Genomic DNA, 144,179 nt, shown 5'->3' on the forward strand with positions numbered 1-144,179 from the left:
ACTAATAAAGGGCTTATAATTCTTCCGTGTTTGAGATGAGAGGAAAGCATCTGTTGCCTAAATTATTTGTATTTATAATACAGGAGGTTTTCAGTTTCACATAATTTTACACAACTGAAGTGGAAAATTAGATTTTAAAAGTGAATCAAGCGCCCAATAAGATGTAATTAAATCTAGAATGTTTACGCCTTTTCTTCCTTACAACCATAAGTCTTACTCTCCATTCATTCTTTGAGCTGTTTTTCATATACTGTTTTGTAAAACATTGGGTGACGTTTCATTGTTTATAATGCCTGACTTTACTATGTAACCTTTTTGCTTAATATAGATTAAGTCACCTGAGGAAGAGCTGTAACATAATCCGGTTGGTGGTCATTTTCTATTTAGTTTTTAATTTGGGCCTACTTCTAATAAGTGATTATTGCAGAATTCGAAGATAAGAATGATGTTTGAATCAATGAATAGAAGACTGCCCTCTAGGTATGGAAAGAACTCTGGAGTGATTTATACTTGATATTTGAAAACATTCTAACATGTTTAAGGGTTCTGTGAATAGGAAATTACATTCCAGATTTGACTTTTCTGAAAGAATTGTAAATTCTGTAAATTTAGTTACAAAACTGAAGTCACTCTTGCTTTAAATCGTCGAATTTTACTTGAAACACTGTCACTGCAACATGGTTGTAGGCCACTGTCTGTTTCCTCATTATGTCAAGTCCAAAAGATCTTTTAACTAAGAATTGGCAAGGAAGTCTGGATCCATTTCTGATCTGTTAGTAGGGCATCTTTTTTCAGCTACCTCCATATCAGGCCAAAGAGTAGCTGAGGGAGGATTAGTAATTGGATATTTAGCCCTTCACATGTAGGTCATTGAGCTCAGGCTGGCATAGTGATGCGCCAAAACTTTCAACAGCTGTTCAGTTGCCCCTCAGGGATCTGTTTTATGAATAATTATATATTTTTCAGTGCTAGTACCTGATACCCTTATTAAAACAAAAGTTTTAAGTTACTTAAAACACCCTCATGTGTTTTCTTTTGATATAGCCATTTAACTTTACAGTCATAGGGTGTGAAATTTAAAATGATTCTAGTATCATCCAAAGCTGCACTAGTAAAAAATGGACAGTTTAATCAAAGATATAGAAAGCATATAGAAAATGCAGGAAGGCAAAAACCATAATATGAAACAGTATTATTTTCATTAATTTGTAAAACTCATGTATTTATTTATTTGACATACTAATTGAGTCCCATTTTTTTTTGTCTTAGTATTGTTGATACAAAGATAACTAAATCATGATCTTTGTTCTTGAGGAATCCTTAGAGCTGGTGTTAAATATCATACAACATAATGTACTTGAGATGCCTGTACATGGAAAGGAGCAACTAAATGTTCCTGGAGGTGAGTGACATAGTTTCAGAAATTGAATAATTTGTTGTATCTTGGAAAGGAAATAGAAGTTCTCCAGATATCAAGAAGGAAAAGTATTTTAAGTATTGGGAACAGTGAAAGCAAAGGCATGTCATAGTTTGGTACATGACTGATAAGCTGTGGGTAGGATGAGAAAGGAGGAGGAAAGACTGACCCTAAAATTTGGACAACTGTGTTAGCCCCTCAGTCATGTCTGACTGTCTGTGACCCCAGGGACTGCAGCCTGCCAGGATCCTCTGCCCTTGGGATTTTCCAGAAAGGATACTGGTGGGTTGCCATTTCCTTTTCCAGGGGATCTTCCCAGTGCATGGATTGAACCTGGGTCTCCTGCAGTGCAGGCAAATTCTTTAACATCTGAGTTCTAATTTGGACAACTGTAGGAATGTAATTCTGTTAATTGGATCATTTGGCAAATAGTAGAAGAAAATTAGGTTTTGAAAAAAATTAGTTTGGTTTTGAATATATAGGTTCTGGGGAGTCTGCAGAACATCTAAGTAGAAACAGAAATTATCAGCACATATTTGGTATTTTAAGCCAACACCAGAGGTTGAAATCAGAGATGCTAGACCATAGGTTACAAACCTATAATGTCTATTATGACTAGAAGGTAAATGGCACAAGCTATCTAGAAGAGAAGTGCCACAAACCTGAGAGCATATTCTCTGTTTAATCAGGGAGCAAGTTCCAAGTAGTGGGCCTAATGCCATCAGAGCTCAATTTTTTAAGAGCAGCCAGAGGTTTGGTTTTCTATGTGAAATCTGATTTTTAAGTGTTGGCAACTATTTTGTTTGTTTTTAAGTACTAAGCAAAGCATGTCTTGGACCACATTTAGAGAGCAGCCAGTTTGTTAAATTGGACTATAGATCATGGGTCCCCAACCCTCAGGGCCATGGACCAGTTAGGAAACAGGCCACGCAGCAGGAGGTGAATGGTGGTAGCAAGCAAAGCTTCATGTATGGTGCGCAATGCCTCACATTACCACCTGAACCAATTCCCCCTTGGTCCCCCTCCTACCACCACCATCCGTGGAAAAATGGTCTTCCACAAAACTGGTCTTTGGCGCCAAATAGGTTGGAGACTGCTGCTGTGGATTATAGAGAAGAGGGCTACAAGTAAAATCAGAATGTTAGGACACAAATATGGTAATAAAGTCATGAGCTCCTCCAAGATGCTAGCCTGAAAACATGGGACAGTCATTACAAATTATTTTAAGCCTAGTTCTGATATTTTATAAGTATGAGAGTACTCTTCAGCAGGTTGGGGAGGTATGGGAATAGAGTTACACTTGTAGGTATCCAAAGCCTTTGACTGTGTGGATCACAATAAACTGTGGAAAATTCTAAAAGAAATGGGAATACCAGACCACCTTACCTGCCTCTTGAGAAATCTATATGCAGGTCAGGAAGCAACAGTTAGAACTGGACATGGAACAACAGACTGGTTCCAAATAGGAAAAGGAGTACGTAAGGCTGTTATATTGTCATCGTGCTTGTTTAACTTATATGCAGAGTACATCATGAGAAAGGCGGGGCTGCAGGAAGCACAAGCTGGAATCAAGATTGCCAGGAGAAATATCAATAACCTCACATATGCAGATGACACCACCCTTATGGCAGAAAGTGAAGAAGAACTAAAGAGCCTCTTGATGAAAGTGAAAGAGGAGAGTGAAAAAGTTGGCTTAAAGCTTAGCGTTCAGAAAATTAAGATCATGGCATCTGGTCCCATCACTTCATGGCAAATAGATGTGGAAACGGTGGAAACAGTGGCTGACTATTTTTCTCGGCACCAAAATCATGGTGACTGCAGCCATGAAATTAAAGACGCTTGCTCCTTGAAAGGAAAGTTATGACCAACCATGATAGCATATTAAAAAGCAGAGACATTCCTTTGCCATCAAAGCTCCATCTAGTCAATGCTATGGTTTTTCCAGTGGTCATGTATAGATGTAAGAGTTGGACTGTAAAGAAAGCTGAGTGCCGAAGAATTGATGCTTTTGAACTGTGGTGTTGAAGAAGACTCTTGAGAGTCTCTTGGACTGCAAGGAGATCCAACCAGTCCATCTAAAGGAGATCAGTCCTGGGTGTTCATTGGAAGGACTGATGTTGAAGCTGAAACTCCAATACTTTGGCCACCTGATGCGAAGAGCTGACTCATTTGAAAAGACCCTGATGCTGGGAAAGATTGAGGGCAGGAGGAGAAGGGGACGGCAGAGGATGAGATGGTTGGATGGCATCACCAACACAATGGACATGGGTTTGGGTGGACTCCGGGAGTTGGTGATGGACAGGGAGGTCTGGCGTACTTCAGTTCATGGGGTTGCAAGAGTCAGACACAACTGAGCTACTGAACTGAACTGAAGCAAAAAAAAAAAAAAAAAAGCGTAATTTATTTTAAATGACATGAAGGATATCTAAAAGGCAAAATCAACCTATCATCTGTAATCATTTCAACTTGCATTTGGATTGCCTTCAAAAATATAGAAAAAGCTTGTAAAAATGTTTTTAAAAATACACTATCCCCCACCATTCTGAGTAATATGTGATTATTGAAGACTCTAAGAAGATGACTGGAAACAGTGCAGTCTGAGTCTCATAAAACAGATAGAGCATCTAGGATAGCAAAATGACAGTAATTAAAAGAACAAATCATGGCTACAACAAGAAAGAATCCTTTTAAAGTTCAAAATGTGAACAGATGGGGGCAAACCTCCAACTTAATATCAGAATCTGCATAAGAGGAAATAGTGGGAAGACAACAGAGCAGCTAAAGGCTATGAGAACCTCTGACTGCCAACAGGTATTCACTGAAAAGCAAGGGAGATCAATATGAAATTAGCAGTGAAACTGACAGACTAATCTCAGAGTGAATAGAGGTGGTTGAGCAGGAAGGTCTGAAGGTGCTCATAGGGTGTGGGGGGGTCTATGAATTCTCAAAACTTAATAAACCTGAGCTCCCTTCTTGGAAAAGAGCCCAACACTAAGAGGAAACTTCTGGGAATAGAATTCCAAATTAGACAGATTAGAGACAATCTGTTCAGTTCAGTTCAGTCGCTCAGTCATGTCTGACTCTTTGCGACCCCCTGAATCGCAGCACGCCAGGCCTCCCTGTCCATCACCAACTCCCGGAGGTTACTCAAACTCATGTCCATTGAGTTGGTGATGCCATCCAGCCATCTCATCCTCTGTCATCCCCTTCTCCTCCTGCCCCCAATCCCTCCCAGCACCAGTGTCTTTTCCAATGAGTCAACTCTTCTCATGAGGTGGCCAAAGTATTGGAGCTTCAGCTTCAACATCAGTCCCTTCAATGAACACCCAGGACTGATCTCCTTTAGGATGGGCTGGTTGGATCTCCTTGCAGTCCAAGAGACTCTCAAGAGTCTTCTTCAACACCACAGTTCAAAAGCATCAATTTTACGGTGCTTTGCTTTCTTCACAGTCCAGTTCTCACATCCATACATGACCACTGGAAAAACCATACATAGCGTTGACTACATGGACCTTTGATGGCAAAGGAATGTCTCTGCTTTTTAATATGCTATCTAGGTTGGTCATAACTTTCCTTCCAAGGAGTAAGCGTCTTTTAATTTCATGGCTGCAGTCACCATCTGCAGTGATTTTGGAGTCCAGAAAAATAAACTCAGCCACTGTTTCCACTGTTTCCCCATCTATGCCATGAAGTGATGGGACCAGATGCCATGATCTTAATTTTCTGAATGTTGAACTTTAAGCCAGCTTTTTCACTCTCCTCTTTCACTTTCATCAAGAGGCTCTTTAGTTCCTCTTCACTTTCTGCCATAAGGGTGGTATCATCTACATATCTGAGGTTATTGATATTTCTCCTGGCAATCTTGATTCCAGCTTGTGCTTCTTCCAGCCCAGCATTTCTCATGGTGTATTCTGCATACAAGTTAAATAAGCAGGGTGACAATATACAGCCTTGACCTACTCCTTTTCCTGTTTGGAACCAGTTTGTTCCATGTCCAGTTCTAATTGTTGCTTCCTGACCTGCATATAGGTTCCTCAAGAGGCAGGTCAGGTGGTCTGGTATTCCCATTTCTTTCAGAATTTTCCACAATTTATTGTGATCCACCCAGTCAAAGGCTTTGGCATAGTCAATAAAGCAGAAATAGATATTTTTCTGGAACTCTCTTGCTTTATCGATGATCCAGTGAATGTTGGCATTTTGATCTCTGGTTCCTCTGCCTTTTCTAAAAACAGCTTGAACATCTGGAAGTTCACGGTTCACATATTGCTGAAGCCTGGCTTGGAGAATTTTGAGCATTACTTTTCTAGCGTGTGAGATGAGTGCAATTGTGTGGTAGTTTGAGCATTCTTTGGCATTGCCTTTCTTTGGGATTGGAATGAAAACGGACCTTTTCCAGTTCTGTGGCTACTGCTGAGTTTTCCAAATTTGCTGGCATAATGAGTGCAGCACTTTCACAGCATCTTCTTTCAGGATTTGAAATAGCTCAAGTGGAATTCCATCACCTCTGCTAGCTGTTTGTAGTGATGCTTCCTAAGGCCCACTTGACTTCACATTCCAGGATGTCTGGCTCTAGGTAAGTGATCACACCATCGTGATTATCTAGGTCATGACTATCTTTTTTGTACAGTTCTTCTGTGTATTCTTGACACCTCTTCTTAATATCTTCTGCTTCTGTTAGGTCCATACCATTTCTGTCCTTTATTGAACCCATCTTTGCGTGGAATATTCCCTTGGTATCTCTAATTTTTTTGAAGAGATCTCTAGTCTTTCCCATTCTGTTGTTTTCCCTCTATTTCTTTGCACTGATAGCTGAGGAAGGCTTTCTTATCTCTCCTTCCTATTCTTTGGAACTCTGCATTCAGATGGGTATATTTTCCTGTTCTCCTTTGCTTTTTGCTTCTCTTCTTTTCACAGCTATTTGTAAGGCCTCCTCAGACAGCCATTTTGCTTTTTTGCATTTCTTTTCCATGGGGATGGTCTTGGTCCCTGTCTCCTGTACAATGTCACAAACCTCCATCCATAGTTCATCAGGCTCTCTGTCTATCAGATCTAGTCCCTTAAATCTATTTCTCACTTCCACTGTATAGTCATAAGGGATTTGATTTAGGTCATACCTGAATGGTCTAGTGCTTTTCCTCACTTTCTTCAATTTAAGTATGAATTTGGCAATAAGGAGTTCATGATCTGAGCCACAGTCAGCTCCTGGTCTTGTTTTTGCTGACTGTATAGCACTTCTCCATCTTTGGCTGCAAAGAATATAATCAACCTGATTTCAGTGTTGACCATCTGGTGATGTCCATGTGTAGAGTCTTCTCTTGTGTTGTTGGAAGAGGGTGTTTGCTATGACCAGTGCGTTCTCTTGGCAAAACTCTATTAGCCTTTGTCCTGCTTCATTCTGTACTCAAAGGCCAAATTTGCCTGTTACACTGGGTGTTTCTTGACTTCCTACTTTTGCATTCCAGTCCCCTATAATGAAAAGGACCTCTTTTTTGGGTATTAGTGCTAAAAGGTCTTGTAGGTCTTTATAGAACCATTCAACTTCAGCTTCTTCAGTGTTACTGGTTGGGGCATAAACTTGGATTACCATGATATTGATTGCCTTGCTTTGGAAACGAACAGAGGTCATTCTATCATTTTTGAGATTGCATCCAAGTACTGCATTTCAGACTCTTTTGTTGACTATGATGCCTACTCCACTTCTTCTAAGGGATTCCTGCCCACAGTAGTAGATATAATGGTCATCTGAGTTAAATTCACCCATTCCTGTCGATTTTAGTTCGCTGATTCCTACAATGTTGACATTCACTCTTGCCATCTCCTGTTTGACCACTTCCAATTTGCCTTGATTCATGGACCTAACATTCCAGGTTCCTATGCAACATTGCTCTTTACAGCATTGGACCTTGCTTCTATCACCAGTCACATGCACAAATGGGTATTGTTTTTGCTTTGGCTCCATCCCTTCATTCTTTCTGTAGTTATTTCTCCACTGATCTGCAGTAGCATATTGGGCACCTACCGATCTGGGGCGTTCCTCTTTCAGTATCCTATCATTTTGCCTTTTCATACTGTTCATGGGGTTTTAAAGGCAATAATAGTGAAGTGGTTTGCCATTCCCTTCTCCAGTGGACCACATTCTGTCAGACTTCTCCACCATGACCCGACCGTCTTGGGTGGCCCCACACGGCATGGCTTAGTTTCATTGAGTTAGACAAGACTGTGGTCCCATGTCCAAGGTAAGGAGCAGTGGCTGCGCTTTGCTGAAGCAGCCGTAAAGAGATACCCCACGTCCAAGGTAAGAGAAACCCAAGTAAGATGGTGGGTGTTGCGAGAGGGCATCAGAGGGCAGACACACTGAAACCATCATCACAGAAAACTAGCCAATCTGATCACAGGACCACAGTCTTGTCTAGCTCAATGAAACTTAGAGACAATAGAAGCAGAGAAAAAAAGTCCAGATGAAAGTGGGAGAAGAGAAGACAGAGCTAAGAAATGACCAGGATATAAAAGCGTCATTTTATGAAAACATCAGAAAGGTAAGCTCTAGAAGCTAGTAATTCTATTCTACACATGTCTGTCTCTTAAAAGTATAGAATAGCTTATTTAAACTAAAACCGTGCCATGAAAAGAATTATAATTGAATTCTATGTAAAGCAGTTATAATAAAAATATGAAACAGCAAAAAATGTGAAAACTGTAACCCAATATTTCAAAACAAGGGAAATTTTTTAAATGATAGAAGATAGAACAGCATAAACCAGAAAAACTCAGAAATAATATGATTGGAGAAAAGATTTGAAGAGGAGCAACAGAACTCAGAAAATATGAAATAAAAAATGTATGTAACATACTGAAAGTGCGAGCAAATATAATAAGAAGAAAAAGAAATAGAAATAAAACTGTTCTCAGGTGACATGATTGTCTATGAAAAACATCCCAAAAAACCAAAAACTACTCATGGAATTAATAATTGATTATAGCAAGGTCACAAATGACGAGGTTAATTTAGGAACGTTCCTGTCTACCAGTGATGAACAATTGGAACTTAAAACATTAGCACCAATAACAAAGATATGCATCTAACAAAATGTACAGGATCTATATGAGTGAAACTACAGAACTCTGATGAAAGAAAGATCTAAATAAATATAAGATTCCGAGTACATGGATTAAAAGACAGTATTGTAGGGACAAGCTCAGGTCTTGCTTTCCCATACCATTTTTCATTGAAAGGGACCAGAGCTCCTTGGAGCAAGGGCTGACTCTAGGATTGGGGTAAAAACATACAAGATGAGCCTGGAGCATTTTGTAGGACCAGAAATGAAGGAAATGCTTGAACACACACACATATACAAAGATAGGATATGTCAAAGGAACATAGGAGCCAACTGAATGAGCTCCCAATGAACAACTGTAGAGTCATATTGGATTATAACCCCAAATATAAAATAAATGGTTGTGCTTATGCTGTTATAAATCATAAATAAATAGGGAAGAAGAGATAACTCTATCATGCAGAGAAACTCCAAATTATATAGACGCTTCATCCACAAAGAGGAGGAATATAACTCCTTAGTCTTTAGGTATGAGCTGCCCACAGCACTTCTTCCAGAGAGTACAGTATGGAAGAGAAGGTTTAAAGAAGATAACTTTACAGTGGAGAAGTCTGACAACATTTGTCAGCCAGGTGATCAAGGTCAACATCAACAGTGATAAATCACACCTTTGATATAGTGTGATGAAAATGGCACCTCTGTGGTTTTCCTCCACACCTACAAGCCCGCTCATCATAAGAAAAAATATTCCATAAAACTAATAAAGGAGCATTTTATAAAACACCTGACCTGATCCTGCAAAACACATCAAAGTTGTCAATGCCATCAAAAATGGGGGAAAATCATTATATGTGGAATCAAAAAGGAAGGGGGCAAAGGAACCTACCTATAAAATAGAAATAGAGTTACAGATATAGAAAACAAATGTATGGTTATTAGGGGGTGAGGGGGACAGGGATAAACTGGAGGATTGGGATTGACATACACACTGCTATATATAAAGTAGATAACTAACAAGGACCAGCTGTGTAGCACAAGGAACTCAACTCAGTCCTCTGTAATGGTCTATTTGGGAAGAGAATCTGAAAAAGAGTGGATATATGTGTAACAGACTCACTTTGCTATGCACTGGAAACTAACACAACATTGTAAACACTATAGTCCAATAATTTTTTTTTTAACTGAAGAAACTTAGAGAAACCCATACCTAAGAAACACCTAAATGTACATGACAACTAATTTTAATGTAACCTGGATAGAATCTTGGAATAGAAAAAAACATTAGATTAAGGAAATCTAAATAGAGTATGGATTTTAGTTACTATGTCAATTATTAATAAATATACCACATTAGTATAAGATATTAATAATGATAACTGGGTACAGTGTATATGGGAAATCTCTGGAATGTCTTAGTAAATAAAATGATTCTGATCAAAATTTAAGCTTTGTTTTCTTTATAATAGTTCATTGAAAGAAAGCTATCAGTTTTCTTCCTAAATGCTAGAAATTTGGTTTTGTGCCACCAAAAATAAAGTTAGACTCCTCTTAGGGTGAGTATTATCGACCCACAAGGAGTTTTTGGTTGTCAAATACACATGTGTGGAGGTGTGGGAGGTGGAGGTAAAGTTTGGTTAATGACTCCATTATGTGAAAATGATTATCCTTTTTGGCAAGTCTTAGAGTCCATATATTTCAAACCTAAGTCTCATTTATTCTTTTTAAGGAAAAGCATTTTCCTTAGTGCATTTTTCTTTTATCAAAGAGAATTCTTAAACAATACCCTTAAAAATAGTATATGTATTCTCATATAATTTTTGCTTAGTATAAAAGAGAGCATCACTTTATGAGAATACAGTCCCTAAATTAGGACTGGAATTGACATATACACATTACTATATATAAAATAGTTAGCTAATAAGGACCTACTGTATAGAACAGAGAATTCTACTCAATAATCTGTAATGGTCTATATGGGAGAAAGATCTAAAAAAGAGTAGATATGTGTTTATGTGTAACTGATTCACTTTGATGTACACCTGAAATTAACACAACATTGTAAATCAACTCTATTAAAAAAATTAAAAACAGACAAACTGAGAAAGGGTAAACTGACAAAAGGCAAAGACAAAAATTACAGTCCTCTTTCAGTATCTGTGTGGGATTGGTTCTAGGATCCCCAAGGTCTTCCTTACCTACCAAAAATATTTTTTGCAGGATTCCTTGAGAATGCTAATTCACTCATCAAATTGAAAATACTAGTAGAATTTATTATGACCACTTAGGGATAACTTGAAGAGTCCCTCTAAAAAGTTTTTTTCATTAGTGTCTTGCTTCTTTCTAGGACAGAGTAAAGTGTTCTGACGTCATAATGCCTTTCTTCCCTCCATAGATAGCTATCATCCATTCTGACTTAACTGTGTCTAGAAGAGTAATACATTTCCTTCCAGCCTTTAGTGGGGTGAAGTTCATTCATCTTCTAATCTAGGAAATGAGTTAACTCCTAGCAACCTCTGATACGTAACAGAAACACAACTGTACTTTGGAATTAGTTAGCCATCTTTATTTCATAGTCTCTTATTATCACTGCCAAATAGAATAGCAGATATTCCACAGTGCCATGTACTTACCAATGGATTTCATTGCAATAGCATTGTTTTAAAATCTATTACTTGATTGTGACCTGACTAGCACAGATCAGTTTTTTCCCTGGAACAATCTGTTCAGCCTGGAACATCTAACCACAGCAATTAAGCTACCTGTTAGCCTTCACACAAAAGTGTGATGAACTTATTAAAAGACAGTCCGAATTGATAATTCTATGTCATACCTAAAAATATCAAAATTTTCCACCTCCTATCTCTAATATTGTTTAAGTAAAGGAGAATATTGGATCTAGGTTTCAATGTTTGTTTTTCTAGGATCCTTAAATCATTTTACTACATTAATCTGAATGTCATTTTGCTAACATGAGAAATAATGGTTGTTAGGCTATACTAGAAAATGTTCAGTGCTTAGCATAGTGTATTAACCTAGTAATTGTACCATAGATGGCAAGCTCTTATTTTTGTATCCTGCTGTGCTTCTGTATTGCTTCACATGCTGTGTAAATAGCTGATTTACACATGATAAGATTTGGAGATATCTCCCACATTATTGTAAAATGTCACTTTGCTTGGTCAACAGAGTAACCAAGGAGAATGCCTCTCTTTGGTACACAGAATTCACTGGATATGAAAAGGGTTTGGTATTCTTATTTCATCTCTGAAACTATCTTAAGTATTTCAAATATCTTTGTAAAAAGTTAAGGATGATGGTTTTTATTACCAATAGAAGTAGCCTTATTTGAACATCCTATATTTAAATGACTACTTAATACAGTGACTCATAGGTGCTTTCTAGTGGAAGGCAAATGCTCAAATGAAACAGATTTTGTTAGGCAATAGTGATATGCTTTTTATTGGTTCGACTCTAGTAAACGCCTGACAACAAATAGTACTTTAACCGAATAGACATGTTTCATGCAACACATAGTCGAACCACAAGCATGGAGCTATAAACCTCAAATGAAAACAAAAGGCAGTTCTCATAAAATTTAAATTTAGTCCTTAATCTAAACAAAAAAGTGTGTAAAGTTTAAGTGACTATAGTGGCTTCATATCACTATGTATGCAATGCAGAAATTGTGGGACTACATTGAAATCTATTCAAATATAAAGCAATAAAGCACTTTCATGTTATCTTATATTTATAATACCTACCATTCATAAAAACTTATATTTCTTCACCAGTTATTTTTCTCAGAGGACAACTTATTATTTTCTATTTACCCCAGGACAACTTATTATTTATAACTTTAAAGTGAAAGTAATAACCAAATATTTTATTTTTGTATAGGTACTTTAGCCATGATTTATATATAAAACATAATAGCAAATGAAGTTCTAATCTCAGTAGATGATGAAGACAAATAATTTTCACATTTCAGTTCTTTATAAAAATATACATATTTCAAAAGGAAGTATGCTTAACTTTGAGACTTTATATTTTAGATTTCATCTGTGGCCCTGTCTGTCAAGTTGACTGACTCTTACCTGTGTTGTCTAGAAGATTTAAGCTTAAGGTTAGGATTCTAGAAAAGAGTTTGGAGAGAGATGAGGTTAGATTTAAGAACCCGTCATGCTTAAACATGGCCATTCTGCTGCAGTTAGTTGCTAAGTCATGTCTGATTCTGTGACCCCATAGGCTGTAGCCCATCAGGCTCCTCTGTCCATGGAATTTCCCAGGTAAGAATACTGGAATGGGTTACCATTTCCTTCTCCAGGGGATCTTTCTGACCCAGGGATCGAACCCAGGTCTCCGACTTGGCCAAGAGGTGAATTCTTAACCATTGAGCCTGCAGGGAAGCCTCAAACATGGCCATAAGTATTTTCAATTTTATTTGAAAAATCCCTTCACCAACACATTATTCCTTCCTTTGCCAAAGCATCCCCACATGGTTTGCAAATCACCTCATTTCAGTAGGTTTTATTCATAGCAAGTTTCTCTTGCAGAAGTTTACAAGGGCAGAGCTGGTTTAGTTAGTGTGGTCTTAGCCATTCTAGGGTATTCACTTTAATTCTAGAGAAGTGTCCTAATTAATTTTCTGTTGCAAAAGTGTTAAGGACTGGAATCCCCTTTCTGAATTTCTGCCTGGAACTGGGATTCGGAAAGCACAGGGAACTCCAGCCAGCCAATCTGAGGACCCAGACAATTGTTTATTGTCATAGCTATAGCTAGGGGTCTACTATGATAAACTCAGTCATAAACTCAGTTTATCATAGTTTGCTATGTTTGCATAGTTTGCTATCATAGTTTGCTATCACACGCCTGCTAGTAGACAAGGCTGATTTACATATAGGAAGAATCATCTAGTTTTCGGAAATGAATGTTGTATCTATTCTAACATTATTTTGAAGTGACTAGTGGTGGTTCAAGTTAAAATTTTAAAATTCAAATTCTAAAATTCAGAGTGATTTTTAAATAATAGCATACACATGGTATAAAAAATTTCAGATGACCATACAAGAGAATAAAATTCCATCAAGTTTACCTGAGTTTGCAAATCCTCACCACCTTCCCACATGGAGTGGTAAATGTGAAGACAGGCATTTAATGTTATAGGAATGTGGATGATTATGTGCCGAGCAGAAAAGTATCATCCCCAGTTTTCCTTGATTGCCCCTCTGTACTTCTGAATTTACAGGATGGTAACTGGTTTAGTTTAGCTCTCAAAAGTGAAAACTTTCTTGATTTTTCTTATTGAGTAAAAAGGTAAAAGAGTGAGAGATTGAAAACTATAGCCCACCTAAGTTTAATTATTAATAGTGAGCCCTTCTGTGAACTTAGGTCCTGATTTTGGAGTTTGGAATCTGACCTTTCTCCCAAAGATAAACATTGTTGCAGGTTCTGAGAAGGGTCACTCCCTTGCTGCCACTGAAAGAGTCCACTTCTCAGTGACTTCTAGCTGGGAGCTGCATGCATTAGAGGGTAGCTTAATCAACATGATTCTTCTGGCTGTGCTTTTTCTCTGCTTCATTTCCTCATATTCAGCTTCTGTTAAAGGTAAGTTTGTGTTGCCTTCTGATAAACTTTAATTTTAATTGTTGAGGGGGAAAAAGTGTGTGTGTATGTGTAATGAAAGAATTCTTAACTAAGTGTTCTTCAAACCCATGTAACTTTAGAATGCTGGTGAAGGCATGACTGGGTTGGAATGAAAACTAAATTCAAATTCTTACATACATTAAGAAAACAGAGGTTCCTTTTAGTTTCAATCCTTCAGACTAGCATGCTTCTTGCTTCATTCTCATTCATGGTTTATTTTTAAAAGGGAGAAAAAAGATGCCAGCTATTGTTACCTGCTGCTGCTGGTCACTCAATGAATGCAGCTCCTTCATTTGAATTGTAAAAGTAGATTAAAAAAAAAACAGTTCTTAAATTTTCTTCTAGTTGCCTAGCAATGTGACATCAAAAAGAATTAGACTCAATGAAAAAGGCATTTGACTCAAAGGATTATGAATGAAATGGTAAAGCCTGTTTAATTCTATCACCATTCAAAAAAGATAAGATTATCATAGTTGGTGGATTATAGAAAATAAAACTACATTACATAGATTTAAGAGATAACATTTATCTTTGGAAAAATAGTGTTGCTCATTAGTTTCTATTTTAAGATAATATCGATTTAAAAACATACGAATTTGGAACTTTCAGAGCAAACAAACTTTTGCGTAATGATTTCAAAAAGCTGTATGAAATATATTAATATATAATCTTGTTTTAAATCAGCTAATTTATGCATGCCTTGAATTTCTACATATTGCACCTGTAAAATGATCGCTTTTTAGAATCTCTTAAGAGAACTTGCCGTCAAAATCAGTTGACCTATTATAAAACTTAGCTTGATAGGGTCCAATTTTAATAACTGTGTACTCTAAGCAATTGATATAAAACAATTCACTTGCAAGCTTCTAAACTCCTCTTTGGATAACTGTGACTTTTTTTAATAAGGTAAAGTTTGTCTCAAAATTTTTTGCATGGAAAATTTCCACATGAGGAAAAGAGACAATTTTTGCTATTGGAACAATAAATGGGGTGGGGGGGACTAAATTATTTCACCTAAGCAAATCACACTTCAGATTCTTGAACTAAAGATTATACATATATTTATATACATATATATGTGTGTATATATATATGTGTGTGTGTGTATATATATATGTATATATATATGTGTGTATATATATATATATTACCATTTTCTAAAATGTTTGGTAAAGATACAGTCCTTACTTGGATGAAAGAAAATTTTAATGAGAAAAAATAAAGTTTTGTAAATTATATCTGACAGAGAATTGTGAAACAGTTTGCATTTTATGTCAAATACTGCTAAATATTCATAATATGACCGATTTATACACCATGAGATCAAACCTAATACCATGATTATTTTGAGAAAAATAATTGAGATAGTGTGGGTTTCTCTTTTTTCCCCTTTCCTACATAGAATATTGGATAACTTGATGTTTTCAAATAAATGCATTTGTAAAGATTTAAATACACATATATACACACAGAGAAATGACATACAGGGAATACGACTGAGAACATAATAGATAGCTACAGTTTGTTGTAAGTTCAGTGACAAATCCAGAATTTTAGAAACTGAAGCTTATACAATTTAGGTTCCATATTTGAGAAAAAAAAATCTACATTTTCACAAAAAAAAATCCTACTTTTGCAAATATTACTGAAAAAAGGTATGGTATGTATGCATAACACTAGGGTCCCCTTCTAAGATCTTGGAAAAGGCCTGGGCAAGTGAGGGCTTCAATGCTTAAGTGTTATTCGTGTTGTGATATAAGCTTCTTGTGCCAAATATCATGAATAAAAAATATAGGATTTGACAATTTTCTCTTACATGGATGGGATAACTTCTTATATTATGGTGCTTTGTTTACTCTGTTGTGTCCGATTCTTTGCAGCCCCATAGACTGTAGCCCACCAGGCACCTCTGACCATGGGATTTCCCAGGCAAGGATACTGGAGTGGGGTGCCATTACCTTTTCCAGGGTATCTTCCCGACCTAGGAATTGAACTCTAGTCTCTTGGGTCTCTTTCACTGGCAGGTGGATTTTTTACCACTAGCACCACCTGGGAAGCCGTGTATCATGGTTTAATCATAGATTCCTTGTCCTTTGACATGATTGACATTTAATAAGCAAACTAGTTGTGAAGAGTTTACTTTAAAATCAGGCCATTATAAATTTGGGATGTTATGCATCACTTCAAAACTCGTCTCAAAGTTAATTATCAATGCAATTATTTAGCAAATCTCCAGATCTGGGTGGATATTGAGAGCAGATTAGATTGTAAATTGAATGAAGAAGGAGTTAGTATAGAGAAGAGACATGCTGACTCAATGTTGGGGAGATTTGTGTTTCCTTTGCTTTTTCTAAATTATATTTTGTAATGGTGGGTCTATTCTCTGCCTTTTTTGGGTTTTCTTCATAATGCTTTTCCTTTTGATAATCCACCCATACATACACTTTCTACTTAATCTTGTTACCTCTAAACCTGAACTGTTCCTTCACACCAGTCTTTCTTTCATTTCCTGGCTTGACTATACTTTTCAGTCCATTCACAACAACATCTTCCATATTTTCCCCTCCCTTATCCTTCATCCTACTCTTTTCCTTCCGGCCTTCTGAGTTTCTATTGGATTCCTAAGTTCCTTTATCTTTCATCCTTATCATCATTGCAGGTCTCTTCAAGCCTCACCTTTACTAGCTTATTTCTATTTTGTCTTTTTGCTTAAGTCAATTAACTATTACACTGATCTGAGTTTAATAAAAGAATATTTTAAGATTTTTTTTAAAAGTTCAAGATTAAAAGTTTTTTTCCTTTTGTGGTAGTAAAAAAATTCCCTCAGAGGAACACATTGAAAAGGTACAGACTCCTTTGGGGGCTAAAATTGATTTGCTCATTTAATCTGCCATCAATTCCTGTTGCCCTGCTGCATACTCTACAGAGCAACACCCGAAGACAGAAATTTAGTCAAGATATATAAATGGCACATGCCACCACTTGCCAGTATTGCTGAATCTCTGAGTAACATAAATAGAGAAATACTTATCAAAGAGGAAAGGACAGCAGGGACAACACTTCAGCACCATCCACTTATTTAAAGGATGTATCTTCAAATCCTTTTTAGGATGTATCTCCTATTGAAATAGGTAGGAAAAGTTGTAGAAGAAAGCCATTCTTTCCTCTATCAATTCCAAGTCATCGTCAGAAACTGAAATATATTGTCCCTTTTCACATTCTTTTGACCAGTGAAGTAAAAACAAACAGACAAACAAACAAAAGAAACCCCAGCATGATAGTTTGGAAGGCTTTGGCATTAAAGAGAAACTTTTCATAATTATTTTATTTTATTATTTTTTTTCATAATTATTTTAAACAGAAGCCACCTTCAGGTTGTCCACAAAACTTGAATTTTAGTATATTCCAACATCAAATTCAGCATTGTATCTGCTACGTTGAATTAAATGTGGAGTCAGCTTTTCTCAACTGCCCTATACTGCTTACCTATCAGAATTGCTGTGAGGGTTAGATAAGGCAACAAGTATTTCCTTTTTGCCCTTTGTGGAATTTGATAGGTGTCATAAAAAGGAAGGCCTCTTTGACCAAAATATCTTTCCGGTCAGAAAGCTGGTGTCTGAACCTGCAGCAGTATCCCCAGTTTGGGGAGGCTAGAGTGAGTCACAGACTTTGTCTCCTTCAAGGTTTTTCCTGCCTTTGTCTGCCTTCCTTATGTCATACCTGAGGTTCTGCCTGACTTGGTGCTTGGACACAGCCTGTTTTCATGTACACATTTGGGTACCCACTCTATTACTTCCTTCTGGCTTTTCTGTTAAAAAATTTCCTGTTAAAATCCTCATCCCCTTTCACTGAAGTTTTGTCAGATCATGTAACTTCACCACCCAAAACTTTTCAATAGTTTTTCATCTCACTCAGTCAAATTCTAACTCTATGCAAAGACCTTCCCCCCTCACCCACCATCTCCCAGCCACTCATGGGTGCCTATTTGACCTCATCTTTTTCAGCTTTGTCTTTTACCCAATCCCAGAGTCTTTGGCCTCTCTGTTGTTCCTCCATTACCCCTCCGGGAACTCTCCTCAGGGTCTTTGAACTTGCTCTCCCTTCTGTGGAGGAATGGAGGCGGGTGTGGTGGTGAGAAATGAGAGGAAGGAGGGGTGGGGAGTGCCCTCTCCTCAGATATCCAAGTGACTAGCCTAAAGTCCTTGCCCAGAATATTACCTTCTCAATAAAGATTTTTCCCCTCAGCATCCCCATTTCCTTTCCTATTTCATTTTTCCTATTAGCACTTCTAATATTCTCTATAATTTGCTTATATACTTGATTTTTTTATTGCCCACCCCCTCTCATTTAAATGTAAACGCCACAGAGGTAGACATGTTGTCTGCTTGTTAACTGGTATAGCCCCAGAACCTAGACAAGTGCTGACTACCCAGTAGTTGCTCAGTACATCCTTGTTGAATGAATGAATGAATTCCTAGCTCAGTCCCCAGGAATGGAAGAGGTCAACCTAAAGGTTTATATGTGTATAGTGCAGGTAAGAACATGGTCTCTGGATCCAGACAGGTTGTTAGAGGCTTCACCGCTAATTTCCTGAGTGATCTTGGGTAAATTATATAATCTCTGTGTCTCTTGATTTCCTCAACTATAAAATCAGGCTAATAATAGTACCTACTCCATTAGATTTTTGTGAGGATTAAATAAGTTAATATGTAGGAAAAACTTAGAAGAGACAGTAAGGAGGTTTTCTTAATTTTTGACTTTTCAAGTAATTTTACTTCCTTTCTCAGCTGCCTCACATCTTGCCTAGTCATCTCAGCCTCCTTTTCTGTCCCTCCCCCATATGCATATTTCCTGCAGGGGAAAAAGAGACATGGTTGCCTGTTATAGTTAACTAGCCAATTCTGCCCTGTTAGCCCTGAGGAAAAATGCATACTGAAATCTTTTTTTACTCTCTCCTGAGAGCTATGACTAGAAGATATTTCAAAAGACTTTGTGTGACTTCAGTTCATCTTTGGGAAAGACTGGACGCTACTCTTTTATGTTTTCTTTGGGTTAAGATATACCGACTGGAAAGTGTATGAACTCCTCCATATATCTTTTTTTTTTTTTTTGGTTATGATGCTGACTTGTATACTATTTGACATTAAACATTAAATTGTCCCTTCCAAATTAAAACCTGTGCTGGATTTTATGTAGGAAAACATCATTTTATTCAGGAACAGCTAATTTAAATTTACATATGTGTTGCCTTGAAATGTACTTTCATACTGGAAGTTTGCTAATTTAATTAATAGGATAAATTACCTTGAAGGGATATTGTTTAAATGTTCAAAATATCTATTGTAAGGGACCACCATCTAACTGCTAAAATTTCTTTGGCTTTGACCTGTTGTATTTTAAATACGTTAATTGCAAATTACCAAGCAATCTCTGGCTGAACTTCTACTTAAAATCAAATTTTATTATTTGATTTAAAGAAAGCTGGGCAGAGAGAGGGGAAGAAATAATATACATATAAGTTAAAGCAATACAATGATATTTATTTTAAAATATTCTATAGTTCAACCAAGGCAATATTTAGATAATTGGATTATTATTTAAGGATACAAACTAAGTTTTCTGAAATGGAAGCTTATTTCTTTGTTAATTGTTGTTTTTGTTGTTGTTCAACCAATAATTTCAGCAGATGAAGAAGTAGAACCATGTTTCACTTAGCAAAGATTTACTCCCGTTAACAAATATAAGCTCCCACTGGGTACTAATGTACTGGAGAAGGAATGCATTGATGGCAAGATAGCATAGTCCCTGGCCTGCTGGGTGCCTTACAACTAAGACTTGACTTGTATCACTGTCTTTTTACAGGTCACACAACTGGTCTCTCATTAAATAATGACCGACTATACAAACTCACATACTCCACTGAAGTTTTTCTCGATCGGGGCAAAGGAAACCTCCAAGACAGTGTGGGCTACCGAATTTCATCCAATGTGGATGTCGTCTTACTGTGGAGGAGTCCTGATGGTGATGATAACCAACTGATCCAAATTACGGTGGGTATTTTCTACCAGAGAGATGCAAAGATTAGATGTTAGCAAAGTCTTTGAGAAGTGTACCATTCAATAGCTCTTGTTTGTGCTGTTGGTCATATGTTCATTGAATGTTATCCATCACTTAAATAAGTAGATTTACAGTTTTGAAGTTTTTGCTAATCAAAAATTATCTGATCTTTCCAAATTAATGAAGCAGGCAAATGAAGGTGTCTACTGGTAACTAAAGTATTATGTTCAGTTCTAGATGTCATATTTTGTTGTTGTTCAGTAGCTTAGTTGTGTCCAACTGTGATCCCATGGACTGCAGCATGCCAGGCTATTAATATGTCTTAATAGGTACAATAAACCAGAATCCATTTGAAATGTTCTGCATGTAAGGAGTGTAGAATCCATGTCATATGAAAAGCAATTGAGACCACTCTAAGTAAAGAAGGAGATAAATTGTGACCTTCTAGCTTTCCTGAGTTCCTTGATCTGACAGGGAGAATCACCAATGAGGGAGTAACCTATTCTGCATTCTTCCTGAGGACAGAACCAGGTGCTTCCCTGAATGGCAGTGATTGATCAGTTATGATGCTTTAGATTTATGTGTTGGCAAAGGTCAAATTAGATGGCCTTTGGGGCCTCTTCCAACTTTAATATATGATTCCACATTTGCTTTTCAAGGATCTAAAAGCAATAGATTTCTTTAGTAAAGTCAGTTCCCCTACATGTCAGTGTGAAACAGGTACCAGGACCAAGATTTTCCTCATTGTAACTGGTAAGTAGCTGGTAATATACTTTATCATGAGGTATCATTGCAATATGTTTATCAAGTGATCTTTACTTCTTTGGTTGTCTCTAATAGCTGTGTGTGTTTTCCAAGTTGGATCAAAACTTTATCATCCACCTCCCCATTTCTCAGTAGAACAGTATTCTGCAGAAAACATTCTGTACCTCTTTGTTCAGTGATCAGATTGTTAATCCTTAATTTTGTATGTATAGATGAGGCACAATGGGGCAGGATACCTTTCAAACAAATGGTACAGAAAGTGAAGAGAGCAGGCAGACAGCAGCAGTTCAAAACAACATTAAACAAGAGTGAAAACGACATTAAAGAGCCATATTCCAGCCACAGTCACTATAAACCTGAAGTCACAGATTCCTTTAATGTCAGTATTTTTGCCTAATTAAAAAAATCTAATTTTTTAATACCTTCTCCTTTCTTTTAAAGATGATGGCTAGGTACCGTGAATCATGTATTGAATGACAGAAGAAATTATGGCCAACCCTGTTTATTGCTTTACCATTTTATTTTCTAGGAAACTCTGATGGAAACAGGTATAGGAAGTTTTCTAATAGGTTTCTTTCCGTGATTCCAGATGAAAGATGTAAATGTTGAAAATGTGAATCAACGGAGAGGAGAGAAGAGCATTTTCAAAGGAAAAAAGTCATCTCAAATCATAAGAAAGGAAAACTTGGAAGCAATGCAAAGACCTGTGCTCCTTCATCTAATTCATGGAAAGGTAAAAGAGATTTTTGGAGTTCCATGTCTTTTTTTCCCCCAACTTCATATTTTTCTTCCTTAGGTAGATATTAATATTATTTTAGGTGATCATGGTGTCACTACTTTTGTGAAAAATGGAGTTTTTTTTAAAGAACGAATAAATAGAAGTCACAAATTAAATGTTTCAGAAGTAAATCAAGGCATTGGATTCACTTATATTACCTAGCCATTTATGTTCCCTATTTTTATGAAAAATCTTTATAGTAGAACCAAATATTTGTTTATTGATGACAGGCAGTATTAAAAGGTACATTCCTTATTAAATTTGAAAGGATTAAAAAGCTACTGTAACACAATAGGTCGTCATAGATGAATGGATAAATTCAGGAAAGTAGACAAATTATAAGAATGAAATGATCTAAATTAGGTAAGTGATATAAATTTTTCATAAGAGTATCAATAACTGGCTCAAGTAAACTGAAGCTTTTGAAGGGACATGGCATTTCTAAGATAGAGTTTATTTAAAAAAAATTTAGAGATTATTTTAAAGTTATGACTTAAGCATTTTATATACTAAAGTAATGAATGAGCACTGTGTGTTGGAAATTTGCTCTGAAAATTCTGTAAATGTGATTACTTACAATTTGAGTCTCATCTCTTAAAATGGTCTTAGTATGTTTGGAATTGAAACACAATTGTGATCTGTGAATTTTAAGGCATTAAATATATGGGTTTATGAAGAGTATAGATGTTATATTGACATGTAAAAACATACTATATTAGTAAAGATGAAAACTTACTCTCAGGAATTAATGTAGAAAAACAGAAAGGGATCATTAAAACTTCAAATCTCTAAAATTTCTCTTGATCAAAAATTTCCAGATTTAAACTAAAAATGAAAACAAATACTTTAAAATATAAATTTAAGACATGTAATATGTTGCTATTCCTGATGCTTATTTTTAGTAAAGTACTAAAAAGGGATTCTCAAGAAGGATTATTGTATCATCACTCTCTTACAACCAAATATGAATCACCATTTCAGGAATGCTTCTCTCTCTTCTCCACTTGTGAAAATATTAATACTTACTATGCTTCAAGCTTTGCTTACAGGCTTTTTTTTTTTTTTTTGTAAAGTTCACACCCTTTTAACCAGCTGGAAATAACTACCCCTCTTTAGAACCTTCTTAGCACATTATAGCTCACTCATAGCCCTTATCACTTTCCTTTTGATCATTTATGTTCATTGCTAGATGATGGGTTTTGGTGAAGAAAATTGTTCTTCCTCTTTATATTCTAGCCCTTCTACTCTTCCTGTGCAAAGCAGTTAGAACCAAGTCTTGCACTGACTGATTCAGTGTTCTGGAAGCCTTTCCCAAACGTCATGCTCCTCTGAGCCTACCCAGGTATTGCTAGTGGTAAAGAACCTGCCTGTCAATGCAGGAGACATGAGAGATGTGTGTTCGATCCCTGTGTTGGGAAGATCCCCTGGAGGACAGCATGGCAACCCACTCCAGTATTCTTGCCTGGGTAATTTCATGGACAGAGGAGCCTGACAGGCTACATACAGTCCATGGGGTCACAAAAGAGTCAGATACAATTTAGCTAAAACATACTTAACGCTTAATACCTGCACCGTCTGAAGGTATTACATGAATTCTCTCTTTTATCTCCATAACAGCCCTGGGAAGCAGGTGCTGCTTTTTCATCCTCTTGTAATAGATGAGGAAATCAAAGTTAAGAGAAGGAAAGAAACTTGCCTAGGGTCACACAATTAGCAAGTGGTGGAGCTGGGATTTAAAAGAGAGGGTCTGTGTGGAAACTTCTATGTTTTTACTGTCTTTTCTAGCTGGAAAGTATTTGGGGGGGAAAACCATGTCTCTGGTTGCTTTGTAGTCTTCTTGTCATTCTTCACTGTATCTATTAACTCAGTTGATTTTCATATGGCCCAAAATTGGAAGCAACAGGAAATACTGTTATTTTTTTCTTTGGCATTCCATTGTGGAATGTTATGGCTTGAGCCATAACATATGAATTCCATTTATATTCTAAGTGTGAAATGTTAGTCACTCAGTTGTGTCCAATTCTCTGTGACCCCATGGACTGTAGCCCATCGGGCTCCTCTGTCAATGGAATTCTCCAGGCAAGAATCCTGGAGTGGGTAGCCATTCCCTTCTCAAGGGGTTCTTCTCAAGCCAGGGATCAAACCCAAGTCTCCCACTTTGCATGTGATTCTTTACCATCTCAGCCACCAGGGAAGCCCGAACCAGTCAGTACTAAAGGAAATCAACCTTTCCTTTCAATGAAAGGATGCTGAAGCTGAAGCTCCAATACTTTGGCTAAACCGCAGCCAATCATTTTATAGCCCTGTGGGTGCAGTTGAGTACAAAGTCTTCGGTTACACGTACAAAAGGACTCAGTGCCCTCCCTGTACAAAGGCTGGGACGGAGCTGCCACATCATTATTTCAGTGGCCCCAGCGTGTCGTTTCTGCAGGAGCTGTTTCTTGTGATGATTTACTGTAGTCACAAGTTAAAGTACGTTGTGGTATCTTTCATTTATATGATAAAGTACTTGTTGGAAAAAAAACATGACCCTGGAGATAAAGAAGCCACGTGGAATTTTAGCCACTTCACTGTCAGAAATATCATTATTTTAACTATCACATCATCTTACTATGGGAGAAATTATGAAAGGAAAGTCTGTACTGCTGATTGGCAGTTTTCTCAGGGAGTATTTTCTATCCCAGACTCAATTTAAGTTTTACTCCCTGAAATTTCTGTGATCTCAAGGTTTCTCACCAGCATGTATTTTTGTCTTCTCAGAGTCCAAACTTACATTATAAAAGATATCCCATGAAAATACATAGATGCATGTTTATTGCACATATGTTTTTTTTCATCTCCCCCTACTTAAATGTTTGGGTATGACTAATTTATTTACAAATTAAGTTGGAAACATGATAGTTTTCTACTTAAGACTGACATGCAAAAGATGCCTCATTACCACATGGATTCTTTTTTGGCCTGAAATGCTAATCCAATTAACTGGAATATTACCAGATTTCTATTTCTGGTTTTCACTCAGTATTGATTGAATTAATCATGTGGCTGCTGAGTCTGCCCTTTAATTTTGTTGTCCCTAGGCATTGATTTTGGAGAAGGCAATGGCACCCAGCTCTAGGACTCTTGCCTGGAAAATCCCATGGACAGAGGAGCCTGGTAGGCTGCAGTCCTTGAGGTTGCTCGCTAAGAGTCAGACACGACTGAGTGACTTCACTTTCACTTTCACTTTCAAGCATTGGAGAAGGAAATGGCAACCCACTCCAGTGTTCTTGCCTGGAGAATCCCAGGGATGGGGAAGCCTGGTGGGATGCCGTCTATGGGGTCGCACAGAGTCGGACACGACTGAAGTGACTTAGCAGCAGCAGGCATTGATTTGCTCTCTGAATCTGGCAGCGTGGCTCCTGTACCCACACCCAACCTCCGAAAGAAAAGTGACGCCTTGAAAGCCTCCTAATTCTTTGTGTATTTCTTCACTTGTCTGTTTTACAAGGTACCATTTCCTAGCTATGCTCTTTCTTAGGTACATATGATGAGACACACACAGCTTCAGCTAAGTAGACCAAAGAAAGAGACTAATCTCTGTTTGCTGTGATCCTTTTTGTTTAGTTTTGCTCTTTGGCCAGTTGATGAAATTTTGCTTTCTCTTTTCCGTAATGAATGTGTAAATTGAAGGAATGTATAGAAGCATTTTTTTCTTTAAAAAATATGAATAATCCCTACTGATTTCTAGGGGAAATTTGCCCTCAAAATTTGGCCCGAAGAAGCACTGCATCTCCTTCGTCACAACCCACCCTTATCCCCCTGAGTTGAGTTTCCTTGGGTTAACGGCTTACTTTGTGACAAGGCTATGCTGCTCTTTGGAAGCTTCAGGGACTGTGCATTTAGATAAGTGTCCTGTGCTCTTGGATATTCAGAGCTCATTTCAGAACTGAATGAAGTAATCAGATTTATGGCCTGAACATAATAAAACTTACTCAGTTCCTGTTGTGAAATAATGAATTTAAGATTGTGTCAGCCACGTGGATTAAACTTCAAAGTTCTGACTTTGTTATTTTCTTAATTACCAAAAGTCCACTTTATTCTAACAGTTTTGACGTTTAGCTAGTATGGACACAAATGCTGTCTTCTCTCTGGGTCTCAGTGGTCTACAACTAAAGGGAGGGAATTTAGGCCCCAAAGGTCAGCAGGCATACAAAAGGAAAAAGAGACTTCTCCACTTTTCCAGTTCTATGGAGACAATAAAAACTAGTAGGAGGAATGAAAAGAATTTTCTGTCTCAGAGTTTGTGTTGTTCAGCCTGCCAGGAAAAAAAGTCTGTCACACCATTTTCCTAGGGATATAGCAGTCAAAATCAGAAGAAGGAGTAAGAGGAGAGTATTTTACCTTATATATGAAGATTAAATCTGCCAACTGGGTTTCTGAAATTTTAGGTAAAACTTTATAAGCAATTCAGGCATATTTTATAGCTTGGAAGCAAAGTGAGGGTACTAATCTGATGGTGGTACAAGTATTTTTCCTACTTAATGGATCCTCTCACTTTCTGAGGTATTTAAGGCTCAGGCCAAAAATGTCCCAGACCATAAGCGTATTGCTACCAGTGAGCCCTTCTGACTGTGTATGGTCTCAAGAAATCCAGTTAGGTTCCTTTAATTGTCCTGATATTTAGAGATTAAGTTCTCCCAAATATTTGCAAGGAAAGTTACACTCTAATTCCTCAAAGGTAAGAAGACCTAGTTTACAAAATAGAACATCAGAAACTCAACCTTGGTTCTGAGAAATTGTCAGTGATTTGTTTGAGAATATGATACCATGGATTTCCAGACGTTGAGGTCACTGTTCCAGTTCCCTTTTAACCTGGACAAACACAATCCCAACATTTATAGGTTCATCCAATGTAATGACTAAAATTGATTGCTGGATAGAGTACCCGATAAATCTGTCCCTAGGCAGAATATATGTAGAAAATAAAAATAGAAAATTTGAGGCACTTGTTTGAATTATCAGGCAAAGTATTTTCATCTAAGGTATGAGGGAGTTTTCATGTACACTAAATTGTTCAGATTGGTATTAATTGAATTTATTGCATAATGACTGAGGTTTCAGTTTTACTTGAGAAGTCATGGTTGGTTTTAATGAGAAATAGGAAGGCATTCAGGATATTTCTGGTAGACATGCATCTATAATTAGCATAAACCTTGGGAATTTTTATAGGGAAGCTATATCTATCCTCTCCATTTCTAAATCATGTGATGTCTTTGAAGTCAATACAGGGTAAAAAATGACAGCCTGCTTTCCAGAAAATTCTTTGTATTTTTATCCTTGTTTCTTAAACACGAGCTAAATAGTCAAAATGGTATAAGACATAGTTATCGTCTCTGTGCCTATAATTGTCAAGGATGAAATAAAGCTAAGATAAGCCATTTACTGTTGCAGCCAAATCACAGTCCCCTTCTTCATTCTAGCCTTTTTCCTGCTTTCTGAAGAGAAACTCAAAGCAGTCCCTGTGGCAGGCCGTGCACTGTTAGCACCCTAAACCTCAATTCTTCCAACCTTCTGTGTCTCCTCATACCCAAGGCCAACAGGAATGCTCTGGAGGGCTGAAGAACATCAGTCATGTGGAATTTTCTCCATGGGCATTTTGGCCACGTGTGGGCCCTTATCATAGCCCTTAGAGGCCGTGCATCTCAGGATTCTCAAGCATGGTGATTGCCATTCTCTACAAGAATCTATATCTGTGATGTTACTTTGAAACTTGATTCAGTTCAGTTCAGTCGCTCAGTTGTGTCCTACTCTTTGCGACCCCACGAACCGCAGTATGCCAGGCCTCCCTGTCCATCACCAACTCCCGGAGTCCACCCAAACCCATGTCCCTTGTGTTGGTGATGCCATCCAACCATCTCATCCTCTGTCATCCCCATCTCCTCCCACCTTCAATCTTTCCCAGCATCAGGGTCTTTTCAAATGAGTCAGCTGTCTGCATCAGGTGGCCAAAGTATTGGAGCTTCAGCTTCAAATTCAGTCCCTCCAATGAACACCCAGGACTGATTTCCTTTAGGATGGACTGGTTGGATCTCCTTGCAGTCCAAGGGACTCTCAGGAGTCTTCTCCAACACTGTAGTTTAAAGGCATCAATTTTTTGGCACTCAGCTTTCTTCACAGTCCAACTCTCACATCCATACATGACCACTGGAAAAACCATAGCCTTGACCAGATGGACCTTCATTGGCAAAGTAATGTCTCTGCTTTTTGATATGCTATCATGGTTGGTCATAACTTTCCTTCCAAGGAGTAAGCGTCTTTTAATTTCATGGCTGCAATTACCATCTGCAGTGATTTTGGAACCCCCCAAAATAAAGTCTGTCACTGTTTCCACAGTTTCCCCATCTATTTGCCATGAAGTGATGGGACCAGATGCCATGATCTTAGTTTTCTGAATGTTGAGTTTTAAGCCAACTTTTTCACTCTCCTCTTTCACTTTCATCAAGAGGCTCTTTACTTTAGTTCTTCTTCACTTTCTGCCATAAGGGTGGTGTCATCTACATATCTGAGGTTATTGATATTTCTCCTGGCAATCTTAATTCCAGCTTGCGCGTCATCCACCCCAGCGTTTCTCATGATGTACTCTGCATATAAGTTAAATAAGCAGGGCGACAATATACAGCCTTGAAGTTCTCCTTTTCCTATTTGGAACCAGTCTGTTGTTCCATGTCTAGTTCTAACTGTTGCTTCCTGACCTGTATACAGGTTTCTCAAGAGACAGGTCAGGTGGTCTGGTATTCCCATCTCCTTCAGAATTTTCCACAGTTTATTGTGATCCACACAGTCAAAGGCTTTGGCATAGTCAATAAGCAGAAATAGATGTTTTTCTGGAACTCTGTTGCTTTTCTAATGATCCAGCAGATGTTGGCATTTTGATCTCTGGTTCCTCTGCCTTTTCTAAAACCAGCTTGATCACAGTTCACATATTGCTGAAGCCTGGCGTGGAAAATTTTGAGCATTACTTAACTAGCATGTGAGATGAGTGCAATTGTGGGCATTACCTTTCTTTGGGATTGGAATGAAAACTGACCTTTTCCAGTCCTGTGGCCACTGCTGAGTTTTCCAAATTTGCTGACATATTGAGTGCAGCACTTTCACAGCATCATCTTTTAGAATTTGAAATAGCTCAACTGAAATTCCATTGCCTCCACTAGCTTTGTTCATAGTGATGCTTCCTAAGGCCCACTTGACTTCACATTCCAGGATGTCCAGCTCTAGGTGAGTGGGAGTGATCACGCCTTCGTGATTATCTGGGTTGTGAAGACCTTTTTTGTACAGTTCTTCTGTGTATTCTTGCCACCTCTTCTTAATATCTTCTGCTTCTGTTAGGTCCATACCATTTCTGTCCTTTATTGAGTCCATCTTTGCATGAAATGTTCCCTTGGCATCTCTAATTTTCTTGAAGAGATCTCTAGTCTTTCCCATTCTATTGTTTTCCTCTATTTCTTCACACTGATCACTGAGGATGGCTTTCTTATCTCTCCTTGCTATTCTTTGGAACTCTGCATTCAAGTGGGTATATCTTTCCTGTTCTCCTTTGCTTTTTGCTTTTCTTCTTTCCATAGCTATTTGTAAGGCCTCCTCAGACAGCCATTTTGCTTTTTTGCATTTCTTTTTCTTGGGGATGGTCTTGATCCCTGTCTCCTGTACAATGTCACGAACCTCCATCCATAGTTCATCAGGCACTCTGTCTATCAGATCTAGTCCCTTAAATCTATTTCTCACTTCCACTGTATAGTCATAAGGGATTTGATTTAGGTCATACCTGAATGGTCTAGTGCTTTTCCCTATTTTCTTCAATTTAAGTCTGAATTTGGCAATAAGGAGTTCATGATCTGAGCCACAGTCAGCTCCTGGTCTTGTTTTTGCTGACTGTATAGAGCTTCTCCATCTTTGGCTACAAAGAATATAATCAATCTGATTTCAGTGTTGGCCATCTGGTGATGTCCATGTGTAGAGTCTTCTCTTATGTTGTTGGAAGGGAGTGTTTGCTATGACCAGTGCGTTCTCTTGGCAGAACTCTGTTAGCCTTTGTCCTGTTTCATTCAGTACTCCAAGGCCAAAATTGCCTGTTACTCCAGGTATTTCTTGACTTCCTAGTTTTTCATTCCAGTCCCCTATAATGAAAAGGACATCTTTTTTGCATATTAGTTCTAGTAGGTCTTGTAGGTCTTCATAGAACCATTCAACTTCAGCTTCTTCAGCATTACTGGTTGGGGCATAGACTTGGATTACTGTGATATTGAATGGTTTATACTTTTGACTATGATGAAGACTTGATTTTTGTCTTCGCTGCTGTGAGCAGGAATTCTCTAGTTTCAGGGGCTACTCTTCCTTGAGGTGCAGGTTCCTCACTGTGGTGGCTTCTCTTGTTGCAGAGCACGGGCTTTATGCACACAGGTTTCAATAGTTGTAGCATGTGAACTCAATATTTGTGGCACTCCAGCTTAGTTATTCTGCAGCATGTTGGATCTTCCTGGACCAGGAATCAAACCCATATCCCCTGCTTTGGCAGGCAGGTTCTTAACCATTGGGCCACCAGGGAAGTCCAAACATTGGTTAATTTTTGTTTCAAGCAGAATTACAGGTAGGGAATATGTTGACAACATGCTTGAAGAGAATGTTCCTGATTTCTCTTTCTTGGGCAATCCTTGTTTTCACAGAAACCCTATCCTGTATCAGTGCTCTTTTTCCTTTCCTATGTTATTCCCATCATACCCAAAGCCTTCATTATCAGCCTCCATAAATGTCATATTTTGGTGGTCTAGCTTTTTGAAATGTAAATAAATGGCTTCTTTTCACAAAAAAAGAAGTCCCAGCTTTGAACTAACAGATCTCTTTCTCCCAGGATTGATAGGGGTGAGAATCTAACCTTTCCTGATATTTATTTAACCAAGTCTCGTAAATGATCCATTTCTGCTCTATTTATGTTTGTTCTTTTTTCACCTAGATCAAAGAGTTCTACTCGTATCAAAATGAACCAGCAGCCATAGAAAATCTCAAGAGAGGCCTGGCTAGCCTATTTCAGATGCAGTTAAGCTCTGGAACTACCAATGAGGTACTTAGTAATATTATTAAGCATCTAGAATCTTACATATAGTTACTAAAATTGTTTATATGGGTTTCTATTTGGAGAGATTCAGTAAAAAAAAAAAATACTCCTATGGTAATGATTAGAAAAGGTGAGTTGGGTAGTTGTCTCATTTACATATGAAACAAATTGTCATTTACCCCAATTTGTATTTGAATACAGGGGAAAGGAAATTAGAATCAGTTATACTAAGGAGACCTATAGAATGACTGAATGATCAGTTCAGTTCAGTTCAGTCGCTCAGTCATGCCTGACTCTTTATGACTCCATGGACCGCAGCACACCAGGCTTCCCTGTCCATCACCAACTCCTGTAGCTTACTCAAACTCATGTCCATTGAGTCGGTAATGCCATCCAACCATCTCATCCTCTGTCGTCCCCTTCTCCTCCTGCCTTCAATCTTTCCCAGCATCAGGGTCTTTTCAAATGAGTCAGTCCTTCGCATCAGATGGCCAAAGTATTGCAGTTTCAGCATCAGCATCAGTCCTTCCAATGAATATTCAGGACTGATTTCCTTAAGGATAGACTGGTTGGATCTCCTTGCAGTCCAAGGGACTCTCAAGAGTCTTCTCCAACACCACAGTTCAAAAACATCAATTCTTCAGCACTCAGTTTTCTTTAGAGTCCAACTCACATCCATACATGACTACTAGAAAAAAACCTTAGCTTTGAGTAGACAGACCTTTGTTGGCAAAGTAATGTCTCTGCTTTTTAATATATGTCTAGATTTTAATATATGTCATAACTTTTCTTCCAAGGAGCAAGTGTCTTTTAATTTCATGGCTGAATGATAGAGACCCAAAAAACCTTGGAGAACATTCCACTGACCTCACTGTGCATCCCTATGCCATGGGGAGGTTATAAAAATAAAGATTCCCTGGATTCACTGCAGAGATTCTGGTTCAGTAGATTAGCATCTGTATTTTAATAGTCTTCTCAGCTAATGTAGGTGTGGTCAGTTTGATCTATATGAACCCTTCCATTTAATAGATGAAAACAAAGGTTAAACAACAGAAGTTTAGTGGCTCCCCAAGTATTATAACTAAAGCAGAGCTGAGTCCAAGTTTTCTTGTCTGAATTCAGCCAGTTCATGAGCTGGTAAGAAAATCTGATGGCAAGGCTGGGCCAAGAGAATGCTGGTTAGCTTGCTGGAAAGACTGAGGGTAGCAAGACTGGCTTGTAGAGGCCAAAGGGACGCCTCAGAGAAGCTATACAGAGTCAGTATTGAGATGTATTTGCTTACATTCAAATTATTGATGTGCCTTGTGGTGAGCTGAATTAATGCTGCAGGTTTTAAAGGACTTAGCTCATCAAAGCCTGTGTGTGTTTTCACGTACACACACACACACACAGAGCCTACACATCGTATTAAAAGTCAACTCCCCTCACCCCATAATTACCCATTTGAGAGATTTTGATTATGACTACGTCATTTTTTGGGGTTCCAAAATCACTGCAGATGGTGACTGCAGCCATGAAATTAAAAGATGCTTGCTCCTTGGAAGAAAAGTTATGACCAACCTAGACAGCATACTAAAAAGCAGAGATATTGCTTTGCCAACAAGGTCTGTCTAGTCAAAGCCATGATTTTTCCGGTATTCATGTATGGATGTAAGAGTTGGGCTATAAAGAAAGCTGAGAGTCAAAGAATTGATGCTTTTGAACTGTGGTGTTGGAGAAGACGCTTGAGAGTCCCTTGGACTGCAAGGAGATCCAACCAGTCTATCCTTAAGGAAATCAGTCCTGAATACTCATTGGAAGGACTGATGCTGATGCTGAAACTGCAATACTTTGGCCACCTGATGCGAAGAGCTGACTCATTTGAAAAGACCCTGTTACTGGGAAATATTGAAAGCGGGAGGAGAAGGGGACGACAGAGGATGAGATGGTTGTATGGCATCACCAACTCAATGGGCATGAGTCTGAGTAAGCTACAAAAGTTGGTGATGGACAGGGAAGCCTGGCATGCTGCAGTCCATGGGGTTGCAAAGAGTCTAACATGACTGAGTGACTGAACTGAACTGAACTGAACTGAGGCCATTTGTCCAATTCCTATTAGACATTAGAGAGAAGTAGGAAATCATTTATTATTCCTGGGGCAATAAGAATTTGCTCATAAGACTCAAAGAGAATGGAAAGGAATCCACATGCTTCAGGAAACACTAAATTCTTCTGTTTTCCTATCTTGTCAGAGAAAGGAGTCCTGCGTGATGTATTAGAACCCCAATTTTTTAAGTTACTTGCCACTGGAATTCAAATGGTTCATGTGAGAATCCCATCTGAAACATTGTATTTTGGCTTTTCTTTTTAGGTAGACATCTCTGGAGATTGTAAAGTGACCTACCAGGCTCAGCAAGACAAAGTGACCAAAATTAAGGCTTTGGATTCATGCAAAATAGAGAGGGCTGGATTTACAACCCCACATCAGGTATGCTGGCTATCACTTTCTGAAGCAACCAAGTTCTTTTTGTAGAGACGATTCAAAAATAATAGGTGAATAAAGTAGCAATATAATTTGGGAACACTTGCAATTTTTAGTTTAGGGTATAGTATTATATAAAATCAAATGAATGGATTTATTTTAATGTATTATAGGTTTGTGTGTTGAACAAATATGAAAGGGGCGTTCTTGTGAAGATGAGAAGATAATTTGCTATTTGGCTTGATTCAAAGATAGAAAGCTGATTGCTTGTTACAACCACATTTATTTGTTTAGGTCTTGGGTGTCACTTCGAAAGCCACATCTGTCACTACCTATAAGATAGAAGACAGCTTTGTTGTAGCTGTGCTCTCAGAAGAGATACATGCCTTGAGGCTGAATTTTCTACAATCAATAGCAGGCAAAATAGTATCAAGGTAAGATAATGCTTAAATTTTCCTTACTCTTCTTTAGTATATTATTAAAATTAAAAAATATGTATGCACATATATACATGCACATGAATTAATATATTTATTGCTTCCTCATTTTGACTGTGAGCTCCTTTAGAACAATAATTGTGTCTTATTCATCTTTATTTTTCATATTATCTATAATAGTATGTGGCATGAAATAAATACTTAATGTTTTAAAATAGGACTTCATTAAAAACAAATTGTCTATTGAATAGAATTTAAATTTTAAAAAGGCAAACACCTTGATTTATTCTTATTTATTTTCTGATTTCTCTATCAAATGCTTTTAATGTTAAGATAAAAAAGTGGCATTTGTGTGTTCTCTCCTCAAGATTATTTTTTTTGTCATTGTGATATTGTCACACATTGTGTTATTGTCATTGTGTTATTTGTCATTGTGTGTTATTAAACACAAAAATGTTCCATAGTAAAGTGATATGACAGAATTTTTGCTGTGATTTATAGTACTTACATATTCAAGACTGTTATTTCAATTTGAGAAAATTTCTCTGGTCAGAACAGTTCTCACAGGCTATAGGACTAGAATTTCAAATCTAAGAGTATGTCTTATTTTCAGATTTTAATTTAGAGTAAAATCCTAGCATTAAATGTAAATTATATCTTCTGCTATTATTTCTCAAATATTTCTTCTGAAGTAACTCTAATGTCAGAGGTAAATGGTTGCAAAATCTTGGTAGAAATGCCTCAAACCATAAATGCTTGAAATTTTATTGAAGTCTCCTCTGGATTAGAACCTTGCGTTCTACTTTGTACTACATCCATCTTGATTTCATATAAAATTAATATTTTAAATTTAGGTTTATCAGGATTCCATTGTTCTATAACACACCACTCCAAACTTAGTAGTATGAAAAGCAGCAATCACTTTATTATTTTCTCTCACAATCATGACACTTGATCCTGCTAGGCACGCTTTGCTTGCTGTGTACTGTGCAGTTGCAGAGGTGGTTCACAGGCTGCTCCCTCACCTATCTAGTGTCTGGGCTGCAGATTCACACTACTTGGGCTCCTCATGCATCTCTCTTTATCTCCATGTGGCCTCTCAACATGGTAGCTTCAGTAGCCAGACTTCTTACATGGTAGCTCAAGTCTCCCAAGGTATGTGCTGCTGGTGTGCCAGATGAAAGCTGAATTCCCTTTTGTGACTTGTTGTTGTTCAGTCACCCAGTCATGTCCGACTCTTTGCGACCCCATAGACTGCAGCCCGCCAGGCCTCTCTGCCCCTCACCATCTCCCGAAGTTTGCCCAAGTTCATTTCCATTGCATCAGTGATGCCATCCAGCCATCTCAACCTCTGACACCCTCTTCTCCTTCTGCCCTCAATCTTTCATAGCATCAGGGACTTTACTGATGAGTCAGCTGTTCACATCAGATGACCAAAATACTGGAGTTTCAGCTTAAGCATCTATCTTTCCAATGAGTATTCAGGCTTGATTTCCGTTAAGATTGACTGTTTGATCTTGCAATCCAAGGAACTCTCAGGAGTCTTCTCCAGCATGAAAGGACTTAGCCTTACAAGCCATGTATTGAAACTTCTACTGTGCTCTACAAGTCCTGGCAGTCACAGAGTCCTGCCCAGGCTTAAGGAGAGGGATGTAGACTCCACCTTTTGAAGGGAGAGAGGCAAGCTACTGAAAGAGCATATCAGACTCTTGAGGCCATGTTTGGAAAACAAGATTTCCTAATTGTTTTAGTAAGTGACATGTGGTTGTCCCAAAGATATTATTTTTCAGAGAGCTGGGCTAAAGCCCAAAGAGGTGATGTCATATATCTTACTCAGCATCCAGGCAAATTTTCTTTCCTGTAATCTCTTGTCATAATATTTTGAAATCCCAGGCTTAAACTTTCAAACCTTTGAATAAAATTGTTGCTCCAGAAAATTTTCATAATGATCTAGAGGTTTCTGTTACTGCTGGAGATCTCTCAGTTTGAAAGACATGGCCTTACAGAATTTGAATACATTAGTTTCTTGTTTGCCAAAAGAGTGACAATTAATAGCTTGTTCACTCAAAAGAAGGCCGCTGATGTATTTCTCTTCCTTGGTTATGCAGGCAGAAACTGGAGCTGAAAACCACGGAAGCAGGTCTGAGACTGAAGCCGGGAAAGCAGGTTGCAGCCATCATTAAAGCAGTCGATTCGAAGTACACGGCCATTCCCATTGTGGGCCAGGTCTTCCAGAGCAAGTGCAAAGGATGCCCTTCTGTGAGTGTGAGCCACAGCATTGTGTGGCCCAATCATGGAATAATCACGGCCTACCATTCTGTTTTCCTTTTGTCTCCAGTGGAAGCTTCAGTTAATTTATAAGGAAAGTTTACAAAGAACTTCCAGCCACCTCTGAGTTATAATGGCAGCAGCCTAATAATATGCTATAATAATTAACAAATGACTACCACACCCACTTCTTTCAAATAAAAAATATCATGACTTGAAGGCAGCTTCCTCAAAGCAGACCTCAGAATGCAGTGGGGATAAGGGCCTGATGAAGTTAGGGGAAGCATACAGCCTTGAGAGCATGGACAGTGGCCTGAATCCTGAAAGTTCTGCCTCACGGGAGTAATATATCCAGACTTCCCAGGTGGCTCAGTGGGTAAAGAATCCACCTGCAATACAGAAGATGCAAGAGATATGAGCTGGATCACTGGGTCGGGAAGATTCCCTGGACGAAGACATGGCAACCCACTTTAGTATTCATGCCTGGGAAATCCGATGGACAGAGAAGGCTGGTGGACAAAAGTCCATGGGGTTGCAAAGAGTAGGACCCAACTGAAATAGCTGAGCACACACACAGTAAAATGTCCACAGGTGAAATGTTTTACTGAGCTCGGTGTTCTGAGAGCTGCTAGGAGGACTAGAAATGGATACCAAGCTCTTCACTAAATCAGGAACACTTACTTACCACACCCCAACCTCCCCTACTGTTACAGCCAGAAATGAGCACACCCCCAAGGCTAAGTGTGTGAGTGTGTGTGTGTGTGCATGTGTGAGTGTATCTGTATGTATTTGTGAGTGTGTAATATTTTTAATCTAATGAAGAATAATTTCTTTTGTTGAATAAATCAGTTGTGATGTATGGCCACAGATATGACTCTGGGTTCCAGCGTTTCCTAATACTTAACCCTTGGCTTCAGCCTCTGTTTGTAGCTACCAGAAGATGCCCTTCCCTTGACCATTATTAGTGTTCAGAAGAGTGGAATCATCAAGAGCTAATACCCAAATTTGCTTAAAGTGCAAGGCACTAATTCCTTATTAGTTTTTCAAATATATCAAAATTGAGTGAAGGGGAAAACAAAATGAGACAAAAATAATTGTTTTCAAACCTTGTTTCTTCTTCTTTTCCCCATAAATTATCTAATGTTCCAGTGTCATTTTCTAATGTCATATGAGATGGAAATTATTTAGAAAGGTGACTAATGAAACCAATGATCTTTTCTTATTCTGTTAATTTCTCTCCTCCTAGTTATCAAATATTATGAGCCATCTAAGATGTCTCAAAACTATTTCTTCATTATTATAGAAAAGGTTTATGTCTTTGGAATTTGCTTATTCAATGTCAGTGTAATGTCACCATTGCAACTCTTTAAAGAAAAAAATTCTGACTTAACACTGATATGATCTCTGCCCTCAGAAATGACCCAGTAAATCTTTAGCTAAGTACAACTGGAATATTGTTTTGGACTACCCTCTTAAGATTAGATAACCAAAATGGATTTGAAGAAGAGCAAAATATGTATCTGTTGTTATTGGAAGGAATGTATATTTTAAAAACTGGTAGCATGCAGATTATGCAGAGTTAAGAGAGAGGTCACTTACAGGATTTAACACATTTTTTACAACTAAGGGAGAAGTGATAAACTATGAAAAATAAGGTTTTGAACTTTTTCCTAAGCCAAAAGATGTTATTGATTAGAACTATTTACTATTTTTAAAACCACAGCAGCATAACAGTAGTGTATATGAGGGTTACCTTTATCTAAATGCCACTCTACTTAACACAGATGTATGAAATGAACAATTCAGACCTCAGCAAGGTGTTTTACTATTACTTGTATTTCATACAAACAGTAAAATAAAGAGAATAGGGAGATCAAATTATTATAAAAACTGGTTTTCATTAAGGTTTCAGTTCATAAGAAACATGACACAATTCTTCAGCAGTTCAGATGATTTTCCCCCTCCAAAATATCCTATTGTTGATGAAAATTCAGATAATTTCACTATGGTAGTCAAAGCCTGGCCTCAGATGTAATTCCCTTGTGTAACCATGGAATGACCTACATGCCCAGAATCTTGAGGTCATTTGAGCTAAGTACTAATCGACAAAAACTGTCCTCTTGAGGAGGACTTGTGCACTGGTCAGCAGGCCTCTGTATTTGAGAGTCACAGGAATGTGATGGGGGCAGGGGCAATCAGATATATTGAGGTAAGATACAAAGAGCTTCTTTTGCTTGTCAGATACAAGGAAAAATTTATTTCTGGAGAGAACATTCTTTGTAAACATGGATGTTCAGAATTATGAGTGTGGTCTGGGCCTGCGGCCGTGTTTTGCAGCTCTCAGAGCACTGGCAGTCCATCAGAAAACACCTGCAGCCTGACAACCTCTCCAAGGCTGAGGCTGTCAGAAGCTTCCTGGCCTTCATCAAGCACCTCAGGACGGCAAAGAAAGAAGAGATCCTCCAAATTCTAAAGGCAGAAAACAAGGAAGTACTGTAAGTTACCTGAACATTTCCTGGGGTTGTCTATAAGAAAGTGTTTCAGGGTTGCTGTTTATTAAGCAGATAAGATCCCTTTTTAATCAACTGCCTCACCTTCAAATCAATTGTTTGCTGTTTCACATTTGCATTGAACGCTTATACCTCACCGCAGTAACTCAATGGTTAATTGGCCAGAAATGCAAGTTTTCAGCAGTGACTCAGAGTGAACATTTTATTTTGAACACTTTGTTCATGAGTGTAAATCAGGTCTAGATTGGTACATAGATAGGGGGAGGGCAGGACTTTGATGTGATACCACAGTGCAGGCGCTGCCACACTCTGGTGAAATTGTGTTCCCAGAGCTATTAGTTTATACTCAAAAAGAGTTCAGAATTGATTATAAAAATAAATAAATAAATAAATAAATAAAAAGTATGATTTTTTCTATTGAAAATGAGCTTTCATTAAAGATACAGTGATGATCCTCATCGAAGCCTTGTTTTGAAAAGAAAATTGAGAACTGAGATAAACAGCCAAAAGAATCCAGAGAGAAGAAATACGTACATCATTTGAGTATTCAGTGGAAGAGTGCCTTATTTTACATCCACAATAAAGAGAGTTGACAGTTCTCAAACTTACTTTGTAAATACCAACACAAATACACTTTCTAAATAGAAGTGTTTTGGTCTGTAAAACAAAATTTATCTGCAACTACAAATTCAACTGTTTAACACTAATTATGCTAATTGATGATATAGAAGATGACTCAATTAGTTTGACAAACAGTGGAAACTAGCCATTAAGATAGTCAAAAGTATAAAATGGCCAAGTTACACCCCTTCCCACACACACACAACACACAGCAACAGTGGTCACTGAGTTCTAAGGACTTGATTACTCAAGAATAAGAGGATTTAGCTTTTTTCCTGAGAAGATTGTTTATTCTTGATTGTACTGTTATTGACTTGACTTAGGGCATTAAAAAATTGATATGAATCCAATATGACTAACTACAAGTTAGTTGAATACTGTCTTCAAAAGTAAACATTTAAACTAAGTTAAATATATGCAAAATTATAAGTTTTCAGACTCTGTTTTAATCATAGAACTTAAGGATATATTTTAGAGTTACTTATCTTTTTGTCAAAAAAAAAAAAATTCCTGACAAAAACAGTGCAAAATTTGGCTGTTAACTTAGAACAGATATTACACTAAACCTTAGCCTTATTTGTATCCTAAAAATCTTATGGTGGCAATAATTTGTATGATTGCATGATGTATTTTCTAAATCAGGTTATTTACCTGATAATATTTTCAATATTGCATCATACCATAGGAAATAGACATGTAACATAGTATAGTAGAAAAGATATTAGGATGAACTAAAATCAGAAGTCCTAGTTTTAAATTCTGACTTCCAACATCATATAATCTTTAAGTAAGTCATTTATATTTAGTTTCCCTGAGCCTCATTTTCAACATTCATAAAATACAGAGAATTCCTTCTGTTTATTGTAGTATAGTGAAAGTCAGGATGGTGGAATATAACATTTCCCAGTTTTATTATGTGTATCCTATGACTTTGAGGTTATTAACAAGTATGCCAAGAGGAAAGGCTCCTGTGAGCAACTGAGTTTGAAAAACACTGGGAAAAACCAAGTCAAATAGTTCTCTTTATTGTGGAAATATCTGGCATATTTAATCTGATAATATTATGTATAAGTTTCCTTAAATATATTCCAAACTTACATGACCTTGAAAATCCCTCTTCTTAAAGCATTTTGTAGGGTTAGCATTATATGAAAACACTTTAGAAAACACTGTAATTAAGACCCATGTATTCCAGAGTCAGAAAAAACTGAGTTCCAATCCTAGCTATATTTTTACCAGCTATGGGACCTTGAACAAATGATTTGATATTTCTGAGTCTGTTTCCTTATGTATTGGGAGAATATTAGTATTAAACTGACAGAGATGTTCAGTGAGCTGATGGTATTAATAACAGCATATATTTATTGAACATTTACAATGTGCCAAGCACTATTCTTAGTGTTTTACATAGATCATGTGATTTAATCCTCCTGACAAACCTAAAATAACTGCTCTTTATAGCCCTACATTACAGATGAAGAAGTTAAAGCAAAAAGAGGTTCAGTTCAATTCAGTCGCTCAGTCATGTCTGACTCTTTGCAACCCCAGGGACTGCTGCATGCCAGGCTTCCCTGTCCTTCGCCAACTACGAGAGCTTGCTCAAACTCATGTCCATTCAGTTGGTGATGCCATCCACCATCCAACCATCTCATTCTCTGTCATCCCCTTCTCTTCCTGCCTTCAATTTTTCCCAGCATCAGGGTCTCTTCCAGTGAGTCAGTTCTTTGCATCAGGTGGTCAAAGTATTGGAGTTTCAGCTTTAACATCAGTCCTGCCAATGAATATTCAGGAGTTATTTCCTTTAGGATGGACTGGTTGGATCTCCTTGCAGTCCAAGGGACTCTCAAGAGTCTTCTCCAACAACACAGTTCAAAAGCATCGGTTCTTCAGCCCTCAACTTTCTTTATGGTCCAACTCTCACATCCATACATGACTACTGGAAAAGCCATAGCTTTGACTAGATGGACCTTTGTTGGCAAAGTAATGTCTCTGCTTTTGAATATGTTATTTAGGTTGGTCATAACTTTTTTTCCAAGGAGCAAGCATCTTTTAATTTCATGACTGCAGTCAACATCTGCAATGATTTTGGAGCCCAAGAAAATAAAGTCTGTCACTGTTTCCACAGTTTCCCCATCTGTTTGCCATGAAGTGATGGGATCAGATGCCATGATCTCAGTTGTTTTGAATGTCGAGTTTTAAACCAACTTTTTCACTCTCCTCTTTCACTTTCATCAAGAGGCTCTTTAGTTCTTCTTCACTTTCTGCCATAAGGATGCTGTCATCTGCATAGCTGAGGTTATTGATATTTCTCCCAGCAATCTTGATTCCAGCTTTTGCTTCCTCCAGCCCAGCATTTCTCATGATGTACTCTGCATATAAGTTAAATAAGCAGGATGACAATATACAGCCTTGATGTACTCCTTTCCCAATTTGGAAAAGAGGTTGCATACCTAAAATTTCTAGTGCAGTGTTTGCAATAATAACACTTAATAAGTATTATCTCTCTCTCAGTCTGCTTTATTCCATGAGGTTTTGTTAGGACCAAAATGGTGTAGTGCAAGAATATCTTTTTTAAAATATGTATATATATAATGCATTAAATACATGTATGGTATGTTATGTAGATGTGGAATGAAATATATACAGACATCTTATGTTTATTAGTATGGCAGCTAGTTTCAGAAATATTATCATCCCAAGACTCAACCAGAGATTCTTGATGAGTAGAATATGTAACTAGCACTTTCCTGCAGGAGTTTCACTCTGCTCACAACTAATTGTTGTGATTGAACTTGAACTATGCTTGTGTGAATGCTCAGTTGCTTGTTGTGGCTGACGCTTTGTGATTCTGTGGACTGTAGCCCACCAGGCTCCTCTCTCCATGGGATTCTCCAGGCAGGGATACCGGGGTGGGTTGCCATGCCCTCCTCTAGGGGATCTTCCTGACCCAAGGGTTGAACCCGCCTCTCTTACCTCTCCTGCATTGGCAGGCAGCTTCTTTACCACTAGCACCACCTGGGAAGTCTGAACTTGAACTGTACCATGGTGCTTTTTATTTAAAAAAAAAATGAGCCGAAATTTCTTTCTTGGATATGAATGAAACTTAAAAGAATGTCCCATCTTTCCACTGAGTGATACTACCTTAGTTATGCATTTAAGAAGTGTATATAGTTGCAAAGCTAATTAGAAAAAGAATTGATTTGGGAGACCATAGCTTTTGTATATTACTTATGGAGGAAAGAATTTGAACCTAATTTGTAATATTATTTATATAATTTTATTTACAAACCTCCAAATTACATTTGGCTTAGGGTAATACAGTAAAATTTATCTGTATATTCTGAGGGTACATTGAGTGAGAAAGAAGGGAGTTAACAGAGAGGCTTAAAATAAAATGGGGTAGTGTCTTTCAGAGAAAGCCATCACTTTTCTTTTATTTAAATAAAAAATTTTCACTTCTGTAGGAATCTCAAACCAATGGGGTCTATGAATGGTAGAAATTCAAAATAATTTATTAAGCACACTAAACAGTGATGTCTATGACTGTGTTTTCTGTTGTAGACCCCAGCTAGTGGATGCTGTCACCTCTGCTCAGACACCAGACTCATTAGATGCCATTTTGGACTTTCTGGATTTCAAAAGCACCGAGAGCGTTATCCTCCAGGAAAGGTTTCTCTATGCCTGTGCATTTGCCTCACATCCCGATGAAGAACTCCTGAGAGCCCTCATTGTAAGTCAGATGGACACTGCCATAATTAAAGCTCTCATCTGATCTTCGGAATCTAAGCAGTAATTAAAAGTTGCCAGCATCAGAATAAAGGCTGAAACTAGAGCTGCCTTCTGATTATTCATATTCAAATTCTGTTAGACTGTTTCCATTAATCATTAATTGTACAGTAGATTATTTCACAAAGTAGAATATTTCACATAGTGTCTTCTTTGCAATTCCTCTAGATAACTTAAGCTATGTTTTATGGAAATTTAAAGATTATATTCACCTATCATGTAATGTGACATAGGACAGAATTTTAATTTCAATCTTGGTTATGCTTCACAATTTGACTTTAAAAGATTTATTTTGACTTCAAAAATCTTCATGCTATTTAATGTACAGTACATTGTATAGCATATAATCATTATATGTTATGCATTGGGTTGGCCAAAAAGTTCCTTTGGGGTTTTCAATACATTATTACTGAAAAACCCTAATGAACCGTTTCACCAACCCAATACATATAATTCTTCTGATACTGAAAGATTATATTGGAAGCAAAAGCTACAGTTCTCTTGGACCCAAGGTTTAAAAACAAAAAGTGCACTTATTTACTTATGATTTAGGGGAATAACTCATAATCTTTTTGGAAAATGGGCTTGTTTGAAAATTTAATAGCATCAGTGAAGCCCCTCATTACCCACACATACGATTTTACAGACCATTTTTTGGATTCACTGACGCAGTGAATATAATCCATAAACCTCTCAGGAATTCACAGATTTATGTTAAAAATACCTAGAAAGACTCTACCAACTCTTCAGTTCAAAGCTAGATAGTGAATTTATGTGTCCCCAAAGCCAAATTCAGAGTTTGCAATCTAGAAATATGGAAACAGTGTCTTTAGGCTTTGGCTACTTTGTTTCTTACTGAAAAATATGCCATGGAAATGTTAAAGTGTTTTGGTAATCTATTTTATCCCTGTTTGGCTAATAGAGTAAGTTCAAAGGTTCCTTTGGAAGCAATGACATCAGAGAATCTGTTATGATCATCATCGGGGCCCTTGTCAGGAAGCTGTGTCAGAACGAAGGCTGCAAACTGAAAGTAAGTGCAAATCCAATCTCAGCCACTGCATATATAGCTCCAAACCATCCTACTTAACACTCACGTGCTGTCCCCAACTGGTGTTCCTAACTCCCCTCACCCTACTCTATTTTCACTACTTGCATGGCAATTATTGCTGTTGAACATACTTTATAATTCAGTTATTTATTACATGGATCATTTATTCTGTCTCCCACTGAAATATAAGTTCACTGCAGAAATGGATCTCTGTTTATTCCACACCAATTGCTTAAAATGGTGCCTGGAACATAGGTAATGTTCAATAAATGCTTGCTGAAAGTGAATAGTCCAAGAATCCCCCATCAAGATATATTTATTGAGTACCCACTATGTACTGTACTCAACTTTGAATGATGTATATATGTATATATGGTAAAGTTCTTGTTCTTTGATATTAGATTCTAGGGCTACCTCCTAGAGCAGACTATTATCTATAGTAAGTATGGTTTGCAGTTTTGAGTTTTTATGGTACAAATTTAATTACTTCTAACTACTTTAGAACTTTATATTTTATTTTTAATTTCATTTCCTCAAAGCTTCTCCACTTGCCTGAGTAGACTATCAATTTTAACATCTTTCTCATTAAACTATGACAAAACACTCCCTTTTAAGCACAGCTAAATATGGAAAATCTAAATGAATTAATATCCAACACAACTCATCTTTCTGTAAGGCAGATAGGTTAAAGATGTTAAATATATACAAATATAGTCTTTTTTCCATCCGTGTTTATTACATAACCAGCTTTAAGTCAGCATTTTACTTCTATTTCTGTTTCCTACTAATGTTTGTTTTTGCTTACATTTTTATCTCACTGCATCCTAATTTCTTTTCTCCACCAAATTTATACTTGGAAAAAAATTCAGACCTATGGAAAAGTTGTGAGAATAGCACAATTCCATGAATATTTGTATACCTGATTCATCTAGATTTGACCATTGTTAATATATTGTCCTATTTGCATTATCTTATTTCATTTTATATTATTTTGGTTGAACCCTCTGAGAGTACGATGCATGCATCTGACATTTTACCCCTAAAGACTTTTACTTCTCATTGCTTGAAGGCCATTGCATCTAGGCTCTTACAGTGGACAAGATACATGTATTTATATTTATTAAATTATGAGTTCATACTGCTACCTCTAATTCTAACCCAGTTCTACAGGGTTCTTTCTCTCCTTCCATTAATCCATAATTATATCTTCCTTCTCCCACAGTGAGAAACTTAGTTCTCAAGAACATCGATACTGATTCATTTGCTCAATCCTAAAACGTGCACTTGTACAATAGCTTTGGAATTGTACATGAATATCACTACAAAAAACATACTATCTTTAGTAAAGTTCAAGACTTCACAATCTTTTTGTCTTTAGAATATATTACACTAAAGGCATACAATCAGAGTACTATGCTCAAACATTACTTGGATTAATTCTTTTCTATTCTCTTTTGTTTAGTTATGTTATTAATCTGATATTTATTCATGTTCATTAGATTTTGCTTGAATTCAATTTTAGCATCCTTTCATCCTTGTTGACTTCATTTTATTTCTTGAATATATGAAATAGGAACATGATTTGAAAGTCAAAACTTGATTTTAAAAATATTCTCAAAGAGGTCTCATTCCCTTTCCTACCCTTCCACCCATTCTTACCTACTTTTTCTATGTAAGCAGTATCATTAGTTTTGGGTTCTCTTTCCTGTTTCTTTTTGCAACAGTAAGTAGGTGTACACACACATTCTTATTCCTTTTTTCTTACACAAACTATAAACTTCTGTATACGTTCTCTTGTATCTTATTTTCTCCACTTAACATATTCTGAAAATCAGCCCATACTGGTTCACAGAGATCTTTCTCCTTCATTTTACAGCTGCCTAGTACTCCACTGTGTGTTAAACTGAGGCACCAGTTTATTCTCCCATGTAAGGTCATTAGGTGATGTCCACTGTTTTTACTCTTACAAATAATATTTAAATGGATAATCTTGGGCACATTTTCTCTTATTTTTGGAACTATAGCTTCAGGGCTAGGGTACTGGATCAAAATGCCTATCTGTTAGTTTTTGCCAAATTATCTTCCATGGGAATTGTAACATTTTAGGCTCCCACTAGGATGCTGATTTCCCAGTAGGCTCAATAACAATGTATGTTATCAAACTTTTGGGTTTTTAGAGATCAGTCTGATAGTTGAGAAATAGCACTTCTTTATTACATTTGAACTTTAGCATCTTCATTCTATTTGAGAGTCTTTTGTGTCTTCACTACCCCCCATCTCTCCCAATGTGGGTGTGTGTGTGTGTACCTGAAGCCTACAGATGACACTGAAGCCCCTAAAACACACCTAGTAACAAAGGTAAAATAGAGCCTATTTCTAATTTACTTTTCCATTAAACTATTAACTTACTAGTTAATAGTTTCTAGGCCAGAAAACAAAAGGCCTCGCCTGGTTAAAGAATATGTTTGCAAAGTACCTGCTACACAGAAGGCATTCAAGAAAGGTTTTTTGAACAGTATGTCAGCATTAATGAAATTTGGAATTGAGTGGAAATGAGCACTCTTTAAACATTTAGAACAAGATCTTACAGTTGAGTCCTAGGTGCTTTCACCATAGTTATTACAAAAGAAAAGGTGATTGCCACCAGTTAGGCACCTTCTAACCATTATTTTAGAATTTCAGTGAATGAGTAATTCTAGGAATAATCGACCACAAGGGAATTTTTAAAATGACTTTGTACATTCAGGGTGTGTTCAAAAGTAAATATGCCCGTTGTTAATTATACTCATTGCTTCTTGCAGATATGTTAATGTATGTATTTTAAAAATAACAACAATACCTTTATCAAGCTTCACTTTTTCATTTTCATTGCATGCCTCAGTCAAGCAACTAGTGCAAAAAGTTGTAAAACTTTAACCTGTTGTCTTGGACACAAGAGTGAAACTGATCTTACCCAAGCTTTGTTTCATGTATGGTTACACATATGTCTAATGTAGAATGTGTTCTTTTAGGGAGTGATAGAAGCCAAGAAGTTAATTTTGGGAGGACTTGAAAAAGCAGAGAAAAAAGAGGACATCATGATGTACCTGCTGGCTCTGAAGAATGCCCGGCTTCCAGAAGGCATCCCGCTCCTTCTGAAGTACACAGAGACCGGAGAAGGGCCCATCAGCCACCTCGCCGCCACCACACTCCAGAGATATGATGTCCCTTTCATAACTGATGAGGTAAGTTCTCCAAGAATATTTGCAACCTTCATAAAAGGAAAAAAAAAAAGCATGCATAATCACAAGTCAAATGCAAACTTCTCTGAAGTCACCCTATTTTCCCTCCCAAACTAAGAATCTCTTTTTTCCTGTTTAGAAATAACTTCAATTGGGTTTAAGGCTGTTCTGAAGTAGCCTCACATTTTGAGTAGATAATGTCCTATATCCTGAAGCATAAATACTGAAGCACCTTCTCTTACTTTAAGAAACAAATTCTTTTCCAAAATATCTTTGTTTCCCTAGTGGCTCAGATGGTAAAGAATCTGCCTGCAATGCAGGAGACCCAGGTTCGGTCCCTGCGTAGGGAAGATCCCCCTGGAGAAGGAAATGGCTACCCACTCCAGTATTCTTGGCTGGGAAATCTCACAGACAGAGGAACCTGATGGGCTACCATCCATGGGGTTGCAGAATCAGACATGACTGAGCAATTAACACAGACACACAGACACACAGACACACACACACACACCACAAGTTTTAAGATGCTCTTAAATTGTTTGACATGGGAATTACCTGGCTTAAGTGTGACCATTCAGGAAGCCATCCAAATTAAAATTTTTTTAGGACAGAGAATGTTTACAAAGTATAAGATAAACTGCCTGCTGAAACTGATGTTCTAAGTTTGCAGCTACGTTTTCTATCAAAGTTGATAGGCTGTGAAGTGTGATAATTAGGGTCACGAGTTTTTGAGACAGACAGACTTAGAGACAGATTCTTTAGACGCTGGCGCAGTCTCTTCTTAGTTGTTTTTGTTTTGGTGAGTTTCTTAACTCCTATAGACCTGAGAACAAGGTCAACATTTGAGAGAGAGAACAGGCAGAGGGGAATAGAATTGAAAGAAATATTTATAAATACCTAGTATAGAACCCCAAACATCACCTATTGTTAGGTGATGCTAGTGACTAATAAATTATTTGTTGCCGCAGAATGTAATTATTTTGATGAATTTTCTTCAGTATTAACATTTTGTAAAAAAAAAAAAAAGAAAAAAGAAAATCCTCTAATATAACCTATGGACTTTGGGTGATAATGATGTATCTGTATAGGTTCATCAAATGTAACACACCTACCACTGAGATGCAGGATGTTGGTAGAGGGGAGGTTGCGTGGGAGGGGGAGTGGGAAGGGATGGAGATCAGGAGGTATATAGGAATGCTATACTTGCAGCTCAATTTTTCTGTGAACCTAAGATTTCTCTAAAAAATAGTCTATTAATTTTAAAAAGATGGAAAAATCTGAGGCACTTCATTGTAAGGAATATAGGTTCATATAGCCATCTCTCTATAGAGGCCCTTTGCCGCGTAGCAGTAGTACCTTTGAAAAATCTGTTTGTTAGGTAATACTATGATACGCTGCATAACAATCAAGACTCAAAAATCTGTTTCTCACATCTCAGCTTCTCAACCATGCTATGGCTAATCCACGCTAAGGGAAAATGTGGCCATGAACTCACTATAGTAGTAGACGAAAGAGAGGGATAAGATATATCAGCTCTTAACTGCCTCAGCCCAGAAGTCACCGCAGAAATTCTGCTTATGGTCTGTTAGCCAGAACTAGGGCCCCACCCTAAGTGCAAAGAAATGTGGGATATATAGAGGCATGTGTCTATTTTTATGAGCATGAACTCTTCCTTCCATGGTATCAATTCATGAAACGAGATGTGCGCTAACCAAGCTTGAACATCTTGTGTACAGGTAAAGAAGACTATGAACAGGATATACCACCAGAATCGTAAAATACATGAAAAAACTGTGCGCACTACTGCAGCTGCCATCATTTTAAAAAACAATCCATCCTACATGGAAGTAAAAAACATCCTGCTCTCTATTGGGGAACTTCCCAAAGAAATGAATAAGTACATGCTCTCCATTGTCCAAGACATCCTACGTTTTGAAATGCCTGCAAGGTAGGGAACAGCACTCCTCTCTCTGCTTATCCAAGCTTGTTTGTATAATGATATGATACACGTGTAGCTAATAATAATGGTGTGGTCTTTATGATGGGTTATGTTGTTGCGTAAAACCATAGAGTTTGCCAAATTTCCCTTAAGAGAAGTATTTAGCAGGCCAGATTAAACTTTGCCTTGGCACTATGATTTGGAACTCTGGATATGGTTTTTTTTTTTCACTCTAGGTCTCCTGTTTGGTCTGGTAATATCATATTGCCAAATGTTAGTAATGTTTTAAAATCCAACTACATTTTCAGTAGGACTGAACTCTTCTCTCGACCTGACTTCATCCTTGGAGCAAAGCAGAAGAGAGCTAATCACTCACTCACATGCAGTCCCTGTGAATATTTGAGAACTGCTCTTTACCTTTTCTTCTCCAGGCTAAAATCATATCACCTAGTGATACTGGGGTGAACCCTGTAAGGCAACATTCTTCTTCTTCCTCTCAATAATGTTCTACATCAGACCTCGGTACAGACTTCTTTGGTGGATTATCTTAATTTATTTTTTGCTGTGCTGTTTAAATATTATTATTACTGATGCAATTAATGTTAAGTAGTCAGGAATGGCAATATCTCAACACTAATTAGATAAGTAAATAAGATAGAGGAAAAAAAAAAAAACAAATGTGAAAGTCTCTCAGTTGTATCCAACTCTCTGGGACCCCATGTACTATACAGTCCATGGAATTCTCCAGGCTAGAATACTAGAGTGGGTAGTCTTTCCCTTCTTCAAGGGATCTTCCCAACCCAGGGATTGAACCCAGGTCTCCCACATTGCAGGCAGATTCTTTACCAGCTGAGCTACAAGGAAGCCCAGGAATACTTAAATTCATAGCCTATCCCTTAGAGGGGTAAGACTTACTTAGAAAGAGGCTCTCAGGTTTCCCAGGGGGCGCTAGTGGTAAAGAACCTGCCTGCCAGGGCAGGAGATGAAAGAGACATGGTTTCAATCCCTGGATTGGGAAAATTCCCTGGAGAAGGGCATGGCAACCCACTCCAGTGTTCTCGCCTGGAGAATTCCATGGATGGAGGAGCCTGGTGTGCTATAGTCCATAGGGTTTCAAAGAGTCAGACACGACTGAAGTAACTTAGCACGCACATTGCGTTTTACTGAGATGTTTCTTTTCTTTTTTTCCCCTTTTTTACGGCCATGCTGAGTGGTTTGTGAGATCTTAGTTTCCTGACCAGGGATCGAACCTGTGTCCCTTATGGTGGAAGCTCGTGGAGTCCTAACTGTGGCACCACCAGAGAAGTCCCTTGTGAAGTGTCCCTTTAGCTGAACATTAGACAACACTAGGAGGTATAGGAAAACGTTTAAAGAAAGATTAGGCAGTCTCCCCAGTTTGGTACAATTTTCCTTAGAAGTATATACTATTTGACACTAGAACCACGATGATTCAAAGAACGTGTTGTTTTCCACTTCTGAGTCGTGTCCATCACTCAGCTTCAACCATCTAGTATCTGGGTATCCTCACCTTGCTGCCTAAACTTGCAAACTAAACTTCAGATATCTGAGGAATGAAGGGGAAAACCCTAATCCTGGTGCTGGCACTCCAGCTGGCACCTCCCTAGTCTTGGAGTGGCACGAGGAAAATTTGGCCCCTTCTTTTTTCCACTGAGGATTTGGGTTCCTTCCAAATCTGACTTGGGAAACAGCCATCACAATGCAGTTTTTTCCTTTTTTTGTGTTACAGCAAAATGGTCCGTCGAGTTCTGAAGGAAATGGTCGCTCATAACTATGATCGTTTCTCCAAGAGTGGCTCCTCCTCTGCATATACTGGCTACGTAGAACGTGCGTAACCCAGAAAGGGGGTCTCCCTCCCTGCCCCATGCCCTCTCGGTGTTGCTGTGACTGTTGTTAAATTCGGGGATTTTTTTTTGTTGGTGTCATTAGGGACTTCCCATTCGGCATCTACTTACAGCCTTGACATTCTTTACTCTGGTTCTGGCATTCTAAGGAGAAGTAACCTGAACATCTTTCAGTACATTGAGAAAACTCCTCTTCATGGTATCCAGGTATCTCATTTTTCATTAATTTTGCTTATTTGACTATGTAAGCAGTTAGTGTGAAGTAGGATAAAATATATACTAATGACAACACTATAGAATGTGTAAATTAATCATGAATCTATCATGTCACCCTGATTCCATCATCTGCAAGAGGCTGTGTGGTTTATGGTCCCAGAGAGTTTCAAATATGCAAGCATCCATATTTTTTCAAAGGTACACATGTTCACAAAACTGAAGTCATGCCAGTATTTCTCACAGATGTTTTGTAAAAATATTTTATTTTTACTCATAGATGTATTCCTTGGAGCTCCAAGTATTTAATTCTAGAATGTATTTCCTTATCTTGGTGTTTCTATGGAGAGATTGATTCCTCATAATGAAAGCTCTCATAATAGAATATGGTTCTCCAAAGAGTCAATCTAATTTTTCCAATACTTCTAAGACAGAAAAGAATAAAGTGTAGGCATTTGACAACTGGCTGACGTCCATCCCTTTAGTTTTACCCCAAATTTGGCAACAATCTTTAAAGGCTTCCTAATTTCAAAGTATACTATCTTTTTAGTTTTTATGCATATCAAAACTATAACCTTCTAAATAAGCTCATTTTATCTTTAGAAATGATCCAGTGTTCCATAAACTTGAGTTCTTATCAATATTTTATTACTACACCGTTTGACAGGACTCTAGTCAGAAACCATGCCTCTGTCCTGAGGAATCACCATCTGTTTTCTGATATGCGCTCTGAAATGCCAGACGCCCTTGGCTAGGGCCCTGGGTGTGGAGTACCGAGAATATGTAGGATTCCTGTGTGTGGCAGAGCTCAGGATGTGAGCCTGCTCTCGATGTTCAACATCTCTTCTTTTACTGGAAAAGGTTTTATGTGGAAGGGGGTGAGTCATGGCTTAGAGAGTTGCACACCCTCTCATAGCACAGACTTGGGCCAACTGTGCCAACATCTATCTCTCCACCTCATTTTTAGAGGCTCCCCAAGACAGGCAATCCACTATGTACGACAATTCTGCAGAGGCCGTGTCTCTAGGATAACGCCATTAAATGGAAAGTTCATGGTCTTTGCAGTCAGAAGAAGTTTGAGACCTATCTCTACCATCTGAGTTTTTTTTCAGGCTCATCAACAAAATGGATACAATCACATGTGTGGCTGTGAGAATTAAATGAAGAAAACAAAGAAGAAAGAAGAAAACAAACTCATATTCAGGCACAGAGCTGTTTTTGTTTTATTTTTTGCCTATTTTTTGCAGCTGCAGGCAACTGTTGGAACCCTAGGAAAGTTGTAGGTGTAGTTCATCCTCTTGTACAGAACAGGCAGGGAACTAATGTCATGAACGCTATATCCGTTTTCCCTAGGTGGTCATTGAAGCCCAAGGACTGGAGGCATTAATTGCAGCCACTCCTGATGAGGGGGAAGAGAACCTTGACTCCTATGCTGGCTTGTCAGCTCTCCTCTTTGATGTTCAGCTCAGACCTGTCACTTTTTTCAACGGATACAGTGATTTGATGTCTAAAATGCTGTCAGCCTCTAGCGACCCTATGAGTGTGGTGAAAGGACTTCTTCTGCTAATAGATCATTCCCAGGTAATTCAGTCTGCACGTGAATATTGAATATACTAGTCACACTTTATACACATGGAGGATACAAGATAAAGTTCCACTCACCTTGGGGCTCACATTCTAAGCATTCGACCCTCTTGGCATTATTGCCCTTTCTCCTTCCCTATAGGAAAATGGGCTTTATTTTGCCTATGTTATCTGATGAAGACATCTTCTCACTGTTGAGGCAAAAGAGGAACTACTCAACATGAGTATAATATAATGTCATTTATATCTCAGTAAAACTAAAAGTGGGGGAAGGAAACTGATGTGACCAGAAAAAAGAAACTACGGAGAAAATAACTTAGGATTCAACAGAGGAGTGATGGCCTTATTTCTTTCATTTGGCTTTCTTGGGTACTTAGATGATATTTTTTTCTGAACACAAGCTCTGAACTGCAAGGCTTCATAAGTTACTGATGACATTTAACAGGACGACAGTGGTAAAAATTCAAGTAGTGCATCATCCCTGCCACATCAGTAGAGGCACAAGCAATCACTGACACCAACCACATGTTTAATGGGCACTCTTTGCCCCACATTCTCATGTTCATAGAACCTTACAAAGGTCCATTCATTGTTAAAGAATAAGAGAACTTTCATTCACTTGACCTGCATTCTTCAGAATAGTTTTCAATTTTCTTCACTCCTAAATCTTACATTACTGTACTAAGATATGACAATAGTATATTCTGTGTGGTAAGATTTAGGTGACCAGGTTACTGTAGGGTGTGAGTGATCTGCCTCATGGAATTTTCTCAGAAACAGAAGAGGGTTAATCTGAGTAACCTTTGAGTTTGAGTGTGTTTGATGCTTAATTTTTTTTTTTCTTTAATGACGACATTTCCTGCCTTACTAAGCATAGCAATATAAAAGTGGAATATTTGCCAAAAAAGAGGATCTTATGAAAAATCCTTAAAGTGATTACTTGCACTCTAGCTTGTATTTTTGATGTTGAAGATGTATGAGGAGATTGGATTAAAATGTACAGACTATAGAACTTTCTGGGGAAGTTTGCTTTTGTGGTTTATTCAGAAGTAAAAGCCTAGGTTTGACTTTTGCCTCCACTAGTTACCTTCTGGAATGGGCAAATGTAACTCAGATAACCATTATATCTACTACTGTGGGCAAGAATCCCTTAGAAGATATGGAGTAGCCATCATAGTCAACAAGAGTCCAAAATGCAGTACTTGGATGCAGTCTCAAAAACAACAGAATGATCTCTGTTCATTTCCAAGGCAAACCATTCAATATCACAGTAATCCAAGTCTATGCCCCAACCAGTAATGCTGAAGAAGCTGAAGTTGAATGGGTCTATGAAGACCTACAAGACCTTTTAGAACTAACACCCAAAAAAGAGGTCCTTTTCATTATAGGGGGCTGGAATGAAAAACTAGGAAGTCAAGAAATACCTGAAGTAACAGGCAAATTTGGCCTTGGAGTGCAGAAAGAAGCAGGGCAAAGGCTAATAGAGTTTTGCCAAGAGAACGCACTGGTCATAGCAAACACCCTCTTCTAACAACACAAGAGAAGACTCTACACATGGACATCACCAGATGATCAACACCAAAATCAGATTGATTATATTCTTTGCAGCCAAAGATGGAGAAGCTCTATACAGTCAGCAAAAACAAGACTGGGAATGGACTGTGGCTCAGATCATGAACTCCTTATTGCCAAATTCAGACTTAAATTGAAGAAAATAGGGAAAACCACTAGATCATTCAGGTATGACCTAAATCAAATCCCTTATGATTATACAGTGGAAGTGAGAAATAAATAGAAGGGATTAGATCTGATAGAGTACCTGAAGAATTATGGATGGAGATTTGTGAAATTGTACAGAAGGCAGTGATCAAGACCATCCCCAAGAAAAAGAAATGCAAAAAGACAAAATGGTTGTCTGAGGATGCCTTATAAATAGCTGTGAAAAGAAGAGAAGTGAAAGGCAAAGGAGAAAAGGAAAGATATTCCCACTTGAATGCAGAGTTCCAAAGAACAGCAAGGAGAGATAATAAAGACTTCCTCAGCAATCAGTGCAAAGAAATAGAGGAAAACAATAGAATGGGAAAGACTAGAGATCTCTTCAAGAAAATCAGAGATACCAAGGGAACATTTCATGCGAAGATGGGCACAATAAAGGACAGAAATAGTATGGACCTAACAGAAGCAGAAGATATTGAGAAGAAGTGGCAAGAATACACAGAAGAACTATACAAAAAAGATCTTCATGACCCAGATAATCACGATGGTGTGATCACTCACCTAGAGCCAGACATCCTGGAATGTGAAGTCAAGTGGGCCTTTGGAAGCATCACTATGAACAAAGCTAATAGAGGTGATGGAATTCCAGCTGAGCTCTTTCAAATCCTGAAAGATGATGCTGTGAAAGTGCTGCACTCAATATGCTGGCAAATTTGGACAACTCAGCAGTGGCCACAGGACTGGGAAATTTCAGTTTTCATTCCAACCCCTAAGAAAGGCAATGCCAAAGAATGCTCAAACTACTGCACAATTGCACTCATCTCACACGCTAGCAAAGTAATGCTCAAAATTCTTCAAGCCAGGCTTCAACAGTATGTGAACTATGAACTTCCAGATGTTCATGCTGGTTTTAAAAAAGGCAGAGGAACCAGAGATCAAATTGCCACCATCCGCTGGATCATCAAAAAAAGCAAGAGAATTCCAGAAAAACATCTACTTCTGCTTTATTGACTATGCCAAAGCCTTTGACTGTGTGGATCACAATAAACTGTGGAAAATTCTGAAAGAGATAGGAATACCAGACCACCTGACCTGCCCCGTGAGAAATATGTGTGCAGGTCAAGAAGCAACAGTTAGAACTGGACATGGAACAACAGACTGGTTCTATATAGGGAAAGGAGTATGTCAAGGCTGTATATTGTCACCCTGCTCATTTAACTTATATGCAGAGTACATCATGTGAAATGCTGGGCTGGAGGAAGCACAAGCTGGAATCAAGATTGCCAGGAGAAATATCAATTACCCAGATATGCAGATAACGCCACCCTTATGGCAGACAGCGAAGAAGAAGTAAAGAGCCTCTTGATGACAGTGAAAGAGGAGAGTGAAAAAGTTGGCTTAAAACTCAACATTCAGAAAACTAAGATCATGGCATCTGGTCCCATCACTTCATGGCAAATAGATGGGGAAATAGTGGAAACAGTGACAGACTTTATTTTTGGGGGGCAAGATAAAGTCACTGCAAAATAATGTCAAAATCACTGCAGATGGTGACTACAGCCATGAAATTAAAAGACACTTACTCCTTGGAAGGAAAGTTATGACCAACCTAGACAGCATATTAAAAAGCAGAGACATTACTTTGCCAACAAGGGTCCGTGTAGTCAAAGCTATGATTTTTCCAGTAGTCATGTATGGGGGTGAGAGTTGGACTATAAAGAAAGCTGAGCTCCAAAGAATTGATGCTTTTGAATTGTGGTGTTGGAGAAGACTCTTGAAAGTCCTTTGGACTGCAAGGAGATCCAACCAGTCCATCCTAAAGGAAATCAGTCCTGAATATTCATTGGAAGGATTAATGCTAAAGCTGAAACTTCAATTCTTTGGCCACCTGATGTGAAGAACTGACTCATTTGAAAAGACCCTGATGCTGGGAAAGTTTGAAGGCAGGAGGAGAGGGGATGGCAGAGGATGAGATGGTTGGATGGCATCACTGACCCAATGGACATGAGTTTGAGTAAACTCTGGGAGTTGGAGATGGAGAGGGAAGCCTGGTGTGCTGCAGTCCACGGGGTCGCAAAGATTTGGACATGACTGAGCGACTGAACTGAACTGAATTGAACTGAGTTACGTCCTGTGTACTCTTGGGCAGTTACTTCATAGCTTTATACCAGGAATTCCTACACATAAAGTGAGGTATTTGGAACAGATGATTCTAAGTTTTTATTAGTTTTGTTCTTTGCTGGATAACTCGAGGATTTTGATCTGTTGGGTTTTGCTTATTAAATCAAAGATTTTAAGATCTGTAAGTGACCTGAAGTATCAGATTTACTAACAATCCACCCAATCATCATTGGTTGCAACTAGAAATTAATTCCCTTTCTTTATTATTCTTGATAACAGTTTAGGATAGCTATGTATAACAACAACAACAAAAACTTAATTTAGGGTAGCTTGACCAAATAGTTTGATTTTTGTCATGTAAAAGATATATAGAAGTAGATAGTCCAGGGCTGATATGGCAACCCTATGTATTATTAGGATGCAGGTTCTTTTCCCATATTTACTTGTGGCTTTTAACCTCATTTTGCCACCTCGTGATTCTCAGATGGCTGTTGTACTTCCAGAACTAATTTCTCATTCCAGGAAGGAAGAGGGAAGGGTAAGGGGCATCAGAGTCTGACTCTTTTCAAGAACCATCCTACAAGCCCTATCTCTTTCTAAAAAAGAAAAGCATCTGCAAATGGAAGTCCTTTGTTGTGACCAAAACTGTGTCATATGGCTTTCTCTAGCTGCAAGAGAAGCTGGTAAATGTAAATTTTCTTGGTGGTTGTACTGACACTCTGAACAAAACTTTGTTTCTGTTACTATGAATGAAAAGAAGGAAACCAGCAATGCCTCTAATACCCATTAATTCTCAGAATCACACATGAAAAATTGTTCCCAAATTAATCAGAGAACTGCACATCATTACACTGCACATTTTCACTAAAGTGTTACCTCTGGGAGATGCATCTTTTTTTTCAGTCAGGGGGCTGTGGTGGGTCTTTGTTGCTGCACATGGGCTTTCTCTAGGTGTGCGGGCCTCTCACTGTGGCGGCTTCTCTTGTTGCGGAGTGCAGAAGACTAGGCACACAGACGTCAGCAGTGGCAGCATGTGGGCTCAGTAGTTGGGGCTCATGGGCTTAGTTGCTCCACAGCGTGTGGGATTTTCCCAGATCAGAGATCAAATCGGTGTCCCCAGCATTGCAAGGTGGGTTCTTAACCACTGGACCACCAGGGAAGTGCTGGGGAAATGCATTCTTAATGATTGCCTTCTCCATCTCCACTAAGGACTTGAAGAAGTCCTAAGCGTGCTGAGAAAGTAGTCCACAATTTAAGATGCAGGAATAATAATAGTTTAATATCATCTATATGTACTCACCTTCCCATCAGCAATGCTTAATGTCTGAATCAGATATTAAACTTGATGCAAACATAAATACTAATCTAGACCAGGGTTGGGAAACAATTTATGTAAAGGGCAAGAAGTAAATAGTTTAGGCTCTGTGAGACATACGGTCTCTGCCATTGTAGAGTGACAATAGCTATAAATGATATATTAACATATGAGTGCGGCAGTGTTCCAATAAAATTTTATTTACAAAAGTAGTCAGCGGGCCAGGTCTGCCTGCAGTCCATAGTTTGCCAACCCCTGATCTAGATTATCTTTATGGTTTTTCTTTTTTTCTTTTTCTTTTTTTTTGGTTTTTCTTTTTTTTAAACAATTTTTTATTGAAGCATAGTTGATTTAAAATGTTGTGTAAGTTTCTACCATACAGTAAAGTGATTTAAGTTATTGTATTTTTTTTTATTAATTAAGTTAGGGCACCACAGACATATTCTAGGAGAAAGATCTTCACTTAGCTATGAAACATAGCCCAGTGGCAGTGTATTTTAAATTTAAGTATTTGGCAGATCTCAATTTATTATAGAAATGAGCCGTTTGAGTCTCCCTGGCTCTGCAGAGCACTCCAGTAATGCAATTCCAGCTTGAGAGGCACATACCACTCTAGGTCAAGTGCTGACATTGAAGGAAATTTTGGCAGTTGAGGGACTGTCACAGCCACCAGGGCAGATGGAATTACCCTGTACTCTCTCTCTCTCTGTCTCTCTTTTGGCTAATTGGATTACTCCTCAGAGAAGGATGTTTGATAAAGTCAGATTAATAGGGGGATCCTCTTTAGCCAGCAAAGAACAAACTTTCCTGAATGGAAGCAATCGGGTGAGTTGTCAAAATATGGGTGTCTGAGCTATAAGGGACACCTTTAGGACCAAAAGTAAAAGACCAAAGGGGTCCCATTAGCTACAAATACAAAGTTCCAGTATCTTGTTCTTCTAGTTCATGGACAAGAATTAAATATGCACTCTGAGTCACACAAGACATAAACCTATTGCTGTTTTAGTCACTAAATTGTGTCCGATTCTTTTGTGATGCCATGGTCTGTAGCCCACCAGGCTCCGCAGTCCATGGGGTTTCCCAGGCAAGAATACTGGAGTAGTTTACCATTGCCTACTCCAAGGGGTCTTCCTGACCCAGAGATTGAGCCCAAGTCTCCTGCCTTGGCAGGCGGGTGCTTTACTGCTGAGCCACCAGGGAAACCCATAAGCCTGTACTTCATCTTTTTTTGCAATATTTCTTAGAACAGGCTTCCTTGCACAGTAGGAGACGAGTGAGAGTTATGATTTTGTGATAGTCATGCATGGTAGTAGAAAAGTCTCCCCACTAGAGACCATCTGGATATCCAGTCTAGCTGCACAGGTAGCCTCCAAGCCTCATTTTTCTTTTCAATCTTCCGATATAATGCCAACCATGGAAGATTTGAATGGAAATTAAATGAGAAACAAAATACAGAGCTTCAAGGGGCACAATAGATATTAAAAAACCATTTGTTCTACTTATTTTACATCCCTCAAAAATTAGAACCACTGTGCTGTGTGATTTAGTCCCTTTCATGAAGGAAAGAGTGGTTTGTCCTTCTACTGGGGTCAGTGGTCTATCCTGAACATATTCCTCTGTGATTATATGTAAGAATTCTTCTTTGATCCCTTTGCGTGAGAGGTGGAATCTTCCCAGAAAGCCAAGGCTCTCCTCAAAACCCACACTGCAGTAGAAATGTTCTCTCCCTACAAAAGGCACATTGTCTAATGGCCGTGAAATGTTCTTTCCCATGGTGCTTGGTGTGTTTTGACACCCACGTAATGTATGGTCAGTGGGAAAACCAAAGTCTACATCATAGACCTCTGCTGAGTTGGGTGGACTAACAAGATTATAGCTTTAAAATTGGGAACATAGAATGTGATCCAAAGAAAGAAATACTTCTGAGGCAGGGCACACAGTAGGGCCCATTTGGAAGCGGTCACCATCATGGTACAAATGCAGAATTTGTATCTTGTTTCTGCAGTTCATAGGCATGGGTTACAATTTGAACATGCTAATTTAGTTTTTTTCAGGATAATTTGTGTTCCTCCATACTAGTTGTGATGCCTGAGACAACCCCTGCATCCTCCCACAACCACATTTTGTTCTAGACTTAATGTAGCAGTAGGTATCCTTAGGGCTGTCTCCTAATGTGTCCTGAGCTCTGCATCAAGAATCTCATGTTTTCATCTGAATGTCTTTCAGACCAAAGGTAGTTTCATGCCACCATCAGACTTTTTTAGTAAACCAGGTTCTATGACTGAGATTCTTGCCACTCTTTTTGGAAAGTTGGAGAAAATCCAGGGAGATCAATGACCAACACAATCCTCTCTAGAAATTAAAATTGCAGTGTTAATAGTTGATGAAAGCATGGTTTGTTTGGTCTGAGTAGGGCAGTCACATAAAGAAATTAGTCATGCTGCCAGTTGCCATGAACCTAAGATCTTTGGAGGAATATAAAAATTAAGGGTACTGAGCCTTTTTCGCAGAACTGTTGCATTTCCAACATTGTCCCGGGGCAATCTGATTCCAACCCTGCTGAAGAAGTTTTCAGCCAACATCACCCCGTCTAGTGTACACAGAAATTGCAAGACTTAAAAGGTATATGCTGGCAATCAGTATAAAACAATGGGCTTCAGACAACTACAAAGTTGCTGAGGATGGACTATGTTTGTACAAGATTACTGTCGCTCTGGAATATGCTGTGGGGTTCATGTTGATCGTTTTTGTTATATTGATGTCATTCCAAACGTCAAGCAATAGGGTATTAAAGCTTAGTTAAGTTACCCTGCCTTTCTTTCCCAGCTTTCCTTTCCTAGGCAATTTGTAGAATTTGTACACGGCACCAGCAGTTTTTATCTTTCCTTACATTTGCCAGCAAGATGCAGTTTACTTTATTTGACACAGCACATAACTATAGAAGGGCTAAAGGATTTCTGGAAATCATTTATCCCAGCCCTCATCCCCACCCCAAAGCCAATGCTGGATTTCCAACGGAGATGGCTTCATTTTTCCTAGTCTATTGGCTCTCAAATTTGGGTGCATCAGAATCACATGAGGGCTTGTTAAAACACAGATCCCTGGGCACCACCCTCAGAGTTTCTAATTCAGTAGATAGGGAGCTTGCATTCCTAACACGTTCCATGAATGCTCCTGTTACTCATCAGAGAACCACACTTTGAGAACCATATTCCTCCCAAAGTGAGGCAAAGATTGAGAGAAAGCACCCTTCTCAGCTGACACTTTACTTCTTCAGTATTTTAATTCATTAAATAATGTAGCATATCAGTAATCTACTTCCAGTGATCAAGATTAGAATGTGTTTCCCAGCCTAGAGGAAGACTTCATCATTCACACAACTCCAATGGTATCACAGGAGGAACGTGCTGTTAGAAAGTGGCTGGCTGAATTGTGCTGCTGTTTCTCTTCCCCCTCTCCCTTCACCTTCCCCTTTCCCCTCTTCCTCCTTCCCTTTCTCCTTCTAACTGTTATTACATACTTTTGTTTCTAGGAGCTTCAGCTGCAATCTGGACTTAAGGCCAATATGGATGTCCAGGGTGGTCTAGCTATTGATATCACAGGTGCCATGGAGTTTAGTCTATGGTATCGTGAATCTAAAACCCGAGTGAAAAATCGGTAAGCCTATGTATAGTATTCTGTGAAAAGAACCACAGAGGTTTCTTTTCTAATTTTATTGAAGTAAGGTTGATTTACAATGTTAGTTTCTGCTGTACAGCAAATTATTTGGTTTTATTGATACATATATATGTTCCTTTTCATATTCTTTTCCATTATGGTTTATCATAGAAAATTGAATATAGTTCCCTGTGCTATACAGTAGGATCTTGTTATTTATCCATTCTATATATAATAGTTTACAACTTCTAATAGCAAACTCCCAATCTTTTCCTTCCCCTCCCCACTCCCTCTTGGCAACCACAAGACTGTTCTCTATATGCAGAGAGATGTTTTTGGAATTCTTTAACCTTCCAACACCTCAAATTCTATGCTTTCTATTTGTAATCATTAAATCATAGAGTGGAGAGTAACCATGGGAAGTCATTCTTACCATAGATCCTTATGAGCAGGTAGGTATCTAATACAACTTAGAGAAGGATCTTTTTGCTTTTAAAGACATCCATGGACAGCTTGCCCAGTGGGTGAGACATCCATCTTCTCTTGGTATTCCACTTTCAGTTCAGTTCAGTCGCTCAGTAATGTCCGACTCTTTGAGACCCCATGGACTGCGGGACACCAGACTTCCCTGTCCATCACCAACTCCTGGAACTTGCTCAAACTCATGTCCATCGAGTCGGTGTTGCCATCCAACTATCTCATCCTCTGTCATCCCCTTCTCCTCCTGCCTTCAGTCTATCCCAGAATCGGGGTCTTTTCCAAGGAGTCAGTTCTTCACAAAAGAGGGACAAAGTATTGGAGCTTCAGCATCAGTCCTTCCAATGAGTATTCAGGACTGATTTCCTTTAGGATTGACGGGTTTGATCTCCTTGCAGTCCAAGGGACTCTCAAGAGTCTCCTCCAATACCACAGTTTAAAAGCATCAATTCTTCAGTGCTCAGCTTTCTTTATGGTCCAACTCACATCCATACGTGACTACTGGAAAAACCATAGCTTTAACTAGACAGACCTTTATTTTGCTTTTTAATATGATGTCTAGGTTGGTCATAGCTTTTACAGTCATGAAACAAGCAGGGTGATAAAATATTCCACTTTAGGAGTTGAGAATGCTGTCATAAAACTTTACTTTTAAGCAAATTGTTTTAGCTTATCCCTCTTGTTGAGATTTCAAATCTTTCTTGTTTTGCTGTCTTCAGTGGAGAAAAAAAGATGATCACTTTTGTGCAGAATCTAAGTCTTAAATATTCTGAGTCCTTTAAGTGTATTTATCAGTGTTCATTTTTCCAAACAGAATTTTCTCAGGTCCTTTAGCTTTTTAAATTTACCCATTAGATCAAATGAAAGCATTTTATTTTGACCTTAAAGCATCTTTGAACCAGCATTATAATAAAAAGGATTATTCTTCTGTTTGTTATAGTATTGAAGAAAATAAAATGAAAATGAAATTAATGTTTACATTTTTGGATATTTAAAAATACAGTGGGGCAGAAGTGAGATAGGAGTGCTAAAATTAGATTTTTAAAATTTATTTTGAATAATGGATGAAAGAATTGAGAAAAATCAAAAGGTAGCACATTTAATATGGAAGATGACCCTCAGGGTTACTAAAAGGAACCGAAGAATGAGAATGGGAGAAGCTTTCAGAAGGATAAGCAATGTACTTTAGGGATTCCCCCCGAATCAGTCATCTTTCACCTCTTTCTGATGTATTTTCTGGATAGAAGTTTTCCCAAATTAAACTGAATTGAATTATTTGCAGAAGGAAGTCAACAATAGCAATGCAAAAAAAAAAAAAAAAATCTGGCTTTTTGAAAGGGACACAGTATCACTAAGTGTCTACCAGTGTCCACATTATAGCCAATTCATCTTCAATTTTCCATTTGCTCATTTAAAGATGATCTAAGCCTTTGTTGAGTGTAAGATGTGAGAAGCTATGGTAAAGGATTCAGGGATTTTTTTTAACTTATTTTAATTGGAGGCTAATTACTTTACAATATTATAGTGGTTTTTGCCATACATTGACATGAGTCAGTCATGGGTGTACCTGTGTTCCCCATCCTGAACCCCCCTCCCACCTCCCTCCCCATCCCATCCCTCTGGGTCATCCCAGTGCACCAGCCCTGAGCGCCCTGTCTCATGCATAGAACCTGGACTGGAGATCTGTTTCACATATGATAATATACATGTTTCAATGCTATTCTCTCAGATCATCCCACCCTCGCCTCCTGCCACAGAGTCCAAAAGACTGTTCAATACATCTGTGTCTCTTTTGCTGTTTCGCATATAGGGTTATCGGTACCATCTTTCTAAATTCCATATATATGCGTTTGTATACTGTATTGGTGTTTTTCTTACTTCACTTACTGACTTACTTCACTCTGTATAATAGGCTCCAGTTTCATCCACCTCATTAGAACTGATTCAAATGTATTCTTTTTAATGGCTGAGTAATATTCCATTGAGTATATGTACTACAGCTTTCTCATCCATTCATCTGCCGATGGACGTCTAGGTTGCTTCTACGTCCTGGCTATTATAAACAGTGCTGCGATGAATGTTGGAGTACACGTGTCTCTTTCAGATCTGGTTTCCTCGGTGTGTATGCCCAGCAGTGGGATTGCTGGGTCATATGGCAGTTCTATTTCCAGTTTTTAAGGAATCTCCACACTGTTCTCTATAGTGGCTGTACTAGTTTGCATTCCCACCAACAGTGTAAGAGGGTTCCCTTTTGGATTCAGGGATTTAAATGATACCACCTCTGACTTACTTTTCACTGGCAATGGCAGCAAGTGTGCTGTGAGTAGGACAGCAGACATTAGTAGGTCTATCAAAAGAGCATAACGTACAACTCAGATTTCATCTGAAGTCTGCAGTTAAATTAGAGTGGTCCTAGAGGTAAGCCTTCTACTAGAATTGCTTATCCTCTTCATTTTCCTCCAAACCTTTATCCCACTCAGTCCAGTCTGTGATTGTTGGAGAACCTATGATACCTGTCCTTTCTGAGGCATGCAATGTACATGCTGTAGAAATTGTTCTTCATGATACTGTATTTTTTAAAAATATCTTGGCAACCATAGACTTCTGTCACCAAAGACCTTTTAGAGAAAGTAATAAAATGAATTAAAATAGCTACATAGAAGCCAAAAGAGAGATCGTTACCAAGAAAATTGTTGTAAACATCAGCTGTCTTCTGGGTGAGCTTAGATTTTAAGATAAACAGGTATTTCTGACTTTCTGAAAGGACCAGATCCCAGGCATCTTTTCCTCTTGGCTCTTGGTATGCCCATATCAAACATTAATGCCAGATAGACATTTCATTCCCACATTTAGAACTGAAGGCTGGGAGAGGACTCAGAGGTAAGACAAATTTTCACTGCCCAGTTCCTAGAACTATCCAGAATTCTAAGCAAATATAGGTCACCTCTTAGTCCTTTTCCAGTTATCAATGTCAGAAATTCAGACCCCATGGTCTGTTAGTTCAGCTCAATTAAATGTGATTCATGGATTATTTTGCTCAATTTTTAGGGTAAGTGTGTTAATAACTGGTGACATCACGGTGGACTCCTCTTTTGTGAAAGCTGGCTTGGAAATTGGTGCAGAAACAGAAGCAGGCTTGGAGTTTATCTCCACAGTGCAGTTTTCTCAGTATCCATTTTTAGTTTGTCTGCAGATGGACAAGGAAGATGTTCCATACAGGTAAGAAACAGGACTTATGGAATGTTCCAGGGCCATCTAGAGTTCACCAGGAGCTTGCACCCAATTTTGAGCATTCCACAGAAATTAAAGGAAAATGGTAAAACCCAGTGAGACATGAATTTTCTTTAAATGAGTAAAGAATAATTGATAAGACTAAAAAAATAATGTCAGTTTCTAGCATTCCAAGAAACTATAATGACAAGTTCATTTGATTTTGGAGATAATATCATATTCTAGCCCAGAAATAATTTATCAAGGCAACAAAGAGATTTGATTTAGTGTAAGTTTCCACATAGTTTCAGCAAAAACACTAGATGCATATTTACTATCAGCTGTTTTCACAGTTTTCTCTTGGATAGAAAGCTCAAAACAGAACATCTGACAATCATTTACCATGGCTTAAAAGCCCAAATGAATTCACAAGTTTTATGTAATCGGTATAACAGCAACTTGCTCTGGTTTAAGTTTTGGCCCAAGCGTTAAGTGTTGGGGATTTTGAATTTTAAAAAACATGCTTTTATTAGAGTACTTGTGTGTGCATGCTCAGTCTCTCAGTTGTGTTAAACTCTTTGTGACCCCATGAACTATAGCCTGCCAGGCTCCTCTGTCCGTGGAATTCTCCAGGCAAGAACACTGGAATGGGTTGACATTGCCTTCTCCTGGGGATCTTCCCAACCCAGGGATCAAACCCAGGTCTTTTGCATTACAGGCAGATTCTTTACCATCTGAGCCACCAGGGAAGCTTCTCTGAGGCTCTTAAGCAGTTGCTAATTTATATTAACTTATGTCTAGAATGGACTTCCCTGGTGGCTCAGACGATAAAGAATCCTCCTGCCAATGCAGTAGACCTGGGTTCAATCCCTGGGTCAGGAAGATCCCCTGGAGAAGGGAAAAGCTACCCTCTCTAGTATTCTTGCCTGGAAAATCCAATGGACAGAGGGGCCTGGTGGGCTACAGTCCATGGGATCACAAAGAGTTGAACATGAATGAGCGACTAACACACACAGACATCTAGAATAAACCTCCATTAACACATTAAAAAGAAAATCAACCTTCCGGTGGTCAAAATGCAATGACCAGCAGCCCAGGCACAAGGCTAACTGATCTGGTTCCACATTTCACTTGGCCCAGAACTCTAGGGATGTTTCCCTGACAGCATTGTTGGCTTAAACCCAGATGGATTTGCTCCTTACTGAAAGGGGAGTACCCCAAAGGCAGGGCCCCTGGAATGAGCGATGGGGGACATAGCAAAGCCTAGAAAGCCTAGCAGCATCTCCAAAAATCTGAGAGGGATTTGGTCCTTCATTCCAGAAAAATGAGTGGCAGGACTCTCATATCCCAGGCCTGTGAAGTGTATCTGTTAGTGGAAAAAGAAATGGGAAGGGAAAAATCACCCCACTCGTGGGAATGAAAGCTTTGGTACTAACATCCTTTCTCAAATGGCTTTGACTCAGAAGCTTGAAGTGTTCATTCAATAACTGGGCTCTGATGGGTGTGGCGTGACTTTAATATGTGTGTGATTTTGTTATTGTTGTTATCATGCAGGCAGTTTGAGACAAAATATGAAAGGCTGTCTACAGGCAGAGGTTATGTTTCTCGGAAGAGAAAAGAAAGCCTAATAGGAGGATGTGAATTCCCGCTGCACCAAGAGAACTCTGACATGTGCAAGGTGGTGTTTGCTCCTCAACCAGAGAGTAGTTCCAGTGGTTGGTTTTGAAACTGATGGGGGCTGTCTCACTAGACTCCATCTCGCTGGAAGGGATACAATGTGACACGCCTAAGTATTGCTCTCTGAGAGCACAGTGTTTACATATTTACCTGTATTTAAGAGTTTTGTAAAATGTGATGAAAAACCTCACATAATCAAGTTTGGGCCTGAATCATTCGATACAACCCACAGTGTCATTCTGAGCCAATCTATGTGATCCTTTTAGTGGCATTCTTAGTTTTCCTGCATCTCTCTCAAATCACATTTACTACTGTGAAACCAGTTCTGCCCTAAGAAGAAACTATTGTTTAAAAAAAAAAGACATACACACACTCGGGGGAGCATAATTTTGTTTCAAAAATGTTCAATCACTGTATGAAGTCCTTGGTAAAAATCTTACATGGCTTGTCTCTACCAAACATGCCCAATCAGGAAAGTAGAACTTTTTGTTGCTGTTTTTAGGGGGTAAGAGGGGAAAGAGACATGACTTTTAAAGGTTTCTGTCAACTACGTTCAAGAATTAATATTTATCTCTTCTGTTGTTAGTTTTATTGAGCACTGAGGTAGGAGGCACACAGAATTGACACGTACCATCTCGTCTCTCTGCTGGCCACATAGATTGCTAGAAGAAAGCCTGTCAGTCCTCTGCCTTCTGCCTTACAAAAATGTCAGACTGAGCTTATCAGAATTAGAAATACTAACTTCAGGAACTCCATTTGACTTTTCTTGTGCTGTGTCTCATTGAGACTTCAGTGTGGTCCACTGTCCTTTATAAGGAAGATCCGCAAATATTCATCATTTTTTATCTTTCAACCAATTGTTTTGTGGTGGAAGTTCCAGTCTTGTTGGACTACAATCTGCAAAGGCTGGGAGAACTTAATAATACTTTAAGGAACTGGTGGATTTGGATTCTAAAATATGAAATCAAGAAAAGAATGTCTCTATTTGTACAAATTAAAAGAGACATTAAAAAAGACATCTCTTACGTCTCCTGTACTGGCAGGTGGGTTCTCTACTACTAGCGATCAGTACTTTACTCTTTTTACGGTTGAATAATATCCCATTATATAAATATGCCATTTAACAGTTGATGAACATTTGGATAGTTTTCACCTTTTCATATGTTAACCATTTTCAGGTATTTACTAATAAAACAGACACATATGTTAATAGTGACAGGTCCCAAACAGATAACAGGTGCTCACTTATCCATGAAACACGCACACACACACACATATACAATGGAAGTTTAAGTAGCCTACCATTAATTGTAAATTTAAGATGATATGTGATGAAATAAATATGTGGAATTCCTACTGAATTGCTTTTGTCTTCTATTACTTGGTTGTTGTCATTCAGTCACTAAGTCATGTCCAACTCTTTGCAACCCCATGGACTGCAGCACGCCAGGCTTCCCTGTCTTTACTATCTCCAAGTTTGTTCAGACTGGTGTCCACTGAGTCAGCGATGCATCCAGCCACCCATTACTTTGAGCACCGTGTTTGTCTGTTACCCTCACTTTCTGAGCTCAGACGCATACACAACTGAGGCTCTACAGCTCCACAGAACAGGCCGGGTGCTCTGATGAGTGGTCAGAGTCCTTTGGAAAACACACTGCTGAAAACAGCAGCAGTCAGAAGCTCTTAAAAACAAGCTCTAAGCCCAGTTTTTTAAAACTTTGGACCAGCATACTTACTGTGTTATTGAGAAAAGAAAAAGGACTAAAAAGCAGGAGGGTTTGGGGGGTACTGGTAGTGGTGGTGGCATTGGCCTTGGAGGAAACATTCTATAGAGACACTGTTGTTGCAGCAAAAGCAAGTTGATGGCAGAGCACTGAGCTTAAGGTATTGTGAGCTAAGAAGCCCCGGCCATGTGATGCTTAGCAAATCCCAGCTACTTCTGTAACAGCCTGTGTGGTGTGTGTGTGTGCATGCTTAGTCGTGTCCAGATCTTTGCGATCCCATGTACTATAGCCCATCAGGCTTCTCTATCCATGGGGTTTTTCAGGCAAAAATACTGGAGTGGGTTGCCCTGCCCTCCCCCAGGGGATCTTCCCGATCCTGGGATTGAACCCACGTCTCTTATATCTCCTACATTGGCAGGTGGGTTCTTTACCACTAGTGATCACTACTTTACTCTTTTATGGTTGAATAATATTCCATTATATAAATATACCATTTAACAGTTGATGAACATTTGGGTACATTTGGTGAAAACCAAAGTTTTCACCTTTGGTTATTATGAGTAATTCTGTTATGAATTCTTTTGTGTACAAATTTTTGTGTGAGCATGTGTTTTTATTTCTCTTGGGTATATGCCTCATAGTAGAATTGCTGGGTCAAATAGCAATTCTATATTTAGACTTTTAAGAATTGCCAAATTGTTTTTCAAGTGACTACACCATTTTACATTTCCACCAGCAGTGTATAAGGTTTCTGATATCTCCCTATCTTCAACAACAATCTTACTGCCCTTTTTAAATTATAGCCATCCTAGCGGATGTGAAATGGTACCTCACTATTGTTTTGATTTGTGTTTCCCTAATGACTAATGATGTTGAGCATTCTTCAATGCACTTATTAGCCACTGCATATTATTACATCTTCTTTGGAGAAATGTTTATTCAGATCCTTTGCCCTTTAAAAAATTGGATTATTTGTCTTTATTATTGAGTGGGAAGAATTCTTTGCATATTGGGGGTGTAAGTCCCTTGTCGGATAAATAATTTCTGAATATTTTTTCCATTCTATGTGATGTCTTTTCACTCTCTTGATAATGTTCTTTGAAACACAAGAGTTTTTAATTGTAGTGAAACCCAAGTAATCTATTTTTCCTTTTGTTGCTTGTACTTTTGGTCACATCCAAGAAACCACTGAAAATCCAAGGTCACAAAGATAGACCCCTATGTTTTCTTCTAAGAGTTTTATAAGTGAAGTGAAGTCTCTCAGTTGTGTCCGACTCTTTGCGACCCCATGGACGGTAGCCTACCAGGCTCCACTGTCTGTGGGATTTTCCAGGCAAGAATACTGGAGTGGGCTGCCATTTCCTTCTCCAGGGGATCTTCCCAACCCAGGGATTGAACCCAGGTCTCCTGCACTGCAGACAGACACTTTACTGTCTGAGCCACCAGGGAAGAGTTTCATAGTTAGCTCCAAATTAAATATTTGACCTAATTTGAATTAATCTTTATGTATGATGTGCAGTACAGGTCCAAATTCATTCTTTTGTATGTGGATACCTGGTTGTCCCAACAGCATTTGTTTAAAGTATTTTTTTTTTCCCATTAAATTGTCTTGACATCTTTGTTGAAAATCAATTGACTGTAAGTGTAAAGGCTCATTTCTGGATTGTCGGTTTTATTCCATTAATCTGCATGTTATCTTTATTCCAGTAGGATACTCTTTTGATTGTTGTTGCTTTATAATAAGTTTTGAAATTGGGACCTATGAGTCTACCTACTTTGTTCTTTCTCAAGATTGTTGTGGCTATCCTGAGTCCCTTGAGTTTCCATATGAATTTTAGGATTTAGCTTGTCAATTTCCACAAACACAGCTGGGATTCTGATAAGGATTATATTGAATCTGTTCATCAGTTCAAGAAGTATTACCATCTTAACAATATTAGGTCTCCTGATCCATGCATGTGAGACACCTTTCCACTTACTGAAATCTTTTAAAATTTCTTTCAGCGATGTTTTGTAATTTTCAGAGTGTAAGCTTTGCACTTCTTTTGTCAAATTTATTCCAAGTGTTCTATTATTTTTGATGCTATTGTGAATGGAATTGTTTTCTTACTTTCATTTTCGAATTTTTCATTGCTGTATAGAAATGCAATTTTTTGTATTCGATCATGTATCCTGCAATCCTGCTGAACTCACTTATTAGTTCTAATATGATAGATTCCTAAAGATTTCCTATATAAAAGATCATATCATCTGTAAATAAAGACTGTTTTACTTCTTCCTTTCCAATATAAATTGCTTTAATTTTCTTATTGTTTAAATGCCCTGGCTAGAACTTGGAGGCTGAACATTGAATGGAAGTAGTGAATGTGAACATAGAAAGATGGTGGTGCTAGTGACGATGGTGTTGGGGGTGAGCGCAATGAGGGACGATAATAACCCCAGAACATGAAGGAAGGCTCAAATCACTTGGTAATACTCCAGTTCTATTTTCACTAATTAATTTACTTTAAAATTCATAAAAACTTATTTGAAAGCTTAAAACATTAAAAATAGTCTAAATATGTTCCTGTCCAGGGAGGAGAGATGGAGTTCAAGATGTCTATCCTGTCATTGGGCGTCCCACATGTTTCAGCTGGCTCCTGACATGAAGAGTCTGTTCTGGACTCAGGTTGATAAAATATTTCCTGCACTTTCTGCATTAATTTAGTTGTCAATTGAGACAGTGGGGACGGAAGATGGGTGGAACTGGCAGGTTGTGGCTTGAAATTCCAGGTCTACAATCTTTTGGTTGAATGATTTGGGGCATACAGCTCTATTTGTTCCCTTTAGAATAGGTATGATAATCCTATGTCACTGGGTGGTTTGAAGAATTCCTCCAGATAATGATTATATCTAGTGCAGAGTACACAGTGCTGTGCTGAGTCGCTCAGTCGTGTCTGACTCTTTGCAACCCCCTGGACTGTAGCCCACCAGGCTCCTCTGTCCATGGGATTTCCCAGGCAGGAATACTGGAGTGGATTGCCATTTTCTTCTCCAGGGGATCACCCCAACCCAGGGATCAAGCCCAGGTCTTCCACATTGCAGGCAGATTCTTTACCGACTGCACCACCAGAGCACACAGTAGCATCTGATAAATGTTATTTTCCACTTTAATTAATGTTGTTTTAGTATTAGAGATGTCATGAGCAATGTTCTTAGTCATCAATGATCAGTTTCAACAAAATGATATTTGTTGATACTTTCTACCTCTTCCTTCCAACTAGTGAGATAGTAGTGGTCACACTTCTCTAACTCTCAGGGTTTGGTGCAGTGTGGCCAGGACATCTGAGCCTCTCACAGGCAGCATCCAGGAGAGTGGGAAGCAGGGGAGGACAGTCGTGAGGGCGATTTGGAATAAGACCACATGATTTCTTTACCTTTCTTCAGCTACTACTTAACCAGGATTGGCTTCTCTTTTACTCCTTTACTATCCAGGACATCTAAAACCCCCAGATAGAGTCAGGTCTGTTTGTGGCTTAAGTGTGCAGACAAGCAGTTCACACTTGCAGAGCCTACTGCATGATTGCATATTCTATTTGATGAGTTTAGAGAAGAGCATAAAAGTTGATATCAATAAAAAGTCCACCATTGGAGGTATATTAACTAAGCATTTACCTTCCATAGTGGGATTAACATTAATCTAGAATGAGTTAGTAATCCTTTGCTACCCTCCTATTAATAAGAGTTTAATTTGTTCACAGTTGACTTGGAACATCACATAAACCTGTATGCTATTTTCATCCTTCTATTTTTACTAAAAAGATTCCTGCCGTAATCTTCTAGGATTACATGTAAAAGTTTGGACCTTCTCTTTCCAGAATAGGCTTTAGATTATATTACCTGATTCTTTTGTTGGTGAAAGTGAGTCACCTCCATTCTGCTTTGGGTTACCTATCCCCACTTTTTTAAACTTCTCCCACTCAGTTTGCTTGAAGATCAACCATATAAACACAGTCATAAGTAAGATTTCCGTGCGAGATGAATCAAATTATTGAGATACGAAGAGATGTTTACGACTGAAGATGTTCTAATATATTCCCCAATTAGGGAAGATGACATCGACTTTTCAGTAAAATCTGAGGGGAACTTGGTGAAGCCAAAGCACTTATGGGATGATCAGACAGTTCCTAAGACTTAATTATTTGCACTTCACCAAAGTCTTCCACAGTCTCCCGGTTACACTATGATTCATCATTTTATACAGAACCTCTTAGGCACCAAACACTGCTCTAGGCACTTCATAGGTGGCCTATAATTTCATTCTCAAAAGAATCCTATAAGGTAGAAACTGTAATTATACACATTTTCTGTATGGAGAACTGAAGCACAGAGAGACTCAGGGCCTTGTGTAAGATCCCATAACCAGTAGAGAACACAGGATTAACCCAGGAATCTCCCTCTAGCGTTCAAGCACATAATCATTGTCCTCTGCTACCTACCCAGGATTCAGTCTGAGCTCCTAAATCTGGAAGTCCTCTCCACACTCAAATTCAACATTTCATTCCAGCTTCAACCACATGACTCTTCACAAACAGCGCCCCTCATGTTCCTGCCACATATACTCTCCAAACACACCAACATTTGGCTGTTCCAGTTCCTCGTCTCTCATCCTTCCTTCTGCCCAAACGAATCTCCCCAAGCACAGCTTCCATCATATTTCCTGTGCGTAGAAGCTGCCAATGACTGAGCCACCTGCTTGCAGGTACACTTAGTACATCTACCGCCCACCTGGGAATTATAAACGGTGAGCTTCTCAAGCTTAGATCCACACTTGGAGAGCCTTGCCCTAGAGAAAAAGAAGATACTTAAAGTCATAAGAAGACTCCCAGTCTCTTCTCAAGTTTGCAAACTCTGTGTGTGTGTGTGTGTGTGTGTGTGTGTGTGTGTTTAGAAAGTGGGGTTGTTGGGTGGGGGGGTTGGAAGCAAGTGTTTGTATTTTAGCAGTGAATATGTATTTCAGCAAATCACAAGGCGCTTCTCATCCCTCAGTCTTCAGGATAATTTTATACAAGTGAAGTGCTAAAATATGAAGTTTCTAAATAAGGTGTTTGCATGTTTTGGGGTGGATGGTAAGGATATATCTGTGTCAAAAGTTTTAAGATTGTTCATGACCTTTTATTAGAGGACTTTGTCTCAAGGAAATCATCAGAGATGCTTGGAGAGATTTGTGTTCAAAGATGTTCATGGCAGCATTATTTTCACAGCCCCAAACAATATGAACTAAGTGCTTAAAGTATGAGATTAAGTAAACATGAAATGAGAAATAAGATATTAATGTTAAAAAACATTCCTTTAAAAATATTGGAAGTTAAGAAGGTAGGTTTATAAATTTATGGAAAAAATAGACTACAAAATAGCATGCAGAGTATCAAATACACTTGCAAGCAATAATATTTGTTTCTGGAGGTATTTTGCTTAGTGATTATGACTTTTCCCTACTTTTTAGTTTTTGGACTATTTTTACATTTCTAAATTTCCTTCAAAGAACATGTACTATTTTTATAAACAGAAGATATCCAGTAAGATATCTTACTTAAGTTTCTTACTTAAGAAGAAACCCAGTAAGTGGTTTAAGCATTTTTAAGCAAACTGTATAGGAGTGAACTTGAATTTTTCAGTAGCAAATGTGCTATAATGGAGAGGTATATTGTAGTAGTTTATATTTCTTTTTTTTTTTTTGTTAGTAGTTAATATTTCTTGAATGCAACTACAGGCTAGGAGTAATATGCATTATCTCACAATTCTCTCTTTATAATAATATATAACATGCCACATATTATATCTATATTATAATGTTATGCTATAATGCTCTATCTAGTGTTTGTTTGTGTGGAATATACATACATGTATAATAAAACCTGTTTTCACTCTCTATCCAGTAGTACTGAAGGTACATAAGCCTTTAGGGATGATTATACTCAAGGGGCAATCTGTTGATTGGGGCAGAAAAAATATACGTCAGTTTTTGCTGTGTCTTTGATGACTCTTTTCACACCACTTCTGTTGGATAAACTTCCTGTCAAAGGGCTCGGGCCATCCTGCTGCCCCACACGCTCCTCTCCTTGCTGCCCTTCAACAGCTCCCCGCCCCCTGCACAGCTAAGCAGCTGCTTCCCTTTCAGCCTCTTGCTATCATGCCATTTTCTGCTTCTCCTCACACCTAGCCCTCTTTGCGCCATGTCTGCCCCATGCTGGGGCGCTGGCATGGACCTCCTCTTTGCGGCTGTTGGCCAGTTTCCTCTTTCAATCTCCATGCCTTCGACAAGGCTTAGACTAAAGAGCTTCATCAGCGTATCAGGCATTCTCACCGTGTTTAAAGGCTTCCTGAAATCCTAACCTCTTCGTGAATCAGAATGCCTGGCATACAGTAGACATTCATTCATTCCTAAAGAACATTAATTCCCTCCATGCTAGAAATACACCAGTGAGATTCCACCCTCTGGGATTCCAGCATACGCTCAAAACACACATAAAGCACACCCAACAAATCTTTTTTTTTCTATTGGAGTATAATTGCTTTCCAATATTGTGTTAGTTTCTGGGGTACGGCAGTGTGAATCAACTATATGTATACATATATCCCTCTTGAACCTCCCTCCCCTCCACTGCCTACCCCTCTGGGTCATCACAGAGTACTCACCTGAGCTCCTGGGGCTATAGAGCATCTTCCCACTAGTTATCTATTTCACACATGATAGTGTATAGTGTATACTTGTCAATGAACAAATCTTGTATAGCCCATTCTCATTCTAGATTTTTTCTAGAATCTCTGACCTCACCCACACTAGTCTAAGAACTAACTTTAAAATTCCCTAAAAAGTATCTGTTTAAAAGCACTCTTTAATTACAATGGTGGTTAAAACAAGTCCCCGAATTATTTGACACTCTTTCCATTGAGAGGTGGGACTATGTTTCTGCCCACTGAAATTCAGGCTCTGTGAATGCGTGTCAGATAGAGTAAAAAGGATGCTGTGTCACTCTGAACTAGGCCTTGAGAAATGGGCAGTGTCTGTTCTTGTCTGTTGGATCCTCATCTTTGGAATCCAGCCACCATGTTCTGAGGAAGCCCAAGCTGTCCAGGGTTCGATCCCTCGGTTGGGAAGATCCCCTGGAGAAGGGAAAGGCTACCCACTCCAGTATTCTGGCCTGGAGAATCCCATGGGCTGTATAGTCCATGGGGTCGCAAAGAGTCAGACACGACTGAGTGACTTTCACTTTCAGATCAGTTTTCAAGCTGTCCATGGAGAGGCCCAGCTGAAGAGGAAGTGAGGCTCTTGACTGGCTCCAACCGAACTCCCAGCTGACAACTATTATCATCTTTTTAGTCACAGGAAGGGGCCGTTGTGGAAGTAGATTTTCCCTAGAAGTTGAGCTGCTATGAAAAGCAGAGCCAAACCTTCCATGCTGAGCTCTGCCCAAATTGCAGACTCACAAGTTAAATACATGAGTTTTGTATTTTTTAAGCCACTAAGTTTTAGGGTGGATTGTTACTCAGCAATACACAATGAGAACAATGGTTCTGGACATACTACAGAAGATCTGCTTCAGTAGGGTTTTGTTAGGTGGTTAAATTGCTCTGTATAAGAAATAATAGGAAAATAAGAGGATTCTGAGCCAGCAAGCTAAGGAGCAGAGGACGAAGAGAGGGAGCAGGCTCCAGCCATAGAGGATGAGTAAAGCATAAATGAACTCAACAACCAGCAAAATGATCTAGTGCTAGAGATGGCAGGGGGCTATTCGGAACAGGGGTGCTAGTGCTTAGGTTAAAGATGTTTGCTGACACAGCTGGCTGCAGGGATGTTCAGTTCAGTTCAGTCGCTCAGTCGTGTCTGACTCTTTGCGACCCCATGAACCGCAGCACGCCAGGCCTCCCTGTCCATCACCAACTCCCTGAGTTCACTCAAACTCATGTCCATCGAGTCAGTGATGCCATCCAGCCATCTCATCCTCTGTCATCCCCTTCTCCTCCTGCCCCCAAATCCCTCCCAGCATCACGGTCTTTTTCAATGAGTCAACTCTTCGCATGAGATGGCCAAAGTATTGGAGTTTCAGCTTCAGCATTAGTCCTTCCAATGAACACCCAGGACTGATCTCCTTTAGGATGGACTGGTTGGATCTCCTTGCAGTCCAAGGGACTCTCAAGAGTCTTCTCCAACACATTTGTAGCCTTTTCATGAACAGTATGAAAAGGCTGCAGGGATGGGGCACCTGCTAATCTCTGTCCCATTACCATAAGCATTCACCATAACCCTGCCACATGTATACAGTCTCAAGTTTGGAATACTCAGGACAGAATGGGTATACTGCAGTGAAGCTTGCTGGAATAACACAACGCAGTTATTAAGGTTTATAGTAACTTCAGTGTTAGAGCTGATCCTTCCTGCCCTGTCTCCAAATGTGCACCTCATTTAGTTTGTTTTGAAGGGGATGACCACAAATTCTTTCCTGGGCCTCAGTGTGGACCCTTGGGGACATTCGTTGTCTGGGTTGCTCTTTGGTGTCAGTGGAGCATCCCATACCTTGGTAGATGCCCCTCACAATGCTACTTAATAATGCAAGCAGGTAGATGCCTTAGATACCTTGATTAAGTGAAATATTCTAGGTCCAAGGAAAGACCATATCAGACTTTGACGTCAAGAACCATAAAATAATAAATTCATGTTGTCTGAAGCCACTATTTACAGTGGCTTAAGCCACTAAGTTTATGGTTACCACAAGAGAAAACTAATACAACCTGGATGTGAAACATTATAATAGAGTGTTTTAAGTTAAAGGAAAGATTTGTTAGAAGACAGAAAAAAAGGAAAATGTCAAAAGCTTGTTTCTTGAGTTAAAAGAAAGACAAAACAATGCACATTTTCTTTGCATTTACTTTTACTGGAAAAAAAAAAACAACAACAACAAAACATTTTTTTTCAAAAGAATCAAAAGACCATTACACAAGATCGCACAATCACTTACAAATGCTGTCAATTAAAGGTAAGTAAGCTAGTCTCACAGAGTCCTTGTCTAAGTAGTTTTCTCCATATGCAATACACTGACAAAGTAATTCTCAGAGCTTTTGGGCTGGATTCACAGTCCCACTGGGCATGCTCACTGCATTCCATAATTGAATCACATCAGATCTCAAGTAGGAACTCTTCCACCAAGATTTCTATCACGAGAGCAGTTTAAATAGCCACCTTCTTTCCATTTCCCACTGGCTTTTTTCATAGTCAGGGGTATAGTTCAGCGTTATCCAACGTCTTTCTCCATTTACCACACAATTTACTCTCCTTTGTTTGGGACCTAACTTCCTCAGTCTTCACATCCTTTTCAACCACCACTATCTTTACTGTACAATAAGATGAGTTCAGTGTAAATATAGAAACCAACATCTTCAAAGGGGGAGAAAAAGAAAGGACCGCCTGCTAGAAAAAGTATACAGGGATGATAGGTAATTTCAGGAAGCCCTGGAAGGGACTTTTTGCCATTAACATTAGCTTGTAAAAAGCAAGTATGAAACTTAAAAAAAGAAATCAAATTTGATGTGTTGTGTGTGTGTTTTATTTTGCACCATTATGAATCAAATACGAATACAACTAATAATATGCTCTAAGTTGCAACATGAAACAAGAATGGTAACAGCTTACAAATGCTGTGAAGGTTCAGTTCTCTTCTGAGACATGGTGTATATCAATACTCCAGTTTTCAGAATCCTCCCCTGGGCCTTGTAATCACACGTGCCACAGATGGACCTGTGTTTTTATTTTTCCCCCAGAGGACCGGAGTCTGCAATTCTTATCAGATTCAAACTCAAGGTACAACTTAGCAAATGCTACATGCTTTATTAATGATTTTATGCACCTGTGAGGTCTACTTAGGACCCAGAAATTAGTTAAGAATATAGAAACAGTCTCTTGAAAATATATATCATATCTCTACATATACCTCTTTAGAAATTATGTAAAAGCCTAACATATTGTGTGAATTTTATTTTTATAAGTAGTCTTCTAAAACAAACCTACACATAATTTTCCCCCTCAACAGTACTGATAAAATACAGGGCACCTTTTTCTTTCAAGTATTTGGGTAAAATAGCATACCCTGAGAATTTGGGGTGCAAACCTACACCTTGTAAACTGTAGAATGAAACTCCTCAAGCACCACATAGGAAAATGTGTACCGTGATGGTTTTAAAACACAGAGACTATGACTGAATGTGTCCTCTCATGCACATATAATATATACTTATCATGAGATTATAGTCAGTCTACTTAAGAATCAACACTGTCCTGCAGTCCAAAGTATTATTTCAGGTAGCATGAGCATTCAATTTGTGGCAAACACAGACTTTCATTTCTATGAAATATGAAAATAATTTAAATGCATTAAATCTCTTTAAGAGGCAAGAATGATGAAATCAAATCTGAAATTAAAACGATTTATATAGCTACATATTTCTGAGTGACATAAGGATGGTTTTGAAGTGCATGTTAACATTTAAGATTCATCGTAAAGATGTCAAAGTGTAATTTGTTTTAGCTTAGTTGCTCAATGATATCCAGAGAGCCATACACATACAGACATAACATAGATGCAGACAGACATACAGAGAGCCAATATGTTAAGTCATTAACTGCATATTTGGGCTTCATTTCATCCTGAGGGCAATTTCAGAGAGTGTTTTTCAAGAAAATACATTCTGGTGAATTAAATTGTTGTACTGGTTACAAATTTGTTCAGTTTTCCAACAACAATTCAAAAGGAGCATATTTCAACCTAACTATTTGACCAACAGGGAAAAAGGGGAAATGGGTCAAGATTTCTACGCAAAATGCCCTGAGGTTCATCTGGAAAACTACATTTCAACCCCAAGAACCCCAAGAAGAGATGGCAAAAGCCAGACTCTGCAATTCTAATTAGAGTCAAGCTCCAGGCACCCTATAGGAAATGTTACATGCTTTATTAATGGTTTTGTGTATTTAAACCATAAAAAGGTAGCTTGGTAGCTGAAATGACACTGTTAGGGCGATGGTTTTATGGGCCAGAAGGTTTCATATACTCTTGGCTTTTTCTACTTAGCTTTCGTTGAATAAGGAAGGACACAACTACTTCATTCAAATATCAACACAACCTCAAGAAATAAAACAATGAAAAGTGAGGATTTAGATTTACCTCATGTTTTTAAAAATCTCCCCCTCTATCATTTGAGGTGGTAGATGGCCTGGCAACTTTGCTTTTTATGGCTTGATGAAATAGAGAACCATGAAATTATCACAGATGATATGGTGTTCATAGAACACTACTTTAAAATCACTTTTTTAACCACTTGGACATTTACTACAACCAAAGCAGCTTCTCAGAGGATGTGGCCTCTCTGATAGGGCCAACAAATGAAAAGTTCTTTCTTTCCTAGTTTACCTCAATGTGAAAATTTGAGGCTCAGATCTGTTAGAGAAAAATAATGATAAATAGTGATAGTAGCTTATGGGATCCCCAGAGCCTTGGTAGGTAAGGCACCACCACATTCTCTAGGAAAGGAGATGTCTCTCTTTTTGGAGACCTGGAAATAGTTGACTACTTAACACCAGCACTGGGTTTTCCTGAGATTCACATATAGTTTTGAAACAGTCTTGTCAATTCTGGTTCTAGCTATGAAATTCTATCTGAGTTTCACAGGATATGTTCAATACTTGAGATTTCAGTGTTCTGAAAGCATTACAAGTTATTTGAGCATTATGTTTGAGATCTTTAGCTGATTCTACATTCTTGTTTCAGTATTAAGTGACCCAGACCCAGGACATCTCTACTGAATATAAGGAAGGGCTGATGCTGTGAGAGACACTTCCTAGTAATGAAAAATTAAGTTCTGGGGTGAATCTGTTGATGGAGTTGAGTAATATGATGTCTATAACAAAGGAATAACACTTCCCCCAATTATGGCACAAGGGCATCTTTTCCAAATACAGAGACTATTTCATATTTCATGCTCCATATCTCATAGAGGCAGTCTCCTCATTTCATAGCTCATCAGCCCAATGACTGATTGAATTGTGACCAGAGCTGACTATTCCTGTCTCAAACCCTTCCTTTTACCCAAAAGAACTTCTTTTCAGAGTAAGACCCCTTTAAGGAAGGCCCTGAATATGAAATTGAGGTTTTTTTTTAAAGAGTACAACTGAGATGGAAGCATAACTATCTTCAGTCATGAACAGTATAAAATTCTGTGGTTTCAAGATGTAATTTAAGCAAAAATCAATATTGATGATCATTAAAATAAAAATAAGGCTTAAAAAATTACCAGAATGCTTTATCTTTGAAAAAATAAGTAAATAAGAGGAGATTCCTCTTTTGAAAAGCCCAGGAGAACCTTCAAGTTATTCTTTTTAAAAGTAAGAAATATTCCAATTAACATTGTTGAATATATATTGACTAACTTATAAATTATGATTATTTAAATATTTATCTGTTCAATCAGCTCTTCAAAACTTACCATGAACACTCACTAAAATAACCTTCAGAAGTGGGCTACAACTGAGGCAGTACTGAATGTTAATGAAAGATTCTATGACTTGGATTCTCGACATCTCTTAGAACCATAAGGAGCAAGTGATATAAACCTAGATCACTGCTATTGGTATGGTGAGTGCTGGAGAGAATCAGAGAATCAGAGTTCACTTTCTACTCCACTACCCGAAACAGGTCACACTTCAGACTCCAAACAATCTGTGAGAAAGAGGAGTATGTAACTATGGAGGGAATCATTAAAGAAGAATATAATCTTCCACACTCAAAGCAAAGCTTGGATTCTAGAGAGAAATAGATATTTTATACCTTTCTGAAATCAAGACCTTAATCTTAAATGCAACCACTGGCTCTCCAGTCTTTCAAACCATTCTACTTTAAGGCAACAAATAGTGTCATGGCATCGTACCAATGGGAAAGTTAAAACAAGGCACAAAAGTTAAAACCACTGTTTTTCACAATCACATTTGAAATCATGCTAAACCCAATAAAAGGACAAGTAAAACATAACCAAGAGAATGACTAGGCTTGGCTGGTCTATGATTCAAAATACAGACCCATCATATTTAAACCCAGACAAATGCTACAACTCTGCCAGCCAGTCCTGATATATTCCAAGAATCTGTAGGGAGATTTGTGATCCAAATGACTGATTTGCTAGTTTTGTATACAACAAAACCAATCTTATTCTATTGTATGTTTTGACTGAACTATAAGAACATGTAAGAGATGGTTTGCCTAGTCACAAATGCAGGAAGGAAAGATGAAGGGAAAGCTTATATTAAAGTACAAAAGGAAGTAGTTTTACATAGGAAAAAATGCAACCATTCAATCAGCAATAACACAAACTGTCTTAACAGGGTCATTCGGAAAAATATAGAAACTTACACACTTGTTTATAACAAGCAAAAACTAAGAACAACATATCTAGAGGAAGTTTTTCAGGTGATTCTTAGTGTTGTTACAATGAAGCCTTCAGATTTAAGAAGGTTTGTCCATCTTTCTGTCTTGTTCCTACAAACAAACATAGTCAAAGAAAAGACTGTTAGTTATAAAAGTAAATCTCACTCTTAAAGAAGCAAGAAAAATGCCAAGATACATTTTATTTAACTATTTGGCTAATTTCAGTATGAATAACCCTGAAGTTCACATTTTAAAATTGGAGAATGTGTTTCTGAACCTACTAGACATCCTACTGACTTCAAGAAATTTCCCTAAATGGGACATCTTTTTGAAACTTGAATTGAATACAGTCAATCCATTCAAAAATTATTTTAGAGTTAAATATTTAGTTTTACTGAGATCATCTATACCAGAAAATAGTTTAACAGATATGTTCTTAAAACATGCAAAACTGATATTTAAACTAAATTGAAACATTTGAAATTTATCATGAGTTATTAATTTAGTGAAATGAATAATCTCTATACTCCAAAGTGAACGGTCATCACCTACATTATGTGGAATTTCATACTGTGCATTTTGTTTGAAATGAGATATACTGGTTAGAGTCTATAACTTATTTCAATCCATTCTAAGACAAGCATTGACAGGTTCAAAATCTTACTGAAAATTAGCCCTTTCTTTCTGTCAATCTCTGTATATATTGTATATCTAATAGCACTTTGCCTAAAGAACTTTTTAAAATTAACCTTTGGGAGTTGAAATTTGAACATAATATTATGAAGACAGAAATAGAGTGGCCTACAGGTAATATTTTTTTAGGGATTAGACGACTCTATCATGTGAAAAACAACCTTCAAGAAATATCAAATAACAGCTATCTAATCAATTATATGCAATCAGAGTAGTGTGGCAAAGGATATTTTAATCCTGCCATCTCGAAACTGACCTGCGTTAAATATATGCTTCAGGAAAAACAAGTCTATAAGATTAATTATAGGTTTAGAGCTCATATGTATATATTTCAAGTTTGTTGATTTTACTCTTTTGTACTTTATATCAAGAAATGACTTTCAAGAGAAAAGGGACTGTTGTAGGTCTGGAAACTTCTCATTTGCTAAAGTTTTTCTACCTTAGGACGCACAGAACAGGAAAAGAAAACATAATTACAAGGGGAGGAAAAGAAAATAGGAGACCAAGAAGAAAAATGTCAATGTGGATCTAAGGACAACTCAGGCTGAGTCCTGTCATGAAGCAAAGTTTGCAAGGACTCCTTGAGCAGAGAAGGGAGAGAGACAGAGAGAAACAGTGAGAGAGAGAAAGAGAGAGAGAGAGAGAGAGAGAAAACACCCCAGGATGGGGAGAGCAAGCTGAGGAATGGAGGAGAAATCTGTTTCTACCAATTGCTGGGATCATTTTCAGGGACTTGTAGTCTAGGTAACATCGTTTCATTCATTTGTGGGATATTGCTTCTGCTAATATATATTAACTTTAGAGGAACTGTGTTTAAAATCTTGAAAGTAATAAGGTTGCTCCAGTTCCTATTAAGGCTGAAATAATGATTGCCAGTTGACCCTGGCAGAGGGTCATGACGAAGTCAGGGAAGGGAGGGGGTGACTGTCCTGTCACCAGGCAGTCTGGCCTGGATGACTTCCCATGATTTTAGGACGGAACCCATGACAAAGTTCAGCAGGGAGGTTGGGCCAGATTCTCCCTTGCTCCACACAGGCCTGTGCCCAGAGAGAGGGGAAAATCACCACACGCAGCTGGTGCCCTATGCCCAGAGCTGTATAACATGCTGAAAAGCATGGGGGATACTAGAGGACCCTGACCACAGCCAACTCCTGCCCCAGGGGGTTAGGCAGCACAAAGGGGACTGCAGAGCTGTGAGCATGACCTCTGGTTTGGAGAAAGACCAAGAAATCCTGCATACCAGCCCCTGGTGCCACCCTGAGAGCATGCAGGAAAAAGGGCTGCCTTTCTGCCTTGGTGGAGGCCCCAGAGGGATGAGGGGCTTCTGAGGCATTGATGAGCTTCTGGGCGCCAAGGAAGACTGAACTCTTATGACAGGGCATGGACTGTATGCCATGTCCTTTGCAGTGATTTTATGATTCAGTCTTCACAATGCTCCTGCAAGGTATCCCCACTTTACTCTTGAGGAAATTGAGGTCCAGAGAGGGCAAGTCATTTGTCTGGGGGGAGATTTTGAGCCAGGGCGCCTGACTTCAAGGCACACATACCTGGGTTTTAGTCAAAGCCACACAGCTTTCTTTGGACTGAAATGCTAAATCGGCATTTAGCAGACCCTGCTTTCAGGTGGCATCCCACACTTGCCCCTGCCCCCCGAGTTACCTGTCCACCCCCCATACACACAGATTACCCCCACCCCACCCCACCCACACAAACACTGGCAGACACAGCCCCTAGAAGTGCTGAAACTATTTCTTTTTGGGACATACAGTGTTCTAATGACTAAGGAGAGCTAATTTTTTAATCAAAAGAGAAACACACGTGGAGGCTTAATATATGCTACATTGCCAGATTCAGGATCAGTTTCTTACCTTATTCTCTCCCCCTTTTCCCAGTTAAGAAAGAGGGACAGTTCACAAGGAACTGAGATGTTCAGGGCAGAGAGGGAGACAGTGGGCAACCCATGGCCACTGAATGCAAAGGGCCTGGATTTCAGCTGGTCCCTTGATCTGGGGACAAATTATTTTTTCATTCGTCAAATGGGGATAAGAAAGTACCCACTGGCTGAAAGAATCAAGCAGCATGATGTTAAACCTTGGTATATAATAAGTGAATACACATTAGCTATTAATTTTCCTTTTGTATTAATTTTATAGAGGTTTGAGGAAAATACAATGACAAAAAAAAAAAAAAACTTGTAGAGAAATGCACAAAATAATAAGAACGAGGAAAGCTACAATCCAAGGAAAGAGAAAGGGAGAAAAGAAATGGCAAAAAAAAAAAAAAAAAGACAAGAGGAAGATAATACAACAGCAGCTATATATAATCATCAGGAGAGGAAGCCACAATCAAGGTAAGAAAAAACGGATATAGATGAATTGATTCAGGAGTGTGATCATGGGATGAGCTGACAATGAAACGTCGAGTGTGCTGCGTGCAGCGTGCCGTATGACCTCGAGCGCGAGGCTGCCCAGAACACAGGTGAGGGAGCCGCCACTTCAAGCCCGCCCTTGAAGCGGTCTAGTCCGTGATGACAACCAACTCCAAACAGAAAAGGGAGGAGAAGGGAAGAAGCAAGGTGGGGCTTTAAACTAAATCGACTTCAAGGGAATGGGAAATAAGAAACAACAATGAGGAATAAAAAAGAAATTATCAAAAAATAGAAAGCAAATTCTCAAACAAATGGAAAGGGAAGAAAAGAGGGAACTAAGGTGTGGACCCGACCCCAGGATGGAGGAGCAGAAAGGAGAGTGGGAGAAAAAGAGAAGGGGACTGGGCAGCATTAAGAAAGAAGCAAATGGAAATAGACTCTGGTCTGGGATAATTCAGTGTTGAGTCCCAGCTCTGCCCTAGAGGGACACTGTGACTTAAGAAGGGTTAGCCTCAATTTTCTCCTGCAATTTTTACATAAGGGGACAGGGTTTGATGATCTAAGGACCCCATGGGTCCCCTTTAGAGAACCCTATGAAAATAGTTTCCCCTGAGTCTGCTCCCTTTCTCTTTCCTCTTCAGTTGCTGATGTTTGGGGCTCTACTCAGGAGGTAGAAATAACTCTGAAGAAGTGAGGAGTAAAAGAAAGAACAATGACACAAGAACAGTATAAGGCACACTCAGAAATGAAGAAGCAAATGGGTCAAGTATTAAAAAAAGAAAAGACATTCAAAGGAAACAAAATAATTGCAGTCCCCACTGGGTGGCAGGCACAGTGCCAATGAAAGTTTTCTGTTGTTATTATCACATATTTATCTTTATGCCCTTGTAAATGCTATTTAGTATCAAGTCTCAGATACGATTTTAAAGCAAAAATACAGCATGTAAGTGGGTGGGCAGGAGAAAGCACGAGACTGAATATGTTAGGGAAGGAAAAATATAGCTACATGCCTCAAATGACAGAAAACAAAAATAATCTCATCAGAAAAGGCATCAAAGATCCTATGGAGAAGGGACTTCCAAAACAAAACTCAACAAACAACAAAGGCCTAAAACAGAAAAGGCCTAACAAAAATGGAGAGAGCTAGGAAGTTTTGAACTGGTCTGCCCAGCACACTGGTGTGTTCCCAGTGGGTTTCTGTTGTAACTCTCTGGCCGCCAGCTGGGAACAATTTGGTCCATTTATCACACTGTGTTGATGTCATTACTAAATACAAATAAAATACATAATATTACTGCTTAGCTTCTGAGATGGGTTGTGACCTGGCAAAGATTGGGGAGCACTGCAATTTTGTTCATAGGAAGAAGAGAAACAGTAAAGACACACCTATAAAAGCGAAACTAGAGGAAAATTCATAACAGAATAATCCGAGAGAAGCAGCAGCTGGGTATACTCAAATCTATATGGGGGAGAAAGTAAGGCTCCTGGTTACAACGTGCAGCTAAAAATAGATGATGAAATACTTATTATTTGAGCTGGAAGGAATCTTAAAGGTTAAGACAGGATTTGAACACTGGTTTTGCAGTTCTGTGTGTACGGCTTGTGTCTTCCAGCTGGAGTGCAGGCTCCTGGCTTGTATTAATAGGATGGTCACATGTGGGTTCATAGCCTCACCACAGAGTTCACCGTGGCTGATGGAGTGTAAACATGTAATTCATGCTCGTGGAATGAATGAAGGAGTTAGCGCGTTTTATTAAACATTCATTTTACAAAAGTCAAGAGAATCAGAGCAGGTCCAGGGTGTCCTGGCTGCCAGTCCCAGGCTCATTAGGCTCCTCTGCTATCCTTTTTTTGTTTAATGACTCCTACCAACAAACAAACAGCACACAGTGTGGGCCAGGAGCCAGGAGCCAGCCCCATGGGTCCTGGTTATCTCCCTCTCTGGGGACCTCAGCAAAACCACTTCTTTCTAAAGCCCCAGTTTCCTGCTCTATGAAATGCTGTGTTTGGATCAAGTCATTTATGTGACTTCTTAGTTGAGAGGGGCACATAAAACCCTACTCTACCTCAAGAAAAAACTCTGGAATAAGTCTGGTTTTCAAAAGAAATCTTAAACTGAAACTAGCTTCCAGGCCTTCTCACACTGACTGTCCGTACGAACACCAACAGATGAACGGGGGTGTACCATGTAATTTTTGCTATATCTGAACCATGTTTAAATTTTTTCACACAAGGAAAAGAACTGTACATTTCTCCCTTTTTAAACCTGACTTTTCTTTGGCAAGTGGCATAGAACTTTCAGGATGCTGAGCCTTGAAGGATTTTAGCTATCATCTGAATTTGGGTAATTAGATTTTCACCTATACACAGAAAGCTAATAATTAACTCCTCTGTGTGTGTATGTATTTGTGTGTGTACGTGTATTAATTGCTCAGCTGTGTTTGACTCTGTGAAACCCCATGGGCTGTAGTCCACCAGGCTCCTCTGTCGATGGAGTTCTTCAGGCAAGAATCTTGGAGTCAGTTGTCATTCCCTTCTCTAGGGGATCTTCCCGACCCAGGGATTGAACCCAGGTCTCTGCACTGCAGGCAGATTCTTTACCTTCTGAGCCACCAGGGAAGCCCCAGTTATTTCCTTAACTAGCCTTAAATCTTGAAGCCAGCTTTTGCCTTTCTGTCTATCTTTAGGGTTGTGGAGTAAAATAAATGTTAAAGAAGGGAAAAGCTGTCAAAGAAATCACTGTTCAAATCTCTAGTACAAAAAACTCGGGTTTGTATTTGTGTCTGATGGAAACCACTCCAGCCTAATCTCTCCAGACTCAGCAGACGGGAGAAGGGCCAGAGGCAGCTGCTACAGGACACGAAGCTAGCCTGTGGCACTTCCTCCCTCCTCGGGGCCCTGTCCTCCGTTCCCCTTGCCCTGCGCCTCCACAACTCACACAAAGGCCTCCCAGGATTAGCTGCTCCCAAACAGCCTTAGGTAAACATCCCACCTGTCCAGAAGATGAAAACACTTTTGTCTAGAGGCTACTCCTTTCCTTCTGCAAAGCTATCTATCTCTAAACTGGGGCCTCTTCCACATGCATATTTCTTTATTTTCTACATTGAACAACAGTTGCATTATTTATCTTTAATCTTTCCCTTCCTTCTTTTTTTGTGTTCATTACATACAGCCTGTTGCAAATTCTTGGAAAGGCAGAATTCGAATCATCTATTTCTAGATTAGAAGTGAAATGAGGGTTGTGCTTTTACCTGAATTTTTAGAGGAAAATCCAAGAATTATTGAACAGTGGTCTATTGTGGGGTGTTTTTTTTTTTTTTTTTTTTTTTTTTTTGCAGCCTAGTAAATATAACACATAGTAAAATCCCTTAATTTGGAAAGCTTTTATATTTTCCAACAACTGTTCCATGATCTGACATTCACACAAATGTTGAGCAGTAGAAATCATTGACACACAGTTGTCATGGATCCTAGAGAGTTTGCATGCCCCAGAACACACAACTGGTGAGAAGATGCTGGCACTCTGATCCTACCTCCTAATTTAAGGCTTTTTCATTGCAGAAAGAAACAATGTTCCTCTCTTCCTCTTCAGTACAGAGAAGACAGGAATGGCTTATTTTTTTCAGGTAAGCATAGAAAAGGTCCCTCCCCTCTTCCTCTCCTTTCTCAGTTCAGTATGCTCTTACCAAGGTCTGAAACCCCTTAGAAGCATTTATGCTGTCAACCCTTCCTCATGTGAGGACGATAGGAGAAGGAGAAGGCAAATCTGTCCCCCCAGTGCTGGCAGCTTCCTGCTGTATCTGAAGGGTGTGTGTGTCTGTGTTCAGTTGCTCAGTTGTTTCCAACTCTTACGATCCCGTGGACTGTAGCCCGCCAGGCTCCTCTGTCCATGGAATTCTCCAGGCAAGAATACTGCAGTGGGTTGTCATTTCCTTCTCCAGGGGATCTTTCCAACCTGGGGATTGAACCTGTATCTCCCTTTCACCACTGAGCCACCAGGGAAGCCTGTCTGAAGGTTGCCCCTGGCTTATATGCTTGACCTAAAGTGTCCTGGTTCAGAAAAACCGGGCTCCCCTTCCTATCATGTTCCATGGACTGTAGTTACAGTAAGGATTCCCACCGATGAATTTGGATGGACTCCGGTGTCAGAATCCACATCTACCTCATTTAGAGAGGGGAACAAGGGCGAGCTGATTCTTTTCTGATGGGAGAGAAAGCAGACAGGAAAGGGTGCCTTGTAGGCATTCCCAGCAGGACATAGTGGATTCACTCTGAACAGACAGGATCAAACACAGCAGCTCCATCCCAGGAGCCACTGCAGCTTAGGAATCTCTCATGCCATAGGGGTCAAGCCATGTGTGTGTGTGTGTGTAAAATACCTTAAAGACTTTGTAAAGACTTTAGACTTGCCTAAACAAAGTATTCTGATTGTCTAAAAGCAAAAACAAGAGCTTAAAAATAGTCTCTGTATAAGAAACCTCAAGAGAAAGATGTGGTGGACAGACAGAAGCCATTCTGCAGATTTTAGAAAACCTCTTAACAAGAAAATGTCAGTCTTTGACTCTCCTTACTCTGAGGAGCAGCCAGAATAAGGGTGTTTCCAAAGATGTCCTGTGTCTGTCACTGGGGCTGCAAGGATGAAAGCTCACTCCACAAAATCCAGACCAGGTTTTCATTTCTTCCCCCCTGCCAATCTTCTCCCAAGGCAAGTCCTGAGAGATCCCTCCTACTCACTGTGGGAAAGACACTCAGGCAATTTGAAAAGGTCAAAGGGAAAAGGCCAGCCGTGGGGCTGAGGAGTGGGGAGAGAAGGAAGCTTGGCAGGAAGATTAGCTCCTTAATAATTTGAATGGGGTTCTATTCTTCCGAAAATACCTCCTCTGCCGTAAACCCGCCACTTCAAACACAAAGCATTAGGGCTGCTCTTAATCCCTTAAATCTGATTATCAAAGTGATGGTCACTCACCAGCAGCTGCTCCCTCCGGCTTTCTGGTGACCATCATCTGTGTTCCACCACGAAGCTCATGGTGGTGCCGTCAAAGGAGGGGGGCGCGATGATCCGCGGCCCCAGGGGCTGCGAGGTGATGCTGATGACAGGCTTGCCGTGCAGCTGGGCAAAGCCCTTGGCCCCCACGAGCTGGGAGGTGGCTGCCGGGGCAGAGGAGGAAGAGGAGGCGGGAGACTGACCGGAGGCCATGAAGTAGGGGGCCTCGGCGAACGCTGCAGCTGCCTCTTTGCTGGGGGGCTCTGCTGTCAGCGGGGAGAGCTCACCGCCCCCTGGAGTGCGAGCAATCGGCGTGGGCTGCAGGGCGTTGGCGGGCAGCACCGTGGGCAGAAACCCGGGGTAGATCATGTAAGTGGGTCCATAGGCCCCAGGGCTCAGGGCCAGGGGAGGCACAGGGAGGGACATGGGGGCCACTGCCTGCTGCTGGGAGGTCATAGGCACGTCCACATACTGCCCCGTCTCGGGGTCAAACAGTCTCCGGGTCATGGGCTGTACTGGTGTGTCCACCAGATAGTACTGGCCGGTGGTCACATCCAGGAGCATCTTGCGCTGGGTCTGCTGAGGTGGGGGCTGCTGGAAGGGGTCTGTGGGGACAGGAGCTGGGCCGGCAGGTGCCGGGGCCGGCATGCCTGGCGGGGAGAAGCAGAGGACCTGGGGCTGGGCGCTCTGTAGGGTGAAGGGCAGTGGCTGCTGGTGGTAGATGGCGGTGGGGGGATGCTCAGGGCTCTGGGGCCCCGCGGGGGCAGCTACTGTCTCCCGGGGGTGGTCAGGTTTGCTGCGCCAAGCTGGCCGGCTGGTTCCGCTGACCTGAGAGCCCTTGGGACTAGTGGGGACCTGACTGCGGGCACTCAGCGGGGGCAAGCTGCAGAGAGTGGCCGCGGCCGAAGAAGCTGGGGGTCCCTCCCTCCCTGCCCCAGGCCTGCCTGGAAGCTCTCCAGCTGCAGAGCTTCCTTTAAGAGGGATGGTCAGGTAGTTCTCACAGTCACTATTGCTCTTTTCCAAATTGCTGCCGATTTTCCTATTGGTCACCTCTTCCAGAGGTGCCCGGGTGGCCGGAGAGATCTTGAGGGACCGCAGCCCCTGCGATCTGATGCCCTTGGCGGCCACCGAGGGACTCTCCGGAGAAGGGCCTTGCGGGAACTTGCCAGCGACTCCCCCAGTTTTCTGGGTGCTGCTGGCACTCACTGTGAAGACGTTCCGTTGGCTGGGGAGCGGGGGCAGGGGCTGGGTTCTGTCCACATCCTTGTGCACCGGGGGAATATAGAGGGACCGGGGCCGCTCCCTGGCCAGGTTCTCAAAGGCAGCCGCGCGGGCGGACACGCTCTCGGTGCTGGGGTTGGAGTTCCTCCGCTGTAGACGCTCTGGGCCCCCTCGCAGGACCACTCCGCCTTTGTTCCCGACGCCCCGTGGCTCCTCCGCCTCACCCAGCCTTCTGGCCAACTTGTCGGGGTCAGCACCCCCGGCCCCTTCCCGCTCCTCGCTGGCGATGAGCGACAGGACGTGGCTGTCGGTCAGCAGAGGCAAGGGGTCGCTTTTCCGCTTCCACTCGTTCCTGTTGAAGCTATACAGCTCTTCCATGGACCTCACGGCCGCCGTCAGCTTCTCCAGGGCATTCCGGGATGTCTTGGGGCCTTTCCCTTCCTCCTTGACTTCCTCCTCCTTGACCTTCTCTGGGGTCTTCTGAGCCTTGGAGACGATCTTGAGCACAGGCAGGTAAGAGCCCTGTTCAGGCTTATTGGGGGCGATGGTGGCTACAGGCAGCCTGCCAGACGCCCTGTGCACCAAGACTGTCCCTTCTGGCGAGGAGGAGTTCAAGACCCTGCCGCCTCCCTTGCCCACATTCTCCCTGGGCTCTCGCTCCGCGCTGTCCTCCCTGGGGTTCACCACCGCCTGGCACGTGATCACCATGGGGGACAAGGATCCGGATCCCCCAGAGGCAGGAGCCAGCTGCCTGGGTTTGGGCCCAGTCAGCCCCTGCTCTGGGGTAACGCTGCCCTTGTCACTGCTGTCCCCTGACCCCTTGATTAGTTTCCGGACATCTCTCACCTGATGGAGGGGGCCTTGGGCCTTGGACTTGTCCCTGACGTCTCTCACCTGGAACTGGGGCACTTTTTCCAGGTTGTCCCCCCGGAAGAGCTTCTGTTGGGCCCTGCTGTTGTCCTCGATGGTCTTGAAGAGGTTGGAAGCACTGCCGCTGGCCAGTTTGGGCGTGAGCAGCTTGGCAATGTTGAAGTCCGAGCTCGGCTGTTGCACGCTCCCCAGGCGGATCTTGATTTCGGGAGCCTTGGGTCGGATCACTGCCGTGGAGGTGGCCTGAGCAGCAGGGTACTTGGTGGCCTGCTTCCCCGGCTGCTTATCCTTGGGTGTCTGCTGGATGTTGGGGACAAAGAGGCGAGACATGATGGTGGACTTGCTGGCAGAGATCTCCCCCAAGTCGGCCCTCCAGTCACCCCCCTTGGGGAGCTTCAGCTTCCCAACGGGGGCTCTTTCTTCTCGCTTCTCAGCCTCTTTCTCCTTCCAGGACCGGAATGCACTGTTCTGACTGCGGAGGAAGATGCCCTTGACAGTCTCTGAGGCACTCTTTTTAATTTCACACACTTCTGGGAGTCCATCAGCAAAATGACGGCCGGAGCCTGCGTGGCTCTCCCGAGGGGCGCTGGCTTTGAAGATGGGGGATTTAGACCCAGCTACGGCCCCCTCCCCACCGGCATCAGACATGCTGACCACCGTGTACTCGGAACCGGCCTCCGAGTGGCGAGAACTCTGCCTCTGCAAGCCCCTCTCGCGCTGCTTCTCAGCCCCGGGGGGAGGGCCCTCCGTCTCCTTGGAGGTGCTGGAGAGGTGATGGTGGGATGTGTCGCTGAGTTCTCCCCTCTCCATTTTGAACTCGTGTTCCCGCTGCATCTTCTTGGAGATGACATTTTTGAGCAGGCTGGAAGCAAACTTGGACTTCTGGGGGCCATCAGCGCGGGAGGCGGGCTTGCCGCTCTCGGAGGTCTCTGAGCCGTCGTCCGTGTACACTGACCCGGGGCCCTTGCTGGGGCCTTTGGTGGCCTTGCTCTCACTGCGTAAATTCAGAGGCTCGAGAAGGGTGACCACGCGCGGACCCGACTGGACCTGCTTCTGGAAACACAGAGGTGTCTCCACGTGTTTGATCTCGCCCTCGACTTTGCTGACCACGAACTCCAAGGCCTTGGTCTGGGACTTCTTGGATTGGATGTAGAGCTGGTCTGCCGTAGTCCTGGCCCCACCGCCCTTCCTCAGCCCTGCAGCCACGGAGGCCGCGCTGCTCCTCAGGAGGCTCTGTTCCACCCTGGCTCCAACACCTCCACATTTTAAGTCCAGGAAGGTCGACCAGCGCCCAAAGCCGACTTCGGAGAGCACGGAGGACTCCCGGGAGCTGATGTTCAGAGCCTCAAAGTAGGGGTAAGCGAGGCTCCGGAAGGCCCGAGAGGTCAGGTTACGCACCTCTTTGTCCGCATCATCCAGCTCGCTCACGGCACTGGAGGCTCCACTGGAGTAGTCCACCAGCTCCTTCGCCCGGATGGCCCCACACCGGGTCTGCAGGCGAGCAGGGACTGCGATGAATTTCTTTGCATGGTCCTGAGCCACGGCTGCAGCCGGGTCTTGCTTCAGCGAACTGGAATTGTGTTCAGCAGCTGTAGAGACGCGGAGGCTCATGTCGCCTTCATGCTTGGCAGCATAAATAATGTTTTGCTTTGCACACACGTTGCTAGGCTCATTTATAGCCCGGGAAGTCGGTTTGATTGATAGGAGGATCTGGCTTGCTGCGTTCCCACAGCTGCTGGCGGCGGTGGCTGCTGCTGCCCCTGAAGCCGCCTCCGGGGGCTCGGGCAAGGGCTCCCGCGGGGTGGCCGTGCCAGGCCCCGTGGGTGGGGGAGTGGGGTCACCGTCCGAGGGGCCGCTGCCCACTTCTGTGCTGCTGGTGTCGCCGCCGCCGCTGCCCGCGCTGGGACGGGCGGGGTCGCTGCTGGTGGGGCTGGGTGTCCGGGTGGCGTTGGTGCTGGGAGTGGTGCTAAGGTAGCAGCTGTTGTCGTCGTCCTCTTCGGTCAGGGTGGTGACGTCCTCTGGGGTCTCGTCGCTGCCACCGAAGGAAGCGTAGTCCACAAACGAGTAGATCACGTTGTTGTCCTCGAAATCCCAGCGAGAGGCCAGGCCCACGTCGAAGTCCATGTCCTGCTCCACCTCGCTCAGCTGGATCTCGTGGGTGGTGATGTAATGGGCCTCCTGATTTCTGGGGGGGTCCCGGCTGCCCTGAGACTTGGCAATAATGTCTCTGCACTCCGTGGCATCCCCTTGCCCACATCTCCCTCTTCCTCCCCCTCCTCGTCCTCCTGCTTTTTCCCCTTCTTCTCCCTTGGGCTGGCAGCGCAGCGCGTTCTCACCACTGTCACTCTCGAAGCCTAAGGATGAGGACGAGGTGGCCAGAGCCCCTGTGGATGTGGTGGTGCCATCCATCTTGGACAGGCCGCCTTCTTCTGCTCCGTCCACTGGGGAGGAGGAAGAGGAGGGAGAGAAGGGGTTGTTGCCCTCATCGGTACTGGCGAGCTGGGATCTGGAGAGTTCCGAGGGGACAGAGTTCTTCAGGGGGGCTGGAGCTTCGTGCTCTTGACTGCTGACTTCGTCTTGGGCTTTCTCCTGGGGACTCTTCGAGCCCCTCTGATCCCCCTGGCGCTGCTCCCGAGTGAGTCTCATGGTCCGGGGACTGTCCCTCGGGACTCCAGCTGAAGCGCACATCTCCACATATTTTGCTTCTCGCAGGGAGGAGGCTGATGGCTTGGGAAGCGGCTGCAGCTGCTGCTTTAGCTCCTGGCTATCTTGAGCTCCACACACCCCGTCCCCCACCTCCTTGGATCTGGCCTGCAGATTCAGTTCAGGAGGGGTGCCTTCCATTCTGAGTCCTCGCCTAGGTGTCAGCGACAGGAGGAGACAGTGGTGAGCGACGGGGCTGTCCTGGGTCCCTCCCTGGCCCTGGAGGGGCTGCAGAGCAGCCTGAAGCAGGGTCCCACGTGCCTGGACTGGCCCCAAGGCTGCAGGCACCCTTGCCACCGCCGCCGCCACCTCCCAGTTCTTCAGCCCCTGTGGCGGGGCCCAGGCCAACCTGAGGGAGGTAGGAAGGCTCCTGGGTGGGGTGGCAGAGGTGGTCTGTGGCCAGGGGGCTGCTGCTCTGGCCGAGACCGTGGCCAGCTTCCAGCAGCCAAGCTGTTCTGTCCAGTTGTTGGCCTGACGCTGTCGGCAGCTAGGAGTCTGAATGCCATCGACCACGGAAGAAGCAGCATCTGTAGGTCGACTCCGGGACTTCCAGAAATGAAAGGAAAGCATGTGCTGTTTCTTGTGGAGCCTTGTCCCTTTCCTGGATGGGGTAAGAGTGGGTCACGTCATTCCAGAAATATTTTTAGTGTCTATTCCCTAGTCATACTGAAACCACACTTGAGGGTAGAGAGAAGAGGCTCTGAGATGAAGAGAGAATGTGGGAGGTAGAGAAGACATGTGGGTTCTAATTGAAATCAACCAAATGTCCTATGTAATCTATTACAGGGATGTCTAGCAAGTAAAAAATTATTCTTTACTCACTGCCGTCTTTCATTCCCAAGTCTGATTAAATGTGTCCCCCCACCCCCAGCCTTGTTCTTAAAGAAATCTGAATTCAGCAGTGCATTTCAAATCAATTAAGGACAGCCCAGAAAGACTTCAAAATCTCCCTTGGACATATGGCAGCTTTATGTTTGTCTGAAAATCTATGCCTTTTCTTTCTCTTTCATCTTAAATCAGTTGAGTTCTGGTAATACTACCTTTCGTAGAAATAAAACACTCTCTCCCTCCTTCCCCAAAGTTCCACTTTATGAAACATAATCTGTTTGTTTAAAAATAGGAAGAACTCCTCCAGCCCTTACTGTTGACTAAAGTGTAAAAGGGCAATTTTCAGAGACTTGAAACTTAACACTTGAAATAAACTTTTAATTAGAGTCACCAAAAAGCACCACGTGGTTCCAAACCGACACTACTTCAAATCCCTACAATCTCAAAAAGTTCCCTAAACTTCCAAAACCGTGGCAAGACAATAAACCTCCAATTATATATAGCCTGAGCCGCAGCCTCACGATTCAGTTACACTGGCCGGATTCCAGACCTGCAGGGCATCGAGTCAGAAGGCACGGAAGAACAACGAATACACTTACCCTTCACGAGTACAGTGCGGCTTGGAGGGAGGTTCAGAGAGGAAATGTGACCCTCTGGCATGCCCCATGGCACCGAAGCCAGAATCCTAGGTCACTGGCTCTGAGATCCTTTCATTTCAAACAATTCAGGAGTTGTGCAAGTGTATTTGCCAGGCAACCCCAGATGGGGGTTCTGTGCTGGCCATCCTCAGAGCAGATCCCTTGGGTCTATCAGTGGAGAATCACAACTCTTGGTTTGGTGAAATCTGGCTCCCATCGCCTGCCAGGCCCAGTTCCACCACTATACATAGTCTATGTGTCACTTATGCCGATTGAATAAAGCACTATTTTAAACATTCACATTTGTGGGAAACAAAAATAACACCATCAACCATCCCCTTCCAGCATGAAGGCCACCCCCGCACTGAAAAATGTTCCTTCCTCTGGCTGGACGTGGGGGGAGGTATGGAGTGGGAGCCCCTAGCAACGGAGGCAGCCACCTTCTCATCCTTGGGATGTGGACAGTGCAGCCCTGCCATTCTCCCAGGATAAGTCTCTCCTGCCCACATCACTGCCATTGAAACATGACATAGGGAAGGCTGGAAATATCAAGTATCACAATGTGGATAGAGAGCCAGAGCACTAGAGGCAGAGAGTAAGACAAAAGGAACAGAAACAGAGAGGGAGAAAATAAAGAACAAAAAAGTGAGAGAGAAAGAGGGGACTTGCTGAGTCTGTGATCAAATTTTTTATTATGGAGAGCCAGGTGTAATGGCACAAAATCCTAGATTCTTAATGATAATACAAAACTGAATCGCAGTAGTTACAACTAAGGGTTACATAGTGTTTACTATGTGTGAGGCATCATCTGAGGCACTTTTAGATGCGTCTGTATTTATTTATTTAATTCTCACTACAGCCTGGTAAGTTAGGTACAATAATTGTAGTGAATTTACAGATGGAAAAGCTGAAGCACAGAGGTGTTAAGAAATTATAGAGCAGAATTCAAACCCAGGCTGTCTGGTTCTAGAGCTTGCCCCTTCATCATGTTGCTACACTGCCTTACTGACTTCCATGCTCAAATACTGTCTGCTACACCCAGATGCCCAATTAGACTGGAGCAGGAAGACCTAGGCTATTTCATCTGAATGACCACAAATAAGCCATGTAACCATTTTTTGGTTTTGTTTTGTTTATATCATCAGCCTGCGTTCACTTTATATATTCAGGGATTAAGGAACATGAGCCTATAAATAAAATGAAATAAAATACATTTGTCTCCTCCAGGCAAGCAGGATACTTCCAAAGCCCCATTTTAATTTTGCTTTGAAGCCTTGGATGAGAAACCCTGAATACTACCTCAAACACTGTGGGCCATACACACTCCTCAGCTGATTAGAAAACAGAGTTTCTGCCCATCAAGGCAATTATACTTCAAGAAGAAATGTTTCCAGCACTTTCCATATGGCCCTGTCTGTCACGATAACTCAACAGATTTTAGCAGTTTTGCCTTGCAGTTGGCAAAGCACAGAATTGAAAGGTCAGATGCCCTGGATGTAGGTTAAGCATAATTATTCAATGTCCTGAGTTCTAGAAGCTTTCTTCCAGAGTTTTGCTTCTTCCAGAGAGTACAACCCTAGCCCAAACTCCCCACAAAGAGAGAAGGTTAACCTAAAATAGGCACTTACCTCCAAAATACCTGTGTGGCTCCTTTTCTCTATTCTAAGTCAATGATAGCATAGGAAAAAATTTGTAGAAAAAAAAAAATTGACCTTTTTCAAGTGAGGTTAATTTCCAAAAAGCGGAGTTTAATTCAAACCACAAGTTCTATTTAAAAATCAAAAAAGCAGAAAATTTGGAGTAGGAAGACTCTATTAAAATATTTTTGTTAAAAAAAGAAACTCATAAATGGAAAAACAAGGACCAATCATAGAGTAAAGTAAGACAAAAGCACCAAACTTCTGCTTCCTGGCATTTCCAGAGCTCTAGATTTCCAGAGCTCTAGTAGTATATGCTACTGGGAAATAATTTCAATTTTGATGAGATAATTTTTTGTCATCATTAGCCATAGAGCCATTTATTCCTAACATGACTACAGTCATTTTTTTTTTTTTTACAGATGAACTCAGTGATTGCCTACCTGATCTCAGCTCTTGAGCAATTAACAGTGACTAATATCACCAGCATTAACCCATGCGAAGCAAGCATACTTGCTAGACTAGGCAAGGTATACTCAGTAGATAACTTTATATGGGAATTCAAAGAGCAACAAAGGAAATGACTCATGTCATTATATTTATCTCTGAAGAGAAAGTTTCTTAGCATTTCCTGAAAGTCTTATGCGATGTATCACATTGAAGAAAACTTTAACATGATTAAAGAAAATGATGGCCAGGCTATCCACCAACCAGTGAAAGGGGATTGTTATATTTCAGGCCTCTGACAGTGGCATAGTATTATAGACAAATACTTCATTCAAAAGCAAAACAGTTATCGAATGTAGACTACAAGACCAGAAATGAAGAGACAGGTTTAAACTCTGACTCAAACTAGACAAAGGATTTTTCAAACACAGGAATTTTCAGGATTCTCTGAGGTGCCATATGGGAGAGACAGTTTCTGATTACTTTAAATTTGGAGTAAGGCTTCCCATTGCTTTTAAGTTGTGGTCCTGGAGAAGACTCTTGAGAGTCCCTTGGACTGCAAGGAGATCAAACCAGTCAATCCTAAATGGGATCAACCCTGAATATTCATTGCAAGGACTGATGCTGAAGCTGAAGCTCCAATATATTGGCCACCTGGTGTGAAGGGTCGATTCATTGGAAAAGATCCTGATGCTGGGAAAGATTGAGGGCAGGAGGAGAAGGGGGCGACAGAGGATGAGATAGTTGGATACATCACATTCATTCAACTCAATGAATATGATTTTGAGTAAACTCTGAGAGATAGTGGAGTATGGAGGAGCCTGGCGTGCTGCAGTCCATGGGGTCTCAAAGAGTCGGACACAGCTTAGTGACTGAACAATAACAAAGGCTTCCCATAAACACCTGCACACCTATTTGCACACACTGATGTGAAAGAGGCTTTTCTGTTGGCCAGTGCTTAATGTCCAGAGTGTGGCCAGCTGTTTCTCCTCCTAGCCAAGGTCAACACACCTAAGAATTACATCTGAAAGAAAAGCATCATTTTTGTTTGTTTGGTTGGTTGGTTGGTTTTTTGGCTGGTGGTGCCAAAGAGCGAAGACAGGTAACCTGGATGACTTTTTACAACTACTAAGTGCTGGAGCCCTGGCTACCTGGCTCTGAGAGACTCAAACCCACACTCAGCTGATGACTGAGCTTTCAGTTCATGAGGTGGAGGTCACAGGCTCTTTCCCAGTGCTGGCCAGTAGGCTGTTCCACAGCCTCCCCCAGCTGCCTGCACATGGGAGCAGCCAGTCACCATGGAGTCCAAGGAAATGGAGTGGCAGGATTAGTGTAAAACTATCTCTGTGAATAGAAAACAGGGTGACCCATGAGGATGAATAAGTAGCGCTCTCATCTTGTGCAAAGAAGAGCACGTTATCATAGAAGCGTGCCCTGCACATCGGAGATGCAACCTCTTAGCTATGCCCTTAAAACTTGGAAGGACAGAAAGGGGCAGTTCATCACCAGAAATAAAATATTCATAGACACTCAAGACTGCACCCAGGAGGCAGAGGTGGTGCAAAACGTCCTTCACTTATCCCCTTGAGTCAGGCTGTGTATCTGGGGTTGCTCCTCTTGTGTCCATCCCCACCCCACCACTCCTCTGGGTTTCCTAGACATTTTGCATCCCCCACCCTTGCCCCAGACCCATGCCCCTTCTTCTTCCTTTTGGCCCCCGACAGTAGTTTCTATCTTGTTGTCTCTTGAAGGAGTAGTGGAGTTTTTGGTGTTTCAGATCTTACAGGATAAAGAAAACTTGTCCGTTCTACATCAACCTCAAAGTGAAGCACTGACAGGACAAATAAGTCTTCCTCTATGGAATACAGACCAGTTTGAAGAGCCTAACTGTCAGTGTTTGTCCATCTCACCCAAGTCTGTCTGTTATCCTAGACTGTAGGAGGCAGAAGCCTGAGAAGGGTGCTGCTAAGGTTGCCTCCTTGGTCTGAGAAAGCAGGTCAAGGAAGAGGCCTCCTTACAGTTTCACAAGTTAAAGTATGTTTTTTCTAGTTAGTAATGAAACAATTTACATCATCAGTCAGCTAGGCTACCTGTCTATAGAATAACATGAATAACTTATTTCTAAGACTTTAGAAAGGAATCTTTTTTTTTTCCTTTTAATTCTTGATATTGCATTGGGAGGGCTAAAAAATCATGTTCCTGTTTTGTATTACTTTGGTAAATATTTTTTCTCCCCACTGATTCCTCTCCCCTGATTTCAGACTGTGGTGATTTCAAACTGGAGCCTCTAAAGATACACTCAGTATTTTATTTTTCAGCTTTCTATTTTCTATGAATATTTGGAATCATTATGAAAATTAAGATCTCATTTCTCTCTTTACTTCAGATCTGTTCAAAACTCAAGTACTGAGATGCAAATTAAGCAACTTTTGAAAAAATAATATGACAGCTTCTGTCTATCATATGTGATACGACCACTAGGGTTCAATAATATATATACAGGAATGTTTATTACAGTGTGTTTTGATAGCAAAACAAATTGGAAATAACATAAATATCAACCAGTAGAGGACGATTGATTGATTACAGAGCACACATACTCTGACTCATTGTGCAGACACTAAATAAATAGAAACATACGTTCCAATCTTTGAAGAATTGCCATAAAAAGACAATTACAGAATAAAAATGTACTAGTATGACTCTGTTTCAAAGACAACAATAATAAAACTCCATAAGTGAACATAGTTCACGTAGTTCATAGTTGAATCAACAGAAAATAGGTAGAAGCATAACACCAAACCAACATTGTTTTTGTATATGTAGGAAGATGAGATTGAACAATTATGATTAAATCTTCCTTCATGCAGCTCAGTATTGTTTGAACTGTTACAACAAATACGTTTTTCTTGGATAATAAAAAAAAATTATTTTGGAAAAATTTCACTTCTCTATAAACATTCCTTGAGCCCAAGCAGCTTAGAGTGGAAACAAAGACAACTCAGGCTGCAGTAGACCAAAGAGACTTTTCAGTTTTACTTCCTTATTTGATTTAATTAATTTATGTAAATTTTGGTTGTGCTGGGTCTTCATTGCTATACGTAGGCTTTCTCTGGTTGCAGTGAACGGGGGCTACTCCTTGTTGCAGTGCACAGGCTTCTCATCGCAGTGGTTCTCCTGTCTTGGAGCTCGGGCTCTAGGCACATGGATTTCAGTAGTTGCGTCACAAGGGCCCAACAGTTGCAGTATGCAGGCTCTAGAGTGTGAGGTCTCCAGTAGTCGTGGCACATGGGCTTTAATTGCTCCACAGCATGTGGAATCTTCCCAAACCAGCGATCAAATGCATGTCCCCCGCATTGGCAGGCAGATTCTTATCCACTGAACCACCAGTGAAGTCCTTACTTCCTTATTTTATTTATGTAGGAAAAGAAGTTCAGAGATTGTAAGAGACTTTCCCAAGGTCACACAGCCATGAGGAGCACAGAAAGAGTGGAATCCATTTCTCCTGATTCCAAATTCAGGGCTTGTTCCTGTGTTGGTTAAACTTCGTCCTCAAAGTGACCAAAGGGAATAAGAAACCAAATCGCATTCTCAAACAATTGGAGTATGTTCCCTGAGAACAAATAAATTTATTGTGGAGTTATGTTTTATTTTCAAAATCAGTGTTGGTTAGATAAGCAAACCATAGCCACATGTAACAATATAGATGTACCTCACAAACGTAATGTTAGGAAAAGAAGCTAGATGTAAAGAGAATATACTAGATGATTCTATTTATTTAAAAATCTGAAGCAGGACAAATTGAATCACTGGTGTTGGAAGTCAGTCTGGATGGTGGTGACCTTTGGGTACAGTGTCAGAGAAAGGCCAATGAGGGTCTGGAGTGCTGTAACTTCTATTTTTCAATCCACATGCTGATCACGTGGATGTGTTTACTTTGTGAAAGTATATTGAGCTGCATGATTATGATTGTTTGCTTTTCTGTTACAATATATTCATTAAAATTTTTTAAAATAATTTTACTTTTATTTTTGGGCCACACCTGACAGCATATTAAAAAGCAGAGACATTACTTTGCCAACAAAGGTCCGTCTAGTCAAGGCTATGGTTTTTCCAGTGGTCATGTATGGATGTGAGAGTTGGACTATAAAGAAAGCTGAGCACCAAAGAATTGATGCTTTTGAACTGTGGTGTTGGAGAAGACCCTTGAGAGTTCCTTGGGCTGCAAAGAGATCCAACCAGTCCATCCTAAAGGAGATCAGTCCTGGATGTTCATTGGAAGGACTGATGTTGAAGCTGAAACTCCAATACTTTGCCACCTGATGCGAAGAGCTGACTCGTTGGAAAAGACTCTGATGCTGGGAAAGATTGAGAGCAAGAGAAGAAGGGAACGACAGAGGATGAGATGGTTGGATGGCATCACCGACTCGATGGACATGGGTTTGGGTGGACTCCGGGAGTTGGTGATGGACAGGGAGGCCTGGCGTGCTGTGATTCATGGGGTCGCAAAGAGTCGGACACGACTGAGCAACTGAACTGAACTGAACTTGGCTTGTGGGATCTTAGTTTGCTGACCAGAGATTGAACACACGCCCTCCTTCACTGAAAGTGCAGTCTTAACCATTGGACCATCAGGGAAGTCCTATGTTCATCAAAAAATTGATGTGATGTTTACAACCATAGTGTACTCATATATAATTTCATGTATGTATTTTCAAATCTTGAAAAAATTGTGATAGTTTGTCAAAACATGCACTATTTGTCCCTTCACATACTCCTTGTCAAACTCCAGGGTGTCTCCAGAGGCATGGGCACCCAGGTATTAATGAGAAGTGAAGCATCATGGCCATCTCTGGCTGCAGGAGGGAGTCAGGATATTTTAGGCCAAGCAACAGAGTGTTCCAACGCTTGGGCACTGGAGTTACACTGCCTGAGTTTGAATAATGGCTCCACCTCTCCTAGCAGTACAACTGAGGACAAGTAATTTAACCTCCCTTTACCCCAAAAGGGTACATGTCAGTAGAGCTGTGAGAATCAAATTGGATAATCCACTTAAAGCACTTAGCACAGGGCCTGGCCTGTTGAAGGCAGGGATAAATGTTAATTATTGCCAACTCTTGTTATGCTGTGTGGAAATTTTAACCCTTCCCTACCTACTTGTGTATCTCCCATGTCCACCTCCCAACCAGAACACCACATACTGCTTTATACATATCAGATGCTCAATATTCCTGAGTTGAATCCAATGCTTCCCCTTGGTCTATAGGAGAAAGTCCAATATCCTACTTTTCATTTAAGACTGTTCCTCATTTCATCACCATCTATTTTCCAGCTTGAGTTTCTTTACTCTTCCACATTAATCCCCTGTCCCAATCATACAAGTTTAAAACCATTCCCAGCTACACCTTACACTTTTGTATCTCAGAATGTTTCATTGCTTATGTAAACTTGCACTGTCCCCACTTCCCAAAACATCCTTCCTGCTCCTCCGTACCTTCTATAATTTAACCAGTTTTTTAAGACCCAGTTAAATTGATGTCCTATAGCAATGCTTCTAATCTTTTCTGTTTTACAAAACCCTTTGAGAATTTGACAATTGCAATTTGACAGTTTCTCTCTTTTAGGAAAAACACACGTGCATACATATAAACAATCTGATTCTGGGGGTTTGTGATCCCCCTGAACTCTGGTCCAGGCCCCAACCTGTGGTCCTTGGACTCCAACACCACTACAAAGTGACTCTTTTCTCAATACCCATAGCAATCACTATCTGAACTAACAAATGGTCCCTTCTTTTGATGTTTATTTTCACTTTCTTGCATGTTTTTTCTCATACTCAGAATGTAATTTTTTTGAGGAGAAAGGATTTGTCTCACACATCTGTTTGCCCACAATGACTAGGCAATATGCCTTATATATAGTGAGTCCACAGTAAAAATGTGTTGACTAACTGTTCACTTATCATCTGCTATTATTATCTTCTTCTTAGGTGATCTCATCCTGGCCCATGGTTTTAAATGCTTTACATTTGGGACTTCCCTTGTGGTCCAGTGGTTTAGACTCTGCCTTCCAATGCAAGGGATGTGGGTTTGATCCCACATATCATGGGGCAACTAGGCCTGTGCACCTTAACTAGAGAATCCAGTCCACATGCTGCAACTAAGACCTGGGGCAGCCAAAAATAAAAATAAGTAAATGCGTTACATTTGCTGGTGACCATCAATATTATGCCTTCAGCCTAGGCATAATCCCTAAATTCCAGATTCATATAGCCTAAAGGCTCCTTGAATGTCCAGTAGTCATCACAGATGTAAAATGTCAAGAAGGGAACTGGTGGTTGTTCACACCACCCTTCCCTTTCCCCAGATATTTCCATCCCAGGATTTTCCATCTCCATAGTGGTACTTCCATCAGTTGAGAGCTGGGTCCTCCCTTTTACTCTGTTCATCTCTACCCATTCTTATAGTATTAGTCACTCAGTCATGTCTGACTCTTTGTGATCCCATGGACTGTAGCCATCAGGCTCCTCTGTCCATGGAATTCTCCAGGCAAGAATACTGGAGTGGGTTGCCATTTCTTTCTCCACTACCCATTTTTAAGTCCTCTTAAATCAATCTCCAAAATATATGCTAATCCGTTCCCTACTCTTGATCTCTAGAGCCACCACCATGGCCCAACTCTTCACCATTCTTACATGGCTCCCAAACTGCTCTCCTTGCTCCCTCTTGGCCCTCTGAAATTCATTCTCAAGCTTCCATAATGAATTTTTGCAAATACAAATCAGTGCTGCAGCTCCCTCTCTTAAAACCTTTCCATTGTTCTCAGAATAAAGTCTAAAGTACGACCTGCATTTCCAGGGCAGCTCCCTCAGGGCTGCTCTATAAGCAAACTAACTTTCCTGCCTTGGGCTGTCATTTTGTCTGACAAACCCTTTTTCCTTCATCCTGGAGCTTGACTACCTGGCTTCTCTTTATCCCTTATTTTAGTTCAGTCTTCATTTTCTTATGAAATATTCGCTGACCATCACGTTTAAAGTGGGCATCTGCAGCCTGGGTGGGAGGGATGGATACATGTATGGCTGAGTCTCTCTGCTGTGCATCTGAAAGTATTTACATTATTAACTGACTATGTGCTGTGCTGCGCTCAGTCACTCAGCTGTGGCCAACTCTTTGCCACACCACAGACTGTAGGCTGCCAGACTCCTCTGTCTATGGGAATTTCCAGGCAAGAGCACTGGAGTGGGTTGCCACTTCCTCCTCCAGGTGATCTTCCTCACCCAGGAATTGAACCCACATCTATTCTTGTCCCTGCATCAAAGGCGAATCCTTTACTGCTGAGCCCCCAGGGAAGCCCATTAATCAGTTATGCCCCAATATCAAATAAAAATTAAAAACATAAAGTGGGCCTCAGAATGACCATGGATCCCATCACTTTGTATATTCTATTTTACTCCAATCCAGTTACCTTTATGAAATATATGTCTGTATTTATGGCTCATCTTTTCCATCAAAATTTAAACTCACTACAGGCAGGGGTCATGTCTGACTTGTTTGTTGCTTCAAACCCAACATCTTGGAAAATATAAGCTCCATAAGGCCATAGATTTTCTTTTCGTTTTTACTTTTTTGTTCTCTGATATTGTCTCTGGTGCCTAAAAAAGTCCTGCCACACAGTAAACACACAACAAATCTTTGTTGACTGCTGAATGAAGAGGAGGGACTCAGTAAAGGCTGTTTTGTCTACATTATTGAATCAATCAATCAATGGATTAATTATTACTTCAGGCTAATTGGAGAAAAGCTAGCAACATTATTTAGGGAAAAAATCCTCCTTAAATGAATAGCTAAAAATGATCTATAATAAATGCATCAGAGCACTATGATCTCTGGGTATTACTAATACATTGTTTATAAACAGTTGCCTCCAAAGTCTTTAGCAACACTCAGTACTCAAAAGCTAGTAAACAGTTCCCTCATTATCTTGTTTGCCTTACAACTTTGCATTGTAAGAAAAGTTCCTAAATAAAGCAACATAGATTTCTAAATGGAAGGCTATCAAATAATACATATTTAGAATGAATATTCAGAATGAATTGATCCTAACATAATGACTTTTGAATATAACTCAGCTCAACAGTTGATCAGGTAAATCCAGAAGAGGTTTCTTGGGAGTACGTCATAGCCCTTCATTAAATCAGTCACTGCCTCCAGCAAACTTCTCTGTTCTCTGTAAATTGGCCCTTTTTATCATGCTGGAGCCTCCTGGGTGAAAAGAGACGTCTGAACACATCGTCTTTAAAAGGTCAGGGGTCATTCATCAAGAAGGACTGTTTACTTTAAGCTCAGAAAGCCGACCATCTTCTGCCAGCAGCCATGGGTGATAAAGAGTGCAAGGAGATCTTTCACTGCTGAGCATCTAGGCTTAGTGGGATTACAAAGGAAGGAGAAATCAGCCAGATACATTTCAGGCCTGCAGACCCTTCTTATATTTATAACAACATGTTTTCCTAGTAACAGTTTATTTTGCTGAAAACATTTAATAAAAACTTTCAGAGCCTCTTATGAGAAGATGGTTTCACATTCCCTAGTCAAGCACCTGCCTGACTTTAATGTGCTACTATTTTAGGTCCTGAAACATATACCCCCTTCCATAGACTCAAGCTGGTCTCTTTATAATTACCAAGTTCACAGTCCCTAAGAATAGAAATAGGTGCAGAGGCTTTTTCTGGATAACTCTGATGAACTGTCCTCTCTCAAGCCCTTGGCAGCTGGGGAAGCAAACTCATGGGAAAGAATACCATTTCTAACACAACACACTTTAAAAAAAAAATTATTTTATTTAAGTAAAGTTGATTTACAATGTTGTGTTTATTTCTATTGTGTGATACAGATATATATATGTATATATTATTTTTCATATTCTTTCCCATTATAGTTTATCACAGGATATTGAATGTAGTTCCCTGTACTATACAGTTGGACCTTTTTTATCTATTCTGTATGTAATAGTTTGCATCTGCTAATCCCAAACTTCCGATCCATGCCTTCTACCTCCCCAAACTCAGCAATCACAAGTCTGTTCTCTATATCTGTGAGTCTGTTTCTGTTTCATAGATAAAGTTTATTTGTCAACACAACACAATTTCAATACAACAGTTCACAAAACATTTTTTCTCTAATTTTGACACATGTTCTCCTGGTTTTGAAAGTTTTTCTCACCTGAGTTTTCTCCCAACTATCCTAAAGCGACCTCTGTGCAGTTCTGGATAAGATCTAACAGACTGATCAAACATACAGAGAGATTTGGAATGGAACTTAGGACCAGGGAATATCCATCCCTCGGGCTTTCTCACTCACTAATTGGCAATTTTAATTCACAGTAGAGTCACAGCCTGGTTGGGCTTCTAAGATTGTGTTTAAGGTAAAAAGATGTGCATCATGCTCAATCACTCAGTCGTGCCTAGCTCTGTGCAACCCCAGGGTCTGTGGCCCGCCAGGCTCCTCTGACCAAGGAATTCCCCAGGCAAGAATACTGGAGTGGGTAGCCATTTCCTTCTCAGAGAATTTTCTCTACCCAGGGATTGAACCTGCATCTCCTGCATTGGCAGGCAAATCCTTTACCACTGAGCCACCTGGGAAGCCCCAAGGTAACATAAGTTAAACCTTTTAACATAAGTTAAAAATTATCCTTGGGAATCCCTTAAATTGCCCATAAATTCTGATTTTGGGTTTTGAGTATACTACCCTGTGCAACATAGTACGTGAATCTGCATGATTATGCACAATAGATAATTTATAAGTGCACGAGTTTATTCAGTATGTAGTAAGAACATATATGCAGAATAACATTTGATGACATTTTTATTTTCCAGCCTCCCACCCCCACAAATAGAGTGGTTGAATTTGCATAAATTAAATTTACTTGAATTGAAGGTGGATCTCTACTGCAGCAATCAGAGGTACTATTTGCCCTCTGAGTTCTAACTGGAAGCCTTGATTTCTGTTCTGTGCTTGAAATAAGTCCATTTGGAACCAACTATGTACCTGAGATCATTTTCCCAAGGGAAGTTTTCAGGAATATCAACGACCTTACTTAGACAAACAAAATAGTCACAAGAAACTCGTACTTGGGCCATCTGATTATCTAGAAAGGCAGGCAGTTTTTCTTTCTCAGCCAGAGCCATGATCTTTCCAAATTCCTATCCTGCCTTTCTTCCATAAAATGATTCATTCACTTGATGGACTTTAGATGTAATACTTGAATTTTTTAAAAAGTCATTAAATGTAAAACTTGTTCCATTTCTAATATTGTAATGAGTAATCAAATTTAAATTATTTGAAAGGCTGAAGTGAGTGCTTTGAAGTTGTGTATATCTGTGTGTGTGGGTAAGTGGAGGGTGGGGAGGACTGGATTGCACAATCTCTAAGCAGAGTTATACCTCTCAGGATACACTTCTAGACCACATATTCACCCTTTTGCTGAGAATGGATGTGTTTCCTCAGTTCTCACTTTGCGGAGCTGCACTTTCTAAAGTTGAACTCTCATCACTACTGGCATAAAGACCAGGCTGAGGACTCCACAGAGAAAATAAGAATGCTCTCCTCTACCAAGTGTCTGAGGAGTGGAGAATGTAGAATCCTCATAATGAAACACCAGGTAACTCAGAAAAACTGGGATAACCATAACTAACATGCTGAGGAAGAGAATCAGAGGAGGTAAAGCATGAATGTGTGAAGTGCTTCAAGTATTGCCTGCATACAGGGAGTCCTGCATTGTTGTTAGTATGGCTTCTATTGCTCATCTCATGACAACAAGCATCCTGGGAGTGAGTCTGAATTTTTTGGAACCATCTACCAGTCCATCCTAAAGGAGATCAGTCCTGGGTGTTCACTGGAAGGACTGATGCTGAAGCTGAAACTCCAGTACTTTGAGAACCTCATGTGAAGAGTTGACTCATTGGAAAAGACTCTGATGCTGGGAGGGATTGGGGGCAGGAGGAGAAGAGGATGACAGAGGATGAGATGGCTGGATGGCATCACCGACTCGATGGGCATGAGTTTGAGTAAACTCCGGGAGTTGGTGATGGACAGGGAGGCCTGGCGTGCTGTGATTCATGGGGTCACAAAGAATTGGACATGACTGAGCGACTGAACCGAACTGACTGAACTGAGTGAAGGTTTTATCATTCACTGATCCAAGATACTCCAGACATATAAAAGGCTGGTAGAGTTCACTTTTAATGCTAGATATCCATTTGCAACAAAAACTCAGCCAAGCTTTCATCTTTTATAGCCTTTGGTGGGAAACAGAAGTAGGCTGTGATTTCTCAGAGAATGAGTATAAACCTGGAAGAAGAGTAACTATAGGTTATTTAGTTCAACCTACTCAGTGTAAAACTGATAAAATTGAGAATAAGAGAAGCACCAATGTAACCGACACTTGTGACTATGAGTGTCTATCCTACAAGTGGGTCTTCTTTCTTCATTTGTCCAATTCCAAGGGAAAAGGAGAGCCAAAATCACATTTAACCATGAGATTGAAACACAGCCCAATCTTCTTTAAAGAACGTGAACTCCGTGTGTCTTTTTCAATTCGTCCTACTATGAAGATTTAGCTAAACCCACAAAGTTATCAGACATGTGACCAAAGCCATAGTTAAACTTCTCTATAAAGAGTTGAATGGTAGTTTAGTCACTAAGTCGTGTCCAACTCTTGCAGCCCCATGGACTGTAGCCCACTGGGCTCTTGTGTCCATGGGATTCTCCAGACAAGAATACTGGAGTGAGAAAACTATAAAACACTGATGAAAGAAATCAAAGAGGACACAAACAGATGGAGAAACATACCGTGTTCATGGATTGGAAGAATCAATATTGTCAAAATGGCTATTCTACCCAAAGCAATCTATAGATTCAATGCAACCCCTATCAAGATACCAATGGTATTTTTCACAGAACTAGAACAAATAATTTCACAATTTGTATGGAAATACAAAAAACCTCGAATAGCCAAAGTAATCTTGAGAAAGAAGAATGGAACTGGAGGAATCAACCTGCCTGACTTCAGACTCTACTACAAAGCCACAGTCATCAAGACAGTATGGTACTGGCACAAAGACAGAAATATAGATCAATGGAACAGAATAGAAAGCCTAGAGATAAATCCACGAACCTATGGACACCTTATCTTTGACAAAGGAGGCAAAGATATACAATGGAAAAAAGACAACCTCTTTAACAAGTGGTGCTGGGAAAACTGGTCAACCACTTGCAAAAGAATGAAACTAGAACACTTTCTAACACCATACACAAAAATAAACTCAAAATGGATTAAAGATCTAAATGTAAGACCAGAAACTATAAAACTCCTAGAGGAGAACATAGGCAAAACACTCTCCGACATAAATCACAGCAAGATCCTCAATGACCCACCTCCCAGAATATTGGAAATAAAAGCAAAACTAAACAAATGGGATCTAATGAAACTTAAAAGCTTTTGCACTACAAAGGAAACTATAAGTAAGGTGAAAAGACAGCCCTCAGTTTGGGAGAAAATAATAGCAAATGAAGAAACAAAGGATTAATCTCAAAAATATACAAGCAACTCCTGCAGCTCAATTCCAGAAAAATAAATGATCCAATCAAAAAATGGACCAAAGAACTAAACAGACATTTCTCCAAAGAAGACATACAGATGGCTAACAAACACATGAAAAGATGCTCAACATCACTCATTATTAGAGAAATGCAAATCAAAACCACAATGAGGTACCATTACACACCAGTCAGGATGGCTGCTATCCAAAAGTCTGCAAGCAATAAATGCTGGAGAGGGTGTGGAGAAAAGGGAACCCTCTTACACTGTTGGTGGGAATGCAAACTAGTACAGCCACTATGGAGAACAGTGTGGAGATTTCTTAAAAAACTGGAAATAGAACTGCCATATGACCCAGCAATCCCACTTCTGGGCATACACACTGAGGAAACCAGATCTGAAAGAGACACGTGCACCCCAATGTTCATCGCAGCACTGTTTATAATAGCCAGGACATGGAAGCAACCTAGATGCCCATCAGCAGACGAATGGATAAGGAAGCTGTGGTACATATACACCATGGAATATTACTCAGCCATTAAAAAGAATTCATTTGAATCAGTTCTAATGAGATGGATGAAACTGGAGCCCATTATACAGAGTGAAGTAAGCCAGAAAGATAAAGAACATTACAGCATACTAACACATGTATATGGAATTTAGAAAGATGGTAATGATAACCTTATATGCAAAACAGAAAAAGAGACACAGATGTACAGAACAGACTTTTGAACTCTGTGGGAGAAGGTGAGGGTGGGAAGTTTTCGAAAGAACAGCATGTATATTATCTATAGTTGAAACAGATCACCAGCCCAGGTGGGATGCATTGAGACAAGTGCTCGGGCCTGGTGCACTGGGAAGACCCAGAGGAATCGGGTGGAGAGGGAGGTGGGAGGGGGGATTGGGATGGGGAATACATGTAACTCCATGGCTGATTCATGTCAATGTATGACAAAACCCACTGCAATGTTGTGAAGTAATTAGCCTCCAACTAATACAAATAAATTAAAAAAAAAAAAAGAATACTGGAGTGGGTTGCCATTTCCTTCTCCAAGGGATCTTCCTGACCCAGGAATTGTACCTGGGTCTTCTGCATTGCAGGCAGATTTTTTTACTGACTGAGCTATAAGAGAAGCCCAAAGAGTTGAATAGCTGAACAATATATGCATTTTCATTATCTATAATAATAGGCAACCTACCTGTAAAAAGAGCTATCAATATGAATGTAAATAAACACCAAAATTAGATTTATTGCTAAAATTTTGCCCTAATTGACTTAGTAATATGATGCTTCTATCATGAGAATACCCGCAAAATGCTTGCTATATTGTGGGTTATAGAAAAGGTTGTGAAAAAACTAGAAAAACAGGCAAGTTGTAAAATTATATAATGATTATTATAGCTGTAACTACATGTGGGCAAGAAGAAGTATATCATAATAACTGAGATGACTATAATATAGAAATGAAAACGTTCTATCTTTTACCTTGTAAGGAATTTAGCTGCAAGTTGAAAACAAGGACATTTTTGCCTTCTACATCATCCTCATCATCACATTGTCACCACCACCATTGTCATCATCAACATCATTAGCAGCAGCATCAATGCCATTTACTGAGCAGTTTTTAGGAGCCAGCAATGTGCTAAGTGTTTTATATGTGTTATCTAATTAATTGTTATATCAGTCTTCTGGGTTAAGTTCTTTTTATAATCATGATGCTGACAGATAAACTGATGCACATCTTTCCTAAGGTCATATTGCTAGCAAGTGGTATCAGAACAGTGATTTAACTGAACGTAATTCCAAAGCCTAATTTCTGAATCACTAAGCTCTATTGCTAAACTGTGGTAAATGTAAAAGTAAAGGGGTAAAAAGTCCAGGAGTCAGAAAATATTTTCAAATGGGAATTCAACTGTACATGAGAGGCCAGACAAATAAAGTTGATGACTTTTTAGCGCTGTAGGATTTGAGGGAGAATTCAAGTTCTAGGTGACACTGTGTTCACTATCAATTGTGGAGTAACATATTCTGCCACAACTTAAGGGCTTAAAACAATACATGGTTATTATTTCACACCATTTCTGTGTGTTAGAAATTTGGAAGTTGCTGAGTCCAAGTGTTCTGGCTGAGGATCGCTCATGAGATTGCAGTGAAGATGTTGGAGAGAGCTGAAGATGCACGAGGCTGAGCTGGGGCTGGAGAATCCACTTCTAAATGGCTTACTCACCCATTGGGAAAGAAATTTAGCTTCTCACTGGTGGTTGGTAGGAGGCCTTAGTACCTGACCACGTGGACCTCTCCTTAGAGCTGCTTGAGCGTCTTCCTAACATGGCACATGGCTACCCCAGAGCAAGTGATCCAAGAGCAAGAGAACAAGGCAGAAGCCAGGATGTCTTTTATGACCTGGCTTTGGAAGTCACATACTGTCACTTCTGCCACATTATATTGATTACAATGTGGGAGAGGACTTCTCAAGAGTGTGAATTCTAGGAGGGAGGGATGGCTGGAGACCACAGACTTCTTCCAAAATTCCCCATCACTGTCCACTTAAGTAAATAGTGAATTTTACACACAGTTTCTATTAAGATGTTTAACCTAAACACCATGATCATTCTCAGGTATTATCATGTTTACTTTTAGGAAGCTTTCATAAAATATTTGGACTAAAGATCATGAACAAAGAAAACTCATTTGAATGTCTTCTCTGGATATCCTTTAGCAGTCATTATTCAACAACCTTCCATTTTTAATGCATTATTACTTTATTTTTCAAGGATGTTTAGTCCTGGGATCTACTGCCAGCATTATCATTATGGTTTTATCTTGGTATTGAATGAAACTGTAATAAACATAAAGGCTAACATAAGACACTGGCAATTACTCCTTATCATGCTATTTTGGATGACAAATATCTATGAGGACTCCTCTTGACATTCTTTTCATTTCTGTGTCCCTGGCATTACAGTATATTCTGCCACATAGTGATGCAAATAAGATATAAGATAGAGCTGATCTTGGTGACAAGAAATTTGTGAATGTTCTTATATGAGATAATCTTTGAAAGAGCAAGTTCCAAATTAGCTTCAAAGATATTCACAGGCAGATAGGCTAATAAGGGTATAGAACTCTCCATGGAAGTCACATGACTTTGAAGGGAAGCTAGGCCTTGTGCCAGCTCAAGTCATGAAGGGTCCCAACTTCATGGAAAGGTCGGGCCAACTATTACTTCTGGGTTGGCGAGTGTCAGGAAAAATGGAACAGACTGAGTTGAAGAAAAAAAAAGAAATGTGATATGATTCATGTACCAGGGAAGCTTTGCCAACAGTCCAGGCTATGGTAAGCTCTTTCATGCTTGTACAAAACCAGGACAATTCCAGTAGTAATAAATCATGAGGATAATGTCCGAGTGGAAAGGGTCAGGGTCAGAGAGCTGGGAGAGATTTGTATTAGAGGCTTCTAGAGGCAATGTCCTGGAGGAGGAAATGGCAACCCACTCCAGTATTCTTGCCTAGAAAATTCCATGGACAGGAGTCTGGCAAGCTATAGTCCATGGAGTCACAAAGAGTTGGACACTACTGAGCGACTGAGCACAGAGGTAGTGTGGCAGGGACACAGAGTCCTTGTTCAAAGGAGTCAAAGTTGTTACCATGGAAATGGGGCCAAGCAGAAAGCCCAAACTTGGTATGAAGACAGAAATGAGAGAACAGCAAGGTAGAACAGCAGAAGAATAAGATGCAAGGCAGAAACAAGAATAGTTTGGGGAACTTGATTCTGAAACAGAGACTGCGCATGATTTACTCTGATCAAACTTTACAGTCACCACTCCATCAAAACTGCTCTTTTAAGAGTCAGCAATGAGTCCTTGGCTTTAACATGAAGCCTCACATGGTTAAATACAAAGATCAGCTCTCTACTTATTTCAGCTACATTGGAAAGAGTTGACTATCTTTTCTCCCTTGATTATATTGATAACTTTCTTCATTTGGCTTCCAGGAAACTATATTACTTGGCATACTTCCTACCTCGTTGATCACTCCTTTTAAGTGCTTGTTACATTATTTTTTTCTCAGTGCTTGGTCTTTTCTCCATATATACACATTCACTTGTGATTTCACCCAGTACCATTCAGGACTTTCAGTATGATTTACATACCAATGATTTCCAAATTAATATCTCCATTCTAACTTCTCTTGTGAGCTCAGATTCATGTCTCTGCTGGGGTGTCTAATAGACATCTCAAACTTCATACATCCCAAATGGAACTCCTTATCTTATCCTCAAATCTGTTTTACATGTAACCTTTCCCATTTCAGCTGTTGGAAGCTCCATCCTTCCAGATGCTCAGGTCAAAATCCTTAGTGTCATCTTGGAATCCTCTCATTCTCTCACCTTATGGCCAAATCCATCAGCAAATCCTATGGCTCTTCCCTTAAAGTATATCCAGAACCCTACCTCCCTCACCACTTTTCTTGCTTATTCCTTTCCTTTTGGCCTCCATCATCTCCTCCCTAGATGACTGAAGCAGTCTCCTAAGCATTCATCCTGTTTCAGTCTCCCCACTCCCCACCTTTGCCGGCAATCTATCCCCAACACAGCAACCAGATGGTTTCTTTTAAGTCAGAGCAGGTCATTCCTCTGCTCAAAACCCATTTCCCAAAAGAGTAAAAGCCAGATTCCTTATAACACCCAAATAGACCCTTATGAGCTGACCTCTCCCTTATTTTTCTGATTTATCTTTATTTCTCTCTCCCTTACTCTCTGTTCTAGCCATAATGGCCTCTTTACTGTTTTTTCAAAATGTGAGGTACTTTGCACTTTTGTGGATCACATTGGTGATTAGTTCCCTCTCCTTCTTCAAGTTTTCGCTGAAGTGTCAGTTTCTCAAGGTCTGACACTTGAGGTCTGCCTGGCCATGCTGGTCAAAATGTAAACCTGCCCCGAACTCTTTCACCCCTAATGACTTTTCACCCCTGATGACCTGTCACCGCTGATGACCTTTCACTGTTCACGTTATTAAATAGTACTTACTACTTTCTAATACACTACGAAATTTAGTTATTTATGCTTATTTATTGTGTCCTTCATTGTCTGACTCTCTCCACAGCTAGATGGAGAGAGAGCAGGGGTGTCTGGCTGTTAAGTTTACCCACATTCCCAAGCATTTAGCAGAGCATCTGATGTGAAGTAGGTGCTCTGTAAATGTGTTAAGGATATAAATGATTTTACATATTAAAGGGATGAGAGGTGAAGAAGACCAAGTAGGAGCCTAGCTTTCCAGCTCAGGTGAGAGGTGGCAGCAGCTGGGTAATCCAGTTTCTGGCCCAGTTGTCTGGCCCGAACAGAGCTGGCCTCACTGGGAGTGATTGCTCACTGTGTCCTCATTTGGTCCTGGCCTTACTCTTAAATCTTGATGGATAGCATCTCTTTAAAGCCTGGCTTAAATGTTAATATCTATGTGAAGCCACAATCAACTTCTCCCCCATCCCACGCCAAGTTCATTACTGCTTCGCTTGTTTTCACAACAACATGCCCATCCCTTTTATATAACACTAGCTGCACTATATGAAAATTCAAATACATGCCTTTACATAGCCGTGACTGTATGCTTTTCCTGCCAGACTGTGAGGCTCTAGAGAAAAAGTGATTAGTTTTTTATTTTTTGGTCTTTATCTTTGTAACTAACCTGAGAGTAATACCTGACCATTGTAAATTGTCAGGAAATAAATGACAATTATTTTCAATCCAGCTGAATTAATTTTACTTTAAAGACGAATGTATTTTTGTCTTAAATAGTATTAGTGTTGTCATGTAGTAGCATAGATGCAAAATAATTCTGAAAGAAGTTGTGCAGTTTTACAATTTTTAAAATTTTTTTAAGCAAATAAGAGGGGCTACAATTAAAAAAATTTTTTTTAATGTATAATAGTTCAAGCTTAATAGTTTGTGTTTTGGTTTTGTTATTTTGCCAGGGGAAAAAAAATAAGAATTTCAGGTGATCGCTCATTAAATCCCAAGTTTCTGGTCTGAAAGGTGAAGCATGTCTTCAGCTACAAAGAAGCAAATTAAACCAGTTGTGCTGTCAGCTTGAAGCATTTGGAAGCTGGCCAGAATTGCCTAAGATTTTTTTTTTTTCCTTCTTACTCTCTTCCTTTCTGCCAGGCTCACTCAGTGAATCCATTTGCAGAATCAAATGAAAATCAATCCCTTTTATGCAAACCTTCCTGAAGCAACAGGGCTATGTTTGGTCACAAGAGTGGAGGTTCGTGCAGTGAAAGCCCTCGTGGTGATTTCTCCCCACCCAGGGCTTGCCAAGGTCCACTCCACCACGTAGTGATGAAAGGGAGGATCAAGCAGCTTTCTCAAAGCCCAGCTCCATCAGACAGGCCTTTTCTAAATATAGCAGACTTCAGTAAACAGCACTGTGAATGTGCAGTGTGTTTGCTGGAGAATATATCTACCCCCATCAAAATTTTATGCATGCATGTACATATCTAGATCTTGTTGGGCCTTTTTTTATCAATTAAAATGCTAAGTAAATTCTCTTTTTATTAAAAAAACTGACATTTGATCAGTTTCTGCTCAGCGCTTTAGATCAATTAACTCGAGGGAAAGGGCTCTAAATGAGGGAAGGTTGACTAAATGAAGCTTAACCACAGACAAAGCTGAGGTCTCTGGGATTCTTGAAAGTATCACCATAGACCAGGTTACTGTGTCCAGGATATGAGACTTCCACCAGTCAAAAGAGGACTGGGTTAATCAGATTAAGACATTGCATTGCTATAGACAGATTCTCCTGAGCAGTGACTCTGATATAATTACAAAAATGTATTCTGTTTTATTGTCTGAAGCCCCCAGTGGTGAAGGTACCATCCTTATTTTTGGTTTGTGTTCACCTTTGATCCTGAAGGAAATTACAGATCTTTGTTCTGGAGCCAGCACCTGATCCTTGGGCTTCAGTTCACCCTCACCTGAAAAAAGATCAGTAGAGAAAGCATACCAAGTGCAGAGCTCAACAATGGTTTAGGACAGGCACCAAGGACATGATCTCTGAGGGATCCCTGGGGATCACCACCAGAGGATGTGAAGGTTCAAACTGACTTTGGCCCATGAGGCCTGCATGCAGGTGGGAGAGACATGGAAATCTGAGCGATAACGCTCTCCGATATCAGCTTCCCTCACCACTGAGCTCAATCACTTCAGCTTTCACATAAAAGAAAGTTCAAAACCTCAGTGATTCATGACTCCTTCCATCTACTGTTTTTAATACTTGTGATTTGGGGGTGGGAAGTTTTTCATATACATCAACTTCTACTTTATTCATCTATCAAGTCAACCCAGCAAATTAGGATCCCAGTTTTAGAAAACAAATCTTTCAGTTTTGAACCAGATAGAAAAGGAAATAAAACATTAGATAATGCTACCAAATATGAGAGAGGTAGATTCTGATAGACAGGACCAAAGAGGAAAAGTTAAGAAGTTTAATTTCTTTTTCTTGCACTCTGCTTTTATCTTTTTTTCCTTTTTGTGCCGACCAACTATTTGTGTAACCTTTATGTGCTTCAGTTACTCCATCTTCAAAAAGAGCACAAAGTAGGGATTTATGCATTTACAAGGTGAGAGGTCCACTCTAGGAAAATCCAAAATAACACCTAAAAAAAAAATAACTGACACTATATACATTAATCGTGTTTTTTTTTTGTTTATAAAAGGATTCCTCAGTAGGTTCCTTTAAATCGGAATTACACAGATCAGAGCTTTTACACACAGCTGTTAGCAGTGGAAAGAATCAAGAGGCCTCAATTAGAGTCCCAGCTACACCATTTATTAGCTGTGTGACCTTGAACACTTAAGCCAGTTAACCTTTTTGAGCTTCTGTTTTCTCTTCTGTAGACGGAGATAACAACACCTACTTCACAGACTGGTTAGGATCAGATGAGATAATTTGTGTAGAAGCTCTTGGTTAACATCACTCATTTATCTGTGAGTTCAGTGAACATTCAGGGAGCGGGTCCCACGTGCCAGGCACCATTAGGCACTGATATTGTGATCAACAGTGTGTGGCACTTTCACTTGCAATTTTCATCTCTTAGAGACTTCTGACTTGATTTGTATGTAGTAAAACCCCAACTTCTCAGAATTATATCAACTGGGTAAAATGAAAGACAATTACACATATTCATTTACTTCCTTGTATGTTTCATATGCACCATGAATTTATGAACCAAAGACCTACTTCTAGAAGACTTATTGTCTTGATTGGCTAATGTGAATTAAGAGAAGGTGTGGGACCCTCAGCCTTTCCCAAACAGAATGGAAGGGAAATACCTCTGGGTATGTGGATGCAGATGTTACTGAAGGGCTGGCCATTCTGAAGATTCTTCCAAGTTTCTCCGCGGCTCATATCTGGGGCCCTGGAATTGGGCACTATGGCAATGTGTCCTTGTTTGGGCTGGTTCCTATGTTCCAGAGCCAGGGTGTATTGGTGGAAGTGCTCCCTCAGGCTGTTCTCATGCCATTGCCTTGTATCACCTCCTTTGTCCTTCTTCAACCACCTGAGGGCCCACTGCCGTATGCCCTCCTCTTCTCTCTCAGCTCCTGTGTGAAGCAAGGACGGTCTCAGTCTTGCATTAGATCCTAAGAGCAACTATCCAGAATCTTGCATTACCTTCACCTCTTCTATTTAGTAGGACTTGTATACCTCATATAGTATTCTCAAGCAGCTGTGTAGACTATCTCTAGAAATGTTTGTTTGCACAGCCATAGGGAGCAGGAAGGTAGCGCTGCACAACTTCAGGAGGCTTTAAACACATCGTGGTCTATATCAGCAGCATCTCTGGGAGTTTCTCAGTGAACAGCCTATCAGCCACATCTGGTAGCCTTGATAGGAAAATTAGAAGCTTGGGAAGAGTCCCTGAAGTTGAATCTGAAGCTTGATCACATGTGAGGGCCACACTCTTTCATGCTCCCCAAATTGTTTTGGCCACTTCAATCTAGCTTTCTAGTCAGCAGTCATGTCCTGTCTAAGAACAGACATGCTTAATGTTTTGGAATCTATCTCCTCCACTCCATCCAAATTGTCACCACCTCAGGGCAGGTCTTCTGTCATCTCTCGCCTGAATTCCTATAGCCACCTCTTCTCTGGTCTCCCCTGCTTTCTGTCCCCCCTCCCACCACCATCCATTTGCTACTGTTGACAGGGTGACCCATCTCAATCACAAGTCTCATTTTGTCATGCCCCTGTTTGCAGTCCTTTAATATCTTTCCATTGCCCTCATGATAAAGCCCAGAGTCCTTGGCACGGGTACAGAACCCTCCATGATTCTAGCTCCTGCTCTGGTTTTCTGCTTCTGAAATACTGTACTGGCCCGAGTCAAGTCCAGGCCTTTGTGTCTAACATCTGCTCTGCCTAGAACGCCCTTCCATCTCCCGCCCCCTCCTCCTGACCAAACCCAGCTCAGTGTTGAAAACAAAAGCAGGGACTGTGCATTTAACAATGAAAATACCTCTTAAGCCCCAAAAGTGTGGAACCTTGAAGAAAGGTCAGGAAGAAAAATCATGGCCACACCTGCTAGTTCACAGGGGTTAGATGCTGGTGGCAGGAAGTTCAGAGAGCCCTGCGGAGAGCAAGTCCATGCTGAGTCTATGGCTCTCCACTCCTTCCTGGCCTCTGCACCACCATACAAAGATAACCAGGTGGTGGAAAGGCCCCATGAGTGGCAGCCTCAAGTTGCCTGGGAAATAAGTCAGAAAATGCAGCAGAAAAAGTTCAGGCTTAGGAACCAGAAAGACTGAGTTCTGGTCACAGTATCTTCAGATCTCAGCTTATCACTTTATTGTGAAAGAACTGGACTCTGTGGGATGTTTTCATATTGTGCTTTGTAGAGCCCTAGGGGTTCCAGATGCTTTTCAAGGGCCATCTCAAGGGAAGAGAAGGGATGTAGAGAAAAAGGAAGCAAGCCCCCCAGAGTACCCACCTCTTGTCCTTCATTCTCTTCTGTGTAAGAGTGCCTCTGAAAGAAGGGTTATGCTGCTTAAAATGCATTGGAAAGCCCAAAAAGAGGTGAATGAACAGCTGACATTCCACAAACTAACCTATGCTTGAGCTTCTCCCAGGGTTAAGTTGGACTTGTTGACTGATGCGGTCAGTAGGAACCAGGCAGTGCTCATGACTACTCCCCAGGCCACCTACCCCCTCTGCTAACTCCAGCTGGGCTGCTTATGGTTCAAGGATCTGTTGGATTTTGTCCCCAAACCAGTCAGCACCAATTATACTTGTTATTTTGATTGTATTTTTTTCAGTTCAGTTCAGCTCAGTTGCTCAGTCATGTCCAAGTCTTTGCATCTCTATGGACTGCAGCATGCCAGGCTTCCCTCTCCATCACCAACTCCCAGAGCTTGCTCAAACTCCCATCCAACGAGTCAGTGATGCCATCCAACCATCTCATCCTCTGTCATCCCCTTCTCCTCCTGCCTTCAATCTTTCCCAGCATCAGGGTCTTTTCTAATGAGTCAGTTCTTTGCATCAGGTGGTCAAAGTATTGGAGATTCAGCTTCAGCATCAGTCCTTCCAATGAATATTCAGGGTTGATTTCCTTTAGGATTGACTGATTTGATCTCCTTGCAGTCCAAGGGACTCTCAAGAGTCTTCTCCAACACCACAGTTCAAAAGCATCAATTCTTTGGCGCTCAGCTTTCTTTATGGTCCAACTCTCACATCCATACATATGTGGAAAAACCATAGCTTTGACTATACACACCTTTATATTCTTTTAATTGCATATTATACAAGCCAGCAAAATACAGTGAAATGAGTTTCATGAGTATTTCTGTGAATACTAAGGAGAATGATTTGGAAAGACTTTTTAAAAAGTCACTAACAATATTGCTATGAAATTACATGTAGACAAGTTAATTCTTTGTAAACATCTAGATGGAATCTACTCTCAGATGGTTTAAGTCTCTTGGAGTTCCAATTCCATTCTAAAGAAATTCAGCCTGGGAATTGTGCACAGTGCATTGGAAAGTGAGTTTCACCCACAAGAGGCAGCAACACAGCTCCAAACAGTGTTTCCACACTCAAAACAGGACCTGGCCTTCCATTAGACACTGGAAAATAAATAGACATCTATGTTTTAAGACAGCATATTTATATATATGCATATTATTTTTGTCATTCGGCCCTTTGACTTTTTCAGTTGGCTGTTAGCCCAACCACCTATGTGCATATGTGTGTGTGTGTGTGTGTGTGTGTGTGTGTATCTAGAGATAGACTAGAAAATATTCTTTCTGCAAAAACAAACAAACACAAAAACAAAACCAGAGCAACAGCCCCGGATCTGAAGTTCTGTTGGCATTTTTCCTCCAAACAGAGAAGACACTTGTATTGAAGTGGACCCTGACTGGCCTTGCATTTGTGCAGCTGCCAGGCTTGGTGGCCACTACAACACAGACAACACGGTCGTTTCCAACTACAACAGGTGTCCCTGATTTTCAGTCTTTCTTAAATTTCAGCAGAGACTGCAGTATGATCACGGAAAAAAAAAAAACATAGTTGGACAAGAGGAAGAAAGATAGTCCAGGGTGCGAAGTGAATGGTGTGTCCCGGGGGCCTCTCTAACTGGTTAGTACATTTGTGGTGCCAGAGGGCTCTGCTTGGTGAGTTCAATATTAGGAAGATTTACTGATTCTGCTTTCAGCTGTGATCAGTCACTGAATGGTTTAGCTCATTTGGGTCAGGTAGTGACAGCACATCGGCCACACGAAGCCATCTTTGCCCAGTGATAGTTGTAACTGTTTCCAGCAAAATCAGCATTACTAGAGGTCAATAGAAATGTGCCAACTGGGTGTCTTAAAAAGAGTAATACATTAGTGCGAGAAAGATGCCCTACCTCCATTGGTGGAGGTATACATATCCTGAAATCTGAGTATGGATCCCTAGTGTGCGAAGCAGTTTTGTGAAAGACTAATAATTAATTTTATAAGGAGTCTCTATGACCTGTAATTAAATTACAACCTTTAGTAAACAAATCAAGAACTTAGTTTCTTAAATTACAAATATGACAGGAGCTTTCAGAGTGGAGGGACTTCCTTGGTGTCTCAGGTGGTAAAGAATCTGCCTGCAATGCAGACCTGGGTTCAGTCCTTGGGTCAGGAAGATCCCCTGAAGAAGGGAATGGCCGTCTACTCCAGTATTCTTGCCTGGAGAATTCCGTGGACAGAGAAGCCTGGAGGGCTACGGTCCATTGGGTCGCAAAGAGTTGAATATCACTGAGTGACTAACACTTTCAGAGTGGCATCTTGGCCCATGTAGAATTCCACTTGGGAATGTAGACTAGGTCTTTTAAAACCTCCGAAAAGTAAATATCTCCTACATCCAACAACTCTCCCACCTCCTCAGCCTCTCTTCCTCATGATGGCCATTATCTCAGTCCAGACAGATTTTATGTGTATCAAAATGTATTTTCTTTTTATAACACAGTTGAAATCACATCTTATATACTGTTCTGTGACTTGCTCTATGCATCTTATTTTTAAAGCTATGCCACAGTGGATAGTTCTCTTAATAACCATAAATTATTTAGCTAGCTAGCTCATGTCATACTTTAGAGAGGGAATATGGGCATAAAGGAAAAAACATGATACAACACAGAAGGATATAATTTTTTCAAAAACTGCTGACAATATAGGAAATACAAGGGGATGGGGAAGGAGCTGACATCTGAGGGTTAGACATACCTTTTAAGAGCAAAAATAGGCCTACTGTGATGAATTGTACCACCATCTATAAATTCAGAGCTAACTTCAGTCTCAGTGAGAATGTTTAATTTTCCAGGGGGAAATCTGTAGAACAGAACTTGAGTAATATCAGGACAAGCCCTTTGCATTGTCATTATCCCTAACTGATCTCTGCTAGCTTATAGCAATTCAGCTAAGGTACTAATTAAATAGGAGTCAGAGTTTTTGAAAGCCAGCCTTTCTGGTGGAGGAGAGTCAAGCTGTTACAAAGGCTCTTTATTCCTTTGGTTAATATTTTTCCTTTCATCCAGGACTGTGCTTGCTCTTTGAGGGTAAGTTCAGTGAGCTTAATGGAGTTCTCTAAATTAAAGGAGCCAACTGGAGCACAGCTCTTGGGGGATGAACAGTTGTGGTGGTCTACAGCTTCTATCAGTAGGATGTAGTCCTTGAGTTCCACAAGAAAGGCATTGGGTTTGGAGTCAAGTCATGTGCTGAGTTCAAATCCGGGATCTACCATGTACCATCCATGTGACCTAGGCATGACTCAACCCTCCGGCCTCTATTTATTTATGTGTAAGATGAGTATATTCACCCCTCCATTATGGGCTGTTGGGAGAAGTCACTAAGATAACATTATCACAAGCCAGATCAATGTGCATACTGTTTCAGGCACTATGCTAGATTTAGAGAGACGGGATACATGCTAAGCATGTGGTGGGCAGTCATTAGAGACTTGTTGAGCTGACGTGATCCCATAAAGTTATAGGGAGACTCAAAAATAGTCAAAACATAAGACAGTCATTGAAAGGGCTTTGGAACTGTGCTGCAAGGTAATAGATAAAGTAACTCTTTCCACATAAGCTCCATAGGTCTTGTTCCCTAGAAACAGAAATGGAGAGAAAAAGCAGGGAGAATAAAAGTAAGACACTTCTTGAGACTAAAAGAAAGATTCATAGAACTAATATCTAATCTATCCACTGCAGCATAATTATTAATGAAAAATTCTGTAGTGAAGGGTCACAGCTTAAGCTCTGTCGTGTCTGACTCTTTGTGACCCCATGGACTGTAGCCCACCAGGCCCCTCTGTTCACAGGGATCCTCCAGGCAAGAATACCGGAGTGGGTTGCCATGTCCTTCTCCAGGGGATCTTCCCGACCCAGGGATCAAACCCAGGTCAACCACATTGCAGGCAGATTCTTTATCATCTGAACCACCAGGGAAGATATTAAACCCTGGCCCTATTCTCCTCAGATGCAGATATCAGATCTGTATTTCTCAACCTCAGCATTATTGACATTTGGGGATAGATAATGCTTTGTTGTGGGGAGCTGTCTCTTGCATTTTAATGTGTTTAGCAGCATCCCCAACCTCTGCCCTCTAAATGCAGTAACACCCTCCACTGCATTGTGACAACAAAAAATGTCTCCATACATTGCCAAATATCCCATGGGGAATAAAACTGCTCCCACCTGAGAACCACTGCTCTAGGGTCTATTTGACAAAAAAACTTAAGCAAAGATAATGTTCCCAAAATACATCCCCAGTGAGGAGACTCAGTACCCAGGCTTAGCTCTACACCAGCACCTCAGTTGCTGGGACACTTCTGAGTGCAGATGCTTCTGCCACCTAGGTTTGACCTCCGGTCCAGCTGCATATTTGTGCCCAAAGGGCAAAAAGACTACAAAAATGGAAAGATCTGCTTTCACTGAAGTCTCTCTGAGACACTGAGATATATCCCTTCTTGTTACTTCCTCTTGCTAACCTTCCTATAGCCACTTTGCCCCTTTGAGACCACAGTGTCAAAGTAGTACTGTAGTGATCATATCTTCCACACTGTACTTTGGATGCTTTGGCATCTTGGAGCTTGCTGGCCCTGAAGGGACTCCTATCCCAGGCGTAGGCAATTTCTAGAGGTATCAAACAGCTTGCATGAGTGTGCCTTTCAAATGTAAATCAATCAACCCAGAGCTCAAACTACCAACCACCTCCTTGCACGTGCAGGGTTACTATTTCCCAGCTCTAACCATCTCAGGACCAGGTACCAGACAAGCAGGGATAGCCCCCGTTGCCCAGAGCCCACTGTTGGGCTGAGCCATTCAAACCAGTCAATTTTAGGCTGCATACCCTCCTTGCCCATTCCTTCCCACAGAAACCATGACAAAGGCTCTTGCCCACTTTCCTCCCTGGCTCCCTCAGCCTCTGACCCTCAGGCTTCCCCATGTGCCCCATTCTCTTGGAATCTGTGAGTGTAAGTAACGATCTTTTCAATGGCAATTGTCTCCTGACCTGTCAGCTCCTCCATACCTGGAAAATAAAATCCATAGTTTAAAAAGTTAAAGTGTTAGTTGCTCAGTCGTGTCTGACTCTTTGCGACCCCGTGGACTGTAGGCCTCCAGGCTCCTCTGTCCATGGGATTCTCCAGGTAAGAATACTGGAGTGGGTTGCCATCTCCTCTCGGGATCTTCCAGACCCAGGGGCTGAACCCAGGTCTCCTGCATTGCAGGCAGATTCTTTACCACCTGAGTCACCAGGGAAGCTGTGTAAGACTGAGGGTAGGAGGAGAAGGGGGTGACAGAGGATGAGACGGTTGGATGACATCACCAACTCAATGGAAATAAGTTTGAGCGACTCCAGGAGATAGGGAAGGACAAGGACACCTGGCACACTGCAATCCATGGGGTTGCAAAGAGTCGGACATGACTTAGCCACTGAACAAGAACAGTTTTAAAAGACATCATATGGCACACACTCACAGCCTCAGGAAAGTGAAAGTGAAGTCGCTCAGTGAGTCCGACTCTTTGTGATCCCATGGACTGCAGCCTACCACATTCCTCCCTCCATGGGATTTTCCAGGCAAGAGTACTGGAGTGGGTTGCCATTTCCTTCTCCAGAGGATCTTCCTGACCCAGGGATCAAACCTGGGTCTCCGCATTGTAAGCAGACACTTTACCATCTGAGCCACCAAGGAAGTCTCAGCCTCAGGGCCTTTCTTCAGTTCAGCAAGCATGCTGAGACCCCACCTTCCTTGCCATTCCTTCTGCCAGAGATGACCCTCTTGCTTCAGAAAGACTTTCCCCCAGGCCTAGCAAGCTTTTGCACATCCAAATCTCATCGCAACGGGATCTACCTCAGAGACCTTACCAGAGGTCCAGCCGGGGTCAAATCCCTTTGCCATTGTTCTCAGTGCTCTCTACTTTTTCTTCATGGCACTTCTCATAGCATGCGTTTGATTCCCTGGTGATTACACAATTAAGGTTTGGTTTCCTGCAAAAGATTGAAAACACCTACATAGCTATAGTCATGCCTGATTTTCCTCACTATTGCATCGTTAGGGCATTGCCTGGTACATGCTATGTGTTCAATATTTGTTGAGTGAATGAAGATGAATCCCTTGGGGCCTCCTAGAAATGAGAGAGTCTTTGAAGAGAGCCTGAAGCCCAGCAAAAGAAAGTTGGAAGAGAGTCAGAGAAACATATTTTATTACCGTTAACATGGCTTCATTTTCCCCAGGCAGCATACAGTTGGCAACATAAGGTGTCAAATAAACTGTGGAATATCATACAACCATTAGAAATCATCTTCGTAACCCAAGTGTTTCATACATATGTCATAGTTATATAAAAAAAAACACTACGTAGTTATTCAAATTATATTGCAGTTTGATGTTTGTTAACATATGAAAAGGATCCTATGTATTATTTGCTTTTTTTAAGAAAGCAGGTTTTAGAACAATTTATAGAGATTGAAATTGCTTGGTTTAGAATTAGTATAAGGTTATATGCATGTGCCTTTTATATACCAGACACTATGAGAAACATTTTGTCTTTATATGAAGTATCTTATAACAACCCTGTAAGGAAAATATTATCATTAGTGAAGATTTTGAAGATAAAAAAATGAGGTTTTTAGAGGTAGAACACTTGTCTATGGCTTAGAGCCAACTAGATTAAAAGTTCTTGTCTCTGGTTAGTTAGGACTGTTTATTCTATACTTGCTAAATTTTTTCAAATAAACATGCATTAATTTAATTTTGCAATAAAACATATTTGATTTTAAAATATATTTAAATGGTTTTAATGGCAAAAAAAAGTTCCTTTTTTTTTTTTTTTAAAGTTGAGCATGTGGGATCTTTAGTTGCAGCATAAAAACTCTTAGTTGAGACATACGGGTCTAGTTCCTAGGCCCAAACCTGGGCCCCCTGCTCTGGGAGCATGGGCCCTTAGCCATTGAACCACCAGGGAAGTCCCAGAAAAAAAATGTTCTTTATGCCATATTAATTGTCAGATAAGATAGTAAGACAAGTATATATATATATACATATGTATATGTGTATATATGTGTATGGTGTACTTTCAGTTATATTTTCTAAAATGCTGAAAGAACATACTGGAAGGAAATGGATACAAATGTTATAAATGAGTCTTTCTTTTTCTCTTTATTTATGTCTTTTTTATTTCCCAAATTTCTTACAATGACTTTGCATTTGCCTTCACTATTAAGCAATTTGCCAAAGTTGCCAGTGAGCCCTGAGATACTGCAGCTTCAGACCAAATCCCCAGAAAGTGTCTGAGCCAGTTTCAACTCTCCTCCCACAATGCCAGGTATGCAAGAGAGAGATTTAAAAGGTTTTCCTATAGCAATGTTAATTTTTATTTCAAATCTTCATTTTCCAAGAATGGAAAATCTTCGTCTCAGTACATTTGACTCTCCTTCCTTCCCCCACCCACCTTTTCCTTCACCCCTGTCCATGCTCCCATCATAAGGATTTACCACTGTGTTTTAGTCCATCTCAAATATCAGGGAAAGAGTACCTATGTTAATATCAGAAATCTTATCCCCTGTCACATCAGTGGTGCTAAAACACTGAAACAAGCAATCTGATCCCAAACAGACCACGCTGGTTTACCCATCAGAGTGACTGGCCTTTGCAAGGCCGACTAGGTTGTAAAATCCACCCTCCTGTGACTTCAAGTCAGCCAGGCTGACAGAAGATCTCTTTCCTCAGGTTGAGGATTTATTGTCAAATGGAGATAGAATCCTCTTTACCTAGAAAGGGTGGTCACCCCAGGTCATCCTGGAGGGAACTGAAAGAGTACATTGAAGCCTCAGCTGGCAGCTGCTGTTGCCTGGTAAGTAGTCTCTCTGCTCTAGAGCAGATGGCGTTGGCCACGCCACCTAAGTCATTCCGGAAAGTCACAAACACATTTAAATGCTGGCTTTGATTTTCTACGTTGAATGTCCTTTGAGCTTATACATTCATTTAAAATATATATATATTTTTAAGTTTACATATCTATATCTTTTAAGTTCAATATATGCATGATATCATATGCACATATCACTAGCATTTACGCGGTGTTTCCTTGACAGGCTGGTCTGTCAGTGAATTTTCAGTACCTGCCTAACCCAGCGCTTGACGGCTCCTGCCTGTGTGCTGAGTTGCTTCAGTAGTGTCCGACTCTGTGTAACCCTATGGACTGTAACCCGCCGGGCTCCTCTGTCATGGGATTCTCCGGGCAAGAATACTGGAGCCGGTAGTCATTCCCTTCTCCAGGGGGTCTTCCCAACCCAGGGACTAAAACCAGGTCTCTTACGTCTCCTGCATCGGCAGATGCTTTATTTACCATAGTGCCACCTGGGAAGACCCCTGGCGCCTCTTGGGCACTCACCTCTCTGTTGTATTGATGATAAATAAATGAACGGTAAATGAGTCCACCCTTTCACAAAAGGGAAATATCCACAGATAACATGCACACACCTAGGACACAATTCAAAAATATTTTATCTATAAAAATGACACCTGGAAGTCTTAGGGATAAGAGTGTAACTAGCTGCTTTTCTCAGAGCTCCAGAGCTGGAGCGGACTCATCTGGCTGTGGGGATCCATCTGGAGTAAAAAATACTTAGAGCTGAGCAATGCTGAGTGTGGAGAGGAGGTAGATGCTTCTTCGTCCTCAGGTGTACTAGGTTCAGATCAGAATGGAGGCAAGCCAGGGAACCTGCAGAGAGTCAGCCTCAAGCTTAGCTTATCTCACAACTCAGGAAGGCCTCAGGTAGAAAAGCATCCTTAGGTACCCAGGACCAGCCAGGCGTGCCCAGCTGGCGACTCCTCATAGTGGCTGTAGAGTATGGAATCAGCCAAGAATCCAACCTCAAGTACAGATCTCATAAGAAGTTTGGGAATTTGTAACTTGGTGCCTGTGGACATCCTCTGTTTTTGTTATCATTGTCATGGTCATTGACTTTGCAATCACATTTATTTGAATACCTACACACCAGTCACTGTACCAAGTCCTTTGGTTCTAATCGTTGCAACCTCTCGGGAAGGTTTTATTATCTCCACATTACAAAGGAGAAAATAAGCCCCAGAGAGGGCTCACAGCTAGAAAAAATCTTGCCTTCTCAGCTCAAAAATCCATTACTGACTCCTCATTACCTGAAGTTCCCGTTTACATGTATATTTCAAAGAATCCTAGAGGGTGCCACAGAGGCACTTCCGGAGCCATCTCAAGGCAAGTTACAGGGTTCTGCCCTGAAGCACACATCTGATGAAGCTTTCCTGATTTCATCTATTCTCAATAATAAGCAGTCACAAAAGATTTAATTTCATTTCTTTAGGGCTGTATTCTGATATTTGAAAAAAAAGAAAAACAGAAAGAAAGAAAGGAAGAGATTGAAGTAGAAAGGGAGGGACGGAAAGATTCAAAACCACCTGCCTAAACAAAGAAGAAAATCTAATCTTAATTTTGGCATTTCTAGACCTTCAAAAAATTTCCCCAGGATATCATTCCTTAAGGAATCACAGTGTCTATTCTTGAACACTTTACTCCCATTTTAAACATTGTAAACTGAAAATAACTTTGAAGTTCGAAGAAGTGTAGAGTAAGAGAGAGGGTTTAAATTCGTTGTCCTGTCTGATCTTCAACAGATCTTGTCCTTTATTTTCAGTTACAATCTGTTTAATTCATCCCACTGTTTCCTGAGAAAATCCAAATGTTAAACCAAGGTAGACAGTCATATTTCCTGTAAAATTAAAGGACTGTTCTGCTGGTATGGCCAAGAAGCTATTATCTGTTGATGCAGAAATAAGAGGGCTACTCATGTTATTTACCTTTAGAAAGTATCCCTTAACCATTTGCATGCCACACATGTCCTTTGACTACCACTGCCCTGCACTCATGCTCAGGGCTGCCCTCATCACAGCTGACACTGGTGGACACAGAATCAGTTCTGGCTGGCTAACTGGCTATGTCGACTCCTCAAAATATGGAGCCTCTAATCTTTCTTAAGAAAATAATGTGGCAATACAGAATGTTCTTCAATTAAACCAATTGCAAAAACATAAACGACCAGAGAAATAAATTTTCCAAAAGAAAATAAATCTTAGAATTATAGATCATGCTTGTGGGTAAATTAAACCCCATACACTAAATAGGTGCAATGTCTAAATGATGCCAACACTGTGTGCCAGAGGTCAAATCTATTCTAAAATAGATCTTACTTTCCCTGAATCATTCCTTTTGCTGTTGTAAAACAGTGGGGATTAGAGGATTCCAGAAAATGACATCTTAGAGTTTCCCCAGTGATGAGTCACCGAGCAGAACCTGGAGCTGTTTACAGGAGTTTGGTCACTCATTGAGAGCCTCTCTTTTCTGATAAGCTAAGATTTAAAGGCCTCTTTTAGAAAGGAAATAGGGAATTTAGTGGAGACCCAGATGAGAAAAGAAAAAACAGAGGTTTTGCTTTTCACTGTTACAAGTAACTGATAGAGATTTGAAACGAGAATAGATGGGAGCAGTCATTAAAGGCAGATAGATGATACTACTAGGATCTGATGCTAACTTGGGATAGTAGGTGAGGAAGATAAGCTTATTTTGAGGGTGAAGTGAATCCTGGCATATCACTATCTAGTGAATACGTGTCAAATAAATCACTCGAGAGAATGGATGAGGACTTGAGGTGGAACATCTACGGCCCCAAGTTCACAGAGCCCTTGCTGAGTGGAGTTAATGTAGTGGTGATGGCGCAAGAGTGCCTGAGGGCACACAGACCCTGAGAAATGTCTTCCTCCCCAGGGGCCGGTGAATAGGCAGAACCGAGGACAGGGCGACTGAGCTGCCGGGGACCAAACCTGGGGATGCCATTTGGAATCAACTGTGGGGGAGACGATCACCATATTTTAGTAGGGCTCATCCAAATGTGTGTGATTTACCCTAGCCAACTCGGAGTGGGATCAGGGACAAAAAGAAAAAGATGAGGGCTTCCCTGGTGGCTTAGTGATAAAGAATCCGCCTGCCAGTGCAGGAGACACGGGTTCAAACCCTGATCTGGGAAGATCCCACATGCCACGGAGCAATTAAGCCCATGCACCACAACTATTGAGCGTGTGCTCCAGAGCCAGAGAGCCACAACTACTGAAGCCCGTGTGCCGTAGAGTCCGTGCTCTGTGCTGACAGGCCACCACGAGAAGCCTGCACACCACTCGGGAGTATCCCCCACTCGCCACAACTAGAGAGAAGCCCACGAAACAGTGAAGACCCAGCTCAGTCAAAAACGATAAATAGAATTATTTTTAAAAATAAAAATAATAAGATTTTTAAAAGTTGGATTGTCTAGCTAAGACATGTGGGATTCGCTTTAGTCAGATTAAGGGACGAAATCTCCACTTTCTGTGTGAGCCAATTCTATGCTAGAGTCAAAGAGGACCCCTGCCCCAGATGGACTAAAAGATGAGGTCATTCTCCAGCCTGGTGACAGTGAGGATGAGGAGAGGAGGGTACCATGTACTGCGGATGCTCTGTGCAGGTGACAGGGGCCATCCCAGACAGGAGGCTGGAAAGAGACAGCAGTATAGCAACAGGAAGGGTGAAGGTCGGGAGGGAAAGAATCAGGACTGCTTGAGGATGTTTACCCTTGCCCAGTCTGGAACTTCCCCTGTACACATGTTGATGTATTTGATCTGGTCATTCAGTAGCTGGTGGGAAGTGTGAAAGCTCCCAGAGATTTCCAGTGATTACCTCTACCATCACACAGCAAGGATGAAAAGAGAATTTATATAAGCAACATCTTTGTGAACAGAGCAGTGGCCCACAGCAATACTCTTCTTAACTCTACCTCAAGCCTCATAAAAGATATACAGATTTAATTTATAATAGAAATCTTGAAACAGGATGTTCTCTTGAGCAGAAGGATGAGTGATACACAAAGTTCTGCCTAACTGCCCCCTATTCAGCGAGGGCCTCTTTCCTGGGATAGTTTTCTAAACCCAATCTCTGAATTTTTACTTTTTCAGTGAGGATCGAATGTCATTTTTTCAAATATAATCCTTGCTGAGATTGTTGCTACTGGCCAGTTTTATACACTTTAAGTGAAGCCATAACCACAGATGGTTTTGAATGAAATAATCCTTTATGCATAAGTTATGCTTTGTATCACATGACAGTGTTTGCATGAGTACAACTAACTGGTCAAGGGCAGGCCTTTGAGCCAAAGGCAGTCATCTATAGTCTGATCAGCAGCTTATGAGTTGGCTGGAGCCAAAATGATGCATGATAAGATTGTTCCCTAGGTGTTCCAGGCACACTGCAGTCAGTTGCTCTCTCTCAGGGGCTTTAACTTAAAGAGAGATGGAAAGGAAGAGAACATGAAGGATGCAGAAGTAAAGCTTTACATAGAAGCCTAAGACCTAAAAAAAAAAAAAAAAAGAAGAAGAAGCCTAAGACCTCAGGATGGTAGAGGCCGTCAGTGGCAGCAGAGACAAAATGCTGAGTCACCAAAATGGTGGAATGCTGGGATAGACAGCGAGAGATGTGTCCTGTTGATGGAATGTGGACATAACCGAAGGACAACCCAATGAGAGCTAGCAAAGGGTATTTACTCTGAGTGTGCTGTAGCAAGGGAGTTTGCCACTGTCACTTGCATTTTGGCAGATAATCAAAGGCAGGCAGAGGTGTGGGAAAGCTTCACAGTGGAAAAAAGAAAGGCTTCAGCTAGGCTCTGATTGGAGGCTATGGCATGGAGAAGCTGTAGGTGGGTTAACTATTCATAGAAGTGGGCCATCCTATGTGATTGGTTAGGGGTGCACACTTGACTGTCTCTAATTGGTTCTAAGTTGGAAGCAGGGACAAAAATTAGGGAAGCTGTCAGTTATTAATCAGATTCCGGGCATACTGGGCTGATTGTTACAAAGGTTATCATTTAGCTTCCTAAACTGCTGCTGGAGATAGCAACAGGCTTCCTGCAAGTGTGATTTTTAGCAGATGGGTTGCCTGGGTTGTTTATTGCAGACAAGGGGTTGGTTTCCTGGGCAGGTTGCTGCAGGTTGTGGGTCATGGGTCTGTTTTAATAGGTGGTCTGGCCATTGTCCATTTATGTTCCATCTCACAGGGAACCTTTAGCATTTGTGTCTGAACAGATAATCCGGTTCTCTATAGTATCTGACTCTATGGTTGCTGAGACTATTCCCTATATTTTCTGTTTCTAAAATGCTTTCTGTTTCCAAAACTGGGGCTGTCTCAGGTTTCACATGAATTTGAGGAAAGCCCTTAGTTCCAGGCAAAACCAGGATGGTAGGCCACCTACCTGTATGTACTCTTCCAATAGCCCTAATTAACTGAGTTAATAAGAAAAGCATTGATGGTTTTTAAGTTCTCAGCATACTAGTATTTCTTTTTTTTTTTTTTTTTCTAATTTTTTTTTTTTAATTTTTTTATTAGTTGAGGCTAATTACTTCACAACATTTCAGTGGGTTTTGTCATACATGATATGAATCAGCCATAGATTACACTTATTCCCATCCCGATCCCCCCTCCCACCTCCCTCTCCACCCGATTCCTCTGGGTCTTCCCAGTGCACCAGGCCCGAGCACTTGTCTCATGCATCTCACCTGGGCTGGTGATCTGTTTCACCATAGATAGTATACATGCTGTTCTTTTGAAATATCCCACCCTCACATTCTCCCACAGAGTTCAAAAGTCTGTTCTGTATTTCTGTGTCTCTTTTTCTGTTTTGCATATAGGGTTATCGTTACCATCTTTCTAAATTCCATATATATGTGTTAGTATGCTGTAATGTTCTTTATCTTTCTGGCTTACTTCACTCTGTATAATGGGCTCCAGTTTCATCCATCTCATTAGGACTGGTTCAAATGAATTCTTTTTAATGGCTGAGTAATATTCCATGGTGTATATGTACCACAGCTTCCTTATCCATTCATCTGCTGATGGGCATCTAGGTTGCTTCCATGTCCTGGCTATTATAAACAGTGCTGCGATGAACATTGGGGTGCACGTGTCTCTTTCAGATCTGGTTTCCTCAGTGTGTATGCCAGCAGTGGTATTGCTGGGTCATTGGCAGTTCTATTTCCAGTTTTTTAAGGAATCTCCACACTGTTTTCCATAGTGGCTGTTTGCATTCCCACCAACAGTGTAAGAGGGTTCCCTTTTCTCCACACCCTCTCCAGCATTTATTGCTTGTAGACTTTTGGATAGCAGCCATCCTGACTGGCGTGTAATGGTACCTCATTGTGGTTTTGATTTGCATTTCTCTAATAATGAGTGATGTTGAGCATCTTTTCATGTGTTTGTTAGCCATCTGTATGTCTTCTTTGGAGAAATGTCTGTTTAGTTCTTTGGCCCATTTTTTGATTGGGTCATTTATTTTTCTGGAATTGAGCTGCAGGAGTTGCTTGTATATTTTTGAGATTAATCCTTTGTCTGTTTCTTCATTTGCTATTATTTTCTCCCAATCTGACGGCTGTCTTTTCACCTTACTTATAGTTTCTTTGTAGTGCAAAAGCTTTTAAGTTTCATTAGATCCCATTTGTTTAGTTTTGCTTTTATTTCCAATATTCTGGGAGGTGGGTCATAGAGGATCTTGCTGTGATTTATGTCGGAGAGTGTTTTGCCTATGTTCTCCTCTAGGAGTTTTATAGTTTCTGGTCTTACATTTAGATCTTTAATCCATTTTGAGTTTATTTTTGTGTATGGTGTTAGAAAGTGTTCTAGTTTCATTCTTTTGCAAGTGGTTGACCAGTTTTCCCAGCACCACTTGTTAAAGAGGTTGTCTTTTTTCCATTGTATATCCTTGCCTCCTTTGTCAAAGATAAGGTGTCCATAGGTTCGTGGATTTATCTCTGGGCTTTCTATTCTGTTCCATTGGTCTATATTTCTGTCTTTGTGCCAGTACCACACTGTCTTGATGACTGTGGCTTTGTAGTAGAGTCTGAAGTCAGGCAGGTTGATTCCTCCAGTTCCATTCTTCTTTTTCAAGATTACTTTGGCTATTCGAGGTTTTTTGTATTTCCATACAAATTGTGAAATTCTTTGGTCTAGTTCTGTGAAAAATACCGTTGGTAGCTTGATAGGGATTGCATTGAATCTATAGATTGCTTTTAGTATTTCTATCTCTTGAAAAATAAAACAGCCTAGCTAGTGCAAGGCAAAATGATATCCTCATGTTGAATAATCAGAATAGTGAAAAGTGCATTAGTCTAATATCATTTGCATGTGAGTGTGATAGCACACGGCCCTGGAAATTAGGAGGCCCGAGTTTGCTGCCAACCAGCTCTGTGACCTTGGACACATCACAGAGGAGCATAATGTTCACCTGTGCATGTCTGGACACAGTGTACAGGTTTGGTTTTGACAAGTCCTTCTCTATAGCTTAGGAAAATATTTGAGCTCGTATTTTCTCAATTGTTAAATAGAGATTCTAACAATCTAAATTTAAGATGATTGTGAGAAGTCTATGAAAAATAATGTGTGCAAAACAGTTGTCCCATTGCCTGGCACATAATATGCTTTAATACATTCATGCTCATTGAGAATATATGTTCTTGCTAATACCTCCTATCATGGAGTGAGTTGTGCCCCTCCACCAACCCTCCCCAATTCATATGTTGAAGTCCTAACCCCCACCCCCATAACTCAGAAGGAGACTATTTGAAGATAAAATACTGAAGGAGGTGATTAGATAAAAATGAGGCCATAAGGGATGCCGCCTCATCCAGTAAGACTGGTGTCCTTATAGGAAGAGATTAGGATACACACAACTACAAAGGGAAGGTGATGTGAACACCAGGGAGAAGATGGCCACCTGCAAGCCAAGGAGAGAGGAAACCAATTCTGCTGACACTTTGATTGCATACTCACAGCCTCCAGAGTCATGGGAAAATTCATTGTTTTAGCCATCAAGTCCATGTTACTTTGTTATGGCCATCCTAGCAATCTAATGTACCACCTAAAGATGATACCATCCTGATTCAAATAAACAACTTAAGATAGAGTAGCAACGTATTGTAATCTGCCATTTGGTTGATTATTGCCTGATCTGATCCATATCTGATTTTTGTAGATCACAAGAAAATATAATGCAAAATGTTTCTATTCAAGAGATCTCTGTAGCAAGCAAACATTTGAATGTCTCAGAATGAGTGGGTTTCTCACCATGCTGACTGAAATTACATCAATTTTGTGCTATATAAATCTTTAAGTCATCTCTTGGGATGCGAATTTCAATTTTTTCATAAACACCTGATTCCTAATCTTAATAAAAGAGAAAATCTGTGTTTCAAAGAGCAGCCTACACACTCCATGACAAGATAGAGTGTCCACATCACCAGAGGCAGTAAGATGCCTCTAGAAGAGACGGCTGCTGTCAAGAAGGATTCCCTCTTCCTTACCTGACACCCTCTGTTGCCAGGACTATAGGCTGGCCTGGTGTAGTCTTGTGAATCTTTAGGTACTGATGAGCTCAAGTGCGTGAACAACCACATGTGGGGTCCTTCCTCCAGGGGACTGCTGGAGAGGGCCAGGGGTGGCCACTGTCCTGAATCTGTCACCCCTGTGATAGATTAGCTTCTGATAAAGCAACGCGTTAAGGGAGGGCTTAGCTGGCGGCTCATATGATAAAGAATCTGCCCACAGTGTGGGAGACCCAAATTTGATCCCTGGGTCAGGAAGATCCCTTGGAGAAGGGAATGGCAACCCACTCCAGTATTCTTGCCTGGAGAATTCCACGGACAGAGGAGCCTGGTGGGCTATAGTCCATGGGGTTGCACAAGTCGGACAGAACTGAGTGACTAACACTTTAAGGGAGGGCAGACTATTTCAGTGATTCCAATTAAAAAGTCAAGGCTGCAACTTCATTAGACTTCTCAACCTTAAAGACTTGAATCCATTTCTTGCACAGGTTATCTGCAAATACCTGACTGGTTTTCAGAGAGACCAGGGCTGCTCCATTTCCTACATTCCCAGAGGACAGTATGAGCTACTCTCACTGAGGAAACAGCTATTTTCCTGGCTTGGGTGCCACTTTCCTTCAAAAAGACAGGACCAGAGCAAGAGAGTAAAATACAATTGAATTAAACATAAAAAAAACACAGGCCGTACAATGTCGTAACCACGACTAAAGCAAAGTAATATCACAGCAAATGTGCTGTAAAACACAGCAAGCACACCCTCTCAAGAAAAACACATGGTAATTTGATGCCTCTCATTTGGAACACACACCAGAGCTTTGAAAAGCAAAACAAAAAAACCCCTGAGGAATCCAAACTGCTGGAAGTTTTTAAAAAAATAAAACAACAACATGGAGTGTCTAGAAAGGATTTCCCAGGCAAGAATATGGGAGTGGGTTGCCATTTTCCTCTCCAGGGGACCTTCCCAACCCAGGGATTGAACCCACATCTCCTGTACCACCTCCATTGGCAGGCAGATTCTTTACCACCAAGCCACCAGGGAAGCCCATCTAGGAAGGAAGAAAATGTCAAACTAGTATATGCAGAGTGCCAAAGCACCCCAGTGATTTGAAACCCCAGTTTAATCAGTCATCTATAACCATATGGGATGCCTTGACTGACTACAGTTTGGGATGTTTGTAACATCCACCTCTGTGTGACTTCTGAGCTCCATTCCCTTCTGCTCCCCTGATGCTCGCTGAGGAAAAGGAATGACAGCTGAGGCTGGAGGGAGCCTGAATTTCTTTTCAGGCTGTCAGAGGAACAGCTATTCCCTGCTAGCAGGGACTAAACTTCAGTCTGAAAATTTTTGTCACAGTCCTCTTTACCTTTTTTCCAGCCTTTCAAATTTGAATTCTATAAACATTTGGGTGTTTTTCATTACTACAGAAAACAGCTACGCTGACTTACTTGTTAAAAATTTTAATTGGAGGGTAATTGCTTTACAATATTTATGTTGGCTTCTGCCATACCACAGTGTGAACAGCTATAAGAAAACATATGTCCCGTCCCTCTTGAACCTCCCACCCCTCTAGGTCCTCACAGAGTACTGCATTGAAATCCCTGTGTTATATAGCAACTTTCCATTAGCTATCTGTTTTACATATGGTAATGTATATGTTTTAATGCTACTCTTTCAATTCGTCCCACCCTCTCTAACCCCCTCTGCCCTTGAGTCTGATTTATTTTTAAATAGCCTTTCAAATATTTTGAAATCACTTAGTGCTATACTCTGAGAATCCTTAGTTTGGGAGATGTTCTGTTTTCCAAGGAGCCAGACGGCAGTTCCCAACCCACCATTACAAAGTTAAGCGAAAGTTGCCTGTGACTTTGAACGCCCAAATTTTTTATCAAATGAAAAGGAAAGTAGGCGGGGGGGAAAGGTGTAACTCTTTGGTCTTTAGAATGTTCACTCTGTGGAGAAGGAAATGGCAACCCACTCCAGTATTCTTGCCTGGAAAAGTCCATGGACAGAGAAGCCTGGCGGGCTGCAGTCCATGGGATTACATGACTGAGCATGTGTGCACAAGGGTGGAGGGAGATGGGTTGGTAGCAATAAAGTGGTAGAACTAAAAAAAAAAAAAAAAAAATGTTCACGCTGCCTACAAAATCCCTGCCGGTCTTTTTCCTTTTTCCAGGGACTGTGGCAGTGAAGTGCCAGGATGATATTCTGTGAGCTGCAGCTGTGGGTCTCTCCACTCTTCTAAGCATAACTATAACTTGGAACAGTTTTAATAACCTTCTCCAAAAGTATAATGTTATTACAAATGTGAACTTCTGCTCTCCCAAACACTGAGTCTTTCACGCTTAATTTCTTTCTTACCTTGTGATGTTGTAATTATTTTAATATGAACCGAGGGCAAAAGGATCGAATTTTCCATCACATCCCTCTACTTGATAAAGTCCGACTCTACACCCAACTCAGAGCCCTCTAACAACCTTGAAGAACCTTCTCCAGGTGGATCTAGTTCCATCCTCTCAAGTGTCTTGCAGCACCATGTTTGTCCACCTATAATAGCACTCAACACATCAGAAATGTCTCTCAACACTGGCTTACACACTTCTTGAGACGAGATATGATTCTTCTGTGCATTCTCAGAGCCCAGCACAGTCCCTGGAATCCAGGGGAAGTAACTCTTTATTGAGTTGGATTTTCAAGACTCTATTGAAGTCAAAGACACCTTTGGACACCTCTGTTTTATGAAAACTGTTCCATGATCAAGATCTAAAAAATAAAGACAGTCCCAAGATAATGCTAACACTTGATATTCTGTCTTTTTGACAATTTTCTTTAAAATTACAGAAACAACCTCATATCTGTTTGTGCGTCCATGGGATTTCCCAGACAAGAATACTGGAGGGGGTTGCCATTTCTTCTTCTCTGGAATCTTCCCAACCCAGGATTGAACCCACATCTCCTGCATTAGCAGGCAGATTATTTACCACTGAGCCAACTGGGAGACTTATCAGAGTCATTGTCCTTGGGATTCATAAAAATTATTGAGGGAAGAGCTGATGTCAAGATCCTTGCAACTCTGAGAGTTACACTTACTAAAGGGAGAGCTGAAGTATGTTAAGGACCTTCTGAGTTCTCTTTCAATTTCATCAAGAAGGGCAAGATTCAAAAAGAATTAAATCAAGTTTTGCCTTGTATGCTTACCTCCATGATCATGAAATTTTCACAGTCACAAATATTAGTGACCTTGAAAAGAGTTTATTATTTTAGACTTAGACCATGCCTTTTCTTAACATATTAAGACCTCATTCAATAAAAATGTACAATTTACTATCTTCTGGGCACAATGATAGACGCTGAGATTGCAGCCGTCACTAATCTTGTCCTACTCAAAATCCAATTGTCTTGCCCCTTACTTCCTTATTAATTTTGTTCAAGGTAACAATGTGCTGGGTTTCCCTGGTGGCTCAGTGGTAAAGAATCCACCTGCCAATGCAGGAGATGTGGGTTTGATCCCTGGGTGGAAAAGATCCCCTGAAGAAGGAAATGGCAACCCACTCCAGTATTCTTGCCTGGAGAATTTCATGGACAGAGGAGCCTGGTGAATTACAGTCCATGGGGTCACAAAGAGTCAGACGCAGCTGAGTAACTAAACAACAACAACAACATGTTGAACTGAAAGTCTCAGCTTTGTGGAGTCTCAGAATTAAGGGTGGCAGAGCCACACCATCATGGACAATAAAATATAAACTAAAGGTTTCTGGGAGATCATCTTTATGCTCTTAAGTCATTTGGGGGCCAATTCTTTGTTACTTGCCGCTGAGTGAAGTTCTGACAATACAGCCAGGCAAGCCCAGTTGAAGAGTGGCAGTTATCTGCCGGAAGAATGATGGGGCTTAAATGTTGATGTTTCATATCCTGAGCCTTTTATCTCCCGACCGACCTGAAATCTTCTCTGTGGGTGGATGAATGAGAAGGATTGAGGAAATATACCTTCCTCTGTTTTAGGGAAGGAAGAGGATTATGGGCCATATGATTACCGTTATACCAAAGACACTGTGTGGGTGTTCGTTGCAAAATAGCCTGTGTGTGAATGAATCCATTTGGGGGTGTGTTCTGGGGAGGGGTAAAGAAATGAAGTTCAAAATGAAGGTCAGTTCCCACTGTGCTATGAAATACCTCCAGGGCAGCAATCTGGCCCTTCCCAGGGAGGCAATATGATCATTGCAGGAGGATATGTGTGTTTGTAGTTGCTCAATCATGTCCGACACTTTGCGACCCTGTGAACTCCAGCCCTCCAGGCTCCTCTGTCCATGGGATTCTCCAGACAAGAATACTGGAGTGGGTTGCCATTCCCTTCTCCAGGGGATCTTCCCAACCCAGGGATTGAACCCAGCTCTCCTTCATTGCTGGCAGATTCGTTATCATCTGAGCCACCGGGGAAGACCACGGGAGGATACAGAAGGCGTTTATTTCTTATTTCTCTAAATCCAGATTTCTTTACAGACACTGTCACCAGTGCCCTTGGAGAGAAGGTGGTCTGGGACAAGAATTTCCATCTTAGCAAACAAATAAATTGTAGCTGAAAGCCAAAACCCCTGGTAGGGAGTCCTGGATGAGAGGAGGAGGTTGATGTGGAATAGAGTGACAGGACTGCATTTCCTGCCTCTCCTTTGAAGTCACCTCAGTCCTTAGATCATCTTTGTAACAATCATTTACTTTTGCCTGGAGAAGCAGAGTCCCACTGTTACAGGTAAATAAAGACCCTGGAAACGCAGGCCTTTCGGGAGCCAGGATCCTCTATAGGCAGCCGCCTCATCCCGATGACAAAGAGATAATAAAGCGACTCCAGCTGGCCTGATGGGTGTTTAGGAACTCAAACAGCTGCTTCCGGATGGAGCGTTCCCACCTTTCACAGTCTTTCAGCGGAAACAGTTCTTGGCTCACTCGTGGGATAGAAAGTCTTTCCAATCAAGCATAAAGGCACAAGATGAGAGCTGGCAAAGTCTCCCAGAGGGGTCCACCTCACATGCAACCCGAGTCCCGGCTGAGGACAAGGGTGCTTCTATGCACATCAGATACTGTGGTCACAGACAAGAGACCACGGTGCTGAGGATGAAGTCCTGCTCATTTTTTCTGTATTATGTCATTTCTGGTGTTGGAGTCTTCAATAATTTTTTCAATCATAACCATAAATCCTTTCTGAGCAGCTATATGTGTGTGTGTGTGTGTCTGTGTGCATTTATCCTGTATGTTTGGAGAGAATGGAAAATGAGAGGGAAGAAAAAGCCTCCTTGTCCCTGGAGACTGACATATTTGCAGTCATGCGAGATGTTTATAAATAAATATATTTACAGTATTTTCTGAATGGCTCACATATAAGAAACATAAAGAAGAAAGGATTGGACTAAATAAAAAGTCTTAGGAAAGGGTCTTGCTACTTACAGAGCAGGCTTTTTTTTTTTTCTCTCCATCACCTGCCTTCCCGGTCTGGCCAATTCATGTTGCCAAGGCCAGTGACTCAGCAGAGAGTGCCTCCAGCAGCTACTGGATGACACCCTGTGAGCTGCAGCTGTGGGTCTCTCCACTCTTCTAAGCAGCAGAGTGACCGGCGAGGCATCCTGTCTTTGTTCTTCCTGTTTCCATCTTGACATGCATGTCCACTGCTGTGCGCATTTTCTATATGTTTCTACATTGCCTCCTTATTATAAAGTAACCCAGTAAAGTGCTGCTAGAGAGACTTCCTGCAGTCTCCAGTCTCAAGTCCGCAATTTTCTGATCTGACTTGGCCTTTAAAACAGTTGGATAGCTCCAAGCCCTGGCAAACATTGCTTGGAGCTGTGCATGGGGGGTGTGCTGCTTTATGACACGGTTAAGTGAAAGCATATGCTTTCCTCTGTGTTGGCTCTCTCTGCTCAGAGCAGCAGTCAGCCCAATCAGGTCAACCCTGATAAAGCAGATGAGAAAACCCAAGGCTTCTTATTGTTACTGAGAAAAGCCCATGCCCAGTTTCCTTGATCTCTTTAGGGGAGTTTACCGTTTATCTGGAGACCAGGAATTTCCCTCCATGCTGAAAATCACGGATTTACCATTAGATGGAGCTCAATGAAAGAAAGAATAGAGAATGTGCTATTTCTGTGTTAGAAAGAGGTTTTTCCTGGAAATAGTATTAGAAGTGTGAAGGGGGCAAGTTTCACTCTGGTATATGGTTTTACAGGGGAAACCTCCTCAGTAATGTAAACTCAGCAGACATCTGTATGACATTAATGTCTTAGTGCAAACCCAAGAGCATGAACACCAGAGAGAAAATTGTTAAGTGTGAAATATAAGGCCCTAGGAAATGATATCAAACCTAATAGAATAATCTAGTTTGTATGACAGGGTGTAGTGTATATGAGCAAACACAGAGTCCTCATAATTTATAAAGTGAGATCTATCTACATGTGTGTTCATGTTCAGTCGTGTCCGACTCTCTGTGACCCCATGGACTGTATCTTGCCAGGCTTCTCTGTCTATGGAATTTTCCAGGCAAGAATACTGGTATGGTTTGCCATCTCTTACTCCAGGGGATTCTTTCCAACCCAGGGATTGAACCCACAACTCTTTCATCTCCTGCATTGGCAGGTGGGTTCTTTACCCCTGTGCCACCATCCAGCTCATCCCAC

General features: G+C 40.6%; 2 protein-coding genes and 1 long non-coding RNA gene across 4 annotated transcripts; 2 read left to right on the top strand and 1 right to left on the bottom strand.

Annotated features, from left to right (window-relative positions):
• Positions 1–13,916: 13,916 nt before the first annotated feature.
• On the top strand, positions 13,917–68,290 carry LOC122422362 (microsomal triglyceride transfer protein). The gene is made up of 18 exons (XM_043438851.1): positions 13,917–14,076; positions 19,978–20,165; positions 21,527–21,670; positions 30,705–30,812; positions 33,157–33,273; positions 33,562–33,701; positions 35,813–35,963; positions 38,310–38,467; positions 42,665–42,833; positions 43,812–43,919; positions 46,949–47,161; positions 48,895–49,106; positions 50,845–50,942; positions 51,045–51,166; positions 52,526–52,753; positions 61,441–61,565; positions 65,091–65,261; positions 66,807–68,290. Exons 1-18 carry the CDS (start codon positions 14,016–14,018, stop codon positions 66,976–66,978), a joined length of 2,685 nt encoding a protein of 894 aa, XP_043294786.1. The 5' UTR covers positions 13,917–14,015; the 3' UTR covers positions 66,979–68,290.
• A 9,253-nt stretch (positions 68,291–77,543) lies between these two features.
• C19H4orf54 (chromosome 19 C4orf54 homolog) lies at positions 77,544–96,573 on the bottom strand. Of its 2 annotated transcripts, XM_043438595.1 has the most exons (3): positions 96,368–96,572; positions 90,129–95,541; positions 77,544–82,212 (listed from the first exon to the last, which is right to left on the bottom strand). In XM_043438595.1, the coding sequence occupies exons 1-2, from the start codon at positions 96,433–96,435 to the stop codon at positions 90,162–90,164; spliced, it is 5,448 nt and encodes a 1,815-aa protein (XP_043294530.1). In that variant the 5' UTR covers positions 96,436–96,572; the 3' UTR covers positions 77,544–82,212; positions 90,129–90,161. The 2 variants fall into 2 exon arrangements, with proteins under 2 accessions (XP_043294530.1, XP_043294531.1); XM_043438596.1 differs by lacking the exon at positions 77,544–82,212 and having other exon boundaries at positions 90,128–95,541; positions 96,368–96,573.
• LOC122422243 lies at positions 95,167–102,581 on the top strand. The gene is made up of 4 exons (XR_006263755.1): positions 95,167–95,298; positions 95,404–95,550; positions 98,466–98,573; positions 102,540–102,581. It is a non-coding gene; the product is annotated as an uncharacterized LOC122422243 (long non-coding RNA).
• Positions 102,582–144,179: the final 41,598 nt, after the last annotated feature.

This window comes from Cervus canadensis, chromosome 19 (assembly GCF_019320065.1).
Source record: "Cervus canadensis isolate Bull #8, Minnesota chromosome 19, ASM1932006v1, whole genome shotgun sequence".
Lineage (NCBI taxonomy): Eukaryota > Metazoa > Chordata > Mammalia > Artiodactyla > Cervidae > Cervus > Cervus canadensis.

Coding starts and splice junctions, on each gene's coding strand:
- C19H4orf54 (XM_043438595.1), bottom strand. CDS start 96,435: ATGGGGCATGCCAGAGGGTCACATTTCCTCTCTGAACCTCCCTCCAAG. Junction 95,542..96,367: donor CCGCACTGTACTCGTGAAGG/GTAAGTGTATTC, acceptor TACCCCATCCAG/GAAAGGGACAAGGCTCCACA.
- LOC122422362 (XM_043438851.1), top strand. CDS start 14,016: ATGATTCTTCTGGCTGTGCTTTTTCTCTGCTTCATTTCCTCATATTCA. Junction 49,107..50,844: donor CGTTTTGAAATGCCTGCAAG/GTAGGGAACAGC, acceptor TTTGTGTTACAG/CAAAATGGTCCGTCGAGTTC. Junction 65,262..66,806: donor AAGGAAGATGTTCCATACAG/GTAAGAAACAGG, acceptor GTTATCATGCAG/GCAGTTTGAGACAAAATATG.